Source organism: Pituophis catenifer, unplaced genomic scaffold, assembly GCF_029215685.1.
Source record: "Pituophis catenifer annectens isolate HBS135680 unplaced genomic scaffold, rPitCat1.0.hap2 SCAF_1, whole genome shotgun sequence".
Classification (NCBI taxonomy): Eukaryota; Metazoa; Chordata; class Lepidosauria; order Squamata; family Colubridae; genus Pituophis; species Pituophis catenifer.
Window position 1 is genome coordinate 347785181 of NW_027256881.1, and position 122165 is coordinate 347907345.

Here is a 122165-nt window from a genome sequence, read left to right on the forward strand (position 1 = left end):
ATCACCAGGCCTGTAGTAGCTTCCATCTAATTCGATATAATCCCTGAACACACACAGTCTCTTTGCTGTAGTTGGAGCCAGTAGCCAGAAGAGCATCATCATCAATGGTAACATGACTCCTGCCTGGTCATTCTTCACACACATATGGTTTGCAGCCTTTTCAGAGAAGTTGGAGATAGAAGCAGGAAGGGCATCAGCAGTAGCATGACTCCTGCCCCATCTTCCTTGTCTTCTTCCCTCCTAGAACAGAAAACTAACTTTGTGCAGAAACTGATTTGAAGGTTGCTCCTGAAATCTCACTGGAACATTAGTACAGCAGACACGACCTGTGTTACCTGGATGGCACCAGGATAAATTTATAGCAACAATGCTTCCTCGTACTTGTGTTTGGGCCATGACCATAGAGGAAACAAAGGCATTCAAGTCTCCTGAAACCCAGGAATGAGCTCTTTGCAAGGCAGGCTAAGGTGACATCTTCTGCCTTCATCTGAAGAACTCAGAGATATTTTTTTAAAGCAGGGTTTATTTTGTAAGATTTCATATTGAGAAATTCACAGGGGACACACTATGAATTACTGTACTTCTGATAATTGCAAGGAAAAGCAATTGTTCTACCCATGTAGCAATAGCTACTCATTTACCAGAATGGAAAAACATGTTTGTGTTTCTTGTAATGCACAAAGCAGATGGAGTCATGCTGAAGTTGTGAATTTGACCGCCATGAAACTGACCCCCTGCATACAAGATGGAGTTTGGCCTGGTCCATAGTTGGTCACCTAGTGTGAGAGTCATGGGGTTTGGTGGCATACAGCTATCATTACAGTTAGGGGGGCATTTGGCCAGGTTCGCCTGGTGCGCCAGTTGCGCCCCTACTTGGACTGTGATGCCCTAAGCACAGTCACTCATGCGCTTGTCACCTTCCGTATTGACTACTGCAACGCTCTCTACATGCGGCTGCCCTTGAAGACCACTCGGAGGCTTCAGCTGGTGCAGAATGGGCTGCGCAGGTAGTGATGGGAGTGTCTCGACACTCCCACATTACACCTCTCCTACGTGACTTGCATTGGTTGCCAGTTGCCCTCCAGATGAGATTCAAGGTGCTGGTGTGTTGCGATATTTTCAGGATCAGACTCAATAAATTATATAAGAGTTAAGAGTTCAAATATATTTCTTTTTATTTACATAAGGCATTCTATATTCACTGAATATTCACAGATAGAAGCAAGGAATGAGTGTGTACAGCTCCTTATATATACAATGGGTGGAGCTAAGTATGGGAGTGGTGAAGTATGAATACATTAAGAAGTGAAGAATAAATTAACCCCTGATATCCCGTTCATATACTATTTACATATTAGAGAATAAGGCATTTACATGTGACAAATCCCCCTCTAAATGCCGATTCGATATGCTACATCTATTACATTCAGATTCAGAACAATATAATACATATAACTTGGAAGTCAAGTATTTATGTTGCTTAGATGGCAGAGGCTTTGTCAATATGTCAGCTAATTGTTCTGATGTCTCACAATGCACTGCTTTAATAAATCCATCCTGAGATAATTGTCTCACATGTTTAAATTTTATATCTATATGTCTGGATCTTTGTCCAATGGCGTCAGATCTAGATATTTCAATGGCCGCTTTATTGTCTTCATGCATGACAAAAGGTAGGGCAGGTTTTTTCCAAACATCAGAAATTAAATCATTAAACCATACAAGGTTATTTGCTGCTTTAGATAAACAAACATATTCCGCTTCTGTCGTTGAAGTGGCCACTAAATCTTGTTTGCCAGTGTACCAGTAAACTGGACAACCGTTTAGGAGGAATAAGTAACCAGATGTATTTTTTCTGCATGAAGTGTCTCCAGCCCAATCTGCATCTGCGTAACATGTGAGGTTTGGCTCCTTGACATTATTAGGTTCTAACATCAAACAAAAATCTAAGGTATTTTTTAAATATCTTAATATCCTTTTAACAGCTTCCCAATGGTACATTGTTGGTTTGCTGACATGTCTGGACAATAAATTGAGGGGTAAAGCGATATCAGGTCTTGTCCAATTGGAAATGTAAAGAAGGGAACCTATGATTGATCTATAGAACGTGTTATCTTTGAATTCAGGGGATGATTCATCTGCATTTCTTAGGAAATCAGTTTGCATTGGAGTGTCACAGGGTTTGGCATCACTTAGATTACATTTGTTCAAGAGTTCTATGATCTTGTCTCTCTGAGAAAGCTTGAATCCTTTTCTAGTTTTACTAATTTGAACACCAAGATACTTATTTACTTTGCCTAAAGATTTCAATGAGAAATGTTCATTTAACTTTGTTACAAATGTTTCTCTTCTTTCTTTATGTTTACCTATATATAGAATGTCATCCACATAGATCAATACAAATTCTATGTAATCATCACCCTTTTTAACAAAGAAACAGTTATCAGCAGTAGTAGCATTGAAATCCATAGTTTTAAGTACTTTCACTAAACAATCATACCATCGTTTACCAGATTGTTTTAACCCGTATAAACTTTTGTTTAATAACCAAGTCTCATTCTTGTTTGTGTATTGACTGTGAGGTGCTCTTACATATATTTCCTTATCTAATTTTGCGTGTAAATACGCAGTCTGTATGTCATATTGGAATACATCGAGATTGAGTGCTGATGCTACAACTAGAGCCGTCTTGACACTTTCAGTTCTTACTGTGGGGGAGTATGTGTCAGTATAGTCCTCTGGATATTTCTGTGCATAACCTTGTGCAACTAATCTAGCCTTGTATAAAGTATTGCCTCCCTCTAAATTTTTAATTTTATATATCCACCTAGTGCCAATAATTGTTTTGTCCTTTGGTGCAATTGCAGGTGTAAATACATTTAATCCTTGTAAACTTTCCATCTCTTTTGTCATTGCTAATTCCCACTTTTCTTTTTCTTTAGGAGGAAGTTTTAACACTTCCTCATATGTGTTAGGTGTTGTTGATTCTCCATCCATATGCATTATATAATCTTTGTATTTATTTGGCATTTGGTTTCTAGTGTTTCTAATTGTTTTCTCAGGTTTACTATTATTGTCATGCAAATATCTTGCTTCCTTTTTTGTTAATGTATCTGTCTTTATTTTGTGTTGACTGTTTGTCCATGTTTTGGTTTTGTTTCTATGTTTGTTGTCATTTTGCTTTTCTGTAGTTCTTTTCTCTTGGGATTTTGTATCTGTGTTGTTGCTTGGGAATATTTCATTAAGATGTATTTTAGACCAGTTGGCCTGTTCATGAAACACAGCTGTTCTGGAAACTATAAATTTGTTATTATTATCAATGAATCTGTACCCTTTTGTGCCTGTCTCATATCCCATAAATCTAAGTCTTCTAGACACATTTTCTCCCTTTCTTCTTAATTGTTTTGGTATGTGTACGTCTGCAGTGACTCCAAATATGTGCATGTGTGCTAATTTTGGTTTCCTATTATACATTACTTCATATGGTGTCTTATTTACAATGCTGGACCAAGTTCTATTTTGTGTGTAATTGGAATATTGTAGAGCTTCTGACCAGAATTGTTTGCTTAAGCCAGCATCTTCCAATGTGCATCTAATCATGGTTTGTAATGTTGAGTTCTTCCTCTCTGCAATTCCGTTCTGGAATGCAGAAAATGGGCTAGATGTGTAATGTAACATTCCTTTGTCCTTCAGCCATTGGGAGAATTCCTTAGACATGAATTCACATCCCCTATCTGTCATTATTTGTTTTATTTTGATATTGTGTTGTGTTTCTACGCGTTTGTAAAACTCTTTAAATTTCTGAAAAGTTTCATCTTTGTGTTTTAATGTGTAAACAAATCCATAGCGACTATAGTCGTCCACAATGGTTAAGAAGTAACGTTTTTTATAAGTGATTGATGGAGTTAGTGGACCAACCAGGTCCATGTGTACTAAATCAAAAATTTTGTTGGTTGACCTTGTTGATTTTCTAGGCCTGGGACTAGTTTTTAGTTTTGTGGATTTACATACTGAGCATTCCAAATAGTTTTCACAATTTTTTATTTTAACACCTTCTGCGTGTTCAGTCATTTTTTGTACTACAGGAAAACTGGCATGTCCTAACTTCCTATGTAAAACATGAGCACACTCATCATGAATTGGCTTACCTATTTTTGGTTTTTTTTCATTATGTGCATCCTTGTGATCATGAGCTATTTTACATTCATCATTGTCACTGTTGCTAATGTTTCCATTATCTGGTTCAATACAATCTTCCATATTTGAATCAATGTTGTGTAACCATTTCTCCTTAATTATTAAATAAGGTAGGCCTCCCTTAATCATTACTGTACCTATATCTATTTTATTTTTCTCCAAAGTTGCTTTTCCTTTTGAAAACACAATATTGATATCAGAATCTCTGCTTAGTTTTATGGCACTTAGTATGTTATGAGGTATCTCAGGTATCAGTAATACCCCCTCTATTTTTCCTAGGCCAGGTAAGATTACATTTCCTCTACCTAATACTTGGACCTTTTCTTGGTTAGCTACCTTTATTACAAATTTATCTTCTATAAATGAAGATAATATACTTTTATTATTAGTGGTGTGATTGGTTGCTCCAGAATCAATAAGCCAATTATTGTCCTCATTTTGCTGTATGTTAGTGTTATCTTGCTTGTTTAGTCCATTTAGTGAACCAGATTTTCTGTCCTTTGAATTATCTCTGCCCCCTCTATGCTCTTTGTAATTTGGTGGGCTTCTATATCTATGTCTATCAATGGAAGACTGTCTATAGTTGTATTTGTTTCTGTGTTCTGACCTATGTCTTTCTTTTGAAATTTTGGGACAATCTCTTCTGTTGTGTTCCCTGGATCCACAATTGTGGCATCTGAATGTTTCATTATATCTTTCTTGGAAAGCTACTTTTCTATATGGTTTGTGTTCTATGTGATTGTTAGAGCGACTCCTCCTTGAATTGTCTTCAGCTATTAACTTATTGGATAGACTTTCTATGGATAAGTATCCTAGATTGATTGTGTCTAAATGTGACATATAATTGTCCCATGATGGGTCAAGTGAGTTGATGATAACACTTTTCATAGTTTGGTCTGAAATCACCTCCCCCCTTAAATGCAGTTCAGCTCTTATTTTGTTTAAAGATATTAAATGTTCACTTATGGAAACCCCTGGTTTTATCCTAGAAGAAAAGAAATCTTTAGACATTCTTGTTGTAGTAGCTATACTATCACTGTGAAACAAATTGAACATGCATTGAATAATTTCTGAGACAGTCAGATTTTGCTTAATGCTGTGATACATAGCAGGAGATACACTAGAAATTAATAAGAAAAATGCTCTATGGTGTAAGCAGTCTAACTTTAAAGTCCAAGGTCTTTTTGGGGGATTAGTGATAAAAAACAGTAAGTTTTCTTTCATAAAGACAACCTGGAGCTGCTGATACCATTCTTGTAAATTAATGCCATCTATTCTCAGCTTTGGGAAGTCACTGGGCAAGTTTCCGACATTATTGGGTCCATTACTTACAACCGGAGGTAGTCCGTGGTCTTGTAAATGCTGGAAATTACAAAACGGCGTGGGAATGCTCGCGACGAGCCTGCAGGATCCTTTCAGCAACTCATGTCTTCCTGGGCCGTCTGCGTAATTTCGCACATGCGCATTGCTCATTTCGTTCCTGGAGTCGTCGTGAGAGGTTCTGGTCGTTGCGGCTCACTCGTTCTGCTCCTCCTCAGATGAATCCGTCTCTGGCTCGATCTTGGGAGTCCTGACGATGGCGGTTGTTCTTTTTCTTCTCTTGAGAGCGTTGGTGCTTGCATCGGTCTGCGGTGTGGGGCGGTATCTGCAGGGCTCTCTGGGTTCAGGCGTCGGTGCTCTCGTCGTCAGGATGGGAGCGGGTAGATTTTGAGACATTGGCTTGCTCGTTTGTTTTCTAGTTGACTTTTTGGTAATTTTTAGTTTTGGTCCAAATGCAGCAAAAAGCGTCTTCATTGCTGACTTTATTTGAGTATCTGTTGAATCACCTTCACTTTCTGATTCTGATCCTTCTGAGGTGTTTGATTTTTCTTTTTCGTTTTCATTATCTAGTAGTGTCTTTCGCGCCAGAAATTTTGAATCAAGTTTTCTGATTGGCTCTGCTTCGCTCACTCTAGAGGTCTGTTGAAACCAAGATGGCTGCCATTCAAAATTTTGCGCGGGATCACCGTTTTTCTTCTTCATAGCGTTTTTTTCTGTAATCGTATCACTCACTATTTTTGAATCTTTTGGCTTTTCAGTAGTGATATGCTTCTCTCTCGCTGCTCTGCTGTTTTTCAACATGTCTTGGAGGTTCGCGATGAGACTTTCATCGTTTTTCTGGCTTTTTAACAGTTTTAAAATCTCTGACCTGAGTTCGTTGTTTTCTATTTTGATTTCTTCTCGGTCATCATCTTCATCTATTATTTCTTCGTCTTCAGTTGTGTATTCTTCAGATTCTCTCGAAATCGCATTTGTGGACTCATCTATTATTTCTTGATCCGTTTCCATTTCTTTGCTGTATGCCCTGGTGTTGGGCCTATCTCTCTTAGACATATTTAAGTTTTTATTGAGTCAATTCAACCATCCTCTGCTACCAGCTTGTTGCGATATTTTCAGGATCAGACTCAATAAATTATATAAGAGTTAAGAGTTCAAATATATTTCTTTTTATTTACATAAGGCATTCTATATTCACTGAATATTCACAGATAGAAGCAAGGAATGAGTGTGTACAGCTCCTTATATATACAATGGGTGGAGCTAAGTATGGGAGTGGTGAAGTATGAATACATTAAGAAGTGAAGAATAAATTAACCCCTGATATCCCGTTCATATACTATTTACATATTAGAGAATAAGGCATTTACATGTGACATGGTGATTACCTATAAAACCCTTCATGGCTTAGGCACGGGATATTTGGCGGACCATCTGCAGCCAGCAACAGCTTCCCATCGCCCTCTGCATTCCCACAAGGAGGGCCTACTCAGGGTGCCGTCGGCCAGACAGTGTGGGCTGTCTACCCCCAGGGAGAGAGCTTTCTCTGTGCGCGCAACCACCCTTGGAATCAACTCCCTCTGGATCTCCGGGTGGCCCCCGACCTTCGATCTTTCCGCCGTGGCCTGAAAATGTGGCTATTTCACCTGGCCGCCCTGGACTGATGAGGGTTTTAATAGAATTTTAACTGGGTTTTATTGAATTTTTGTTAATTTTAACCTGGATTTTTGTTTTAATGGTTTGTTTGCTTTGTTTTAATTGTTGTGAGCCGCCCTGAGACCATTGGAGATAGGGCGGCATACAAGTTCCATAAATAAATAAATAAATAAATAAATAAATAAATAAATAAATAAATAAATAAATATCAGTTGTACCCTTGTAATTGTGAGAAGTCATGCCAGGGGTGAAATCTAAAAATTTTCGCTACCGGTTCTGTGGGCATGGCTTAATTAGTGGGCATGGCTTGTTGGTCAGGTGGGTGTGGCCAAGTCAATGTTACTTCTTTGCCCTTTTTTAACCTACAAAACACAACACAACACAACTGGCTCAGCCACAATGTAAAAGCAGCTGTGCTAGACCCAAAATGGCCCTTGCAACAAGCAGGAACCTCACACAGGCACAAAAATCCCAAAAAAACCAACTTTCACACTTTACACACACAAAAATCTACATACACTTTTGTGAGATTTTGTGTGTTTGTGTAGTTAGAGTGAAACACTACAGAAACACAAAATCTCAGACAGCTGCACAAATATTATTTTATTTTATTTTTATATAAAAGCAGCTAAATTTAAAACTTCCTAAACTTTAAATGGCTAGGTCTAAAAAAAGAATGACTTAAAAAAATTCCAATTAACTATTTTTTTAAAGCTCCCAAAAGGGGGAAAAAAACTTACAGGCAGGCAGGCAGGCAGGCAGGCAGAAAGAGCTGCTTACCGATGAGCTTGATTGCAGGCAGGGAGATTCAGTTGCTTGCTGATGCAATGGATTGCAGAGATTACAGCAAGTGAAGCAAGGCATGCGTGTGAAGGTAAAAAAGCTGGAGGCTGCGGGGGGGGGAGGGATTTTTGCTACCAGTTCTCCAAACTGCCTGCCGCCATCGCTACCTACTCGCCTGAGCCGGCCCAAACTGGGAGCATTTCACCCCTGAGTCATGCCAATGCTTGGATGGAATAACCAGATTTTTAATAACCACATGGCAGGGGATGAAATTAGAAACTGGGATAACAAAGAATGGGTATATAGTGTTAGGTGAGTCTCTCCTTCACCTGAAGGTGGTTCCATTCAGTGTTGGTTGCAGGAGTGAGACTGAGCCAAATCCATTGACTTTCAGGATCCATCTGGAAAGCCTTTTCAGTTTGAGGTCAGGTATCATTTGTATGCTGATAATATTCAATTGTACAACCACTGATTGATGAAGTGGTGCTATCAAGGTTTTGCCATTGTGCATGAAGGTTGAATGGGAAGGGAGAGTCTCCATTTGAATCCTAGCAAAAACAGGGAGCTGTGCACGATTGGTTCTCCCAGAAGTGGAATTTTTCATCTTTGGTTCATCATGACATTGAACTGTAATACTTAGGACTCTTCTTCACTCTAGGATCTTCCTGGACTAATAGTTTCTGCTCAAGGAGCAGAATGGTACCTTTCTCAAGAAAGAAGTGTGCCTGCTTGGAGAATAAGTCAATCACTGTGCAGATCATGGCTAAATTCTGGAGGGAGTTCCTGCGATCGATTGGGTCATCCCAAGGCCTTAGCTTGGTCTTTCATCTGAGCACCAATGGGAGGGTAGAGAGACTGAACGCCATGGTAGAACAATACCTGAGGTGTTACGTGAACTACCAGCAGTCCAATTGGGCAGACCTCTTGCCATTCGCTGAGGTCGGGTACAATAATGCTGTTCACAGTAGCACGGAACTAACCCCTTTCAAGGTAGTCAGTGGTATAGGCTTCGTCCCAATGCCAGAATACCCAAGGGGTCCCCTTTCTTCAATCAGCCTGACGGATTGGCTGTCAGGGTTCTGACCAATGCCCTAATAAAAGCAAGAGCCTCAAGCAAAATTTCAAATCCAGATGCAGGAGCACTATGATCTTGACCAAAGAGAAGAATGCTATTATGTCTAACAAAAATAACTCTATCAAATCCCCCCTCCTACTTTCCCAAGTGCAAGAAGGTGGCAGCGTGGAAGCTTCTGAGGTTAATATGGCTTCCAAAGCTGACACTCTGACTTAACTTAATCCTCACCTTGCCTCTGACCCAGTTTTCCCCCACCCCCAAGGTGCGTCATCAGTCACATTCCCCAACGAAGCAATTTCTTGGGGTGTAGAAATCACTCCCTCTGGCCATTGCTGGTTTCTGTGGAGATGGCCTTGACTTTGGCCAGCTAGGTCTTTGTAAATGTTCTGTCAGGTGGAAAACATTTGGATCAGACATGAACTTCCAACTAGACTGATTAATTATTAATCATATGAACAGTAACTTTCTCAACTAATGTTTAGCACTATCTTGGTATTAGATAAGGATTAATAAGGACTCACAGCTATTGAGCTGTGGAAAGTCTGAACGCGCATGAGAGCAACAGAGATGATGGAGGCAAGAGTGGAGGCAGAAAGTCAGGAGTTATTTGGAACAAACCTACAGTTGAGCAATACCCAGCATGAATTCATCCTTGAAAGTTGGGTTTGTTCAAACAGTTATGAAGGATTACTTGGTTTGGCTAATATTCAAGAAACAATTCCTGGGTCCTACCATACTGGACAATTTCGGTGGAACTTTGATAAATCCTGATTTCTGTAAAAGTTCAGGCCTTTAATGGGATAGAAATGGCATGGGTTGCACACTTTTAGATGAACTTTGGAAGGAGCAGGATGAGGCCAGTGCATCCATTCTGGCTCAACATGACCTCTCGGTGGTCTTTAATGTCATCAACCATCAAGCATGCACAGCCAGGATTTCAGGCAATACAAATGAAAATAGGCTTATTGGATGCTAATGGTCTCTACAAGAATCTGATCTATTAACATTATCATTGTCATCATCAGCCCCTCTATTGTGTCTGACCCTTGGCCACTCACAACTGGTATATCAAACATCATTCTTGTGAGTGGAAACTCCACAGGAGTTCCAAAGCTTTCTGCAATGCTGCATGGACCACACGAAGGGCGTAGAATGGATGACTTTGTCAAACAGCTGTATGGCACAATTACAGAAGTGGCCATCCTTTTCTAAGTGACTGTAATTAAATTAAATGGGATCACTTGTGGCTACTTTCAAAATCATGCCGGTGTCGTATTCTGCTCTCCAAGGTGAATCGAATCGTTGAAAACACGACTTGCAGGCACAGAACGAGGTTGTAAACGGGTTTACTTTTCATTTCTTGGAGTAGTCACACACGAACGTTATTGATAAACATAAAGTCGGCGTTGGGAGCAGCTACCTCCCAACGCTCTTTATACAAACTCAAAATAAGCCGGGAGCACTAATAGCGAATCAGCGTTGCTTCCGGGTGCCGCCCTCTTTTGGGACAGTGGTTGATGACAGCTCCCTATGCTGCTCTGGCCGCGGGGTGACCGGCCGCCTCTGAACATGGGACTAACACCTGCCCTTCACCAAAGTGCACAGCTAAGGTTAGCAGTAACACCCGACCAACACCAGACATCGCTGCAGCAACCCGCTTCTTGGATTGCTTCGTTTGGTAGGGTTTCCCCATGTCAGCAACGGATCTGCAGTGACTCCCCTCCCCACGCTATGTTGAGATGGCTTGACTCTCGACAGCCGGAAGTGTTTGCAAAGTGAAACTGTTGCAAGAATTATGACTTTAGTTTTTGTATGCTTTACAAACATTGAAATGTTGTCAATGTGATAGGTTGCATAAGTTACTTTTTCATCATCATTGCTCAACAAGAACCAAATTGTAATGTTTGTGTGACTATTATAATTGCTTAATCCTTCAGGCCCCCTCCATCCAAAACCCACTGTGGAATGAAATGCAGGACGGAAAACCAATAATGAAATCTCATTGGAAAACAAATCACTGCCACAATCTAAACCTGAGCTGTGAACATTTTCTACTGTTTCATGCTGCAATGTTCTTGCATTAGGGCTACCCTTGAAGACCCCTTGAAAACTGCAGCTGGTCCAAAATGAAGCCCACAATATTGGACCCTTCTAGATTCACCCATTTCAGACTTCTGTTGCATAAGTTGCAGTGGCCCCCAGTTTCCTCCAAGGCACCATTCAAGGTGCCGGTTATCACTTTTAAATAACTGCATGTCACAGGACTGGATGATTGACAGATGCCTCCTGACTTAAATTACAAAGCTGGGATGACTCTCATGCCCTGGATGACATTGCTAGTAACATATACTAGTTAAGGAAATTAGATTGTGATCCTGGGTCAAATTATTCCTCTGCAGACTCTCTCTGCACAAAGATCTCATAGACCACCTTCGTTCACCAAGGATGTCCAAGAGATGAAATATCATGAGAGGTTATTAATATAATGCAAACAGTTATGACATACTTTGGTCATCCATCTCAGGAAAATTCTGCCTGACATTGACAAGTAAGTTTATCAGATCTGGATGTGTGAGAGATTTAAACTCCACCATTTCAAAAATCATTGAATAGTGGTAGGTAATTCTATTATGCCTCAGTTATCTAAGGAAACAACCATATTTGCTTAAAAACACTGAATACTGAACACATCCCTTTAAAATACTAACTAAAAATGAACTAAATTAAAAGGAATAAAATGAGAAAATTCTCTCCTTGTAATAATTAACACATCTTTATGAACAAGCTTCCCATCAAATCAGGGCTCTGGACATCACTGAGGACACTTTGAAAACATGATAAACAAAGACTGGAGGATCGTTGCTGACCACAGGTAAATTATCATGTAAGGTCCTGCCTCGTCAGTCTTCTCAAGAAAGCAGATCTCTTGAAACAATTATCATTTGAAAGGGAACTTTTATTGAAAGACAGTGATAGCAAAGGAAATATAGGCAGGAACTGAAGTTTCCCACTCAAAGCGTTAGGCTAAACAGCTACAAGCAAAGCCCCTCCCAATGTCCAGTTCAACATTGACCCAATCCCAAAGTGCGAAGATGTTTTGAGAAAATCAGGTAGAGATGGTGATAACTGTAAATTCCCAGGTGCTTCAATTTCACTTTCTCTAGTGGTGAGATAAAGCAGATGGCTCAAAGCACATTCCTTTCCCCCTCCCTGTTTCCCACAAGGTACAGCAAAGCAAAGTAAATGAAACCCTGCACAAAGAATCTCACACAAGCCTCCCCCTCCCGCCAGAATGGTAGTTTCCCGATAGAGATCTATGAGCCCTGACATGTAACCAGTTGTAGAACTTGATAAGGAATTCTTTAATGGACAACTTCCTCCTTCTTGTCAATGTTTTTTTTTAAAAAAATCAGATTCTAAATATGTCTGAAAGACAAATATAAGTGAGGCCAGCTGTTGCATTAGTTAGAAATTCTTGTTTCTTATTATATTTTCTCTACAATTGAGATCGGGCCTCAGCAGAATAATGTAGCATTTGGGGAAAAAAATACAAGTCAAAAGAGCAGCTCCAGAGGCCAAAATGGAGAAGATCTCCACGGCCACCATGGACTTCCCTTTGGTGCTCAGGTAGGTGGGGAGGAAGGAGATCCAAACACTGCAAAAGACCAGCATGCTAAAAGTAATGAACTTGGCTTCGTTAAAACTATCAGGCAATTTCCTAGCTAGAAAGGCCACTGTGAAACTGATGAAGGCCAAAAAAGCTAGGTAAGAGAGGACACAGTAAAACATTACAGCTGAGCCTTCCTTACATTCCAAGATGATTTCTCCAAATAAGGAGTGAAAGTCACAGCTGGGAAACGGGGGAGAGGTTCCCAGCCAGGTGGCACAAAGAAATGCTTGGATCAGGGGACAGGCTATGACAATGGAATTGGTCAGTGGTTTTCCTAAGAGTTTCCTTGTCTTGTTCCCTGGTTTGGTAGCCATGAAGGCAAGAACTACCATGACAGTTTTTGCCAACACAGCAGAAACTGCCAGGGAAAAGAGAATGGCAAAGGCAGATTGTCGTACAAGACAAGTGATCTTCCCTGGTTGACCAATGAAGAGGAAGGAGCAGAGGAAGCAGAGCAGGAGGGAGACCACGAGAATGTAAGTGAGATCTCTGTTGTTGGCCTTGACGATTGGTGTGTCATGATGTTTATAGAAAATCACCAGGACTGCAGAAGTGATCAGAGAGAAAAAGAGAGCAAGAAAAACTAAAATGTATCCCAGGGTGTCTTGATAGGCAAGGAAATTGATCTTCTTGGCAATGCATTGGTCCTTGTCCTTGTTGGGAAATTGGTCTTCTGGGCAGGGCTCACAGTGAGCTGCATCTGAAATCAAGAGTGTTTGGCTAAGAATTTCAGGGGTATCTGCCATATGCATTATCCCTCCTACAGAGGTGATATGACTTCCTCTTTCTGTTGTTGGCCTGTCTATAAAGGGAGTGATGAAAGGTCTCCCTGTACAAGTTATGGGGCATCAAAAATGGCAAACCATCCTCCATTTATGATGATCCTGGGGATAGATTAGCCAGAGACAAAGATTTGTTCAGGTCCAGCTATACATTCACTGTGCACTTCCATGACTGATAAGGCTTTCAATTTGAGATTCCTGCCTGTTTTTTCTCCTATTTTCTAATGGAACCCACAGAAGCACGACAGATCTGTTATCCAGAAAGGCTGCTGTTTTGCTTGTGTGTATATCATCCCTGCCTTAATCTCTCTGCTTTGTTCCTCAAATCTGTTCATTCAGACGTTTTTTACTCCCCCCTGCTCTATCAAAGAGACATAGATAGATGAATGTCCTCTTTCCCTGGTAGGTCTATTTCCTCAGAATTGATAGTGCTGACAAAAGGAGCATATTCTGAATAATAAAAATTAAAGCTTGGACCACACACCCCACTTCCTCAGGATAGATTGGAAGGCGGTTTTTACAATTAGATGTTTGAGTAGGAGTGGAAATGCAAATTGGAGATTCATAAATTCTGCCCTAAAGATATCCTGCATGGAACTGCTGAGGATCGGGAAAGATGCCTCTGTGGCCAAGGCAATTTAGATCTGTAAACTGAAATGTTTTGCTGAAAGATATGATTTCATGACACTCTTATCAAAAATGATAACAATAACAAAAAAATGACTTAATGAATATCTTCTGTGATCCTGGAAGATTAACATTTGAAGTCCTGTCTACCTGTCCTGTTAGAAATGGTCCCTTCTGGACAAGCATCACATTGGTAGCAGCAAACCTGCTTGCCCTCTGGAACTCTTCTCCTCTCTCCTGCATGGCACCTCTTCCTTCCACACCTGGCAAAGGGCACCTTCTGAAAGAGAAAAGAGAAACACTTGAGATGACCTAAGCAATGAACCAGCTGCATTCATTGTTTTCCCCATTCCTATTTCTCTTCCTTGTTCCTACTTCTGTGTTCAGAATCTCTTCTAAAGAAATAGATTGCCACTGTCTATCAGAAATCAAGAACAGCCCTGAGGTAATCAGGCCAGTGACATTCCTGACACCCCCATGGATGTGGGAGATTGGATCTGGAATCTCAGCCTGCAGAAGAAGGTTTATGATGGGATGAGAGCATTTCTAAAATAAAGAACCATGAGGATATAACTGAGCATAACTGGTCAATGGACATCACTGTTGCTTGCTCTAATTGCATCCTACGTTTCAAGCAGATGTTGTTCCCAAGCCTAACCCTTTGTGGAATGACACAAATCAGACCTCAAACGTGTTACACGCAAAGCAGATTTTTCACCAAATGACTGTCGTGATTTCTGACTCAACTGATTATTTTTCAAGTTAGGAAGATGTTCTGCATCTCAGGAAGAGAATGAATCTCTCTCTGAACTTACAACATTTCCCTGCAGCTCACCTTTGTGGCCCAGATGATTCCATCAGAGTTAATGGTGAAATCCTGGCCTGGGGGAGCCTCAGAATTTACTTGCCCAACCTTCATGGGGACAAAAGATTGATTGGGGAGGAAAACCCAGTTGAGAAGATCATAACGAGCAGATCCCAGTCCATCTTCTGAGAAGAAGATTTCATCTCCAGCACTGTTGTTGAACTGAACATTGCTCAAATAGGGAAGAATCTGAAAGAAAAGAGACCTTTTGAAATAGGAGTATGGGGCTAGAGCTACAAATGAGACATTGTCGTTTCTATCACATTGTCAGATGTAAATGCCTTATTCTCTAATGTGTAAATAATGTATATATGGAACATCAGGGGTTAACTTATTCTTTGGACTTTAATGTATTCATAATTTACCACTCCCATTCCTGGCTCCACCCCTTGTATATATAAGGAGCCATCCTCCCCTTTTTTCCTTGCTTCTATCTTGAATATTCAGCGAATATAGAATGCCTATTATGATTAAAGAGAAATATATTTAAATCTCTAACTTCTATTATCTTTATTGAGTCTGATCCTGAAAATATTGCAACAAGCTGGTAGCAGAGGATGGTTAATTGACTCAATAAGTAATTAAAAATGTCCAAGAAAGATAGGCCCAACACCAGGGCCTACAGCAAAGAAATAGAAACTGATCAAGAGATGATCAACGAATCCACTAATGCGATTTCGAGAGAATCCGAAGAATACACCACTGAAGAAGAAGAACTGATGAGTGAAAATAACGACCAGGAAGAAATCGAGATAGAAAATAACGAACTCAGGTCAGAGATATTAAAGATACTAAAAAGCCAAAAGAATGATGAAAGCCTCATCGCGGACCTCCAGGAGATGCTGAGGAACAGCGGAGCAGCGAGAGAGAAAAACGTCATTAAAGAAAAACCCAAAGATCAAAAAACTGTGAGTGAAATGACTACTGAGAAAATAGTTGTAAAAAAGAAAAGATGTGACCTCGCGCGAAATTTTGAATGGCAGCCATCTTGGTTTCAACGAACTTCAAAAGAGAGTGAAGCAGAGCCAATCAAAACGCTCAGTTCAAAATTTCTGGCGCGAAAAACGCTATCAGACGAAGAAAGTGAAAAAGAAGTCTCAAACTCTTCAGATGAACCAAAATCAGAAAGTGAAGACGATTTAACAAAGTCTCAAGTAAAGTCAGCAATGAAAACGCTTTTTGCTGCTTTTGGGCCAAGATTGAAAATTTCCAAGACATCAACGAAGAAGCAAGAAATCAAACCGACAACTCAAGACCTGCACGCTCCCATCCTGACTTCGAAAACGACGACACCCGAGCCCAGAGAGCCATGCCGATTCCGTCCTACACCGCAGACAGAATCGAGTGCCAGCGCACACAAGAGAAAGAGAAGAACCGTCGACATCACCAAAGCCCCAAAAACCGAGCCAGAGACCGACTCATCTGAAGAGGAGCGGATCGAGAGAGCTGAAATGGAGAGAACCTTCCACAACGGCGCCAAAGAAGAAATGAGCAACGTGCATGTGCAAAACTACGTAGACGGCCCCGAAAGACTTGAACTGGCCAGAGAACCGCGCAGACTCGTTACAAGCATCCCAATGCCGTTCTGTAATTTCCTGCACTTGAGAGACCACGGACTGCCTCAGGTTGTAAGTAATGGACAAAATAATGTGGGGAATTTACCCAGTGACTTCCCAAAACTTAGAGTTGATGGCATTAATTTACAAGAGTGGTACCAACAGCTTCAGGTTATTTTTATGAAAGAAAATTTACTATTCTTTATAACTAGTCCTCCAAGAAGACCTTGGACTTTAAAAATAGATTGTTTACATCATAGAGCATTTTTCATAATAATTTCTAGCGTGTCTCCTGCAATGTATCATAGCATCAAACCAAACCTAACTGTATCAGAAATAATTCAATGCATGTTTAATCTATTTCACAGCGATAGCGTAGCCACAACCACAAGAATGTCTAAGGATTTCTTTTCTTCTAGAGTGAAACCAGGGGTTTCTATAAGTGAGCATTTGATAAATCTAAACAAAATAAGAGCTGAGCTGCAATTGAGGGGGGAAGTGATTTCAGATCAAACAATGAAAAGTGTTATTATCAATTCACTTGATCCATCATGGGATAGCTTTATGTCACACTTAGATACCATTAATTTGGGATATTTATCAATAGAAAGTCTATCTAACAAATTGATAGCAGAAGACAATTCAAGAAAAAATCGTTCCAGTAACCAAACAGAACATAAATATTTTAGGAAAGTAGTCTTTCAAGATAAATATAATGAGGCCTTTAGATGCCACAATTGTGGATCCAGGGAACACAGTAGAAGAGACTGTCCCAAAGTCCCAAGGGAGAGACATAGGCCAGAATATAGGAGCAAATACAATTACAGACAATCTTCCACAGATAGACACAAATATAGAAGTCCACCAAATTACAGAGAAAGTAGAGGGGGTAGAGAAAATTCAAAAGAGAGAAAATCTGGGTCACTAAATGGGCTAAATAAACAAGACAGCACCAGAACACAACAAGATGAGAACAATAATTGGCTTATTGATTCTGGTGCAACAAATCACACCACTAACAACAAAAGTATATTATCTTCATTTACAGAAGATAAGTTTGTGATAAAGGTAGCTAATCAAGAAAAGGTTCAAGTATTAGGCAGAGGAAATGTGACCTTGCCTGGTTTAGGTAAAATAGAGGGGGTATTATTAATCCCAGAAATACCTCACAACATACTGAGTGCTATAAAACTAAGCAGAGAATCTGACATCAATATAGTTTTCTCAAAGGGGAAAGCAACTATAGAAAAGAACAAAACAAATGTAGGCACTGTGATGATAAAAGGGGGTCTACCCTATCTGATAACCAAAGAAAGATGGTTACATAACATTGATTCAAATATGGAAGATTGTATTGAAGCAGATGATGAAAATGTCAGTAACAGTGACAATGATGAATGTAAAATAACTCATGATAACAAAAATACACACAATGAGAAGAAACCAAAAATAGGTAAACCAATTCATGATGAGTGTGCTCACATCTTACATAGGAAGTTAGGACATGCAAGCTTTCCTGTAGTACAAAAAATGACTGAACACGCAGAAGGTGTCAAAATAAAAAATTGTGAAAATTATTTGGAATGCTCAGTATGTAAATCCACCAAACTAAAAACCAGTCCCAGACCAAAAAAATCTAACAGATCAACTAACAATATTTTTGATTTGGTACATATGGACTTAGTTGGTCCATTAACTCCATCAATTACCTATAGAAAACGTTACTTCCTAACAATAGTGGATGATTACAGTCGCTATGGTTTTGTTTACACATTAAAGCACAAGGATGAAACCTTTCAGAAATTTAAGGAATTCTACAAACGCATAGAAACACAACATAATATCAGAATAAAACAAATTATGACAGATAGGGGATGTGAATTCATGTCTAAAGAATTCTCCCAATGGTTAAAGGATAGAGGGATGCTACATTTCACGTCCAATCCATTTTCTGCATTTCAAAATGGGATTGTAGAGAGAAAGAATTCCACACTACAAACCATGATTAGATGCACATTAGAGGATGCTGGTTTAGGCAAACAATTTTGGTCAGAAGCCTTACATTATTCAAATTACACTCAAAATAGAACATGGTCCAGTATTGTGAATAAGACACCATATGAGGTGATGTACAATAGAAAACCCAAATTAGCACACATGCACATATTTGGAGTTACTGCAGACGTACACATACCTAAACAATTGAGGAGAAAGGGAGAAAACGTATCCAGGAGATTAAGATTCATGGGATACGAAACTGGAACCAAAGGGTACAGATTCATTGATAATAATAACAAATTTATAGTATCCAGAACAGCTGTGTTCCATGAGCAGGCCAATTGGTCTAAATTGCACCTTAATGAAATATTTCCTAATAAAAGCAAAGATAATATATCTTGCGAGGAAGGAACAACAGAAAATCAAAATATTAATAAAAGTAAGAACAAAACCAAAACTTGGACAAATAGTCAGCATAAAATAAAGACAGACACATTAACAAAAAAGGAAGCTAGATATTTGCATGACAACCATAGCAAACCTGAAAGAAATATTAGAAACAATAGAAACCAAATACCAAATAAATACAAAGATTACATAATGCATATGGATGGAGAACAAATAACACCTAATACATATGAGGAAGTATTGAAACTTCCCCGTGAAGAAAGAGAAAAATGGGAACTAGCTATGGAAAAAGAAATGGAAAGTTTACAAGGATTAAATGTATTCACACCTGCGATCGCACCTAAGGATAAAACAATTATAGGTACCAGGTGGATTTATAAAATTAAGAATTTAGAAGGAGGTAATACCTTATACAAGGCCAGACTAGTTGCACAAGGTTATGCACAAAAATATCCAGAAGACTATACTGACACATATTCACCCACAGTGAGAACAGAGAGTGTCAAAACAGCTCTTGTAGTAGCATCTGCACTCAATCTAGACGTGTTTCAATATGACATACAGACTGCATACTTACATGCAAAATTAGATAAGGAAATATATGTAAGAGCACCACACAGTCAATACACTAATAAGAACGAAATTTGGTTATTAAATAAGAGTCTGTACGGATTGAAGCAATCTGGCAAAAGATGGTACGATTGTTTGGTAAAAGTACTTAAGACCATGGATTTCAACGCCACTACTGCTGATAACTGTTTCTTTGTAAAAAAGAGTAATGATCATATTGAATTTGTATTAATTTATGTGGATGATATTTTATATATTGGAAAGCATAAAGAGAGCAGGGAAATATTTGTAAATAAGTTAAACGAACACTTCTCATTGAAATCACTAGGTAGAGTGAATAAATACCTTGGTGTACAAATTAACAAAACAAAAAGGGGATTCAAACTTACTCAGAAAGATAAAATCATTGAACTCCTAAACAAATGTAACTTAAATAATGCCAAAACATGTGACACACCTATGCAAACTGATTTTCTTAGAAACACTGATGAATCTTCCCCTGAGTTTAAAGACAACACATTTTACAGATCAGTTATAGGTTCACTCCTTTATATATCTAATTGGACTAGGCCAGATATTGCATTACCTCTCAATTTATTGTCAAGATATGTTAGCAAACCAACCATGTATCATTGGGAAGCTGTCAAAAGAATTTTAAGATATCTGAAAAGTACATTAGATTTTTGTTTAATATTGGAACCCAATAATGACAAAGAACCAAAAATTACTTGTTATGCTGATGCAGATTGGGCTGGTGATACATCATGCAGAAAGAGTACCTCTGGTTATGTTTTTCTATTGAACGATTGTCCAGTTTACTGGTATACTGGTAAACAAGAACTGGTAGCCACTTCTACCACAGAAGCGGAATATGTTTGCTTGTCTAAAGCTGCAAATAACCTTGTATGGTTCAATGATTTGATCACAGATGTTTGGAAGAAACCTACTTTACCATTTATTATGCATGAAGACAATAAAGCGGCCATTGAAATATCTAGATCCGATGCAATTGGACAAAGGTCCAGGCATATTGATATAAAATTTAAGCACGTGAGACAACTATCTCAAGACGGATTCATCAAAGCAATACATTGTGATACTTCTGAACAATTAGCTGATATATTAACAAAACCCTTACCTTCTAAACAACACAAATATTTAACTTCTAAATTATATGTATTATATTGTCCTGAATCTGAATGTAACTGGTGTTGTATAACGAACCGGCATTTAGAGGGGGATTTGTCAGATGTAAATGCCTTATTCTCTAATGTGTAAATAATGTATATATGGAACATCAGGGGTTAACTTATTCTTTGGACTTTAATGTATTCATAATTTACCACTCCCATTCCTGGCTCCACCCCTTGTATATATAAGGAGCCATCCTCCCCTTTTTTCCTTGCTTCTATCTTGAATATTCAGCGAATATAGAATGCCTATTATGATTAAAGAGAAATATATTTAAATCTCTAACTTCTATTATCTTTATTGAGTCTGATCCTGAAAATATTGCAACACACATTTTGAGAAGATGGGTTTATATTTGAGAAGTTAGTTCCATCTCTTGGTAGTGATCTGAGGAATCCGGTATGTTGAACTCTGAAACTAAGTTTTCCCTTTGTCACTGGGCATGGTTTACAACTAGTATTTCACCAAAACAGAAGAATTTTAGTTCCACAATATAACTTTAATTTTAGGCTTTTCCTCTTGTGAGACTTGGCTATATGCAATTTCCAATAGTTCCTTTGGCCCAAGGCCTTCTTAACTGATAAATGAATGTTTGAAATGAATAGATCATTTCTATCAGAACCATGGAAAATTCCACTGATTTTCTCTACCTCATTCTCAAAGGCAGCAGAATGCAGGAACCAGGTTTGATCTACTGGGCCATGTGGAAGGGAGCATCTGACCTGGTTGGTCACTTCACTAGTCACGGAGGTCCAACATTTCAGCCTTTGATGCAGAAAATTCTGATTAATTTCAGACCAGGAACCCATTAGGACCACTTTGATTCTTGTCATAGAAACACAATCAGAGTGTAAGGTCCCAAAATGTACTTGAGTCACCAGAATGCCAAAGAGAGAGACCCAAGAAGAGGCTTGGAAGAGAAACAGCCTTTATTTGTACAAAGAAGAGCTGGGTAGACCATTCCATGAACATACAGAGAAGATACATGTAAGGAAGGCCACACCTTGGGGAAAGTATGGCATCCTTTTATACCTTCAGAGACATCAGCTTATTACCCAGTTCTGGCCCCCTGGCCCATGCCTTCCTTGTAGCCCTGCATTGGCTGTGCAGCAAGAAACAGGGGGGCTGGGGGCTTAGCAACACAGCTATTGGCCCCATGAAACCCTGCCAAACCATGACATACCCCGCTTCTTGTTTGAGATACGTACCAGGCACCAAGTTATTAAAAAAAAAAAAACCCAAGATAGCAGGAGTTAGATCACTGGTAGAAGCAAATGGCAGAGTCAATTCCAATTCTTAGCAAAGCAATTCTTACAGAAGCAAAACAGCAAGTCAAACCAATTCTACTGACTCTACTATATCTCCCACTAATTCTACCTATTTTATTATTATTATTATTATTATTATTATTATTATTATTATTATTATCATTATTATCATTATTATCATTATTATCATTATTATCATTATTATCATTATTATTATTATTATTATTTCCTTTCAACAGTATTGAAAGGGACAATAGCAACAGACCCTCTACAGTTTTAGACAAGGGGCTATCCTGTCTCTTCTTCAATGACTCCAGCAATGGGGCTCCCACGACTTCTAAAGTAAACCGCTCCTTATGAAATTTCTCCTTAGTTCTAGGTTACTTCTCTCCTTTGTTAGTTTCCATCCATTATTAATCAGAAGCTCTTTTCACACAGCGAGCTGTGTGAAAAAAAATGCCTTTGAAAGCCTCTGGTGATCCCAGCTGACTTGCCTGATCACCAGAAGCTTCTAAAAAGATTTTGTTCTGCAACCTCTTCGGCCGAAGAGGCTGTAGGAAAAAAAAAAAGTCTTTAACAGCCTCTGGCGATCTCAGCTGAGTTGCCTGATCATCAGAGGCTTTTGAAAGCATTTTTTTCTGCAACCTCTTCGGCCAAATTAACCCCCACCCCCACCACCAAGCCACGCCCACAGAACCACTAGTAACAAATTTTAGATTCCACCCCTGGTTAATATCATGGCCCAGAGGATCCTTGGTTGCCCTCTCCCCTCTTTGGAGGAGCTCTACAGGGTTCTTAAACTTTCTTAAAGATCCATCTCATCCTGGGCACCCTTTTTTTTTTGAACTATTACAATCTGGCAGATGGTACAGGACAATAAAAACAAGGACAAACAGGCTGAAAAACAGCTTTTATACCAGAACAGTAACTATATTAAATTCTACTGTATTTATTAATGAAATATTAGAAGTTTTCAAGTCAATTATATAGAATGTGAAGGATGTGTGTTTTTACTTTATTGTTGTAGATATAATGTACACTGAAGATGGCATTTACTTAAATTGTACAAGGTGCAATGACAATAAATAACTACTCTAAACCTAAACTAACCTAACCTAACCTAACCTAACCTAACCTAACCTAACCTAACCTAAACTAACCTAACCTAAACTAAACTAAACTAAACTAAACTAAACTAAACTGAAGAAATTCATATGGGGAGCTTCCAATTGAAGTATCTGTGGACTGAGTCAAAAGCCATAGAAATTACCTGCCATGACTGGACATCTGAGATCCTCTTTCCAAGCCTCATCATGGTCGGTCGAACTCTGGATCCATCCATTGCATGCAAAGCGTGTGCCAGAGCGTAAACAGCATTGTAGATATTGTAACTTTCACCTGTCATTCTTTTTTCAAAAGTGTAATTGGGCAGATTCTGCACATTCTCCTTTCCTGTACATTGTTTTTTCCCCTTTGGAGGGATCTTTCCTGATTCAAGGATCTTGCAGCCAAAGACCACTTCCCACCATAGAGGGAGAAAGACATCTCCCTGGGGGTTCAAGGGGTCTAAGGACAGGAGGAAGTGGCTGAATTCAGAGACAGCCCTGGAGTGGTCCCTAAAATGCAAGACCCCATGCAAACGCTTTATAAATTGCAATGAGTTTTCAGATTCTTTCAGGCCAAGATTCCAATGCGAAGTGAAGATCCAAACTTTCCTAAATGAAACTTTCAATATATCTTCAAATAACTCTACCACCCCTATTACAGTGAGAGTAACAGCTAAATCTGCATAGAGAATAAACACTTCTGCTTTAGACCAGGTGCGGAAATAGAGAACAAAATTTTTCCGATTGAGTTTAACATTATTCAATTTCAGCATTAGAGTGAAGGCCAGGCAGATCTCCTTCTCCTGGAGCATTGGCGTCAGAGTTGAAACGAAACGTTCTCCTCTGTCATCTTGAGGGGCCATAAGACCAACCCAGTTCCACTGGAAATACAGGAGCAGCTGGACTAAACCCACATACTGAGGAGATTCCTTGGGATTCATCTGGAAGAAGGAAGGATAAACTCTTCTCTCTCCCTGGGAGAACTCAAAGCCAACACCGAGCTGGAGAAAAAGAGATTCTTTTTTCAAAGACAAAGTAAAAGTTTCATGCTGACTCTAGTAGTGACCATTGTGTGGTTGATGGCCCTCCAGTCAGGCTATCTCATTTTGACTGGCAAATTTCATCTTCTTCCCTTCTTAGCCATTTTTATTGGTTGTCAGGAGACAAGAGAGGAAACCAACAACCTGATACGGAGAATAAATGGCACTAAAATGATGGCTACCCTTTAATAAAGGATAATCTAAGAGTCATAAACTCATTATATGACCTCCCTAATTTTAGTTTCATCTTTGACTTCTCTGTGTGTATTTTCATTTTTTTAAAAAATAACACTTTATTAAACTTTTATTACATTTAAAACATAAAAAATTATATCACTCAACAAAAACTATTTGTGGTGTTTTTCTTGTGACAATAATTCATGCATTATTTACAAAAATTTAATTGTGCGTATTTACATTCTTATTTTATCTATTACTTATACTTAATAACTATCTATCTTTAATCTATTTCCATTCTATCTAGTTATACCATTGTTTCCACACATTGTAAAATATCAATGCCTCTTTATCTTTTAAACTCAGTGTTAATTTGTCCATTTCTGCGCAACTCATGACCTTTTCTATGACAAGTTTCTCTGCGGGTGTGCATGGCTGTTTCCAACATTGAGCAAAGACAATCCTGGCAGCGGTTAATATGTGTAGTACTAGATATTTTGTACTCTTCACATATTTTTTTTGGAAGATCCCCAATAGGAAGAGTTCCGGTTCTAAATCTAATTGTTCATTAGTAATTTCCTGTAGCCAATCGTTAATTTTAAGTCAATATTTTTGAGCCTCAGGACAGGACCACCACATATGATAGTATGTTCCCTCTTTCTTTTTACATTTCCAACATATGGGGCTCATTTTAGGGTACATTTTCGCTAATCTCAAAGGGGGTAGTGCCACCTGTAGAACATTTTATATGTGTTTTCTTTATATGCTGTTGATTTTGTTAGTTTATGGTTTCTGTTCCATATGTTCTCCCAATCTGATCGTTTTTTGTTGTGTCCAATATTTTGACTCCATGCAATCATGCATCCTTTCACTACTTCTTCCTCCAGTTCTACTTCCAGAAGGTATTTGTAAATTTTAGTAGTATTTGTTTTGTCTGGTCCTAATAAAAAATTTGTCTAATTGTTGTGGTTTAAGATATATTCCATAATCTTTTGTATCTTGTTTATATCAGTTTTGTAATTGGAGATAAGCCCACCAGTCAACTCGTAGCCCTTGTTCTTGGAGGTCCTGTATTGTTTTTAACATTCCATGGATATCTTTATATTTTAACATTTTATTCAAGTCTAAATTGTTTGGGTGGATCATCACTTCCATTGTGGATAGCCAAACTGGGTTTTTTATGTAGTGTTTCTTTTTAACTTTAATCCAGTTATTTATTAGCAAATCTCTAATCAAGTGTCTGTGAAAGTATTATTGTTTTCTAGGTCCTGTTTCCCACAGAAAGGCATGCCATCCTCTCGGCAGGTCGTGACCTTCTATAGCTAATATTCTTTTATTCTTTAAATTAATCCAATCCTTTAACCAAACTAAAGTTGCTGCACTATAATATAATTCCCAGTTTGGCAATCCAAATCCTCCTCTGCTCTTCATATCTTGTAGTAATTTCATTTTTATTCTGGGTTTTTTCCCCTGCCAGTTAAATTTTGTTATTGTTTTATTGAGGTCTGTGTGTATTTTGATCTTTGTCTATTCCATAGTGTATCCAATGGAGCTCACTTACCTGTGGGACCTTAAGAACGCTGAAGATGGAAGCCATCAGCCTTGAGGACCTGGCACTGAGGCCACCAATGATGGACAGCAAAGTGCCCTGCAGGTCACATTTGTACCCTGGAACCACTTGGCCTCGTGAGGAGAGCATGGAGAGGCTGTTTAAGGAAATAATCTTCTCCCTCTGGGAATGGCTGTAGATGTGGAAGCCAAGGGTGATGTTGGGAAGCAGCAGAAAATCATTATTGACCTCGGAGACAGCAAACATCAATGCAAGGAACTGCTGGTAGTTACCAGGTATGAATCTGTAGTGAGAAAAACATTGGAGAACATTACAGGAAAGCTTCTATATGGCTATAGAATTTGCTTCACTTTTTGGGGGGACTTTTGAGGGCAGAAACTCCCAAATTTCTTTGGGTTTGGGTTTTTTTCAAAGGATTTCCCTTGGCTAGACCTGGATGACTTTGTGAGAAAGGAGACAAGCCTTTCCATAGATATTATGGACTGTTTTATGTTCTCTATCATCCCTGCCATATTCACTTTGCTCCAGTGGCTGAAATCCTTTCCAATTGCTCCCCTTTCACCATAATTATTTAAGGTCTCTCTTGGAGCAGCTTCTACAGGTGTGGTAAGGATTGCTGAGCACAGGACTACAGTGGGGTCACCTCATAGATATACTGAAGGCCATTATTCATTAGAAATGTTGATTCCAACACTGAGAGGCATTTTTGTAACTCCTGAACACTGGAAGAGGATTGAGCTTCTTTTTGAGTTTTTAACCACAATTTACTGTTCAGATTAATATTGTAATTTGACTTCTTCACTAGCCCAGAACAGCTTTCCTCTTCATTTTTGTTGTTTTATCATCTTCCTGATGAAGAGATTGAGAATTCCAGCTTATTTGTAGAGCTTGGTATTTTATTGAGAAAAGCGCATGTTAACTACACTGAATTTAAAGCAAAGAAAATAATTATCTGCATGTTTCCCCTCCAGTTGAGACTTACACATTCTGTAAATGACGATTCACTTTATTAAACTCTTGGACAGGAGACTTATAAATGGTTCCGAAGGGCAAATTCCCACCAATAATGAGATCACCAGGTCTATAGTAGTTTTCCTCTAAATCGATATAATTTCTGAGCTCACATATGGTTTGCAGCCTCTTTGCTGTAGTTGAAGCCTGGAGCCAGAAGAGCATCAGCATCAGAAATTGCATGACTCCTGCCAGTCATTCTTATCACCTTCCCTCCTAGAACAGAAATCAAGGTTTATGCAGAAACTGATCTGAAGTTGATCCTGAAATCTCACTGGAGCTTTAGCAGATCAGACACCACCTGTGCAACCTGGATGGCACCAGGACAAGTTTATATCAACCACGCTTCCTCTTACCTGTGTTTGGGCTGTGATCATAGAAAGAACAAAGACATGTGAGTCTCTTCAAACCCAGGAGTGAGCTCTTTGCAAGGCAGGCTAAGGTGACATCATCTGCCCCCTCTATCTGGAGAACTCTGATATATTTCTTATAGGAGGTTTTATCTTGGAAGACTTTGTATCTAGAAATCCACACGGGATACACTATGAATTTCTGCCCTTGTGATAATTGTCAGGAAAGGCCATTGTCCTCTCCCCTTAGCAACAGCTTCTCTTCATACAGCAGAATGGAAAACATGTTTGTGTCTCTTCTTGTAATTCGCAGAGCAGATGGAGTCATGGGGAAGCTTTCTAGTCAACCGACGTGAAAGTGACCCCTGCAAAGAAGATGGATTTTGGCTTATGCACTATTTGGGTCAGATCATTTGAGGGCTACTTGCAAAAAGTGGCATAAGGCAGAAATGGAATTTGAGGAATAATCTCAGGATATTAACTGCATTTTTTTTTTGGCAAGAAAAAATATATTTTTTTTATTTTTTTCCCAACATAAACATAAAATATATCTTTCAAGAGCGAAGTCTCGATCTGGTCGTAGATGGGTACAGTCACTTAAATTTTCTTTAAAAAAAAAAAAAAAAGACTCCATTCACAATTTCCCATTACATCTTCTAAGATTAAAAATCAAAACATAAAAAACTTTTTTAACATAAATTCTAATATCCTGATCAGAACCATTCTTTTATATCACCACCAAAATTCATTTTTTAACCATTTATAGATTCAATTATATCTGGTTCTTTCCCAAATTCCCTTCATTACATCTTTTAAAACAATATCAAAACATATTTTTTTTTAAAAAAATATTCTCATCTCTTAATCTGATTATTTACCTTACAATTTTATCATCACATTTCTTAATTTTAAATTGAATCCTTTTTTATTTCAATTTATGCATGAAAATTCTATTTATATTTCTTAATATCTGGACCCTTGAAAGACTTGAAAATTTCTGTTGCTGTATCCTAAGGGTAGGAACTGTCATCCAGGTGTCTCTTTTGGTCTTTTGGGGTGCTGCTCCCCAAATTACCAGCTCTGAAATTCTTTTCTAGGAGATTCATTCACAGGACCAGTTGGGATCATTACTACTGTACCAGCCTTCCTGCTGCCCTCTGGAGGGCATTTCTCAGTTGGCTGTGGGGTTCCCCAGGCTTATGGTCTTGAGAGATGTCCATTTAAGAGAGAAGTTCCAGGGTCAAGCCTTAGAGGCATCTCAACATGGCCACCATCATTCTTGGCTCAACTCAAAACTGACCACTTTCAACATGATCTGAGGAGGAGCTCTCCTTGTCATCTTTGTCCTGGCCATCATGGCCTGATGACTTAGAGATTCTTTTATGCTGCTCCTCTCTGCAGGGAGGCCGGATCTCTTTGACCAGTCCACTCTTAGTGAGTGATGGGGTTCCAGAGGGAAGTGAGGATTATACCCCAGGCTCTGCTGCATGGTCCTTCTGAGGCCTTGACCATTAAATGGAATAGGAAAGCTACTAAGGCCTTGGATGGGATCACTCACATGCAACCTCTCTTAGTCCATTGTTCCCAACATACCTCAGGATTCAATTGAGGGAGCTGAAAAGGATCAAGAGACATCCAGGGTGGGCATGGCTGGATTGTTGCATCTGTCTGGATGGGTGTGGCCAGGGGGGACGTGGCCACGGTGGGCATTGCCAGCTCGATGTCCCTCACGTAAGGGGGCGGGACCAGAGTGGGTGCCAGGCCCTTATCCATTGGAGGAGCCTCTCTGACCCTCTCGGGCCATGTGGGCAGGCCCTGGGCAACAGGCACCCGACCTTGAACTCCCAGAACTGCATGGCCAAGCCCCACTTCCCTGAGGGGATGGCTGGGCTCATTTGCCTCCTGATCCAGGCTGCTGCTGTGCTCACTCTTCTTGCCCAGGCTGGGCTTCCTGGGCTGGGGGGAGATGGGGGGCTGGGGGCTCGTGCTGGAGGGGGCTTCTGCTTTTGGTGCCAGTGCTTGAAGTCAAGGCAGGGGGCGAGGTGCGTGTGGTCTGCCTGCGGGGCCCTGATTCACACAGGTGCAGAGCATGTGGGTCAGCACTGGGGCTGGCCGTGGGTTGGGCAGAATGGAGAAGGGAGTCCCAGCTGCCTCTTGGGGATGCCTCTTGGTCTCCCAGCCCTACCCATAAACTGGGGTCATGGTGGGTGGGATGGTGGGGGGAGGCTCATCCCACATGTCTGGTGGAGCTGGAGTAGGAGAGTTGGACGGCACATGCTGAGCCCCATGGCGACAGCACCAGCAGCAGGTGGAAGCAGATGCATGGAGGGAAGCACGAGATTTGGCCTGCAAGGAAGCCGCCTAGCCACCTGCCCCGTCCCAGCTGGGATGTCCGCGGGGAAGCAAAAACAAATGGTGGGACAGAGTGGGTGGGTGAGTGGGTGGCTGCCGGTCCATTCTGCATGCCAGATCACATGCCTCCACCCCATACCTCTGCATCCACCTGCTCCTTGGAGGGCCGGCCTGGTGATCCCAGTGCTCCGACCCACCTGCACAGCATGGATTGCAGAGTCCCACTGTGTGCCAGTTGGATGCGGTTACTGCCAGACACTATTGGCCCCCATGTTCTCACCATTTCCTGTGGGTGCACCAGGGTGGGATTGGCCTTGTGTTTGACATATCTGAGCTAGAGCTTCTATTAAGGCCTACCTCATGGCAGTACAAGGTGCAAAATGTCAATATTTCTCCATTCTTATTGCACTTCTTAGAGCACTGACTTTTTAAAGATTATCCGGAAACTCCGTTAGAGTTTCCTTCAGGCCTCACAGAGGAATTCTCCATGCAGCTGGTTGATAAAACTGCTTGGATCTGTTCCCTGTTGGAGGCCAAGCATGGTGTAGATCCTGTAGAGATGGCTTGGGAAAGGACTTACCCAGTTATCTAGGAACAGTTTGGTCCTCTTGATCCTAAGGAAGTTGACAGAGTCCTTGGGATGTAGATATAATCACCTGTGAACTAGATCCATGCCCCCCTTGGCTGGTCAAGGCCACCTAGGAGGTGACATGTGAGTGGATCCTAATGATGGTTAATTCATCCTTGAGGAAGAGGGTCTTCCCAGCATCATTTAAAGAGCTGCTGTTATGGCCTCTCCTCAAGAAACCTTTGGTAGACCCCACCATACTAATTATTTCATCCAATCTTCCACCTCCTCTTTTACGAGAAGGCGATTGAGAAAGTGGTAGGGCTGCACCTTGAGAGGATCCTGGATTAAGTGGATTATCTAGACTCCATCCGGTCAGGTTTCAAGCCTGATATCTGCTTGGGACAGCAACACCATTAGTCACACTTTTGTATGATATCTGGTAGAAGCAGGACAGAGGTCATTTATCCATTCTTGTCCTTGCAGTCTCTTCTATGGCTTTTGAATTTTTTGCTGGTTGATCTCCTGTGCCAGTCCCAATGAATCTCAAGGGAGAATGAGAGGTCCACCAGGCAGCCCCTGCCTTGTGAGATGCCAAAGGATTTGGAGCTCTCTTTGTTCCCATTTAACTTCTACCTGTTACCATAAAATGAGATATATCTGTATGCAGATGATACCCTTTTGTACATCTGTACCCCAGGTGAACTAACAGGTACTATGGATGTTCCTTCATGGTGCCTGGATGCTGTGGGGATCTGGATGGGGAACGAAGGCTTCAACTGAACCTATCTGGGTCAGCATTCCAGGAAAACCCCAACTCTAAGTAAAGACTCTGAAGCAAGCATTTTCCAATGTTCTCTTTACTAGAATAGGCAAACTGGCACATCTGGGAAACCCAAATCTGAAAAGCCCGGGTTTCCCTTCAGTAAGTCAAAGCTCCCAAAACCATCCCCCCTTTCCTCCCAGTCAGTCACATGCTCCAATCAACGTCCGCTCTATCTAGATCCAGCCCCCTGACCACTCCTTCTCCAGATGCTGGATCACACTGACCTTGACGGACAGGAGAATGCTATTATGTCTACTAACAACCCCTCTCCTTAATCCCCCCTCCTACTTTCCAACACACAAGAAGGTGGCAGCATTAGAGCTTCTGGCCTAATATGGCTTCCAAAGCTGACAATCTGAGTGTTTATCATATTTGGACATTAAGGGGTTGCAATGCTTCAGATTGAGCTGGTGAGAGCCCTCCTGGTCTCAGAACTCTTCCTTGAGGAACAGGTGACAGTTGTGACTAGGCGATCCTTTGCATAAATTCTTTTTAAAAAAATGTTTTTTATTTTAATACAAACATTCCATCTTTCATTAAAGAGTGTGTCATCTGGGTACAAATATTTTGTGCAATAAACATTAAAATTACAGCCATGTTCATTATCTTATCTATTCTTAAATTGATACTAATACATAACATACTATTGTAACAATCCCCTTAACTTATTTAACTCTATTAATACAGTTTCCCTCTTTCACTCCTCTGCTTTCATTTCTAATTTTCATATTTATTCTCTAACCATTGATAAAATAACTCCCATTTAGTATAACAATCAGATTCTTCCTTTTCTTTAATTGCAAGTGTTAATCTATTCATTTCTGCACATTCTAAAATTTTCTTAATCACTTTCTCATCCGTAGGGACCTCTTCATTTTTCCAATTTTGTGCAAATACAACTCTAGCTGCAGTTATTACATCAAATATACATTTTCATTACTATATATTTCTGGTAAAATCCCCAACAAGAATAATTCTGTTTTTTTTCTCCAATATTTTGTAGCTTTTACACATGTCCACCACCTATGATAGTATGACCCCGGTATCTGATGACATTTCCAACGTTTGACTGATTTATCTTTAAACATCTTTGCTAATCTTTCCAGTGGAAAGTGCTACCTATAAAACATCTTATACAAATTCTCTTTGTATGCAGTTGATATCCGCCCCTCCGCCACTGCCTCTCCCTGGGCAATTCACTGTGGGACAATTCCCTAAACAGATTTACCATGTGGGAAAATTAGCCATGTGCATCTCAAGTGTTCCCAGACCTAAACTGGTCCTGGAAGGTCCTTCCAATCAGTAGACACTCTGCTAGCTCTATTCAATTGCCCAGACTCCACAATGCAAAGCATTATGGGATCGTTAAAAGAATAAGACAATGATGAGTATGTCCTGGATAAATTCTATCCAGAGAATAGTGGGAGGAACTCTTGAAAACCAAAGGATGCACTCATATTTGTACAGTTGAGAAAGGAGGAGAAAATGAGTTATGCATAAGAAATAGATGATGTAATCATATATATTCCTAATTAACAGTCTATCAGTTGTTTTCCCACTTTTCTACTGCTACTATCATCAACAAAGAAGTATTCTCTTTAATCAAAGAACATATCAGTTACATTACCTTACATTGCCATAGATGTTTTGTTAAAGCTTATGGAAAACCAGAGAATTCAAGAGCCTTGGTACTACAGTGGTTTAAAGCACCCTGTTATTAACACAGCTGCCTGCAATTTACTGCTGGTTCGAATCTCTCCAAGGCTCAAGGTTGACTCAGCCTTCCATCCTTTCTAAGGTAGGTTAAATGAGGACCCAGTTTGTGGGGGCAATAAGCTGACTTTGTATAAATATACAAAAGTATGAAGGCTATTGCTTAACGCACTGTAAGCCGCCCTGAGTCTCCGGAGAAGGGCGGCATATAAATCAAATTAAAAAAAAAAAAAAAGTATGTTATTTTTTTGGGTCAATTAGCAAACACTCCTTCTAATTTTCTTTCTCTCACATGACAGACCATTTGAAGGAAAGAGAGATGTTGTCAAAAATAACTTAATACTGTTAGGGAACTCCATGAAGCCTCAGACATCTAAGGAAACATCCATATATGTTTTAAAAAACTGATACTGAACCAAAACCTTTAAAACACTCTATGAAAAAACAACTAAATGGCAAAAGATTAACATGAGAAAATTTCCTATTTGAAATAATAAACACATTTTTAAAAACTATCTTTCTATCCACACAGGACACTGGACAACACAGGGATGCTTTGGAAACATGACAAAGGAAAGGCTGGGTGATTGTTGCTGAAAGCAGGTATATTGTAACCAGTAGCAGCAATTGATAAGCAGCTATTTTAGGGACAAATTCCTCTTTCATGTCATCATTTTTTCTGAAATCTTATCACAGTCTAAAAATGCCCAAAGACAAATAATATAAATGAGGCTGATTCATGTATTAGTTAGAAATTCTTGTTCCTTACAATATTTTCTCTACAATTCAGATGAGGCCTCAGCAGAATAATGTAGCATTTGGGGAAAAAGATACAGACCAAGAGAGCAGCTCCAGAGGCCAAAATGGAGAAGATCTCCACAGCCACCATGGACTTTCCTTTGGTGCTCAGGTAGGGGGGGAGGAAGGAGATCCAAACACTACAAAAGACCAGCATGCTAAAAGTAATAAATTTGGCTTCGTTAAAACTATCAGGCAATTTCCTAGCCAGAAAGGCCACTGTGAAACTGATGAAGGCCAGAAAACCTAGATAGACAAGAACAATGTAAAATATGAAAGCTAAATCCTGCTTACATTCCAAGACAGCCTCTCCAAACACAGAATGAAAGTCACAGCTGGGAAACGGAGGAGAGGTTATCAGCCAGGTGGTACAAAGAAGAGCTTGGATCAGGGGACAGCCTATGACAATGGAGTTGGTCAGTGGTTTTCCTAAGAGTTTCCTTGTCTTGTTCCCTGGTTTGGTAGCCATGAAGGCCAGAACCACCATGATAGTTTTTGCCAACACAGAGGAAACTGCAATGGAAAAGAGAATGGCAAAGGCAGATTGTTGGAAGAGACAGGTGAGCTTCCGAGGTCGACCAATGAAGAGGAAGGAGCAGAGGAAGCAGAGTAGAAGGGAGACCAGTAGGATGTAAGTGAGATCTCGGTTGTTGGCCTTGACAATTGGTGTGTCATGATATTTATAGAAAATTATCAGGACTGCAGATGTGCTCACTGAGAGAAAAAGAGTGAGAGAAACTAAAGTGTATCCCAGGGTGTCCTGATAGGCAAGGAAGTGGATCTTCTTGGCAATGCATTGGTCCTTGTCCTTGTTGGGATATTGGTCTTCTTGGCAGGGTTCACAGTGAGCTGCATCTGAAATCAAGAATCTTTGTTTAAGAATTCATTCATTCAAGCAAATCATGCTGCATTTATAATGATTCTAGGATAGATAAGCCAGTGACGAGGATTAGTTCAGTTCTAGCTATCCATTCACTATGCACTTCCATGAATAATGTTGTTTTCACTTTGAGATTGATGCCTGTTTTCTCCCCTACTTTATAATGGAACACACAGAAGATCGATAGATCTGTTATCCAGGAATGCTGCTGTATTATTTATGTGTACATGATCCCTCTGCTTTGTGCTTCAAATGTGTTCATTCAAAATTATTTCATCGCTCGTACTCTATCAAAGAGACACAGGTAGATGAATCTCCTCTTTCTCTGGCAGGTCTATTTCCTCAGAGTTTGATAGTATTGATGGATGAAGCATGCACTAAGTAATAAGAATTAAAGCTTGGACTGAAAACCCCACTTCCTCAGGAAAAGATTAGAATTTGGGTTTCACAATTAGATATTACAGGAGGAGTTGAAAACAAGTTGGAGATTCATAAATTCTGCCCTAAAACTATCCTGCATGGAACTGCTGAGGATTGGGAAAGGCGACTTCTGTGGCCAGGGCAATTTAGATCCATCAACTGAAAAGTTCTAGTGAAAAGTACGAGTGCATGCCAATCATATCAAAAATGATCACAATAAAGAAAATAGATTTAATTAATGTCTTCTTTGATCTTGGAAGATCTATTTTTGAAGTTTGCTCTACCTGTCTGATTAGAAATGGTCCCTTCTGGACAAACGTCACACTGGTAGCAGCAAACCTGCTCGCCCTCTGGAACTCTTCTCCTCTCTCCTGCATGGCACCTCTTCATGCCACATCTGGCAAAGGGGATGGTCTGAAAGAGAAATATTTGAAATTACTTAAGCAACGAACTTACTGCATTCATTCTTTCCCTCATTCCTATTTCCTTTTTTTATTCCTACTTCTATCCTCAGATTCTTTTCTAAAGAAATAGATTGCCACTGTCTATCAAAAACCAGGAACAGCTGCTGGGGGATTCAGGCCATTGGCAGTCCCAACCTACCATCAGATGTTGGAGATTGGAACTGGGATCTCAGCCTGTAGAGGAAGGCTTGTGACTGAACTACAACATTTCTTAAAAAAAAACCATGAGGATACACTGAACATCAATGGTCCATGGAAATCACTGTTGCTTGCTGTAATTGCATCCTGCATTTAAAGCAGACATTGTTCCCAAGGCTAACCCTTTGTCGAAAGACACAAATCAGGCATGAAACGTGTTACATGCAAAGCTGATTTTACACCAAATGACTGCCAAGGTTTCTGATTCAATTGATTATTTTTCCAGTTAGAAAGATGTTGTACATCTCAAGAGGAGAATGAATCTTTCCTTGAATTTACAACATTTCCTTGCAGCTCACCTTTGTGCCCCAGACGATTCCATCAGATTTAATGGTGAAATCTTGTCCTGGGGGAGCCTCAGGATTTACTTGCCCAACCTTCTTGGGGAGAAAAGATTGATTGGGGAGGAAAACCCAGTTGAGAAGATCATAACGAGCAGATCCCAGTCCATCTTCCGAGAAGGAGACTTCATCTCCAGCACTGTTGTTGAACTGCACGTTCCTCAAATAGGGAAGAATCTGAAAGAAAGGAGACCTTCAGAAATAGGAGTATTTGGGCTAGAGCTATGGTTATGGCTTCTATCAGAACATGGTGACCATCTTGAGAAGATGAGTTCATGTCTGAAAAGCTAGAGAAGTTCTCTTGGTGGAGAACTGAGGAATCTGCAGTAACACCAAATATTTAACTCTGAAACTACAAATGGTTTTCCTTTGGTCCTTTGTATCATGGTTTCTTCAAAACAAGCTTTATCAGAATAAGTACACTGAAAGATTTTAGTGCCACATTCCAAAATTAATCATATTTTTAAAATTAAATAATTAATTAAATTTATTTATTTGTCAATCATATATAAGATAACAGGTAAAAGTATAAACATAATTTGGATACATGAAAAGATTAAATAAAAAGGAATGGGGTGAGGTCAACAGTAGAAAATCTAAGGTTAAAGTTTTGGGGGTTTGGGGAAGTAACCACAGAGTCAGGTATTGCATTCCAGGCATTGAGCACTCTGTTGCTGAAGTCGTATTTTCTGCAATCGAGTTTGGAGCGGTTTACCTTGAGTTTGTATCTTTTGTGTGCTCGTGTATTATTGTGGTTGAAGCTGAAGTAGTCATTGACAGGTAAGACATTGTAGCAGATAATTTTGTATACTACACTTAGGTCAGACTGAAGGTGGCGTAGTTCTAAATTGTCTAATCCCAAGATTTCGTGCCTGGTAGCATAAGGTATTCTGTTGTGAGCAGAGGAGTGGAGGACTCTTCTCGTGAAATATCTCTGGACTCGCTCAATTGTATTAATGTCTGAAATACAGTGCGGATTCCAGGCAGATGAGCTGTATTCAAGAACTGGTCTAGCAAAGGTTTTGTATGTCCTAGTTTGCAGTATAATATTACCAGAAATGAAGCTTTGCAAGATTAGATTAACAACTCTTAATGCTTTTTTGGCAATGTTGTTACAGTGAGCTCTGGCACTTAGATCATTTGAGATGAGTACTCCAAGATCTTTGACAGAGTGAGGGTCGTCTATGAGGTCGTATGTGGTTTTCCTCCTGTAATACTTGATTACATGTAGTTTTGAATATTTATTTTGTCCTGGGGTCTTGTAACCGATAAATTCACGTTAGCAACAATTAAATAATTTGTATGAGAACAGAGTACAATTCCTCTGATTTTCTCTGCCTGAGAACTGAACAGAGCAAGAACAATGTCTGATGAAATGGGCATCAAGGAAAAGGAAAGGCTTGCCCTGGTTTTTCTCTTCACTGTTCAGAGAAGTTCAATGTCTATCCATTAATGCAGAAAAGTCTGATGTGCTTGAGACAAACAACCCATTAAGACTATTTTGAGTCCTGCTTTATGTGCTCAGGTGAACCAAGATTTGCTGCATTCACACTACAACCTGAGCAGTACAATAAATGTAAAACTGGACAAATTGGGTGGGGTAAAATAAGATGTTAACTGATAGAAACATAAACCAAGGGTAAAAGGAATTGAGTGTCTTTCTACAAGTTGGATTTGGGTTATATGCTGAGGGAAACGGAGGTTGTTATGCAACTGTCTCAAGTAGGACTTCTACTGACTTCTGGAAGCTTCTTTCTCAAACACAGCCAGATTGTTCTTTTGGTCTCAGCTGACATCTACTCCCTGTCATGGTTACCTCCTGAAACTATGGCAACCATTGAAGCCTTCCAGGACTTTATGAAGGTCTTCCTTCTATGGATCTTATGGACAGCTCATTTGGTTTACTTCTCTTCTCCCCCTCTCCAAACTCTTCCAACAAAATATTATTCTTATGTCATATATTTCTAAGGAAGGCACAGAAATTACCTGCCATGACTGGACTTTGGAGATCCTCTTTCCAAGCCTCATCATGGTTGGCTGGGCTCTGGGTCCATACATTGCATGTAAAGCGTGTGCCACAGCAAAAATGGCATTGTAGATATTGTAACGTTCACCTGTCATGCTTGTTTCAAAAGTGTAATTTGGCAGATTCTGCAGATTCTCCTTTCCTGTACATTGTTTTTCCCCCTTTGGAGGGATCTTGTCTGGTTGGTGAATCTTGCAGCCAAAGACATCTTCCCACCATGGAGGGAGAAATACATCCCCTTGTGGGTTCAAGGGGTCTAAAGACAGAACAAAATGATTGAATTCTGAGACATCCCCAGTGTGGTCCCTGAAATGCAAGACTCCATGGAAAGACTTTAGAAATAGCAAAGTGTTTTGAGATTCCTCCACACTCAGTTTCCAATGGGAGGTTAAAATCCAAACATTCTGAAATGTTGTTTTGGTCACTTTTTCACGGACAGACAAAATTGTTTGTACACTGAAACTACAATCGACATCTCCAAACAGAATAATCACTTCAGTTTTTGACCAAGACTGTAAATTGAGAAGTAATTTTTTCACTATAATCTGAATATTATCTAATTTCAACCTTTCAGTGAAAGCCAGGCAGATCTCCTTCTCCTGGAGCATTGGCATCAGAATTGAAATGAAATGTTCTCCCCTGTCATCTTCAGGGGCCATAAGACCAACCCAGTTCCACTGGAAATACAGGAGCAGCTGCACTAAACCCACATACTGAGGAGATTCCTTGGGATTCATCCAGATGAAGGAAGGATACATTCTTCTCTCCCCCTGAGAAAACTCAAAGCCAACACCGAGCTGGAGAAAAAGAGATTCTTTTTTCAAAAACAAAGTAAAGTTAGATATTTGACTTTAGGGGTCACCATTGTGTGGTTTGTGGCCCCAGCAGTCAGGTTGTCTCATTTTGAGTGGCAAGCTTAATCTCCTCCCCTTTTTAGGAAGATCTCCCAGCAACACATTTTGATGTCACATGTTCGTTATATGCCCCCTCCCAGAAAAAACTACCTCTTTCACTTCTGACTATGCTTCTGATGTTTGTGTCGAGCCCAGCCATGGCTTGTCACAAGAACGTTCAAACACACAACGCTCCTGCAATGATTCCAGGAGGGGATGTGCACTGGGTGGCTAGGTTTCAGTTGTGGTGGAGGCACTAGTGGACTACTGGTGATGGTTGAACGGGTGCGAGATGAGGGGATATGTGACGACGAATCAACATCATTGTAACTTCGGGAGCGTCATGATCACATATCCTGGTTAGAGTGAGCAGGAAGTGGCTGCCAAACAGCTGAGATGCATTACGAGGGTGGTGTGTGGGCGGCGCAGCTTGTTTAAATTGTGCTGAGGTGATTGCTCTCAGTGCCGACATTGTATGTAGCATACTCGTCTTTTCCTGATTCCCGTGTATAGTGAATTAGGCCAAACACTGATAATCCAAACACAATGAACTGGCTTTGATTGTTTCGGTGTTCACATAGATGTAGATTGGAAAGCTAAGAGTTTGTCTACTCCATGCTGTATCCAAGAGAGCTCCCTTACCTGTGGCACCTTAAAGATGCTGAAGATGGAGGCCATCTGCCTCGAGGATTTGGCACTGAGACCACCAATGATGGAGAACAGAGTGTCCTTCAGGTCACATTTGTACCCTGGAACCATTTGACTTCGTGAGGAGAGCATGGAGAGGCTGTTTAAGGAAATAGACCTCTCCCTCTGGAAATGGCCATAGATGTGGAAGCCAAGGGTGATGTTGGGGAGCAGAAGAAAATCCTTATTGACCTGGGAGACAGCAAACATCAATGCAAGGAACTGCTGGTAGTTACCGAGGATGAGTCTGTAGTGAGAAAAACATTGGAGAACATTACAGGAAAGCTTGTGCATGGCTGTAGAATTTGCTTCACTGTTTTGGGAGGAATTCTGGGAGCAGAAACTCCCAAATTTACTGGGTTTGGGTTTTTTTTCAAAGGATTTCCCTTGGCTAAACTTGGATGACTTTGTGAGAAAGGAGACAAGCCTTTCCATAAATATCATGGACTGTTTTATACTCTCTATCATCCCTGCCATATTCACTTTGTTTCAGTAGCTGAAATCCTTTACAACTGCTCCCATTTCAATGTAATTCTTTCAGGTCTCTCTTGGAGCAGCTTCTTCAGGTGGGGTAAAGATTGCTGAGCACAGGAGTACAGTGGGGGTCACTTCATAGATTTACTGAAGGCCATTATTCATGAGTAATGCTGATTCCAACACTGAGAGGGATTTTTGTATCCTGGACACTTGAAGAGTGCTGAGCTTTTATTTGAATTTTCTACCAGAAGTTATTGCTCAGATTAATATTCCAATTCAACTTCTTCACTAGGCCAGCACAGCTTCCCTCTTCATTTTTGTTGTTTATCATCTTCTTAATGAAGAGATTGAGGATTCCAGCATATTTCAACAGCTTGCTATTTTATTGAGAAAAGCATAAAATGTGCACTGCACCAGGACAGTACAGACTCTAGAAGTATTTCTGATAAAACTCCCTGAATTTAAAGCAAAGAAAACAATTATCTGCATATTTCCCCTCCAGTTGAAACTTACCCACTTTCTATAGGAAAATTCATTGTATCAAAGGCTGGGACAACAGACTTTACAATGGTTCCCAAGGGCAAATTCCCACCAATAATGAGATCACCAGGCCTATAGTAACTTTCCTTTAAGTCGATATAACCCCTGAACACACAGATGGTTTTCAGACTCTTTGCTGTAGTTGGAGCCAGGAGCCAGAAAAGCATCAGCAACAGCAGTAGCATGACTGTCAGTCTCGTCTCCTTCCCTCCTAGAAGAGAAATCAAGGTTTATGCAGAAACTGATTTGTAGGTTGCTCCTGAAATCTCAGTGGACCTTTAGCAGGTCAGACACCACCTGTGCCTCCTGGATGGCACCAGGACAAATTTATGTCAACAATGCATCCTCTTACCTGTGTTTGGGCTGTGACCAAAGAGGAAACAAAGGCATGTGAGTCTCTTCCAACCCAGGAGTGAGCTCTTTGCAAGGCAGGCTAACGTGACACATTCTGCCTCCCAGCTGGTGAATTCAGAGATATTTTTTAAAGCAGGTTTTATCCTTTGTGTCTGGAAATCCACAGGGGATACATGAAGAATGTATCTGTTCTTCGGATAATTGCAGGGAAGAGCCATTGTCCTATCCTCTTAGCAACAGCTTCTCTTCATGCAAGAGAATGGAAAACATCTTTGTGTCTCTTGTAATTCACAGAGCAGATGGAGTCATGGGGAAGTTGTGTTGTTGACCTACATGAGAGTGACCCCTGCAGAGAAGATAATAGGAGGGCTACTTGAGAATAGTGGCACAAGGCATAAATGGAATTTGAGGAAGAATCTCAGGATATTAACTGCATTTTGGGGGGCAAGATTTGTAAATTTCTGTTGTATGCTAAGGGTAGGAATTGTCATCCGGGTGTCACTTTTGGTCTTTTGGGGTGCTGCTCCCCAAATTGCCAGGTCCGAAATTCTTTTCTGGAAGATTCCTTCACAGGACCAGTTGGAATCAATACTACTGTACCAGCCTTCTTGCTGCACAGCAACCTCCATGTCTGAGCCACTGTAGGGCATTTCTCAATTGACTGTGGGGTTCCCCAGATTTATGGTCTTGAGAGATGTCCATTTGCCATCCCCAGGGCAGGTCTTAGAGGCTCTTCAACATGGCCACCATCATTCATGGCTCAACTCAAAACAGACCACTTCCAATGGGATCTGAGGAGAAGCTATCCTTGTCCCTTTTGTCCTGGCCAGATCATGACTTTGAGATTCTATTTTGCTGCCCCTCTCTGCAGGGAGGCTGGATCTCTTTGACCAGTCCACTCTTAGTGACTGATGGGGTTCCAAAGGCAACTGAGGATTATACCCCAGGCTCTGCTGTGTGATCCCTCTGAGGCCTTGGCCACTACCTGGAATAAGACAGCTACTGAGGCCTTGGATAAGATCACTTGCATGCAACCTCTCTTGGTCCATTATTCCCAACAGGCCCCAGGATTCAATTGAGGGAGCTGAAAAGGGTCAAGAGACATCCAGAGCTCTGCTGAAGGAACATGACAGATGAAGCTGATTGAACATGAGCTGGAGCAGGGGTGTCAAACTCCATTTCACTGAGGGCCAGATCAGGATTGTTGTTGCCCTTAGGGGAGCTGGGTGTGGCAGAGCCATGTGGTTGTGGGTGGATGGGTGGGTGTGGCCAGTGTGGGCATGTCGAGCTTGCTGGGGGGTGGGACCAGGCTGATCCACCGGAAAGACTCACTGACCCTCTTGGGCCAAATGGGGGGTGCACAGATGGCAGCATGAGTCATCTGACCTCTGAGCTTCCAGGGCACTAGGACTCCACCGCTGTGCCCTACTTCCCTGAGGGGCTGCCTGGGCTCACTTGCCTCGTGCTCCAGGCTCACTCTCCTTGCCCAGTCTGGGCTTCCTGGATTGGGAAGAGGGGCTGAGGGACAGTGGGGCTCCTGCTGAAGGGCTCTGCTACCGCTGGTGCCACTGCTTGAAGGCGAGGCAGGGGGTGAGGCGGTGTGGCCTGGCTGAGGGGTTCCAAGGTACGCTGGTGTAGGGCATGTAAGTCAGCTCTGGGGCTGGGCTCAGTAGGGAGGGGAGTCCTGGCTGCCTCTTGGGGATTGTCTTCCTGCCCTTCCCATATACTGGGGCCATTCCAGGTGGGGAGGTGGGTGGGAGACTCATCCCACTTGTCTGGTGGAGCTGGAGGAAGAGGTTTGGAGAGCAACAGGAGCAGGTGGAAGCAGATGCCTGGGGGGAAGGCATGAGGTTTGGTCTGCAAGGGGGCCACACAGCTGCCTGCCCTGTTCCAGCTGGGATGGCCGTGGGACAGAGTGGGTGAGTGAGTGGGCAGCCACCTGGTGCATTCAGCAGGCCTGATCACATGCTGCCCCCCACGGCTCTGCCTCCACCTATTGCTTGGAGGGCCAACCTGGCAGTCCCAGTGCTTGGACCCACCTGCCCAGCATGGGCTGTGACTACTGCCAGACGCTGTTGGACCCTGTGCACTCGTCCCCTCCTGTGTGTGGACTGGGGTGGGAGGGGCCTTGTGTTTGACATACCTGAGCGAGAGCTTCTATTAAGGCCCACCTCATGGCACTACAAGCCTCAAAATGTCCATATTTCTCCATACTTTTTGCACTTCTTATAACACTGAGTGACACCTGTGGCCTTTTTAAAGATGATCTGGAACCTTCTGGGTAAGGGTCATGTGTAGGTTTTCCTTCAGGCCTCACAGGATGTTATAAAGATGGTGGACCGTAACTTTATATGTTTACAATCTATTAAATAAATGAGCCTCACAAAGATTTTTAAACTAAACTGTTTTATTTACGAAAATAAACAAAGCCTATTCAACAGAATATCCGTTGTTAGTCTCTTCCTTAAATATCTTGTCAGCTCTTTCTCCAATTGCCCTGTACGATTGGAGTTTGGGCCTTTCTTCCTCAGAAGGGAGAGGCTTTAGGGACTTCAGCTCTGCCTCTGATCCCGAACTGGGTTAGCCTGCTGGCAAGCAGCTCCTTATATACTGACAGTTAGTGACAGTTAGGGAAGGCATAGAAAAAGCCCCGGAGATTCAAACCAGGAGCTGCACTCTGATTGGCCTATTCAATTATCTAAGCCAAAGGCCATTAATAGGCACAGCAACTGTGAGGGAATTTTTTTTTCTCACACTCACAGAGGAATTCTGGTTGATAAAATTGCTTGGATCTCTTCCCAGTTGTAGGCCAAGCATGGTGTGGATCCTATGGAGAAGGCTGGGGAAAGGACTTTTGCAGTAATTTAGGAACAGTTTGATCTGGTTGATCCCAAAGATGTTGACAGAGTCCATGGGATGTAGTTGTGACCACCTGTGAACTAGATCCATGCCCGTCTGTTAATGACATGGTTGTTAAATGAATCTGGCTTCCCCATTGACCTGGCTTGTTGGAAGCTCACAAAAGAGGACCCTGGGACACTGCAACCGTCATGAATATGAGCCAGTTGCCAAGGGCCCGAATTTTGACCACATGCCCATGGGAATGCTGCAATGGTCATAAGTGTGAAAAACGGTCATAAGTCACATTTTTCAGTGCCTGTATAATGTCAGCCTGTAGGACAGGCTGTAGGACAGCCTGTATAATGTCACATAAGGGTTTTAATCTCCTCCTGTGTTTAATTTTTATATTGATTGTATAGTTTTTAATTTTTGTTTTATTTAGATCAGCAGGCCAATTTTAAATAGCACATTTTCTGCCTTTTATTGTAAGATGTTCTGCGCTCGGAAAATAAAATAAATAAATGAAATCACCGTTGTTGACCCCCACCTGAAACTTTACCTTCGCTGGAGCTCCAGAGTTTTCTGCAATGCTGCATAAACAGCCAGAGGAAGCAGAACGAATCACTTTGTCACAAGGCCACCTGGTGCAATGACAGAAGCGGCCACCATATTCCAAGGGACCACAACTGAATGAGGCCACTGGTGGCTGCTCCCAAAATCATGCTGGAAGTGCTTGCTTAGTGAATCTGTCCCAACAGTGATGAAGAACATCAGTTTTTATGCTTTACAGATGTGTGAACATGGTCAATGTGTAGTCTAGGACAATTGCCTACATCCACTTCATCCCAGCCCCCTCACCCCAGCTGACCCATGGCATTCACCCCTCCCTAGCTGCTATGGTTGACGCTCCCCTCTTTGCAAACTGGATACCCCAGGCTGTGGCCTTTGAGCTGCCCCACTTTGGTTCAATTGAAAGGGTGAGCACATGGGCCAGACAGCTTCTGTTCTCACCATGCAGCAGCCAATTCAGTGCTTCGGTTTGCTGATCAATTCCATGGCCTGAGGTGTGCAGTTTGCAAAGAGGGGCCCACAAGCTGTAGCCTGCTGTCAATGCAGGGCAGGACTGTGCTCTCCATACAACTATCTGGGAGGGAAAAAAATTCAATCTCTCCTGGAGTGACAGAGCCTCTAATTTAGGAAGCATCATCTATGGTTCTCCAGTTGGGACCACCGGTTGCATAATGCCTTTGCTGGCCTTGCTGGTGGACAGAATGTCAGGCCTGTCCCAGCTTAGACATTTAGGAAAGAAAAATCCTTGACTCTATCTGTAGAGTTGGGTATACTTTTACTAAAAGTCAAGTGGTTATTATGTAAGCAAAGCCAGATCTGAAGATTTCTGTATAAACCATGTAATTTCCCCTACTCCCATATGTCCCATATGTCATCTTGTTAGTGTCCAATGAGGTTAAAATTAGTTGTTTTGGTAATAGTTCTAAAGTTTGATGCTTATTTGGTGGCCCTTTGCATTCTATTCCCATGCCTCTGTCCTTGGATCGTTCAGTCATTGTCTCTGGTTGCAAAGTTACTATTTCATCATTGTTGCTAAACAAGCACTATCTGTCATGTTTATGTAGCTATTACAACTGCTTAAGCCTTCAGGCTCCAAATGCAGGACCAAAAATCAATAATCAATTCTCACAGCAATATTGCTTGTTAAGAGTGTGCCCAGGGTAAATTTTCTCCAGAGAATAGTGGGAGGAACTCTTGAAGACCAAAGATTGCACTCATATTTATACATTTGAGAAAGAAGGAGAAAATGATTTATGCATAAGGTAGTGTAATCATACCTATTTATAATTAACAAACTATCAATTATGTTGCCACTCTTCTACTGTTACTATCTTCAACAGAGAAATATTCTCTTAATAAAAAAGTATATCAGTTACGTTGCCATAGAAATGTTGATAAAGCTTATTGAAAGCCAGAGAATTGCTATTTTATAGGCCAGTTAGCACACATCCCTCCATTGCTTCTATTTCCCACATGAGAGGCCATTTTAAGGAAAGGGAGATGTTATTAAAAATAACTGAATACTGGTAGAGAACTCTATAAAGCCTCAGACGTCTAAGGAAACAACCATATAGGCCTAAAAACACTAATTCCAACTCTTTAAAACACTATTTTAAAAAATAATTAAATTGAAAAGAATGGAATGAGAAAATGTGCACCTTGAAATAATGAATACATCTTTAATAACTAGTTTTCCATCAACATTAGGCACTGGACAACACGAGGATATTTTGAAGGCATGATAAACAAAAGGCTGAGTGATTGCTGTTGATCACAGATAAATTCTAACCAATTGTGGCATTTGATAAGGAATTTTTTAATGGAGAAAATCCTCTTTGAAGACATTATTTTTTTTTAGAAATCATCATATTCTAAACATGCCACAAAGAGAAATATAAATATAAAAAGCAGATCCCGGCATTAGTTAGACATTCTTGTTTCTTACTATATTTTCTCTACAATTCAGATCAGGCCTCAGCAGAATAATGTAGCATTTGGGAAAAAAAATACAGGCCAAGAGAGCAGCCCCAGAGGCCAAAATGGAGAAGATCTCCACAGCCACCATGGATTTTCCTTTGGTGCTCAGGTAGGTGGGGAGGAAGGAGACCCAGACACTGCAAAAGACCAGCATGCTAAAAGTAATGAACTTGGCTTCATTAAAACTATCAGGCAATTTCCTAGCTAGAAATGCTACTGTGAAACTGACAAGGGCCAAAAAAGCTAGATAAATGAGGACCATGTAAAACATTAAAGCTGAACCTTCCTTACATTCTAAGATGGTCTCTCCAAACAAGGAGTGGAAGTCCAAGTTGAGAAATGGAGGAGAGATTCCCAGCCAGGTGGCACAAAGGACTGCTTGGACCAGGGGACAAGCTAAGACAATAGAGTTAGTCAGTGGTTTTCCTAAGAGTTTCCTTGACCTGTTCCCTGGCTTGGTGGCCATGAAGGCCAGAACCACCGTGACAGTTTTTGCCAACACAGAGGAAACTGCAAGGGAAAAGAGAATGGCAAAGGCAGATTGTCGTATAAGACAGGTGACCTTCCCTGGTTGACCAATGAAGAGGAAGGAGCAGAGGAAGCAGAGCAGGAGGGAGACCAGCAGGATGTAGGTGAGTTCTCTGTTGTTGGCCTTAACAATTGGTGTGTCATGATGTTTATAGAAAATCACCAGGACTGCAGATGTGCTCACAGAGAGAAAAAGAGTGAGAGAAACTAAAGTGTATCCCAGGGTGTCTTGATAGGCAAGGAAGTGGATCTTCTTGGCAATGCATTGGTCCTTGTCCTTGTTGGGATATTGGTCTTCTGGGCAGAGTTCACAGTGAGCAGCATCTGAAATCAAGAATCTTTGTTTAAGAATTCATTCATTCAAGGAAATCATGCTTCACTTATAATGATTCTAGGATAGATTAGCCAGTGACGAGGATTACTTCAATTCCAGCTAATCATTCACTATGTAATTCCATGAATAATATGGGTTTCAGTTTGAGATTGCTGCCTGTTTTCTTCCCCACTTTATAATGGAACACACAGAAGATCGATAGACCTGTTATCCAGGAATGTTGCTATTTGTTTATCTGTACATGTTCCCTGCCTTAACGTGTCTGTTTTGGGCTTCAAATCTGTTCATTCAGACTTATTTGATCACTCCTACTCTATCAAAGAGGCACAGATAGATGAATCTCCTCTTTCTCTGGCAGGTCTATTTCCTCAGAGGTTGATAATATTGATGGATGAAACATGCATTAAGTAATAAGAATGAAAGCTTGGACTGAAAACCCCACTTCCTCAGGAAAAGATTAGAATTTGGGTTCCACAATTAGATATTAGAGGAGGAGTTGAAATGCAAGTTGGAGATTCATAAATTCTGCCCTAAAACTATCCTGCATGGAACTGCTGAGGATTGGGAAAGGTGACTTCTGTGGCCAGGACAATTTAGATCCATCAACTGAAAGGTTCTGCTGAAAAGCATGAGTGCATGTCAACCATATCAAAAATGATCACAAAAAACCAAATAGATTTAATGAATGTATTCTTTGATCTTGGAAGATCTACTTTTGAAGTCTTGTCTACCTGTCTGATTAGAAATGGTCGCTTCTGAACAAGCGTGACACTGGTAGCAGCAAACCTGCTTTCCCTCTGGAACTCTTTTCCTCTCTCCTGCATGGCACCTCTTTTGCCACATCTGGCAAAGGGGATGGTCTAAAAGAGAAGTATTTGAAATTACTTAAGCAACGAACTTTCTGCATTCATTCTTTTCCCCGTTACAATTTCCCTTCTTTATTCCTCCTTCTATTTTCAGATTCTATTCTAAAGAAATAGATTGCCACTGTCTATCACAAACCAGGAACAGGTGCTGGGGGATTCAGGCCAGTGGCACTCAAAACCTACCAACAGATGCTGGAGATTGGAACTGGGATCTCAGCCTGCAGAGGAAGGCTTGTGACTGAACTACAGCATTTCTAAAAGGCATCGATGATCCATGGAAATCCATGTTGCTTGCTGTATTTGCATCCTGCATTTGAAGCAGATGTTGCTTCCAAGCCTAACCCTTTGTGGAATGAAACAAATCAAATCCCAAATGTGCTAGATACAAAGCAGATTTTTCACCAAATGACTTCCCTAATTTCTGACTCAATTGATTATTTTTCCACTTAGAAAGATCTTCTGTAACTCAGGAAGAGAATGAATCTCCCTGCACCTACAATATTACCTTAAAGCTCACCTTTGTGGCCCAGACGATTCCATCAGAGTTAATGGTGAAATCTTGGCCTGGGGGAGCCTCAGAATTTACTTGCCCAACCTTTATGGGGAGAAAAGATTGATTGGGGAGGAAAACCCAGTTGAGAAGGTGATAACGAGCAGATCCCAGTCCATCTTCCGAGAAGGAGACTTCATCTCCAGCACTGTTGTTGAACTGCACATTGCCCAAATAGGGAAGAATCTGAAAGAAAGGAGACCTTCAGAAATAGGAGTATTTGGTTAGAGCTACGGTTATGGCTTCTATCAGAACATGGTGACAAACTTGAGAAGATGAGTTTATTTCTGAAAAACTAGAGGACTTCCCTTGTTGGAGAACTGAGGAATCTGCAGTAACATCAAATATTTAACTCTGAAACTACAAATGGTTTTTCTTTGGTCCTTTGTATCATGTTTGCCTCAAATAGGAGCTTGAGTGGCGTAGGAGGATAATGCCTCCTACTAAGGCATGATTTAACATCCAGCTGCCTGCAATTACTGCAGTTCAATTCTCTCCCAGCTCAAGGTCGACTCAGCCTTCCATCCTTTCTAAGGTGGGTAAAATGAGGACCTGGTTTGTAGGGGCAATAAGCTGACTTTGTATAAAATATACAAAAGTATGAAGGATATTGCTTAACGCATTGTAAACCGCCCTGAGTTTCTGGAGAAGGGTGGCATATAAAAATAAATAAATAAATAAATCAAGCTTCATCAGAATAAGTACATTGAAAGATTTTAGTGCCACATTCCAAAATTAATAATATTCTATTTATTTATTTATTATTTATTTATTATTTCTCAAATATGTATAAGATAACACATATAAGTATAAACATGATTATGAATACATGAAATGGATATGAATAAAAAGGGACATTAGGACAGGGATGGTAGGCACATTGGTGCGCTTATGTATGCCCCTTATAGACCTCTGAGGAATGTGGTGAGGTCAACAGTATACAGTCTAAGGTTAAAGTTTTGGGGGTTTGGGGAAGAAACCACAGAGTCAGGTAGTGCATTCCAGGCATTGACCACTCTGTTGCTGAAGTCGTATTTTACACAATCGAGTTTGGAGCAGTTTACCTTGAGTTTGTATCTGTTGTGTGCTTGTGTTATTGCAGTGGAAGCTAAAATAGTCATTGACAAGTAAGATGTTGTAGCAGATAATTTTGTGTACCATGCTTAGGTCAGACCGAAGGCAGCGTTGTTCTAAATTGACTAATCCAAGATTTCGAGCCTGGAGGCATAAGGTATTCTGTTGTGAGCAGAGGAGTGGAGTACTCTTCTCATGAAATATCTCTGGACTCGTTCAATTGTATTAATGTCTGATATACAGTGTGGGGTCCAGGCTGATGAGCTGTATTTGAGAATTGGTCTAGCAAAGGTTTTGTATGCCCCAGTTTGCAGTACAATATTACCGGAGAAGAAGCTTCACAAGATTAGATTAACAACTCTTAATGCCTTTTTGGCAATTCTGTTACAGTGGGCTCTGGTGCTTAGATCATTTGAGATGGGTACTCCAAGGTCCTTGATAGAGTGAAGGTCATCTACGAGGTTGTACATGCTGTTCCTCCTGTAATACTTGGTTACATGTAGTTTTAAATATTTACTTTGTCCTGGGGTCTTGTAACTTTAGCAACAATGAAATAATTTGTATGAGAACAGAGTACAATTCCTCTGATTTTCTCCATCTGAGAAGTGAACAGAGCACAATGCACAGCACAATGCAGAGCACCTGTTTGATGAAATGGAGTCAAGGAAAAGGAAGGGCTTGCCCTGGTTTGTCTCTTCACTGTTCAGAGAAGTTCAACATCTATCCATTAATGGAGAAAAGTCTGATGGATTTCAGACAAACAACCCATTAAGGCCATTTTGAGTCCTGCTATATGTGCTCAGATGGACCAAGACTTTCTGAATTCACACAACAAGCTGAGCAGTGCAATCAATGTAAAACTGGACAAATTGAGTGGGGTCACAGAGGATGTTCAACTATACAAACATAAACCAAGGTTCAAACAAATTGAGTGTCTTTCTACAAGTTGAATTTGGGTTCCATGCTGAGGGAAACAGAGGGTGTTCTGCAAATATGCCAACTAGGACTTCTACTGACTTCTGGAAGCTTCTTTCTCAAATACATCCAGATTGTTCTTTTGGTCTCAGCTGACATCTACTCCCTGTCAGGGTTACCTCCTGAAACTCTGGCAACCATTGAAGCCTTTCAGGACTTTATGAAGGTCTTTCTTCCATGGATCTTATGGACAGCTCATTTGGTTTACTTCTCTTCCCCCCCTCTCAAAACTCTTCCAACAAAACATTATTCATATTTCATCTCTTTCTAATAATTGCTTTTAATATGTTTTCCTTTCTAAGGAAGCCACAGAAATTACCTGCCATGACTGGACATTGGAGATCCTCTTTCCATGCCTCATCATGGTCAGTTGGGCTCTGGATCCATACATTGCATGTAAAGCGTGTGCCACAGCAAAAATGGCATTGTAGATATTGTAACTTTCGCCTGTCATGCTTCTTTCAAAAATGTAATTTGGCAGATTCTGCAGATTCTCCTTTCCTGTACATTGTTTTTCCCCCTTTGGAGGGATCTTGTCTGGTTTGTACATCTTGCAATGAAACGTCTTTTGCCACCATGGAGGGAGAAATACATCCCCTTGTGGGTTCAAGGGGTCTAAAGACAGAACAAAATGATTGAATTCTGAGACATCCCCGGTGTGGTCCCTGAAATGCAAGACTCCATGGAAAGTCTTTAGAAATAGCAAGATGTCTTCAGATTCATGCAAACTAAGTTTCCAATGGGAGGTTAAGATCCAAACATTTTGAAATGTTGTCTTTAATTTTTCCTGGACAAACAAAATTGCCTGTACACCGATACTACAATCGAAGTCTCCAAACAGAATAATCACTTCAGTTTTTGACCAAGTCTGTAAACTGAGAAGTAATTTTTTCATTATAATCCGAATATTATCTAATTTCAACCTTTCAGTGAAGGCCAGGCAGATTTCCTTCTCCTGGAGCATTGGCATCAGAATTGAAATGAAATGTTCTCCCCTGTCATCTTCAGGGGCCATAAGACCAACCCAGTTCCACTGGAAATACAGGAGCAGCTGCACTAAACCCACATACTGAGGAGATTCCTTGGGATTAATCCGGATGAAGGAAGGATACATTCTTCTCTCCCCCTGAGAAAACTCAAAGCCAACACCGAGCTGGAGAAAAAGAGATTCTTTTTTCAAAAACAAAGTAAAGTTAGATATTTGACTTTAGGGGTCACCATTGTGTGGTTTGTGGCCCCAGCAGTCAGGTTGTCTCATTTTGAGTGGCAAACTTAATCTCCTTCCCTTTTTAGGAAGATCTCCCAGCAACACATTTTGATGTCACATCTTTGTTATATGCCCCCTCCCAGAAAAAACTACCTCTTTCGCTTCTGAGTATGCTTCTGATGTTTGTGTCGAGCCCAGCCATGGCTTCTCACGAGAACGTTCACACACACAACGCTTCTGCAATGATTCCAGGAGGGGATGTACACCAGGTGGTAGGTTTCGGTTGTGGTGGATGCACTAATGGACTACTGGTGATGGTAGAACGGGTGCGAGATGAGTGGATATGTGGCTGACGAATCAACATCATTGTAGCTTTGGGAGCGTCATGATCCCATATCCTAGTTAGAGTGAGCAGGAAGTGGCTGCCAAACAGCTGAGACGCATTACGAGGGTGGGGTGCGGGCGGCATGGCTTGTTTAAATTGTGCTGAGAGGTGTTTGCTCTCAGCACCGACTTTGTATGGAGTATTCTCATCTTTTCCTGATTCCCGTGTATAGTGAATTAAACCAAACACTGATCATCCAAACACAGTGAACTGGCTTTGATTGTTTCGGTGTTCACATAGACGTGGATTGGAAAGCCGAGAGTTTGTCTACTCCATGCTGTATCCAAGTGAGCTCCCTTACCTGTGGCACCTTAAAGATGCTGAAGATGGAGGCCATCTGCCTCGAGGATTTGGCACTGAGACCACCAATGATGGAGAACAGAGTGTCCTTCAGGTCGCATTTGTACCCTGGAACCACGTGGCCTCGTGAGGAGAGCATGGAGAGGCTGTTTAAGGAAATAGACCTCTCCCTCTGGAAATGGCGGTAGATGTGGAAGCCAAGGGTGATGTTGGGGAGCAGAAGAAAATCCTTATTGACCTCGGAGACAGCAAACATCAATGCAAGGAACTGCTGGTAGTTACTGGGTACGAGACTGTAGTGAGAAAAACATTGGAGAGCATTACAGGAAAGCTTGTGCATGGCTGTAGAATTTGCTTCACTGTTTCGGGGGACATTTGAAGGCAGAAACTCCCAAATTTTACTGGGTTTAGGTTTTTTTCAAAGGATTTCCCTTGGCTAAACTTGGATGACTTTGTGAGAAAGAAGACAAGCCTTTCCATCAATATCATGGACTGTTTTATACTCTCTATCATCCCTGCCATATTCACTTTGCTTCAGTAGCTGAAATCCTTTACAACTGCTCCCATTTCAATGTAATTCTTTCAGGTCTCTCTTGGAGCAGCTTCTTCAGGTGGGGTAAAGATTGCTGAGCACAGGACTACAGTGGGGGTCACCTCATAGGTTTACTGAACGCCATTATTCATGAGTAATGCTGATTCCAACACTGAGAGGGATTTTTGTATCCTGGACACTTGAAGAGTGCTGAGCTTTTATTTGAATTTTCTACCAGAAGTTACCGGTCAGATTAATATTACAATTCAAGTTCTTCACTAGGCCAGCACAGCTTCCCTCTTCATTTTTGTTGTTTATCATCTTCTTGATGAAGAGATTGAGAATTCCAGCATATTTCAACAGCTTGCTATTTTATTGAGAAAAGCATAAAATGTGCACTGCACCAGGACAGTACAGACTCTAGAAGTATTTCTGAAAAAACTCCCTGAATTTAAAGCAAAGAAAACAATTATCTGCATATTTCCCCTCCAGTTGAAACTTACCCACTTTCTATAGGAAAATTAATTGTATCAAAGGCTGGGACATGAGACGTTACAATGGTTCCCAAGGGCAAATTCCCACCAATAATGAGATCACCACGTCTATAGTAGCTTTCCTTTAAGTTGATATAACCCCAGAACACACAGATGGTTTTCAGACTCTTTGCTGTAGTTGGAGCCAGGAGCCAGAAGAGCATCAGCAACAGCAGTAGCATGACTGTCAGTCTCGTCTCCTTCCCTCCTAGAACAGAAATCAAGGTTTATGCAGAAACTGCTTTGAAGGTTTCTCCTGAAATCTCAGTGGACCTTTAGCAGATCAGACACCACCTGTGCCTCCTGGATGGCACCAGAACAAATTTATAGCAACTATGCTTCCTCTTACCTGTGTTTAGGCTGTGACCATAGAGGAAACAAAGGCATGTGAGTCTCTTCCAACCCAGGAGTGAGCTCTTTGCAAGGCTGGCTAAGGTGACACGATCTGCCCACCCCATCTGGTGAATTCAGAGATATTTTTAAAGCAAATTTTATCTTGGAAGATTTTTGTGCCTAGAAATCCACAGGGGATACATGAAGCATGTATCTGTTCTTCTGATAATTGCAGGGAAGAGCCATTGTCCTATCCCCTTAGCAACAGCTGCTCTTCATGCAGGAGAATGGAAAACATGTTTGTGTCTCTTGTAATTCACAGAGCAGATGGAGTCATGGAAAAGTTGTGTTGTTGACCTATGTGAAAGTGACCCCTGCAGAGAAGATAATAGGAATGCTACTTGGGAATAGTGGCACAAGGCATAAATGGAATTTGAGGAAGAATCTCAGGATATTAACTGCAATTTTTTGGCAAGATTTGAAAATTTCTGTTGCTGTATGCTAAGGGTAGGAATTGTCATCCGGGTGTCTCTTTTGGTCTTTTGGGGTGCTGCTCCCCAAATTACCAGGTCTGAAATTCTTTTCTAGAAGATTCAGTCACAGGACCAGTTGGGATCATTGCCACTGTACCAACCTTCCTGCTGCAGAGCAACCTCAATATCTGGGGCTCTGGAGGGCATTTCATGGTTGACTGTGGGGTTCCCTAGACTTAAGGTCTTGAGATATGTCAATTTGCCATCTCTAGAGCAATCCTTAGAGGCATTTCAATATGGCCACCATCCTTCTTGGCTCAATTCAAAACAGACCACTTCCAATGGGATCTGGGGAGGAGCTATCCTGGTCCCCTTTGTCCTGGCCAGATCATGGCCTGAAGACTTTGAGATTCTTTTCTGCTACCGCTCTCTGCAGGGAGGCTGGATCTCTTCGACCAGTCCACTCTTTGTGTCTAATGGGATTCCAAAGGGAACTGAGGATTATACCCCAGGCTCTGCTGTGTGATCCCTCTGAGGCCTTGGCCACTGCCTGGAATAAGAAAGCTACTGAGGTCTTGGATGGGATCAAACACATGCAACCTCTCTTGGACCATTGTCCCCAACATGCCCCATGATTCAATTGACGGACCTGAAAAGGATCAAGGACATCCAGAGCTCTGCTGAAGGAACATGGGGGATGAATCTGACTGAACTTGAGCTAGAGCAGGGGTATCAAACTCCATTTCACTGAGGGCCAGATCAGGATTGTTGTTGCCCTTAGGGGAGCCGGCTGTGTGGTTGTGGGTGGATGGGTGGGTGCGGACAGGGTGGGCATGGCGAGCTAGATGTCCCTCATGTTGGGGGGTGGGACCAGGCTGATCCACTGGAAGAGACTCACTGACCCTCTCAGGCCACACAGGGAGGTACAGATGGCAGCATGAGTCATCTGACCTTTGAGCTCCCAGGGCACCAGGACTCCACAGCCCTGCCCCACTTCCCTGAGGGGCTGCCTGGGCTCACTTGCCTCCTGCTCCAGGCTCTCTCTCCTTGCCCAGTCTGGGCTTCCTGGACTGTGGGGAGGGGCTGAGGGACAGTGGGGCTCCTGCTGGAGGGCTCTGCTACTGCTGGTGCCACTGCTTGAAGGCGAGGCAGGGGGTGAGGCTGTGTGGTATGTCTGAGGGGTCCCAATGTACGCTGGTGTAGGGTATGTAGGTCAGCTCTGGGGCTGGGCTCAGGCAAGGCAGAGTAGGAAGGGGAGTCCTGGCTACCTCTTGGAGATGGGACTCCCTGCCCTTCCCATATATGGGGCCATTGTGGGTGGGGAAGTGGGTGGGAGGCTCATCCCACATTTCTGGTGGAGCTGGAGGAAGAGGTTTGGACAGCACAGGCTGAGCCTCATGGTGGAAGCAACAGGAGCAGGTGGAAGCAGATGCCTGGGGGAAGGCATGAGGTTTGTTCTGCAAGGGGGCCATGCATCTGCCTGCCCTGTTCCAGCTGGGATGGCCGTGGGCAAGCAAAAACAAATGGTGGGACAGAGTGGGTGAGTGAGTAGGCAGCCACCTGGTGCATTCAGCAGGCCTGATCACGTGCCGCCCCCCACGGCTCTGCCTCCCCCTTTTGCTTGGAGGGCCAATTTGGCAGTCCCAGTGCTTGGACCCACCTGGCCAGCATGGGCTGTGACTACTGCCAGACGCTGTTGGACCCTGTGCACTTGTCCCCTCCTGTGTGTGGACTGGGGTGGGAGGGGCCTTGTGTTTGACATATCTGAGCTAGAGCTTCTATTAAGGCCTACCTCATGGCACTACAAGCCTCAAAATGTCAATATTTCTCCATTCTTTTTGCACTTCTTATAACACTGAGTGACACCCGTGGCCTTTTCGAAGATGATCTGGAACCTTCTGGGTAAGGGTCATGTGTAGGTTTTCCTTCAGGCCTCACAGGATGTTATAAAGGTGGTGGACCGTAACTTTATATGTTTACAATCTATTAAATAAATGAGCCTCACGAAGATTTTTAAACTAAACTGTTTTATTTACGAAAATAAACAAAGCCTATTCAACAGAATATCCGTTGTCAGTCTCTTCCTTGAGTATCTTGTCAGCTCTTTCTACAGTCGCCCTGTACGATTGGAGTTTGGGCCTTTCTTCCTCAGAAGGGAGACGCTTTAGGGCCTTCAGCTCTGCCTCTGATCCCGAACTGGGTTAGCCTGCTGGCAAGCAGCTCCTTATATACTGACAGTTAGTGACAGTTAGTGACAGTTAGGGAAGGCATAGAAAAAGCCCCGGAGATTCAAAACCAGGAGCTGCACTCTGATTGGCCTATTCAATTATCTGAGCCAAAGGCCATTAATAGGCACAGCAACTGTGAGGGAATTTTTTTTTCTCACACTCACAGAGGAGTTCTGGTTGATAAAATTGCTTGGATCTCTTTCCAGTTGGAGACCAAGCATGGTGTGGATCCTATGGAGAAGGCTGGGGAAAGGACTTTTGCAGTAATTTAGGGACAGTTTGATCCGGCTGATCCCAAGGATGTCGACAGAGTCCATGGGATGTAGTTGTGACCACCTGTGAACTAGATCCATGCCCCCCTGTTAATGACATGGTTGTTAAATGAATCTGGCTTCCCCATTGACCTGACTTGTTGGAAGGTCAGAAAAGAGGACCCCGGGACACTGCAACCGTCATAAATATGAGCCAGTTGCCAAGGGCCCAAATTTTGACCACATGCCCATGGGAATGCTGCAATGGTCATAAGTGTGAAAAACAGTCATAAGTCACTTTTTTCAGGGCCTTTGTAACTTTGAACGAGGATGGCCTGTATAATGTCACATAAGGGTTTTAAATCTGTATTAACCTTATGGTTAAAAACCATAAGGGTTTTATTGTCTGTATTTTATTTTGGCTGTTCACCACCCTGAGTCCTTCGGGAGTAGGGCGGTATAGAAATTTGATTAATAAATAAATAATAAATAAATAAATAAATAAACTCCTTCTGTGTTTAATTTTTATATTGATTGTATAGTTTTTGGTTTTTGGTTTATTTAGATCAATAGGCCAATTTTAAATAGCACATTTTCTCCTTTTATTGTAAGATGTTCTGCACTCAGAAAATAAAATAAATAAATGAAATCACTGTTTTTGACCCCACCTGAAACTTCACCTTCGCTGGAGCTCCAGAGTTTTCTGCAATGCTGCACAAACAGCCAGAGGGAAGCAGAACGAATCACTTTGTCACAAGGCCACATGGTGCAATGACAGAAGCGGCCACCATATTCCAAGGGACCACAACTGAATGAGGCCACTGGTGGCTGCTACCAAAATCATGCTGGAAGTGCTTGCTAAGTGAATCTGTCCCAACATTGATGAAGAACATCATTTGTTTATGCTTTACAGACCTGTGAACATGGTCAATGTGTAGTCTGGGACAATTGGCTACATCCACTTCATCCCAGCCCCCTCACGCCAGCTGACCCATGGCATTCACCCCTCCCTAGCTGCTATGGTTGACACTCCCCTCTTTGCAAACTGGATACCCCAGGCTGTGGCAGGAGTGATCATGGTTGCCTTTTGACTCCCTTTGAGCTGCCCCACTTTGGTTCAATGCAAAGGGTGAGCACATGGGCCAGACAGCTTCTGTTCCCACCATGCAGCAGCCAATCCAGTGCTTCGGTTTGCTGATCAATTCCATGGCCTGAGGTGTGCAGTTTGCAAAGAGGGGCCCACAAGCTGTAACCTGCTGTCAATGCAGGGCAGGACTGTGCTCTCTGTACAACTATCTGGGAGGGAAAAAAATTCAATCACTCCTGGAGTGACAGAGCCTTTAATTTAGGAAGCATCATCTATGGCTCTCCAGTTGGGACCACCGGTTGCATAATGCCTTTGCTGGCCTTGCTGGTGGACAGAATGTCAGGCCTGTCCCAGCTTAGACATTTAGGAAAGAAAAATCCTTGACTCTCTTTGTAGAGTTGGATATACTTTTACTAAAAGTCAAGTGGTTACAGCATAAGCAAAACCAGATCTGAAGATTTCTGTATAAACCATGTAATTTCCCCTACTCCCATATGTCCCAAATGTCATCTTGTTAGTGTCCAATGAGGTTAAAATTAGTTGTTTTGGTAATAGTTCTAAAGTTTGATGCTTATTTGGTGGCCCTTTGCATTCTATTCCCATGCCTCTGTCCTTGGATCGTTCAGTCATTGTCTCTGGTTGCAAAGTTACTATTTCATCATTGTTGCTAAACAAGCACTATCTGTCATGTTTATATCTCTATTAAAACTGCTTAAGCCTTCAGGCTCCAAATGCAGGACCAAAAATCAATAATCAATTCTCACAGCACTATTGTTTGTTAAGAGTGTGCCCAGGGTAAATTTTCTCCAGAGAATAGTGGGAGGAACTCTTGAAGACCAAAGATTGCACTCATATTTATACATTTGAGAAAGAAGGAGAAAATGATTTATGCATAAGGTGGTATAATCATACCTATTCATAATTAAAAAACTATCAATTATGTTGCCACTCTTCTACTGTTACTATCTTCAACAGAGAAATATTCTCTTAATAAAAAAGTATATCAGTTACGTTGCCATAGAAATGTTGATAAAGCTTATTGAAAGCCAGAGAATTGCTATTTTATGGGCCAGTTAGCACACATTCCTCCATTATTTCTATTTCCCACATGAGAGGCCATTTTATGGAAAGGGAGATGTCATTAAAAATAACTGAATACTGGTAGAGAACTCTATAAAGTCTCAGACGTCTAAGGAAACAACCATATAGGCCTAAAAACACTAATTCCAACTCTTTAAAACACTATTTTAAAAAATAATTAAATTGAAAAGAATGGAATGAGAAAATGTCCTCCTTGAAATAATGAATACATCTTTAATAACTAGTTTTCCATCAACATTAGGCACTGGACAACACAAGGATATTTTGAAGGCATGATAAACAAAAGGCTGGGTGATTGCTGTTGACCACAGGTAAATTCTAACCAATTGTGGCATTTGATAAGGAATTTTTTAATGGAAAAATTCCTCTTTGAAGACATTATTTTTTTTTAGAAATCATCATATTCTAAACATGCCACAAAGAGAAATATAAATATAAAAAGCAGATCCCGGCATTAGTTAGACATTCTTGTTTCTTACTATATTTTCTCTACAATTCAGATCAGGCCTCAGCAGAATAATGTAGCATTTGGGGGAAAAGATACAAGCCAAGAGAGCAGCTCCAGAGGCCAAAATGGAGAAGATCTCCACAGCCACCATGGACTTTCCTTTGGTGCTCAGGTAGGTGGGGAGGAAGGAGACCCAGACACTGCAAAAGACCAGCATGCTAAAAGTAATGAACTTGGCTTCATTAAAACTATCAGGCAATTTCCTAGCTAGAAATGCCACTGTGAAACTGACAAGGGCCAAAAAAGCTAGATAGGTGAGGACCATGTAAAACATTAAAGCTGAACCTTCCTTGCATTCAAAGACGATCTCTCCAAACAAGGAGTGGAAATCCAAGTTAGGAAATGGGGGAGAAGTTGTCAGCCAGGTGGCACAAAGTACTGCTTGGACCAGGGGACAGGCTAAGACAATGAAGTTGGTCAGTGGTTTTCCTAAGAGTTTCCTTGACCTGTTCCCTGGCTTGGTGGCCATGAAGGCCAGAACCACCATGACAGTTTTTGCCAACACAGCAGAAACTGCCAGGGAAAAGAGAATGGCAAAGGCAGATTGTTGTACAAGACAAGTGATCTTCCCTGGTTGACCAATGAAGAGGAAGGAGCAGAGGAAGGAGAGCAGGAGGGAGACCAGGAGGATGTAGGTGAGTTCTCTGTTGTTGGCCTTAACAATCGGTGTGTCATGATGTTTATAGAAAATCACCAGGACTGCAGATGTGCTCACAGAGAGAAAAAGAGTGAGAGAAACTAAAGTGTATCCCAGGGTGTCTTGATAGGCAAGGAAGTGGATCTTCTTGGCAATGCAGTGGTCCTTGTCCTTGTTGGGATATTGGTCTTCTGGGCAGGGTTCACAGTGAGCAGCATCTGAAATCAAGAATCTTTGGTTAAGAATTCATTCATTCAAGCAAATCATGCTGCACTTATAATGATTCTACCATAGATTAGCCAGTGACGAGGATGAGTTCAGTTCTAGCTATCCATTCACTATTCAATTCTACGAGTAATGTGTCTTTCAATTTGAGATTGCTGCCTGTTTTCTCCCCTACTTTATAATGGAACCCACAGAAGATCTATAGATCTGTTATCCGGGAATGTTGCTATTTGTTTATCTGTACATGATCCCTGCCTTAACCTCTCTGCTTTGTGCTTCAAATCTGTTCATTCAAACTTACTTGTTCGCTCCTACTCTATCAGAGAGACACTGATAGATATATCTCCTCTTTCTCTGGCAGGTCTATTTCCTCAGAGTTTGATAGTATAGATGGATGAAGCATGCCCTAAGTAATAAGAATTAAAGCTTGGACTGAAAACCCCACTTCCTTAGGAAAAGATTAGAATTTGGGTTTCACAATTAGATATTAGAGGAGGAGTTGCAATGCAAGTTGGAGATTCATAAATTCTGCCCTAAAACTATCCTGCATGGAACTGCTGAGGATTGGGAAAGGCAACTTCTGTGGCCAGGGCAATTTAGATCCATCAACTGAAAAGTTCTAGTGAAAAGTACGAGTGCATGCCAATCATATCAAAAACGATCACAATAAAGAAAATAGATTTAATGAATGTCTTCTTTGATCTTGGAAGATCTACTTTTGAAGTTTGCTCTACCTGTCTGATTAGAAATGGTCCCTTCTGGACAAACGTCACACTGGTAGCAGCAAACCTGCTCACCCTCTGGAACTTTTCTCCTCTCTCCTGCATGGCACCTCTTCATGCCACATCTGGCAAAGGGGATGGTCTGAAAGAGAAATATTTGAAATTACTTAAGCAATGAACCTGCTGCATTCATTCTTTACCTCATTCCTATTTCCCTTTTTTATTCCTACTTCTATCTTCAGATTCTCTTCTTAAGAAATAGATAGCCACCATCTATCAAAAACCAGGAACAGGTGCTGGGGGATTCAGGCCATTGGCACTCCCAACCTACCATCAGATGTTGGAGATTGGAACTGGGATCTCAGCCTGTAGAGGAAGGCTTGTGACTGAACTACAGCATTTCTAAAAAAAAAGAACCATGAGGATACACTGAGCATCAATGGTCCATGGAAATCACTGTTGCTTGCTGTAATTGCATCCTGCATTTCAAACAGATATTGTTCCCTAGGCTAACCCTTTGTGGAATGACACAAATCAGGCATCAAACGTGGTACATGCAAAGCTGATTTTACACCAAATGACTGCCAAGGTTTCTGACTCAATTGATTATTTTTCCAGTTAGAAAGATGTTGTACATCTCAAGAAGAGAATGAATCTTTCCTTCAATTTACAACATTTCCTTGCAGCTCACCTTTGTGCCCCAGATGATTCCATCAGATTTAATGGTGAAATCTTGTCCTGGGGGAGCCTCAGGATTTACTTGCCCAACCTTCTTGGGGAGAAAAGATTGATTGGGGAGGAAAACCCAGTTGAGAAGATCATAACGAGCAGATCCCAGTCCATCTTCTGAGAAGGAGACTTCCTCTCCAGCACTGTTGTTGAACTGCACATTCCTCAAATAGGGAAGAATCTGAAAGAAAGGAGACCTTCAGAAATAGGAGTGTTTGGGCTACAGGTATGGTTATGGCTTCTATCAGAACATGGTGACCATCTTGAGAAGATGAGTTCATGTCTGAAAAGCTAGAGGAGTTCTCTTGGTGGAGAACTGAGGAATCTGCAGTAACACCAAATATTTAACTCTGAAACTACAAATGGTTTTCCTTTGGTCCTTTGTATCATGGTTTCTTCAAATCCAGCTTTATCAGAATAAGTACACTGAAAGATTTTAGTGCCACATTCCAAAATTAATCATATTTTTTAAATTAATTAATTAATTAAATTTATTTATTTGTCAATCATATATAAGATAACAAGTAAAAGTATAAACAGGGATTTGGATACATGAAAAGATTAAATAAAAAGGAATATTAGGACAGGGACATTAGGCTTGTTGGTATGCTTATGCACGCCACTTACAGACGTCTTGGGAATGGGGTGAGGTCAACAGTATACAGTCTAAGGATAAAGTTTTGGGGGTTTGGGGAAGTAACCACAGAGTCAGGTATTGCATTCCAGGCATTGAGCACTCTGTTGCTGAAGTCGTATTTTCTGCAAGTGAGTTTGGAGCGGTTTACCTTGAGTTTGTATCTATTGTGTGCTCGTGTATTATTGTGGTTGAAGCTGAAGTAGTCATTGACAGATAGGACATTGTAGCAGATAATTTTGTATACTACACTTAGGTCAGACTCGAGGCGGTGTAGTTCTAAATTGTCTAATCCCAAGATTTTGAGCCTGGTAGCATAAGGTATTCTGTTGTGAGCAGAGGAGTGGAGGACTTCTCTTCTTGTGAAATATCTCTGGACTCGCTCAATTGTATTAATGTCTGAAATACAGACAGGCAGATGAGCTGTATTCAAGAATTGGTCTAGCAAAGGTTTTGTATGTCCTAATTTGCAGTATAATATTACCAGAAATGAAGCTTTGCAAGATTAGAATAACAACTCTTAATGCTTTTTTGGCAATGTTGATACAGTGAGCTCTGGCACTTAGATCATTTGAGATGAGTACTCCAACGTCCTTGACAGAGTGAGGGTCGTCTACGAGGTCGTATATGGTTTTCCTCCTGTAATACTTGATTACATGTAGTTTTAAATATTTACTTTGTCCTGGGGTCTTGTAACCGATAAATTCACTTTAGCAACAATTAAATAATTGGTATGAGAACAGAGTAGAATTCCTCTGATTTTCTCTGCCTGAGAACTGAACAGAGCAAGAACAAAGTCTGATGAAATGGGCATCAAGGAAAAGGAAAGGCTTGTTTTTTCTCTTCACTGTCCAGAGAAGTTCAATGTCTATCCATTAATGCAGAAAAGTCTGATGGGTTTGAGACAAACAACCCATTAAGACTATTTTGAGTCCTGCTTTATGTGCTCAGGTGAACCAAGATTTGCTGCATTCACACTACAACCTGAGCAGTACGATAAATGTAAAACTGGACAAATTGGGTGGGGTCAAACAGGATGTTAAATGATAGAAACATAAACCAGGGGTAAGAGGAATTGAGTGTCTTTCTACAAGTTGGATTTGGGTTATATGCTGAGGGAAACGGAGGTTGTTCTGCAACTGTCTCAAGTAGGACTTCTACTGACTTCTGGAAGCTTCTTTCTCAAACACAGCCAGATTGTTCTTTTGCTCTCAGCTGACATCTACTCCCTGTCATGGTTACCTCCTAAAACTCTGGCATCCATTGAAGCCTTTCAGGACTTTATGGATCTTATGGACAGCTCATTTGGTTTACTTCTCTTCTCCCCCCACCCCCGCAAACTCTTCCAACAAAACATTATTCTTATTTCATCTCTTTCTAATAATTGCTTTTAATACATTTTCCTTTCCAAGGAAGCCACAGAAATTACCTGCCATGACTGGACATTGGAGATTCTCTTTCCATGCCTCATAATGTTTGGTTGGGCTCTGGGTCCATACATTGCATGTAAAGTGTGTGCCACAGCAAAAATGGCATTGTAGATATTGTAACTTTCACCTGTCATGCTTGTTTCAAAAATGTAATTTGGCAGATTCTTCAGATTCTCCTTTCCTGTACATTGTTTTTCCCTCTTTGGAAGGATCTTGCCTGGCTGGTGAATCTTGCAGCCAAAGACTATTTCCCACCACGGAGGGAGAAATACATCCCCTTGTGGGTTCAAGGGGTCTAAAGACAGAACAAAATGATTGAATTCTGAGATATCCCCGGTGTGGTCCCTGAAATGCAAGACTCCATGGAAAGGCTTTAGAAATAGCAAGGTGTCTTCAGATTCATGCAAACTAAGTTTCCAATGGGAGGTTAAGATCCAAACATTCTGCAATGTTGTCTTGATCAATTTTTCCTGGACAGACAAAAATGCCTGTACACCAATAGTACAATCGAAGTCTCCAAACAGAATAATCACTTCAGTTTTTGACCAAGTCTTTAAATTGAGAAGTAATTTTTCCATTATAATCTGAATATTATCTAATTTCAACCTTTCAGTGAAGGCCAGGCAGATCTCCTTCTCCTGGAGCATTGGCATCAGAATTGAAATGAAATGTTCTCCCCTGTCATCTTCAGGGGCCATAAGACCAACCCAGTTCCACTGGAAATACAGGAGCAGCTGCACTAAACCCACATACTGAGGAGATTCCTTGGGATTAATCTGGAAGAAGGAAGGATAAACTCTTCTCTCTCCCTGAGAGAACCCAAAGCCAACACCGAGCTGGAGAAAAAGAGATTCTTTTTTCAAAAACAAAGTAAAGTTAGATATTTAGGGGTCACCATTGTGTGGTTTGTGGCCCCAGCAGTCAGGTTGTCTCATTTTGAGTGGCAAGCTTAATCTCCTTCCCTTTTTAGGAAGATCTCCCAGCAACACATTTTGATGTCACATCTTTGTTATATGCCCCCTCCCAGAAAAAACTACCTCTTTTACTTCTGAGTATGCTTCTGATGTTTATGTCAAGCCCAGCCATGGCTTGTCACAAGAACGTTCACACACACAACGCTCCTGCAATGATTCCAGGAGGGGATGTGCACCGGGTGGCTAGGTTTCGGTTGTGGTGGAGGCACTAATGGACTACTGGGGATGGTAGAACGGATGCGAGATGAGGGGATATGTGGCCGATGAATCAACATCATTGTAGCTTCGGGAACGTCATGATCCCATATCCTGGTTAGAGTGAGCAGGAAGTGGCTGCCAAACACCTGAGACGCATTACGAGGGTGGGGTGCAGGCGGCGCGGCTTGTTTAAATTGTGCTGAGAGGTGTTTGCTCTCAGCGCCGACTTTGTATGGAGCATTCTCGTCTTTTCCTGATTCCCGTGTATAGTGAATTAAACCAAACACTGATCATCCAAACACAGTGAACTGGCTTTGATTGTTTCAGCGTTCACATAGATGTGGATTGGAAAGTTGAGAGTTTGTCTACTCCATACTGTGTCCAAGAGAGCTCCCTTACCTGTGGCACCTTAAAGATGCTGAAGATGGAGGCCATCTGCCTCGAGGATTTGGCACTGAGACCACCAATGATGGAGAACAGAGTGTCCTTCATGTCGCAATTGTACCCTGGAACCACTTGGCCTCGTGAGGAGAGCATGGAGAGGCTGTTTAAGGAGATAGACCTCTCCCTCTGGAAGTGGCCATAGATGTGGAAGCCAAGGGTGATGTTGGGGAGCAGAAGAAAATCCTTATTGATCTGGGAGACAGCAAACATCAATGCAAGGGACTGCTGGTAGTTACTGGGTATAAGACTGTAGTGAGAAAAATATTGGAGAACATTACAGGAAAGCTTGTACATGGCTGTAGAATTTGCTTCACTATTTGTGGGGAATTCCCCACTGTTTGGGGGGAATTCTGGGAGCAGAAACTCCCAAATTTTACTGGGTTTGGATTTCCCTTGGCTAAACTTGGATGACTTTGTGAGAAAGGAGACAAGCCTTTCCATCAATATCATGGACTGTTTCATACTCTCTATCATCCCTGCCATATTCACTTTGCTTCGGTAGCTGAAATCCTTTACAACTGCTCCCATTTCAATGTAATTCTTTCAGGTCTCTCTTGGAGCAGCTTCTTCAGGTGTGGTAAGGATTGCTGAGCACAGGACTACAGTGGGGGTCACCTCACAGGTTTACTGAAGGCTATTATTCATGAGTAATGCTGATTCCAACACTGAGAGGGATTTTTGTATCCTGGACACATGAAGAGTGCTGAACTTTTATTTGAATTTTCTACCAGAAGTTACTGGTGAGATTAATATTATAATTCAACTTCTTCACTAGGCCAGCACAGCTTCCCTCTTCATTTTTGTTGTTTATCATCTTCTTGATGAAGAGATTGAGAATTCCAGCATATTTCAACAGCTTGCTATTTTATTGAGAAAAGCATAAAATGTGCACTGCATCAAGACAGTACAGACTCTAGAAGTATTTCTGAAAAAATTTCCTGAATTTAAAGCAAAGAAAACAATTATCTGCATATTTCTCCTCCAGTTGAAACTTACGCACTATCTATAGGAAAATTCATTGTATCAAAGGCTGGGAGAACAGACATTACAATGGTTCCCAAGGGCAAATTCCCACCAATAATGAGATCACCAGGCTTATAGTAGCTTTCCTTTAAGTCGATATAACCCCTGAAAACACAGATGGTTTTCAGACTCTTTGCTGTAGTTGGAGCCAGGAGCCAGAAAAGCATCAGCAACAGCAGTAGCATGACTGTCAGTCTCGTCTCCTTCCCTCCTAGAAGAGAAATCAAGGTTTATGCAGAAACTGATTTGAAGGTTTCTCCTGAAATCTCACTGGACTTTTAGCAGATCAGACACCACCTGTGCCTCCTGGATGTCCCCAGGACAAATTTATAGCAACTATGCTTCCTCTTACCTGTGTTTAGGCTGTGACCATAGAGGAAACAAAGGCATGTGAGTCTCTTCCAACCCAGGAGTGAGCTCTTTGCAAGGCTGGCTAAGGTGACACGTTCTGCCCACCCCATCTGGTGAATTCAGAGATATTTTTAAAGCAAATTTTATCTTGGAAGATTTTTGTGCCTAGAAATCCACAGGGGATACATGAAGCATGTATCTGTTCTTCTGATAATTGCAGGGAAGAGCCATTATCCTATCCTTTTAGCAACAGCTGCTCTTCATGCAGGAGAATGGAAAACATGTTTGTGTCTCTTGTAATTCACAGAGCAGATGGAGTCATGGAAAAGTTGTGTTGTTGACCTATGTGAAAGTGACCCCTGCAGAGAAGATAATAGGAATGCTACTTGGGAATAGTGGCACAAGGCATAAATGGAATTTGAGGAAGAATCTCAGGATATTAACTGCAATTTTTTGGCAAGATTTGAAAATTTCTGTTGCTGTATGCTAAGGGTAGGAATTGTCATCCGGGCGTCTCTTTTGGTCTTTTGGGGTGCTGCTCCCCAAATTACCAGGTCTGAAATTCTTTTCTAGAAGATTCAGTCACAGGACCAGTTGGGATCATTGCCACTGTACCAACCTTCCTGCTGCAGAGCAACCTCAATATCTGGGGCTCTGGAGGGCATTTCATGGTTGACTGTGGGGTTCCCTAGACTTAAGGTCTTGAGATATGTCAATTTGCCATCTCTAGAGCAATCCTTAGAGGCATTTCAATATGGCCACCATCCTTCTTGGCTCAATTCAAAACAGACCACTTCCAATGGGATCTGGGGAGGAGCTATCCTGGTCCCCTTTGTCCTGGCCAGATCATGGCCTGATAACTTTGAGATTCTTTTCTGCTACCCCTCTCTGCAGGGAGGCTGGATCTCTTCGACCAGTCCACTCTTTGTGTCTAATGGGATTCCAAAGGGAACTGAGGATTATACCCCAGGCTCTGCTGTGTGATCCCTCTGAGGCCTTGGCCACTGCCTGGAATAAGAAAGCTACTGAGGTCTTGGATGGGATCAAACACATGCAACCTCTCTTGGACCATTGTCCCCAACATGCCCCATGATTCAATTGACGGACCTGAAAAGGATCAAGGACACCCAGAGCTCTGCTGAAGGAACATGACAGATGAAGCTGACTGAACATGAGCTGGAGCAGGGGTGTCAAACTTCATTTCATTGAGGGCCAGATCAGGATTTTTGTTGCCCTTAGGGGAGCTGGGTGCGGCATGGCTGTGTGGTTGTGGGTGGATGGGTGGGTGTGGACAGGGTGGACATGGCGAGCTAGATGTCCCTCATGTTGGGGGGTGGGACCAGGCTGATCCACTGGAAGAGACTCACTGACCCTCTCAGGCCACACAGGGAGGTACAGATGGCAGCATGAGTCATCTGACCTTTGAGCTCCCAGGGCACCAGGACTCCACAGCCCTGCCCCACTTCCCTGAGGGGCTGCCTGGGCTCACTTGCCTCCTGCTCCAGGCTCTCTCTCCTTGCCCAGTCTGGGCTTCCTGGACTGTGGGGAGGGGCTGAGGGACAGTGGGGCTCCTGCTGGAGGGCTCTGCTACTGCTGGTGCCACTGCTTGAAGGCGAGGCAGGGGGTGAGGCTGTGTGGTATGTCTGAGGGGTCCCAATGTACGCTGGTGTAGGGTATGTAGGTCAGCTCTGGGGCTGGGCTCAGGCAAGGCAGAGTAGGAAGGGGAGTCCTGGCTACCTCTTGGAGATGGGACTCCCTGCCCTTCCCATATATGGGGCCATTGTGGGTGGGGAAGTGGGTGGGAGGCTCATCCCACATTTCTGGTGGAGCTGGAGGAAGAGGTTTGGACAGCACAGGCTGAGCCTCATGGTGGAAGCAACAGGAGCAGGTGGAAGCAGATGCCTGGGGGAAGGCATGAGGTTTGTTCTGCAAGGGGGCCATGCATCTGCCTGCCCTGTTCCAGCTGGGATGGCCGTGGGCAAGCAAAAACAAATGGTGGGACAGAGTGGGTGAGTGAGTAGGCAGCCACCTGGTGCATTCAGCAGGCCTGATCACGTGCCGCCCCCCACGGCTCTGCCTCCCCCTTTTGCTTGGAGGGCCAATTTGGCAGTCCCAGTGCTTGGACCCACCTGGCCAGCATGGGCTGTGACTACTGCCAGACGCTGTTGGACCCTGTGCACTTGTCCCCTCCTGTGTGTGGACTGGGGTGGGAGGGGCCTTGTGTTTGACATATCTGAGCTAGAGCTTCTATTAAGGCCTACCTCATGGCACTACAAGCCTCAAAATGTCAATATTTCTCCATTCTTTTTGCACTTCTTATAACACTGAGTGACACCCGTGGCCTTTTCGAAGATGATCTGGAACCTTCTGGGTAAGGGTCATGTGTAGGTTTTCCTTCAGGCCTCACAGGATGTTATAAAGGTGGTGGACCGTAACTTTATATGTTTACAATCTATTAAATAAATGAGCCTCACGAAGATTTTTAAACTAAACTGTTTTATTTACGAAAATAAACAAAGCCTATTCAACAGAATATCCGTTGTCAGTCTCTTCCTTGAGTATCTTATCAGCTCTTTCTCCAGTCGCCCTGTACGATTGGAGTTTGGGCCTTTCTTCCTCAGAAGGGAGAGGCTTTAGGGCCTTCAGCTCTGCCTCTGATCCCGAACTGGGTTAGCCTGCTGGCAAGCAGCTCCTTATATACTGACAGTTAGTGACAGTTAGTGACAGTTAGGGAAGGCATAGAAAAAGCCCCGGAGATTCAAAACCAGGAGCTGCACTCTGATTGGCCTATTCAATTATCTGAGCCAAAGGCCATTAATAGGCACAGCAACTGTGAGGGAATTTTTTTTTCTCACACTCACAGAGGAGTTCTGGTTGATAAAATTGCTTGGATCTCTTTCCAGTTGGAGACCAAGCATGGTGTGGATCCTATGGAGAAGGCTGGGGAAAGGACTTTTGCAGTAATTTAGGGACAGTTTGATCCGGCTGATCCCAAGGATGTCGACAGAGTCCATGGGATGTAGTTGTGACCACCTGTGAACTAGATCCATGCCCCCCTGTTAATGACATGGTTGTTAAATGAATCTGGCTTCCCCATTGACCTGACTTGTTGGAAGGTCAGAAAAGAGGACCCCGGTACACTGCAACCGTCATAAATATGAGCCAGTTGCCAAGGGCCCAAATTTTGACCACATGCCCATGGGAATGCTGCAATGGTCATAAGTGTGAAAAACAGTCATAAGTCACTTTTTTCAGGGCCTTTGTAACTTTGAACGAGGATGGCCTGTATAATGTCACATAAGGGTTTTAAACCTGTATTAACCTTATGGTTAAAAACCATAAGGGTTTTATTGTCTGTATTTTATTTTGGCTGTTCACCACCCTGAGTCCTTCGGGAGTAGGGCGGTATAGAAATTTGATTAATAAATAAATAATAAATAAATAAATAAATAAACTCCTTCTGTGTTTAATTTTTATATTGATTGTATAGTTTTTGGTTTTTGGTTTATTTAGATCAATAGGCCAATTTTAAATAGCACATTTTCTCCTTTTATTGTAAGATGTTCTGCACTCAGAAAATAAAATAAATAAATGAAATCACTGTTTTTGACCCCACCTGAAACTTCACCTTCGCTGGAGCTCCAGAGTTTTCTGCAATGCTGCACAAACAGCCAGAGGGAAGCAGAACGAATCACTTTGTCACAAGGCCACATGGTGCAATGACAGAAGCGGCCACCATATTCCAAGGGACCACAACTGAATGAGGCCACTGGTGGCTGCTACCAAAATCATGCTGGAAGTGCTTGCTAAGTGAATCTGTCCCAACATTGATGAAGAACATCATTTGTTTATGCTTCAGAGACCTGTGAACATGGTCAATGTGTAGTCTGGGACAATTGGCTACATCCACTTCATCCCAGCCCCCTCACGCCAGCTGACCCATGGCATTCACCCCTCCCTAGCTGCTATGGTTGACACTCCCCTCTTTGCAAACTGGATACCCCAGGCTGTGGCAGGAGTGATCATGGTTGCCTTTTGACTCCCTTTGAGCTGCCCCACTTTGGTTCAATGCAAAGGGTGAGCACATGGGCCAGACAGCTTCTGTTCCCACCATGCAGCAGCCAATCCAGTGCTTCGGTTTGCTGATCAATTCCATGGCCTGAGGTGTGCAGTTTGCAAAGAGGGGCCCACAAGCTGTAACCTGCTGTCAATGCAGGGCAGGACTGTGCTCTCTGTACAACTATCTGGGAGGGAAAAAAATTCAATCACTCCTGGAGTGACAGAGCCTTTAATTTAGGAAGCATCATCTATGGCTCTCCAGTTGGGACCACCGGTTGCATAATGCCTTTGCTGGCCTTGCTGGTGGACAGAATGTCAGGCCTGTCCCAGCTTAGACATTTAGGAAAGAAAAATCCTTGACTCTCTTTGTAGAGTTGGATATACTTTTACTAAAAGTCAAGTGGTTACAGCATAAGCAAAACCAGATCTGAAGATTTCTGTATAAACCATGTAATTTCCCCTACTCCCATATGTCCCAAATGTCATCTTGTTAGTGTCCAATGAGGTTAAAATTAGTTGTTTTGGTAATAGTTCTAAAGTTTGATGCTTATTTGGTGGCCCTTTGCATTCTATTCCCATGCCTCTGTCCTTGGATCGTTCAGTCATTGTCTCTGGTTGCAAAGTTACTATTTCATCATTGTTGCTAAACAAGCACTATCTGTCATGTTTATATCTCTATTAAAACTGCTTAAGCCTTCAGGCTCCAAATGCAGGACCAAAAATCAATAATCAATTCTCACAGCACTATTGTTTGTTAAGAGTGTGCCCAGGGTAAATTTTCTCCAGAGAATAGTGGGAGGAACTCTTGAAGACCAAAGATTGCACTCATATTTATACATTTGAGAAAGAAGGAGAAAATGATTTATGCATAAGGTGGTATAATCATACCTATTCATAATTAAAAAACTATCAATTATGTTGCCACTCTTCTACTGTTACTATCTTCAACAGAGAAATATTCTCTTAATAAAAAAGTATATCAGTTACGTTGCCATAGAAATGTTGATAAAGCTTATTGAAAGCCAGAGAATTGCTATTTTATGGGCCAGTTAGCACACATTCCTCCATTATTTCTATTTCCCACATGAGAGGCCATTTTATGGAAAGGGAGATGTCATTAAAAATAACTGAATACTGGTAGAGAACTCTATAAAGTCTCAGACGTCTAAGGAAACAACCATATAGGCCTAAAAACACTAATTCCAACTCTTTAAAACACTATTTTAAAAAATAATTAAATTGAAAAGAATGGAATGAGAAAATGTCCTCCTTGAAATAATGAATACATCTTTAATAACTAGTTTTCCATCAACATTAGGCACTGGACAACACAAGGATATTTTGAAGGCATGATAAACAAAAGGCTGGGTGATTGCTGTTGACCACAGGTAAATTCTAACCAATTGTGGCATTTGATAAGGAATTTTTTAATGGAAAAATTCCTCTTTGAAGACATTATTTTTTTTTAGAAATCATCATATTCTAAACATGCCACAAAGAGAAATATAAATATAAAAAGCAGATCCCGGCATTAGTTAGACATTCTTGTTTCTTACTATATTTTCTCTACAATTCAGATCAGGCCTCAGCAGAATAATGTAGCATTTGGGGGAAAAGATACAAGCCAAGAGAGCAGCTCCAGAGGCCAAAATGGAGAAGATCTCCACAGCCACCATGGACTTTCCTTTGGTGCTCAGGTAGGTGGGGAGGAAGGAGACCCAGACACTGCAAAAGACCAGCATGCTAAAAGTAATGAACTTGGCTTCATTAAAACTATCAGGCAATTTCCTAGCTAGAAATGCCACTGTGAAACTGACAAGGGCCAAAAAAGCTAGATAGGTGAGGACCATGTAAAACATTAAAGCTGAATCTTCCTTGCATTCAAAGACGATCTCTCCAAACAAGGAGTGGAAATCCAAGTTAGGAAATGGGGGAGAAGTTGTCAGCCAGGTGGCACAAAGTACTGCTTGGACCAGGGGACAGGCTAAGACAATGAAGTTGGTCAGTGGTTTTCCTAAGAGTTTCCTTGACCTGTTCCCTGGCTTGGTGGCCATGAAGGCCAGAACCACCATGACAGTTTTTGCCAACACAGCAGAAACTGCCAGGGAAAAGAGAATGGCAAAGGCAGATTGTTGTACAAGACAAGTGATCTTCCCTGGTTGACCAATGAAGAGGAAGGAGCAGAGGAAGGAGAGCAGGAGGGAGACCAGGAGGATGTAGGTGAGTTCTCTGTTGTTGGCCTTAACAATCGGTGTGTCATGATGTTTATAGAAAATCACCAGGACTGCAGATGTGCTCACAGAGAGAAAAAGAGTGAGAGAAACTAAAGTGTATCCCAGGGTGTCTTGATAGGCAAGGAAGTGGATCTTCTTGGCAATGCAGTGGTCCTTGTCCTTGTTGGGATATTGGTCTTCTGGGCAGGGTTCACAGTGAGCAGCATCTGAAATCAAGAATCTTTGGTTAAGAATTCATTCATTCAAGCAAATCATGCTGCACTTATAATGATTCTACCATAGATTAGCCAGTGACGAGGATGAGTTCAGTTCTAGCTATCCATTCACTATTCAATTCTACGAGTAATGTGTCTTTCAATTTGAGATTGCTGCCTGTTTTCTCCCCTACTTTATAATGGAACCCACAGAAGATCTATAGATCTGTTATCCGGGAATGTTGCTATTTGTTTATCTGTACATGATCCCTGCCTTAACCTCTCTGCTTTGTGCTTCAAATCTGTTCATTCAAACTTACTTGTTCGCTCCTACTCTATCAGAGAGACACTGATAGATATATCTCCTCTTTCTCTGGCAGGTCTATTTCCTCAGAGTTTGATAGTATAGATGGATGAAGCATGCCCTAAGTAATAAGAATTAAAGCTTGGACTGAAAACCCCACTTCCTTAGGAAAAGATTAGAATTTGGGTTTCACAATTAGATATTAGAGGAGGAGTTGCAATGCAAGTTGGAGATTCATAAATTCTGCCCTAAAACTATCCTGCATGGAACTGCTGAGGATTGGGAAAGGCAACTTCTGTGGCCAGGGCAATTTAGATCCATCAACTGAAAAGTTCTAGTGAAAAGTACGAGTGCATGCCAATCATATCAAAAACGATCACAATAAAGAAAATAGATTTAATGAATGTCTTCTTTGATCTTGGAAGATCTACTTTTGAAGTTTGCTCTACCTGTCTGATTAGAAATGGTCCCTTCTGGACAAACGTCACACTGGTAGCAGCAAACCTGCTCACCCTCTGGAACTTTTCTCCTCTCTCCTGCATGGCACCTCTTCATGCCACATCTGGCAAAGGGGATGGTCTGAAAGAGAAATATTTGAAATTACTTAAGCAATGAACCTGCTGCATTCATTCTTTACCTCATTCCTATTTCCCTTTTTTATTCCTACTTCTATCTTCAGATTCTCTTCTTAAGAAATAGATAGCCACCATCTATCAAAAACCAGGAACAGGTGCTGGGGGATTCAGGCCATTGGCACTCCCAACCTACCATCAGATGTTGGAGATTGGAACTGGGATCTCAGCCTGTAGAGGAAGGCTTGTGACTGAACTACAGCATTTCTAAAAAAAAAGAACCATGAGGATACACTGAGCATCAATGGTCCATGGAAATCACTGTTGCTTGCTGTAATTGCATCCTGCATTTCAAACAGATATTGTTCCCTAGGCTAACCCTTTGTGGAATGACACAAATCAGGCATCAAACGTGGTACATGCAAAGCTGATTTTACACCAAATGACTGCCAAGGTTTCTGACTCAATTGATTATTTTTCCAGTTAGAAAGATGTTGTACATCTCAAGAAGAGAATGAATCTTTCCTTCAATTTACAACATTTCCTTGCAGCTCACCTTTGTGCCCCAGATGATTCCATCAGATTTAATGGTGAAATCTTGTCCTGGGGGAGCCTCAGGATTTACTTGCCCAACCTTCTTGGGGAGAAAAGATTGATTGGGGAGGAAAACCCAGTTGAGAAGATCATAACGAGCAGATCCCAGTCCATCTTCTGAGAAGGAGACTTCCTCTCCAGCACTGTTGTTGAACTGCACATTCCTCAAATAGGGAAGAATCTGAAAGAAAGGAGACCTTCAGAAATAGGAGTGTTTGGGCTACAGGTATGGTTATGGCTTCTATCAGAACATGGTGACCATCTTGAGAAGATGAGTTCATGTCTGAAAAGCTAGAGGAGTTCTCTTGGTGGAGAACTGAGGAATCTGCAGTAACACCAAATATTTAACTCTGAAACTACAAATGGTTTTCCTTTGGTCCTTTGTATCATGGTTTCTTCAAATCCAGCTTTATCAGAATAAGTACACTGAAAGATTTTAGTGCCACATTCCAAAATTAATCATATTTTTTAAATTAATTAATTAATTAAATTTATTTATTTGTCAATCATATATAAGATAACAAGTAAAAGTATAAACAGGGATTTGGATACATGAAAAGATTAAATAAAAAGGAATATTAGGACAGGGACATTAGGCTTGTTGGTATGCTTATGCACGCCACTTACAGACGTCTTGGGAATGGGGTGAGGTCAACAGTATACAGTCTAAGGATAAAGTTTTGGGGGTTTGGGGAAGTAACCACAGAGTCAGGTATTGCATTCCAGGCATTGAGCACTCTGTTGCTGAAGTCGTATTTTCTGCAAGTGAGTTTGGAGCGGTTTACCTTGAGTTTGTATCTATTGTGTGCTCGTGTATTATTGTGGTTGAAGCTGAAGTAGTCATTGACAGGTAGGACACTGTAGCAGATAATTTTGTATACTACACTTAGGTCAGACTCGAGGCGGTGTAGTTCTAAATTGTCTAATCCCAAGATTTTGAGCCTGGTAGCATAAGGTATTCTGTTGTGAGCAGAGGAGTGGAGGACTTCTCTTCTTGTGAAATATCTCTGGACTCGCTCAATTGTATTAATGTCTGAAATACAGACAGGCAGATGAGCTGTATTCAAGAATTGGTCTAGCAAAGGTTTTGTATGTCCTAATTTGCAGTATAATATTACCAGAAATGAAGCTTTGCAAGATTAGAATAACAACTCTTAATGCTTTTTTGGCAATGTTGATACAGTGAGCTCTGGCACTTAGATCATTTGAGATGAGTACTCCAACGTCCTTGACAGAGTGAGGGTCGTCTACGAGGTCGTATATGGTTTTCCTCCTGTAATACTTGATTACATGTAGTTTTAAATATTTACTTTGTCCTGGGGTCTTGTAACCGATAAATTCACTTTAGCAACAATTAAATAATTGGTATGAGAACAGAGTAGAATTCCTCTGATTTTCTCTGCCTGAGAACTGAACAGAGCAAGAACAAAGTCTGATGAAATGGGCATCAAGGAAAAGGAAAGGCTTGTTTTTTCTCTTCACTGTCCAGAGAAGTTCAATGTCTATCCATTAATGCAGAAAAGTCTGATGGGTTTGAGACAAACAACCCATTAAGACTATTTTGAGTCCTGCTTTATGTGCTCAGGTGAACCAAGATTTGCTGCATTCACACTACAACCTGAGCAGTACGATAAATGTAAAACTGGACAAATTGGGTGGGGTCAAACAGGATGTTAAATGATAGAAACATAAACCAGGGGTAAGAGGAATTGAGTGTCTTTCTACAAGTTGGATTTGGGTTATATGCTGAGGGAAACGGAGGTTGTTCTGCAACTGTCTCAAGTAGGACTTCTACTGACTTCTGGAAGCTTCTTTCTCAAACACAGCCAGATTGTTCTTTTGCTCTCAGCTGACATCTACTCCCTGTCATGGTTACCTCCTAAAACTCTGGCATCCATTGAAGCCTTTCAGGACTTTATGGATCTTATGGACAGCTCATTTGGTTTACTTCTCTTCTCCCCCCACCCCCGCAAACTCTTCCAACAAAACATTATTCTTATTTCATCTCTTTCTAATAATTGCTTTTAATACATTTTCCTTTCCAAGGAAGCCACAGAAATTACCTGCCATGACTGGACATTGGAGATTCTCTTTCCATGCCTCATAATGTTTGGTTGGGCTCTGGGTCCATACATTGCATGTAAAGTGTGTGCCACAGCAAAAATGGCATTGTAGATATTGTAACTTTCACCTGTCATGCTTGTTTCAAAAATGTAATTTGGCAGATTCTTCAGATTCTCCTTTCCTGTACATTGTTTTTCCCTCTTTGGAAGGATCTTGCCTGGCTGGTGAATCTTGCAGCCAAAGACTATTTCCCACCACGGAGGGAGAAATACATCCCCTTGTGGGTTCAAGGGGTCTAAAGACAGAACAAAATGATTGAATTCTGAGATATCCCCGGTGTGGTCCCTGAAATGCAAGACTCCATGGAAAGGCTTTAGAAATAGCAAGGTGTCTTCAGATTCATGCAAACTAAGTTTCCAATGGGAGGTTAAGATCCAAACATTCTGCAATGTTGTCTTGATCAATTTTTCCTGGACAGACAAAAATGCCTGTACACCAATAGTACAATCGAAGTCTCCAAACAGAATAATCACTTCAGTTTTTGACCAAGTCTTTAAATTGAGAAGTAATTTTTCCATTATAATCTGAATATTATCTAATTTCAACCTTTCAGTGAAGGCCAGGCAGATCTCCTTCTCCTGGAGCATTGGCATCAGAATTGAAATGAAATGTTCTCCCCTGTCATCTTCAGGGGCCATAAGACCAACCCAGTTCCACTGGAAATACAGGAGCAGCTGCACTAAACCCACATACTGAGGAGATTCCTTGGGATTAATCTGGAAGAAGGAAGGATAAACTCTTCTCTCTCCCTGAGAGAACCCAAAGCCAACACCGAGCTGGAGAAAAAGAGATTCTTTTTTCAAAAACAAAGTAAAGTTAGATATTTAGGGGTCACCATTGTGTGGTTTGTGGCCCCAGCAGTCAGGTTGTCTCATTTTGAGTGGCAAGCTTAATCTCCTTCCCTTTTTAGGAAGATCTCCCAGCAACACATTTTGATGTCACATCTTTGTTATATGCCCCCTCCCAGAAAAAACTACCTCTTTTACTTCTGAGTATGCTTCTGATGTTTATGTCAAGCCCAGCCATGGCTTGTCACAAGAACGTTCACACACACAACGCTCCTGCAATGATTCCAGGAGGGGATGTGCACCGGGTGGCTAGGTTTCGGTTGTGGTGGAGGCACTAATGGACTACTGGGGATGGTAGAACGGATGCGAGATGAGGGGATATGTGGCCGATGAATCAACATCATTGTAGCTTCGGGAACGTCATGATCCCATATCCTGGTTAGAGTGAGCAGGAAGTGGCTGCCAAACACCTGAGACGCATTACGAGGGTGGGGTGCAGGCGGCGCGGCTTGTTTAAATTGTGCTGAGAGGTGTTTGCTCTCAGCGCCGACTTTGTATGGAGCATTCTCGTCTTTTCCTGATTCCCGTGTATAGTGAATTAAACCAAACACTGATCATCCAAACACAGTGAACTGGCTTTGATTGTTTCAGCGTTCACATAGATGTGGATTGGAAAGTTGAGAGTTTGTCTACTCCATACTGTGTCCAAGAGAGCTCCCTTACCTGTGGCACCTTAAAGATGCTGAAGATGGAGGCCATCTGCCTCGAGGATTTGGCACTGAGACCACCAATGATGGAGAACAGAGTGTCCTTCATGTCGCAATTGTACCCTGGAACCACTTGGCCTCGTGAGGAGAGCATGGAGAGGCTGTTTAAGGAGATAGACCTCTCCCTCTGGAAGTGGCCATAGATGTGGAAGCCAAGGGTGATGTTGGGGAGCAGAAGAAAATCCTTATTGATCTGGGAGACAGCAAACATCAATGCAAGGGACTGCTGGTAGTTACTGGGTATAAGACTGTAGTGAGAAAAATATTGGAGAACATTACAGGAAAGCTTGTACATGGCTGTAGAATTTGCTTCACTATTTGTGGGGAATTCCCCACTGTTTGGGGGGAATTCTGGGAGCAGAAACTCCCAAATTTTACTGGGTTTGGATTTCCCTTGGCTAAACTTGGATGACTTTGTGAGAAAGGAGACAAGCCTTTCCATCAATATCATGGACTGTTTCATACTCTCTATCATCCCTGCCATATTCACTTTGCTTCGGTAGCTGAAATCCTTTACAACTGCTCCCATTTCAATGTAATTCTTTCAGGTCTCTCTTGGAGCAGCTTCTTCAGGTGTGGTAAGGATTGCTGAGCACAGGACTACAGTGGGGGTCACCTCACAGGTTTACTGAAGGCTATTATTCATGAGTAATGCTGATTCCAACACTGAGAGGGATTTTTGTATCCTGGACACATGAAGAGTGCTGAACTTTTATTTGAATTTTCTACCAGAAGTTACTGGTGAGATTAATATTATAATTCAACTTCTTCACTAGGCCAGCACAGCTTCCCTCTTCATTTTTGTTGTTTATCATCTTCTTGATGAAGAGATTGAGAATTCCAGCATATTTCAACAGCTTGCTATTTTATTGAGAAAAGCATAAAATGTGCACTGCATCAAGACAGTACAGACTCTAGAAGTATTTCTGAAAAAATTTCCTGAATTTAAAGCAAAGAAAACAATTATCTGCATATTTCTCCTCCAGTTGAAACTTACGCACTATCTATAGGAAAATTCATTGTATCAAAGGCTGGGAGAACAGACATTACAATGGTTCCCAAGGGCAAATTCCCACCAATAATGAGATCACCAGGCTTATAGTAGCTTTCCTTTAAGTCGATATAACCCCTGAAAACACAGATGGTTTTCAGACTCTTTGCTGTAGTTGGAGCCAGGAGCCAGAAAAGCATCAGCAACAGCAGTAGCATGACTGTCAGTCTCGTCTCCTTCCCTCCTAGAAGAGAAATCAAGGTTTATGCAGAAACTGATTTGAAGGTTTCTCCTGAAATCTCACTGGACTTTTAGCAGATCAGACACCACCTGTGCCTCCTGGATGTCCCCAGGACAAATTTATAGCAACTATGCTTCCTCTTACCTGTGTTTAGGCTGTGACCATAGAGGAAACAAAGGCATGTGAGTCTCTTCCAACCCAGGAGTGAGCTCTTTGCAAGGCTGGCTAAGGTGACACGTTCTGCCCACCCCATCTGGTGAATTCAGAGATATTTTTAAAGCAAATTTTATCTTGGAAGATTTTTGTGCCTAGAAATCCACAGGGGATACATGAAGCATGTATCTGTTCTTCTGATAATTGCAGGGAAGAGCCATTATCCTATCCTTTTAGCAACAGCTGCTCTTCATGCAGGAGAATGGAAAACATGTTTGTGTCTCTTGTAATTCACAGAGCAGATGGAGTCATGGAAAAGTTGTGTTGTTGACCTATGTGAAAGTGACCCCTGCAGAGAAGATAATAGGAATGCTACTTGGGAATAGTGGCACAAGGCATAAATGGAATTTGAGGAAGAATCTCAGGATATTAACTGCAATTTTTTGGCAAGATTTGAAAATTTCTGTTGCTGTATGCTAAGGGTAGGAATTGTCATCCGGGCGTCTCTTTTGGTCTTTTGGGGTGCTGCTCCCCAAATTACCAGGTCTGAAATTCTTTTCTAGAAGATTCAGTCACAGGACCAGTTGGGATCATTGCCACTGTACCAACCTTCCTGCTGCAGAGCAACCTCAATATCTGGGGCTCTGGAGGGCATTTCATGGTTGACTGTGGGGTTCCCTAGACTTAAGGTCTTGAGATATGTCAATTTGCCATCTCTAGAGCAATCCTTAGAGGCATTTCAATATGGCCACCATCCTTCTTGGCTCAATTCAAAACAGACCACTTCCAATGGGATCTGGGGAGGAGCTATCCTGGTCCCCTTTGTCCTGGCCAGATCATGGCCTGATAACTTTGAGATTCTTTTCTGCTACCCCTCTCTGCAGGGAGGCTGGATCTCTTCGACCAGTCCACTCTTTGTGTCTAATGGGATTCCAAAGGGAACTGAGGATTATACCCCAGGCTCTGCTGTGTGATCCCTCTGAGGCCTTGGCCACTGCCTGGAATAAGAAAGCTACTGAGGTCTTGGATGGGATCAAACACATGCAACCTCTCTTGGACCATTGTCCCCAACATGCCCCATGATTCAATTGACGGACCTGAAAAGGATCAAGGACACCCAGAGCTCTGCTGAAGGAACATGACAGATGAAGCTGACTGAACATGAGCTGGAGCAGGGGTGTCAAACTTCATTTCATTGAGGGCCAGATCAGGATTTTTGTTGCCCTTAGGGGAGCTGGGTGCGGCATGGCTGTGTGGTTGTGGGTGGATGGGTGGGTGTGGACAGGGTGGACATGGCGAGCTAGATGTCCCTCATGTTGGGGGGTGGGACCAGGCTGATCCACTGGAAGAGACTCACTGACCCTCTCAGGCCACACAGGGAGGTACAGATGGCAGCATGAGTCATCTGACCTTTGAGCTCCCAGGGCACCAGGACTCCACAGCCCTGCCCCACTTCCCTGAGGGGCTGCCTGGGCTCACTTGCCTCCTGCTCCAGGCTCTCTCTCCTTGCCCAGTCTGGGCTTCCTGGACTGTGGGGAGGGGCTGAGGGACAGTGGGGCTCCTGCTGGAGGGCTCTGCTACTGCTGGTGCCACTGCTTGAAGGCGAGGCAGGGGGTGAGGCTGTGTGGTATGTCTGAGGGGTCCCAATGTACGCTGGTGTAGGGTATGTAGGTCAGCTCTGGGGCTGGGCTCAGGCAAGGCAGAGTAGGAAGGGGAGTCCTGGCTACCTCTTGGAGATGGGACTCCCTGCCTTTCCCATATACTGGGGCCATTGTGGGTGGGGAAGTGGGTGGGAGGCTCATCCCACATTTCTGGTGGAGCTGGAGGAAGAGGTTTGGACAGCACAGGCTGAGCCTCATGGTGGAAGCAACAGGAGCAGGTGGAAGCAGATGCCTGGGGGAAGGCATGAGGTTTGTTCTGCAAGGGGGCCATGCATCTGCCTGCCCTGTTCCAGCTGGGATGGCCGTGGGCAAGCAAAAACAAATGGTGGGACAGAGTGGGTGAGTGAGTGGGCAGCCACCTGGTGCATTCAGCAGGCCTGATCACGTGCCGGCCCCCACTACTCTGCCTCCCCCTTTTGCTTGGAGGGCCGGCCTAGCATTCCCAGTGCTTGGACCCACCTGCCCAGCATGGGCTGTGACTACTGCCAGACGCTGTTGGACCCTGTGCACTCGTCCCCTCCTGTGTGTGGACTGGGGTGGGAGGGGCCTTGTGTTTGACATATCTGAGCTAGAGCTTCTATGAAGGCCTACCTCATGGCACTACAAGCCTCAAAATGTCAATATTTCTCCATTCTTTTTGCACTTCTTATAACACTGAGTGACACCCGTGGCCTTTTCGAAGATGATCTGGAACCTTCTGGGTAAGGGTCATGTGTAGGTTTTCCTTCAGGCCTCACAGGATGTTATAAAGGTGGTGGACCGTAACTTTATATGTTTACAATCTATTAAATAAATGAGCCTCACGAAGATTTTTAAACTAAACTGTTTTATTTACGAAAATAAACAAAGCCTATTCAACAGAATATCCGTTGTCAGTCTCTTCCTTAAGTATCTTGTCAGCTCTTTCTCCAGTCGCCCTGTACGATTGGAGTTTGGGCCTTTCTTCCTCAGAAGGGAGAGGCTTTAGGGCCTTCAGCTCTGCCTCTGATCCCGAACTGGGTTAGCCTCCTGGCAAGCAGCTCCTTATATGCTGACAGTTAGTGACAGTTAGTGACAGTTAGTGACAGTTAGGGAAGGCATAGAAAAAGCCCGGGAGATTCAAAACCAGGAGCTGCACTCTGATTGGCCTATTCAATTATCTAAGCCAAAGGCCATTAATAGGCACAGCAACTGTGAGGGAATTTTTTTTCTCACACTCACAGAGGAATTCTGGTTGATAAAATTGCTTGGATCTCTTCCCAGTTGGAGGCCAAGCATGATGTGGATCCTATGGAGAAGGCTGGGGAAAGGACTTTTGCAGTAATTTAGGGACAGTTTGATCCGGCTGATCCCAAGGATGTCGACAGAGTCCATGGGATGTAGTTGTGACCACCTGTGAACTAGATCCATGCCCCCCTGTTAATGACATGGTTGTTAAATGAATCTGGCTTCCCCATTGACCTGACTTGTTGGAAGGTCAGAAAAGAGGACCCTGGGACACTGCAACCGTCATAAATATGAGCCAGTTGCCAAGGGCCCAAATTTTGACCACATGCCCATGGGAATGCTGCAATGGTCATAAGTGTGAAAAAAGGTCATAAGTCACTTTTTTCAGGGCCTTTGTAACTTTGAACGAGGATGGCCTGTATAATGTCACATAAGGGTTTTAAACCTGTATTAACCTTATGGTTAAAAACCATAAGGGTTTTATTGTCTGTATTTTATTTTGGCTGTTCACCACCCTGAGTCCTTCGGGAGTAGGGCGGTATAGAAATTTGATTAATAAATAAATAATAAATAAATAAACTCCTTCTGTGTTTAATTTTTATATTGATTGTATAGTTTTTGGTTTTTGGTTTATTTAGATCAATAGGCCAATTTTAAATAGCACATTTTCTCCTTTTATTGTAAGATGTTCTGCACTCAGAAAATAAAATAAATAAATGAAATCACTGTTTTTGACCCCACCTGAAACTTCACCTTCGCTGGAGCTCCAGAGTTTTCTGCAATGCTGCACAAACAGCCAGAGGGAAGCAGAACGAATCACTTTGTCACAAGGCCACATGATGCAATGACAGAAGCGGCCACCATATTCCAAGGGACCACGACTGAATGTGGCCACTGGTGGCTGCTACCAAAATCATGCTGGAAGTGCTTGCTAAGTGAATCTGTCCCAACATTGATGAAGAACATCATTTGTTTATGCTTTACAGACCTGTGAACATGGTCAATGTGTAGTCTGGGACAATTGGCTACATCCACTTCATCCCAGCCCCCTCACCCCACCTGACCCATGGCATTCACCCCTCCCTAGCTGCTATGGTTGACGCTCCCCTCTTTGCAAACTGGATACCCCAGGCTGTGGCAGGAGTGATCATGGTTGCCTTTTGACTCCCTTTGAGCTGCCCCACTTTGGTTCAATGCAAAGGGTGAGCACATGGGCCAGACAGCTTCTGTTCCCACCATGCAGCAGCCAATCCAGTGCTTCGGTTTGCTGATCAATTCCATGGCCTGAGGTGTGCAGTTTGCAAAGAGGGGCCCACAAGCTGTAGCTTGCTGTCAATGCAGGGCAGGACTGTGCTCTCTGTACAACTATCTGGGAGGGAAAAAAATTCAATCACTCCTGGAGTGACAGAGCCTTTAATTTAGGAAGCATCATCTTTGGCTCTCCAGTTGGGACCACCGGTTGCATAATGCCTTTGCTAGCCTTGCTGGTGGACAGAATGTCAGGCCTGTCCCAGCTTAGACATTTAGGAAAGAAAAATCCTTGACTCTCTTTGTAGAGTTGGATATACTTTTACTAAAAGTCAAGTGGTTACAGTGTAAGCAAAGCCAGGTCTGAAGATTCTTGTATAAACCATGTGATTTCCCCTACTCCCATATGTCCCATATGTCATCTTGTTAGTGTCCAATAAGGTTAAAATTAGTTGTTTTGGTAATAGTTCTAAAGTTTGATACTTATTTGGTGGCCCTTTGCATTCTATTCCCATGCCTCTGTCCTTGGATCGTTCAGTCATTGTCTCTGGTTGCAAAGTTACTATTTCATCATTGTTGCTAAACAAGCACTATCTGTCATGTTTATGTAGCTATTACAACTGCTTAAGCCTTCAGGCTCCAAATGCAGGACCAAAAATCAATAATCAATTCTCACAGCAGTATTGCTTGTTAAGAGTGTGCCCAGGGTAAATTTTCTCCAGAGAATAGTGGGAGGAACTCTTGAAGACCAAAGATTGCACTCATATTTATACATTTGAGAAAGAAGGAGAAAATGATTTATGCATAAGGTGGTGTAATCATACCTATTTATAATTAACAAACTATCAGTTATGTTGCCACTCTTCTACTGTTACTATCTTCAACAGAGAAATATTCTCTTAATAAAAAAGGATATCAGTTACGTTGCCATAGAAATGTTGATAAAGCTTATTGAAAGCCAGAGAATTGCTATTTTATGGGCCTGTTAGCACACATTCCTCCATTGTTTCTATTTCCCACATGAGAGGCCATTTTATGGAAAGGGAGATGTTATTAAAAAGAACTGAATACTGGCAGAGAACTCTATATAGCCTCAGACGTCTAAGGAAACAACCATATAGGCCTAAAAACACTAATTCCAACTCTTTAAAACACTATTTTAAAAAATAATTAAATTAAAAAGAATGGAATGAGAAAATGTCCTCCTTGAAATAATGAATACATCTTTAATAACTAGTTTTCCATCAACATTAGGCACTGGACAACATGAGGATATTTTGAAGGAATGATAAAGAAAAGGCTGGGTGATTGCTGTTGACCACAGGTAAATTCTAACCAGTTGCAGCATTTGATAAGGAATTTTTTAATGGAGAAATTACTCTTTGATGACATCATATTCTAAACATGCCACAAAGAGAAATATAAATATAAAAAGCAGATCCCGGCATTAGTTAGACATTCTTGTTTCTTACTATATTTTCTCTACAATTCAGATCGGGCCTCAGCAGAATAATGTAGCATTTGGGGACAAAAATACAGGCCAAGAGAGCAGCCCCGGAGGCCAAAATGGAGAAAATCTCCACAGCCACCATGGACTTTCCTTTGGTGCTCAGGTAGGTGGGGAGGAAGGAGACCCAGACACTGCAAAAGACCAGCATGCTAAAAGTAATGAACTTGGCTTCATTAAAACTATCAGGCAATTTTCTAGCTAGAAATGCCACTGTGAAACTGACAAGGGCCAAAAGTCCTAGGTAAGAGAGGACACCGTAAAACATTAAAGCTGAACCTTCCTTACATTCTAAGATGGTCTCTTCAAACAAGGAATGAAAGTCCAAGTCGAGAAATGGAGGAGAGGTTCCAAGCCAGGTGGCACAAAGGACTGCCTGGACCAGGGGACAAGCTAAGACAATAGAGTTGGTCAGTGGTTTTCCTAAGAGTTTCCTTGACCTGTTTCCAGGCTTGGTGGCCATGAAGGCCAGAACCACCATGACAGTTTTTGCCAACACAGAGGAAACTGCAAGGGAAAAGAGAATGGCAAAGGCAGATTGTCGTATAAGACAGGTGACCTTCCCTGGTTCACCAATGAAGAGGAAGGAGCAGAGAAAGCAGAGGAGGAGGGAGACCAGCAGGATGTAGGTGAGTTCTCTGTTGTTGGCTTTAACAATTGGTGTATCATAATGTTTATAGAAAATCACCAGGACTGCAGATGTGCTCACAGAGAGAAAAAGAGTGAGAGAAACTAAAGTGTATCCCAGGGTGTCTTGATAGGCAAGGAAGTGGATCTTCTTGGCAATGCATTGGTCCTTGTCCTTGTTGGGATATTGGTCTTCTGGGCAGGGTTCACAGTGAGCAGCATCTGAAATCAAGAATCTTTGTTTAAGAATTCATTCATTCAAGTAAATCATGCTGCATTTATAATTCTAGGATAGATGAGCCAGTGACGAGGATTAGTTCAATTCCAGCTATCCATTCACTATGCACTTCCATGAGTAATCTTGCTTTCAGTTTGAGATTGCTGCCTGTTTTTTCCCATACTTTATAATGGAACCCACAGAAGATCAATAGACCTGTTATCCAGGAATGTTGCTGTTTTGTTTATGTGTACATTATCCTTGCCTTAACCTCTCTGCTTTGTGCTTCAAAAGTGTTCATTCAAACTTACTATCAGAGAGACACTGATAGACATATCTCCTCTTTCTCTGGCAGGTCTATTTCCTCAGAGTTTGAAAGTATAGATGGATGAAGCATGTCCTAAGTAATAAGAATTAAAGCTTGGACTGAAAACCCCACTTCCTTAGGAAAAGATTAGAATTTGGGTTTAACAATTAGATATTAGAGGAGGAGTTGAAATGAAAGTTGGAGATTCATAAATTCTGCTCTAAGACCATCCTGCATGGAACTGCTGAGGATTAGGAAAGGCGACTTCTGTGGCCAGAACAATTTAGATCCATCAACTGAAAAGTTCTAGTGAAAAATACGAGTGCATGCCAATCATATCAAAAATGATCACAATAAAGAAAATAGATTTAATGAATGTCTTCTTTGATCTTGGAAGATCTACTTTTCAAGTTTGCTCTACCTGTCTGATTAGAAATGGTCCCTTTTGGACAAACTTCACACTGGTAGCAGCAAACCTGCTCGCCCTCTGGAACTCTTCTCCTCTCTCCTGCATGGCACCTCTTTGTGCCACATCTGGCAAAGGGGATGGTCTGAAAGAGAAATATTTGAAATTACCTAAGCAATGAACTTGCTGCATTCATTCTTTCCCTCATTCATTCTTTTCCTATTTCCCTTTTTTATTCCTACTTCTATTTTCAGATTCACTTCTTAGGAAATAGATTGCCACCATCTATCAAAAACCAGGAACAGCTGCTGGGGGATTCAGGCCATTGGCACTCCCAACCTACCATCAGATGTTGGAGATTGGAACTGGGATCTCAGCCTGTAGAGGAAGGCTTGTGACTGAACTACAGCATTTCTAAAAAAAGAACCATGAGGATACACTGAGCATCAATGGTCCATGGAAATCACTGTTGCTTGCTGTAATTGCATCCTGCAGCATTTCAAGCATTTTTCCCAAGGCTAACCCTTTGTGGAATGACACAAATCAGGCATGAAACGTGTTACATGCAAAGCTGATTTTACACCAAATGACTGCCAAGATTTCTGACTCAATTGATTATTTTTCCAGTTAGAAAGATGTTGTACATCTCAAGAAGAGAATGAATCTTTCCTTCAATTTACAACATTTCCTTGCAGCTCACCTTTGTGCCCCAGACGATTCCATCAGATTTAATGGTGAAATCTTGTCCTGGGGGAGCCTCAGGATTTACTTGCCCAACCTTCTTGGGGAGAAAAGATTGATTGGGGAGGAAAACCCAGTTGAGAAGATCGTAACGAGCAGATCCCAGTCCATCTTCTGAGAAGGAGACTTCCTCTCCATCACTGTTGTTGAACTGCATATTCCTCAAATAGGGAAGAATCTGAAAGAAAGGAGACCTTCAGAAATAGGAGTATTTGGTTAGAGCTACGGTTATGGCTTCTATCAGAACATGGTGACCATCTTGAGAAGATGAGTTCATGTCTGAAAAGCTAGAGGAGTTCTCTTGGTGGAGAACTGAGGAATCTGCAGTAACACCAAATATTTAACTCTGAAACTACAAATGGTTTTCCTTTGGTCCTTTGTATCATGGTTTCTTCAAATCAAGCTTTATCAGAATAAGTACACTGAAAGATTTTAGTGCCACATTCCAAAATTAATCATAATTAATTAATTAATTAAATTTATTTATTTGTCAATCATATATAAGATAACAGGTAAAAGTATAAACAGAATTTGGATACATGAAAAGATTAAAAAAAAAAGGAATATTAGGACAGGGACATTAGGCTTGTTGGGATGCTTATGCACGCCACTTACAGACGTCTTGGGAATGGGGTGAGGTCAACAGTAGAAAATCTAAGGTTAAAGTTTTGGGGGTTTGGGGAAGTAACCACAGAGTCAGGTATTGCATTCCAGGCATTGAGCACTCTGTTGCTGAAGTCGTATTTTCTGCAATCGAGTTTGGAGCAGTTTACCTTGAGTTTGTATCTATTATGTGCTCGTGTATTATTGTGGTTGAAGCTGAAGTAGTCATTGACAGGTAGGACATTGTAGCAGATAATTTTGTATACTACATTTAGGTCAGACTGAAGGTGGTGTAGTTCTAAATTGTCTAATCCCAAGATTTCGTGCCTGGTAGCATAAGGTATTCTGTTGTGAGCAGAGGAGTGGAGGACTTCTCTTCTCGTGAAATATCTCTGGACTCGCTCAATTGTATTAATGTCTGAAATACAGTGCGGATTCCAGGCAGATGAGCTGTATTGAAGAATTGGCCTAGCAAAGGTTTTGTATGTCCTAGTTTGCAGTATAATATTACCAGAAATGAAGCTTTGCAAGATTAGATTAACAACTCTTAATGCTTTTTTGGCAATGTTGTTACAGTGAGCTCTGGCACTTAGAACATTTCAGATGAGTGCTCCAAGATCTTTGACAGAATGAGGGTCGTCTACGGGGTCGTATATGGTTTTCCTCCTGTAATACTTGATTACATGTAGTTTTAAATATTTACTTTGTCCTGGGGTCTTGTAACCGATAAATTCACTTTAGCAACAATTAAATAATTGGTATGAGAACAGAGTAGAATTCCTTTGATTTTCTCTGTCTGAGAATTCAACAGAGCAAGAACAAAGTCTGATGAAATGGGCATCAAGGAAAAGGAAAGGCTTGTTTTTTCTCTTCACTGTCCAGAGAAGTTCAATGTCTATCCATTAATGCAGAAAAGTCTGATGTGTTTGAGACAAAAAACCCATTAAAACTATTTTGAGTCCTGCTTTATGTGCTCAGGTGAACCAAGATTTGCTGCATTCACACTACAACCTGAGCAGTACAATAAATGTAAAACTGGACAAATTGGGTGGGGTCAAACAGGATGTTAACTGATAGAAACATAAACCAAGGGTAAAAGGAATTGAGTGTCTTTCTACAAGTTGGATTTGGGTTATATGGTAAGGGAAACGGAGGTTGTTATGCAACTGTCTCAAGTAGGACTTCTACTGACTTCTAGAAGCTTCTTACTCAAACACAGCCAGATTGTTCTTTTGGTCTCAGCTGACATCTACTCCCTGTCATGGTTAGCTCCTGAAACTCTGGCAACCATTGAAGCCTTTCAGGACTTTATGAAGGTCTTTCTTCTATGGATCTTATGGACAGCTCATTTGGTTTACTTCTCTTCTCCCCCCACCCCCAAACTCTTCCAACAAAACATTATTCTTATTTCATATATTTGTAATAAATGCTTTTAATATGTTTTCCTTTCTAAGGAAGCCACAGAAATTACCTGCCATGACTGGACTTTGGAGATCCTCTTTCCAAGCCTCATCATGGTTGGCTGGGCTCTGGGTCCATACATTGCATGTAAAGTGTGTGCCACAGCAAAAATGGCATTGTAGATATTGTAACTTTCAGCTGTCATGCTTGTTTCAAAAATGTAATTGGGCAGATTCTGCAGATTCTCCTTTCCTGTACATTGTTTTTCCCCCTTTGGAAGGATCTTGCCTGGTTGGTGAATCTTGCAGCGAAAGACCTTTTCCCACCATAGAGGGAGAAATACATCCCCTTGTGGGTTCAAGGGGTCTAAAGACAGAAGAAAATGTTTGAATTCTGAGACATCCCCGGTGTGGTCCCTGAAATGCAAGACTCCATGGAAAGTCTTTAGAAATCGCAAGGTGTTTTTATATTCCCTCGCACTAAGTTTCCAATGGGAGGTTAAGATCCAAACATTCTGAAATGTTTTTATCTTTAATTTTTTATGGAGAGACAAAATTGTCTGTACACTGAAAGTACAACTGGGGTCTCCAAAGAGAATAATCACTTCAGTTTTTGACCAAGTCTGGAAATTGAGAAGTAATTTTTTGAATATAATCTCAAAATCATGTGATTTCAGCCTTTTAGTGAAGGCCAGGCCGATCTCCTTCTCCTTAAGCATTGGCATCAGAGTTGAGATGAAATGTTCTCCCCTGTCATCTTCAGTGGTGAAAAGTCCAACCCAGTTCCACTGGAAATACAGGAGCAGCTGGACTAAACCCACATACTGAGGAGATTCCTTGGCATTAATCTGGAAGAAGGAAGGATAAACTCTTCTCTCTCCCTGAGAGAACTCAAAGCCAACACCGAGCTGAAAAACAATGAGATTCATCTTTCAAAGACAAAGTAAAGTCTTAGGGCAACTTTAGGAGTCACCATTGTGTGGCTTTTGCTCCACCAGTCAGGCTGACTCACTCTCAGTGGGAAGCTTCATCTCCTTCCCTTCTTAGGGAGAGCCACCACTTACACATCTTGACTGATTGTGATATGTCAGAAGACAAGAGAAGAACCCAACAACCTGATGCAGGAAATAAATGTTACTAAAATGGTGGCCACCCTTTTATGAAGAATAAACAAAGAGTCACAGGCTCATGATGTGCTTCCCCCAAACTACTTTTAATTTCCTCTTGGCTTATGTGTGTGTTTTCATCTTTGCCTTATCCATATTGTATCCAAGGGAGCTCTCTTACCTGTGGGACCTTGAAGATGCTGAAGATGGAGGCCATCAGCCTTGAGAGTTTGGAGTTGAGATCACCAATGACAGACAGCAGAGTGTCCTGCAGCTCACATTTGTACCCTGGAACCACTTGGCCTCATGAGGAGAGCATGGAGAGGCTGTTTAAAGAAATAACTATCATAGTCTGGAAATGGCCATGGATGTGGAAGCCAAGGGAGATGTTGGGGAGTAGAAGAAAATCCTTATTGACCTCGGACACAGCAAACATCAATGCAAGGAACTGCTGGTAGTTACTGGGGATGAATCTGTAGTGAGCAAAACATTGGCAAACATTACAAGAAAGCTTGTGCATGGCTGTAGAATTTGCTTTAGTGTTTGGGGGGACTTTTGAGGGCAGAAACTCCCAAATTTCAATGGGTTTGGGTTTTTTTCAGAAGATTTTCCTTGGCTAAACTTGGATGACTTTGTGAGAAAGGAAACAAGTCTTTCCGTAGATATCCGGACTGTTTTATACTCTCTATCATCCCAGCCATATTCACTTTGCTGCGGTGGCTGTAATCCTTTCCAACTGCTTCACTTTCAATGTAATTATTTAAGGTCTCTCTTGGAGCAGCTTCTTCAGGTGTGGTAAGGATTGCTGAGCACAGGACTACAGTGGGGATCACCTCATAGATTTACTGAAGGTCACTATTCATCAGCAATGCTGATTCCAACACTGAGAGGGATCTTTGTAACTCCTGAACACCTGAAGCGTGCTGAGCTTTTATTTGTATTTTCTATCAGAAGTTAGTGGTGAGATTAATATTATAATTTGACTTCTTCACTAGTCCAGCAAAGCTTCCCTCTTCATTTTTGTTGTTTATCATCTATCTGATGAGGAGATTGAGAATTCCAGCCTATTTGAAGAGCTTCCTAATTTATCGAGAAAAGCACAAAATATGCACTACACCAGAACAGTTCAAAACACTAGAAGTATTTTTTGAAAAAAGTCCCTGAATGTAAAGCAAAGAAACAATTTATCTCCATGTTTCCCCTTCAGCTGAAACTTACCCCTTTTTAAAAACAAACTTCACTGTATTAAAGTCTATGACAGGAGACTTGTTAATGCTTCCCAAGGGCAAATTCCCACCAATAACGAGATCACCAGGCCTGTAGTAGCTTCCATCTAATTCGATATAATCCCTGAACACACACATGGTTTGAAGCCTCTTTGCTGTAGTTGGAGCCAGGAGCCAGGAGCCAGAAAAGCATCAGCATCAGAAGTAGCATAACTCCTGCCCAGTCTTTCTACACACACATATGGTTTGCAGCCTTTTCAGAGAAGTTGGAGATAGGAGCAGGAAGGGCATCAGCAGTAGCATGACTCCTGCCCCATCTTTCTTGTCTTCTTCCCTCCTAGAACAGAAAAGAAACTTTGTCAACTGATAAATGCCCTCCAGAGGCTCAGACATGGAAGTTGCTAGGCAGCAAGGAGGCTGGTACAGTAGTAATGATCCCAACTGGTCCTGTGAAGGAATCTTCCAGAAAAGAATTTCAGACCTGGCAATTTGGGGAGCAGCACCCCAAAAGACCTAAAGAGATGCCCGGATGACAATTCCTACCCTTAGGCTACAGCAACAGAAATTTTCAAGTCTTGCAATAAATTGCAGTTAATATCCTGAGATTCTTCCTACGCTATTGTTTAACGCAGTGATTCCCAAACTTGGCTATTTTAAGATGCATGGACTTCAACTCCCAGAATTCCCCAGCCAGTATGCCTGGTTGAGGAATTCTAGGAGTTGAAGTCCATACATCTTAAAATAGCCAAGTTTGGGAAACACTGGCTTAACGCATTGTAAGCCGCCCTGAGTTTCCAGAGAAGGGCAGCATATAAATCAAATTAAAAAAAAAAAATCCATTTATGCCTTGTGCCACTATTTGCAAGTTGCCCTCCTATTATCTGACCAAACTAGGGCATAAACCAAAATCCATCTTGTGTTCAGGGGTCACTTCCATGTAGGTCAACAACACAATTTCCCCATGACTCCATCTGCTCTGGGAATTACAAGAGACACAAAGATGTTTTCCATTCTGCTGCATGAAGAGAAGCTGTTGCTAAGGGGACACGTCAATGGCTTTTCCCTGCAATTATCACAAGAACAGTCATTTTTCATTTATCCCCTGTGGATTTCCAGACACAAAGATATTCCAGGATGAAACTTGCTTTAAAAATTATCTCTGAGTTCACCAAATGGGGGGCAGATCATGTCACCTTAGCCTGCCTTGCAAAGAGCTCACTCTTGCGTTTGAAGAGACTCACATGCCTTTGTTTCCTCTATGGTCACAGTCCAAGCTCAGGTAAGAGGAAGGATTTTTGATATAAATTTGTCCTGGTGCCATCCAGGTGGCACAGGTGGTGTCTGATCTGCTAAAGTTTCAGTGAGATTTCAGAAGCAACCTTCAAATCAGTTTCTGCATAAACCTTGTGTTCTGTTCTAGGAGGGAAGGTGATAAGAATGACCGGGCAGGAGTCATGCTACTTCTGATGCTTCTGATGCTCTTCTGGCTCCTGGCTCCAACTACAGCACAGAGGGTGCAAAACATATCTGTGTTCAGGGATTATGGACAGTTAGAGGAAAGTAACTACAGGCCTGGTGATCTCATTATTGGTGGGAATTTACCCTTGCGAATGATTTTCAAGCCTCCTGACCTAGATTTTAATACAGTGAATCTTCTTTTAGAAAATATGTAAGTTTCAGCTGAAGGAGAAACATGCAGATAAATGTTCTCTTTGCTTAAAATTCTGGGACTCCTTTCAGAAATACTTCTTCTAGTGTTTTGAACAGTCCTGGTGTAGTGCGCATTTTGTGCTTCTCTCAGTAAATTAGGAAGCTCTTCAAATAGGCTGGAATTCTCAATCTCTTCATCAGGAAGATGATAAACAATAAAATGAAGAGGGAAGCTATGCTGACCTAGTGAAGAAGTTAAATTATAATATTAATCTGAACAGAAGCTTCTGGTAGAAAATTCAAATAAAAGCTCAACACTCTTCAAGTGTTCAGGGGTTACAAAAATCCCTCTCAGTTTTGGAATCAGCATTGCTGATGAATAATGGCCTTCAGTAAAGCTATGAGGTGACTCCCACTGTAGTCCTGTGCTCAGCAATCCTTACCACACCTGAAGAAGCTGCTGCCAGAGGGACCTTAAATAATGATGGTGAAAGGGGAGCAGTTGGAAAGGATTACAGCCCCTAAAGCAGAGTGAATATGGAAGGAATCGATAGAGAGTATAAACCAGTCCATGATATTTATGGAAAGGCTTGTCTCCTCTCTCACAAAATCATCCAAGTTTAGTCAAGGGAAATCCTTTGAATAAAAATGCAAACACAATGAAATTTGGGAGTTTCTCCCACCATAAGTCCCCCCAAACAGTGAAGCAAATTCTACAGCCATGCACAAGCTTTCCTGTCATGTTCACCAATGTTTTTCTCACTACAGTCTCCTACCCAGTAACTACCAGGAGTTCCTTGCATTGATGTTTGCTGTCTCCCAGGTCAATAAGGAGTTTCTTCTGCTCCCCAACATCACCCTTGGCTTCCACATCTACCGCCATTTCCAGAGGGAGGAGATTATTTCCTTAAACAGCCTCTCCATGCTCTCCTCACGAGGCCAAGTGGTTCCAGGGTACAAATGTGACCTGGAGGACACTCTGCTGTCCGTCATTGGTGGTCTCACTGCCAAGATTTCAATGGAGATGGCCTCCATCTTCAGCATCTTTAAGGTCCCACAGGTAAGAGAGCTCTCTTGGATAGAGTATGGAACAGACAAAGATCAGAAGCACAGACAGAAGCCAAAAATAAAACTAAAAGTATTTTTTGTTGGGGTGGGGAATATAATGAGCTTGTGACTCTTAGTTTATTTTTTATTAAACAGTAGCCATCATTTTAGAGCCATTTATTCTCTGTATCAGGTTGTTGGTTTCTTCTCTTGTCTTCTGATGTACCACAACTAATAAAAATGGCTAAGAAGGGAAGAAGATGAAGTTTGCCAGTCAAAGTGAGTCAGCCTGTCTGCGAGGGCCATCAACCAGACAATGGTAACTACTAAAGTCAACATAAAACTTACTATGTCTTTGAAAAAATAATCTCACTTTCTCCAGCTCGGTGTTGGCTTTGAGTTCTCTGAGGGAGAGAGAAGAGTTTATCCTTCCTTCTTCCGGATTAATCCCAAGGAATCTCCTCAATATGTGGGTTTAGTCCAGCTGCTCCTGCATTTCCAGTGGAACTGGGTTGGGCTTTTTGCCCCTGAAGATGAGAGGGGAGAACGTTTCATCTCAACTCTGATGCCAATGCTCCAAGAGAAGGAGATCTGCCTGGCCTTCACTCTAATCCTGGAATTGGATGATACTGAAATCAATCATAAGAAGTTTATTCTTAATTTCCTTACCTTGTCTAAAACAGAAGTGTTTATTCTGTTTGCAGACTCAATTGTTACTCTCACTGTAATAGAGGGGATGTATTCTTTTGAAAACCAGAGGAAAGTATCATTTAGGAAAGTTTATATCTTCACTTCCCATTGGAAACTTGGCGTGGAAGAATCTGAACACACATTGCAATATGTAAAGCTTCATCATGGGGTCTTGCATTTTAGGGACCACCCCGGGAATGTCTCTGAATTCAGCCACTTCCTCCTGTCTTTAGACCCCTTGAACCCCCAAGGAGATGTCTTTCTCCCTGTATGGTGGGAAGCAGTCTTTGGCTGCAAGATACATAAATCAGGAAAGATCCCTCCGAAGGGGGAAAAACAATGTACAGGAAAGGAGAATCTACAGAATCTGCAAAATTACATTTTTGAAACAAGAATGACAGGTGACAGTTACAATATCTACAATGCTGTTTATGCTCTGGCATATGCTTTGCATGCAATGTATGGATCCAGAGTTCGACCGACCATGATGAGGCTTGGAAAGAGGAACTCAAATGTCCAGTCATGGCAGGTAATTTCTGGGTCTTTTGACTCAGTCCACAGATAGAAACTAACCAAGGAGAGAAGCGACCTAGAACTAAGGAGAAATTTCTTAAGGAAGGGTTTACCTTTACAAATCGTAGGTGTCCCATTGCTGGAGCCATTTAAGAAGAGACAGGATGGCCACATGTCTAAAACTGTAGAGGGCCTGTTTCTTGAGCAGAGGGTTGGGCTAGAAGACCTCCAATGTCCCTTCCAATAATAGGATTCTGTTTCTATGACAACCACAGCACAGAGCAAGATTCAAAGTGGTCCTAATGGGTTCCTGATCTGAAATTCATCAGAATTTTCTGCATCAAAGGCTAAAATGTTGGACCTCTCTGAATAGTGAAGTGACCAGCCAGGTCAGATGCTTCCTTCCATGTGGCCCAGTAGATCAAAACCAGTTCCTGCATTCTGCTGCCTGAGAATGAGCTAGAGAAAATCAGTGGAATTTTCCATAGTTCTGATAGAAGTGATTTATTTATTTCAAACATTCATTTATCAGTCAACAAGACCTTGGAACTATTTCAAAGTGCACGTAGCGAAGTATACAAGAGGAAAATCCTAAAATTAAATTTAGATTGTGGAACTAAAATTCTTGTATTTTAGTGAAATTGGAGTTGGAAACCATGCCCAGTGATAAAGGGAAAACTGAGTTTCAGAGTAAAATACACCCAATTCTTCAGATTGCCACCAAGAGGTGGAACTATGATGTTCCATTTGTAGCTCTAGGCCCAATACTCCTATTTCTGAAGGTCTCCTTTTTTGCAGATTCTTCCTTATTTGAGGAAGGTGCAGTTCAACAACAGTGCTGGAGATGAGGTCTCCTTCTCAGAAGATGGACTGGGATCTGCTCGTTATGATCTTCTTAACTGGGTTCTCTTCCCCAATCAATCTTTTGTCCCCATGAAGATTGGGCAAGTAAATCCTGAGGCTCCCCCAGGCCACAATTTCACCATTAAATCTGATGGCATTGTCTGGGCCACAAAGGTGAGCTGCAAGGAAATGTTGTAAGTTCACAGAAAGATTCATTCTCTTCTTCTGATGCAGAACATCTTTCTCAATTGAAAAATATTCAGTTGAGTCAGAAATCATGGCAGTCATTTGGTGAAAAATCTGCTTTGAGGTCTGATTTGTGTCATTCCACAAGGGTTAGCCTTGGGATCAACATCTGCTTGAAATGCAGGATGCAATTACATCAAGCCACAGTGATTTCCATGGATCTCAGTTGTATCCTCATGGTTCTTTCTTTTAGAAATGCTGTGGTTCAGTCACAAGCCTTCCTCCTCATGATGGAACACCAGTTCCAATCTCCAGCATCTATTAATGTCTCAGGAATGCCAGTGGCCTGAATCCCTCAGGAGCTGTTCCATATTTCTGATAGACGGTGGCACTGTACCTCTTTAGAAGAGAATCTGAACATAGAAGTAGGAGTGGGGAAAAGAATTAATGCAGCAGATTCATAGCTTAAGTAATTACAAATACTTATCTTTTAGACCATCCCCATTGCCAGGTGTGGAAGGAAGAGATGCCATGCAGGAGAGAGGAGAAGAGTTCCAGAGGGCAAGCAGGTTTGCTGCTACCACTGTGACGCTTGTCCAGAAGGGACCATTTCTAATCAGACAGGTAGAGCAGACTTCAAATTTAAATCTTCCAGAATCAAGGAAGACATTCATAAAATCAGTATATTTTTGTTATTGTGACCATTTTTGATAAAATTGACATGCACTGATACTTTTCAATAGAAACTTTCTATTGATCTAAACTGCCCTGGCCTGCCGTCGGCCAAAAAATGTCAGCTGACAGCCCCCAGGGGGAGAGCCTTCTGTGTGGGGGCACCCGCCATCTGGAACAAGCTCCCCCCGGAGATACGGAGGATCCCGGACCTGCGCGCTTTTTGCCGTGCCATCAAAACATTTCTTTTTCAGCAGGCCAGCCTGGCCTAACCTCTCTTTTAAACTTTTAAACTTTTTTAAAAAAATTAAATTTTAAATTTGTCTTAAGAATTTGGGGTGTTTTAAATTTCGTTTTCTGGGCCAAATTATTTAATTGTATTTTAATGCTTTTTAACATTTGTATTATATGTATTTTATCTGGCTGTTCACCGCCCTGAGTCCTTCGGGAGTAGGGCGGTATACAAATTTAAATAATAATAATAATAATAATAATAATAATAATAATAATAATAATAATAATAATAATAATAATAATAATAATAATAACCTCTGAGGAAATAGACCTGCCAGAGAAAGAGGAATTCCATCTATTTATGTCTATTCGATAGGGCAGAAAGGGAGGAATGAACAGATTTTTTAAAAGTTTTTTATATTTATTTATTTATTTATTTATTTATTTATTTATTTATTTATTTATTTATTTATATTTGAATTTATATACCGCCCTTCTCCCCCTAGGGACTGAGGGTGGTGAACAGCCGAAATTAAAATACATACAATATTAAAGTTAAGATAGCTATAATAAATTAAATCAATCGGCCCCCAATTTAAAACCTCAAAGCTATACAATTAAAACTAACCCATAAAAAACCTAATTAGGCTAGGCCGGCTTGCTGAAATAAAAACATCTTCAGGGCCTTACGGAAAGTGCGGAGATCCGGGATCAATCGTATTCCGGGAGGAAGCTCATTCCAGAGGGCAGGTGCCCCCACAGAGAAGGCTTTCCCCCTGGGGGCTGCCAGCTGACATTTCTTGACTGACGGCACCCTGAGGAGGCCCTCTCTGTGAGAGCGTATTGGCCGCTGGGAGGTTATCGGTAGCAGAAGGTGGTCTCATAAATACCCTGGCCCTAAGCCATGGAGCTCTTTAAAGGTGAGAACCAACACCTTGAAGCGCACCCGGAAGTCCACCGGGAGCCAGTGCAGCTCGCGCAGGAGAGGTGTTATATGGGAGCACCATGTTGCTCCCGTAATCACCCGCGCGGCCGCATTCTGGACCAGTTGGAGCCTCCGGGTGCTCCGGGTGCTCCTCAAGGAGAGCCCCATGTAGAGAGTGTTACAGTAGTCCAGGTGGGAAGTGACGAGAGTGTGAGTGACTGAGCGTGAGTGTGCATAAGGAATCCCGATCCAGAAAGGGACATAACTGGCATATCAAGCGAACCTGATAAAAAGCCCCCTTGGCCATGGCCGTCATGTGCTCTTCTAAAGACAGCCATGTATCCAGGAGGACGCCCAAGTTGCGAGCCCCCTCTTTGGGTTTCAATGACATCGATGACATCAGCTGGCTATATCGGGATGCCAGCATCCAGAGCCACTCGGTCTTCGAAGGGTTGAGTCGAAGCCTGTTCCTCCCCATCCAGACCCGCAAGACGGTGCCTCTCACCCACAATCCCTCCAGCCAGTGCAGCATGATACCATGGTCGATGGTATCAAAAGCCGCTGAGAGGTCTAATAGGACCAGAAAAGAGGAGCAACCCCTGTTCAACCAATGCGACCAATGCCGTTTCTGCGCTGTACCCAGGCCTGAAGCCGGACTGGCACGGATCTAGATAGACGGCTTCATCCAGGTACTGCAGGAGCTGTTGCGCAACCACACTCTCAACAACCTTCGCAATAAAGCGAAGGTTGGAGACAGGACGGTAATTTGCCAAAACAGCTGGGTCCAGAGAAGGCTTCTTGAGAAGGGGCCTCACCACTGCCTCTTTCAAGGCAGATGGCAAGAAACCCTCCCCCAGAGAAGGGGAGGGTTTTATACATCTCACTTTGTGAATGGTTTGATTCCTGGGTTTCATACATTTCAATATAAATAATCGTAACAATACTATTCTTAATAATTAAAGCCCATTTTCATTTTTAATTTTACTAACATAGTTTCTACTGTCAACTTTCAACTCTAAACCTTCTCATAATTCTATCATACTTCATATCATCTTAATATCTGTTTCTACTATTTTCCCCCTCATATTTCTACTTCTATTTTAGCCCTATTTTTTCCCCTTACCCCTATCATTCTAATAATCAAAGATTTTACTTTTTTCATTATTAAATATTCCAATATATCAATCATGATCTTTCTCTAGCTTTTTGTTAATAATTACATTTTTAATATATATATATATATATATATATATATATATATATATATATATATAAAAGTTTTTTATTTTGAAGTTTAAAATAAATTTGAACTAACTCCTTATAATCCAACAAAGATAAAAATTCCCATAGATGCACAGTTCTCCTCTTAGCAGCAGATGGCGCTCATGATTCAGCTTGGTATTGCCTCTCTGCATAGTGCTGATTATCCATTTTTAATTATTTTAGATTGTAAATCCAATAGGTGGGCGAACGAATAATAATAAAATTTGATAGTCATAAAATATAAACAATTTCCAGATCAAATTCCAGTATATATATTATTTAAAAAATACCTTTTCAATCTCACATCTTCACTTTGAGAGTTCAATTTTTAAACTTAGTTTTCTTTAAAAAGTTTTCTTCTTAAATATTATAGCTTTTATATATATAAATAAATGTGCTTATTCTGCAGCTAGCAAATAGTTCCAGTATTCTTCCCCCTCATATTTCTTGGGGATATTTTCAAAGAAAATTATTCTTTTGTCCAGTTCACAAGCCACTCACTTTCCCTGCTCCTGCTCAGTCCTGGGTATTAAGGTTGTCTTCAGCTTCAGGCAGCCATATTTGCTGCCGTTGCTCCCTGTCGTTGGCAGAGTGGGCTTTCCTAGTCAGGGAAGGGAGACGTGACTCCCCTCTACCTGCTAAGCTGTCCCCCTTTGCTTCACCACCTCTCCAGGGTGGCTGTGGTCCCGATTTGACCCCTCCAATAATGAGAGGTCAGAGCTGACCACGGAGCTCACAGATCAGGCTTCCGAAGGCACCAGAAGTACAACCAGAAGTCAGGAATGAACAGATTTAAAGTACAAAGCAGAGATGTTAAGGCAGGAATAATGTACTCAAAACAAAACAGCAACATTTCTGGATAACGGATCTGCTGTTCTTCTTTGTGTTCGATTATAAAATGGCGGAAAAACAGACAGGAATCTCAGACTGAAAGCCACATTAGTCATGGAAGTACATAGTGAATGGATAGCTAGAACTGAATAAATCCTTGTCTCTGGCTTATCTATTCCCAGAATCATCATAAATGAAGGATGATTTGCTCTTTTTGATGCCCCATAAATAGTATAGGGGATTGTTTCATTACTCCCTTTGTAGGTAGGTCAACAGCAGATAGGCAATACTCATATCATTTATGCGGGAGGGATAATGTGCATGGTAGTTGTTCAAGAAATCATTAGACAAAGACTTTTGATTTCAGATGCAGCTCGCTGTGACACCTGCCCAGAAGACCAATTTCCCAACAAGGAAAAGGACCACTGCATTGCCAAGAAGATCCACTTCCTTGCCTATCAAGACACCCTGGGATACATTTTAGTTTTTCTTGCTCTTTTTCTCTCTGTGATCACTTCTGTAGTCCTGGTGATTTTCTATAAACATCATGACACACCAATTGTCAAGGCCAACAACCGAGATCTCACCTACATCATCCTGGTCTCCCTCCTGCTCTGCTTTCTCTGCTCCTTCCTCTTCATTGGTCAACCAGGGAAGATCACCTGTCTCTTACAACAATCTGCCTTTGCCATTCTCTTTGCCCTTGCAGTTTCCTCTGTGTTGGCAAAAACTGTCATGGTGGTTCTGGCCTTCATGGCCACCAAGCCAGGGAACAGGACAAGGAAACTCTTAGGAAAACCATTGACCAACTCCATTGTCATAGCCTGTCCCCTGATCCAAGCCCTTCTTTGTGCCACTTGGCTGATAACCTCCCCTCCATTTCCCAGCTGTGACTTTCACTCCTTGTTTGGAGAGACCATCTTGGAATGTAAACAAGGCTCAACTGTAATGTTTTATATTGTCCTTTCTTACCTAGGACTTTTGGCCTTTGTCAGTTTCTCAATGGCCTTTCTGGCTAGGAAATTGCCTGATAGTTTTAATGAAGCCAAGTTCATTACTTTCAGCATGCTGGTCTTTTGCAGTGTTTGGATCTCCTTCCTCCCTACCTACCTGAGCACCAAAGGGAAGTCCATGGTGGCTGTGGAGATCTTCTCCATTTTGGCCTCTGGAGCTGCTCTCTTGGCTTGTATCTTTTTTCCCAAATGCTACATTATTCTGCTGAGGCCGGATCTGAATTGTAGAGAAAATATAGTAAGAAACAAGAATTTCTAACTAATGCAAGGATAGGTCTCATTTATATTTATCTTTGAGATGTGAGTGTGATGATTTCTAAAAGATGATGGCATAAAGGAGGTATTTCTCCATTAAAAATTCCTTATCAGATGCTGCAACTGGTTAGAATTTAACTGTGGTCAGCCAGGCTCACCCAGCCTTTTATTTATCATGCCTTCAAAGTATCCTTGTGTTGTCCGGTGCCCGATGTGGATGGAAAACTGTTTATTAAAGATGTGTTCATTATTTCAAGGAGGACATTTCACATCCTATTCTTTTTAATTTAATTATTTTTAAGGTAGTGATTTAAAGGGTTGATATCAGTGCTTTTAAGCATGTATGGTTGTTTCCTTAGATGGCTGAGGCTTTATAGAGATCTCTACCAGTATTCAATTATTTTTAATAACATCTCCCTTTCCATAAAATGACCTCTCGTATGAGAAATAGAAACAATGGAGGAATGGATTCTAATTGGCCCATGAAGTATCAGACTTGAATTTTCTGGTTTTCAATGAGTTTTATCAAAAATTTCTATGGCAACGTAACTGACATACTTCTTCATTGGGAGAATATTTCTCTGCTGAAAAGTAGAAGAGTAGCAACATAATTGATAGTTTGTTAATTATGAATAGGTACTTACATCATCTATTCCTTATGCATATATCATTTTCTAGAAGCTCTAGCTCAGATATGTCGAACACAAGGCCCATCCCACCCCAATGCACACATAGAGTTGGCAAGCACGCTGGAGCCAATGGTGTTTTGTAGAAGCTGCAGCCCACTGGCGGACACTGTGGCTCCACAGCCCATTCTGGGCAGGTGGGTCTGAGTGCTGGGACCACTGGGCCGGCCCTCCAAGCAGCAGGCAGAGGTAGAGCCATGGGGTCAGGCATGTGATCCAGCCTGCTGAACGCACTGGCAGCCACCCACTCACCCATCCACTCTGATCCACCGTTTGTTTTTGCTTGCACATGATCATCTCAGCTGGGATGGGGCAGGCAGCTGTATGACCACTTTGAAGGCCAAATCTCATGCCCCCCACCATGCATCTGCTTCCACCTGGTCCTTATGCTGCCACCATGGGTCTCAGCCCACACCGTCCAAACCTCCTCCACCTCCGCTAGACACTTGGCATGAGCCTCCCACCCACCACCCCACCTGCAATGGCCCCAGTTTATGGAAAGAGCAGAAGCCCCCATCCCCAACAGGAAGCTGGGACTTCCCTCCCCACTCTGCCTCTCAAAAATCAAATCAAAATTAAAAAAAAATGCACACATAGGAGTTGGCAAGCACGCTGGAGCCAATGGTGTTTTGTAGAAGCTGCAGCCCACTGGTGCACACTGTGGCTCCACAGCCCATTCTGGGCAGGTGGGTCTGAGTGCTGGGACCACCTGTCCGGCCCTCAAAGCAGCAGGCAGAGGTAGAGCCATGGGATCAGGCATGTGATCCAGCCTGCTGAACGCACTGGCAGCTACCCACTCACCCGTCCACTCTGATACACCATTTTTTTTTAATTTGATTTATATGCCGCCCTTCTCCGGAGACTCAGGGCATCTTACAATGTGCTAAGCAATAGCCTTCATCCTTTTGTATATTTATACAAAGTCAGCTTATTGCCCCCACAACTGGGTCCTCAATTTACCTACCTTAGAAAGGATGGAAGGCTGAGTCAACCTTGAGCCTGGGGAGATTCGAACCTGCAGTAATTGCAGGCAGCTGGTGTGACCACTTTGTTTTTTGTTTTTGCTTGCCCATGACCATCTCAGCTGGGATGGGGCAGGCAGCTGTGTGACCACTTTGAAGGCCAAATCTCATGCCTCCCACCATGCATCTGCTTCCACCTGGTCCTGGTGCTGCCACCATGGGTCTCAGCCCACACCGTCCAAACCTCCTCCACCTCCGCTAGACACTTGGCATGAGCCTCCCACCCACCACCCCACCTGCAATGGCCCCAGTTTATGGAAAGAGCAGAAGCCCCCATCCCCAACAGGAAGCTGGGACTTCCCTCCCCATTCTGCCTCTCAAAGGCCCAGAGCTGACTTACCACACCCTGAACCCACATATCTTGGAGCCCCACAGCTAGGCAAGCCATGCCTTGACCCCTGCCTCACCTTGTATAAGCAACACCAGCAGGAACAGCCCCCTCCATCAGGAGCCCCACTGTCCCTCACCAGCCCCACCAGCCCAGGAAGCCCAGCCCAGGCAAGGAGAGTCAGCAGAACAGCAGCAGCCTGGAGCAAGAGGCAAGTAGACCCAGGCATCCCATTGGGGAAGTGCGGCTGGGCTGCAGACTCCCAGTGTCCTTGGAGCTCAAGGGTCAGATTCCTGCTGCCCAGGACCCCAGGCAGCCCATGCTGCCATCCAGGGTTGTCCCCAATGGCCCAAGACGGTCAGTGAGGCTGCTCTGGAGGATGAGTGTCTGGCACGCACTCTGGTCCCACCCCCCACCCCCCGATGTGAGGAATGTCAAGCTGGCGTGGCCTACCTTGGCCACGCCCACACAGGCAACTGCCCCCCCGCCCCCCTCAGGCAATAACAATTCTGATCCAACTCTCAATGAAATGGAGTTTGACATCCCTGCTCTAGCTCTTGTTCCACCAGATTCATCCCTCAGGTTTCTTCAGCAGAGCTCTAGATGTCTCTTGATCCGTGGTAGGATTCAAATCATTTAACAACCGATTTGTCCAGGGTCACGTTGGCTGTTGTTGGAGGCATGGACCATCCCATGGGAGGCCTGGCCCATCCTGAGCCTCCTGTGAGAAGCCAACCTGACCCTGGGTGAACCGGTTGTTAAATCTCTCCACCCTGCTATCAAAGGGTTCCGGGCACTGCACTGCAATGGAGGAAAGGGAAATGGAGCAGCCAGCACAAGGGGAGGAGGAGGAGCAGTGAAAGAGGCCTCCTTCCCTCACTCTGGGCGCTCCCTTTCCTGTTTCTCCATTACAGCCCAAGGCCACAGAGCTTGCCCCCCCCACCACCACCCAAATGCCCTCACTTCTCCCAAGCATTTCTTTGCCTACCTGATTTCCAGCTCCGTCACATTTCTCTCTTGCATTTCTCTCTTGTGCAGAGAAAGAAGTTCGTGGGACTAAAAGAAATTACTCAATTCCAACTTCATGAGATCTTTTTTCGTGAGAAGATGGAATTGATTTATTGAACTTTTGTTTTCTTTAGTCCCACACACTATTGTTTCCCTGCACACAATGGCGAGAAACGTGATGGAGCTGGAAATCAAGTAGGCAAAGAAATGTTTCGGGGAAGTGAGGGCATCTGGGCGGTGGTGAGGCAAGTTCTTCGGCCCACAAAAACCTCGTCTTTGGCTGCCGACCCCGAAAAGTAGAGAAAGAGTTGCCAGGAAGAAGCCAGTCAGGCTGGGAGTTGTGGATTCTTTCTCCCCTGCCCCAGTCCTCCTCACCTGCCACCCCCAAATTGCATCAGTAAAGGTGGCTGGTGGCTAAGTGAGGGTCAGGAAGCTCTGCCATGCCCAGTGAGGGGGGGAAGAAAGGGCAAGAGGAGCCTTGTCTCTCTCCATGTGACCCACTGAAAGGAAACGGCAGCCTGACCACTTCCCTTCGTCACCCTCTCTGGTGCTGGAAACCAACTGTCAGCGACAGGCCCAGCTGCCCATTTATCCCTCTCACTCTGCGTTTCTGGGCTCACCCAGTGAGGGGAGGAGGAGAAGGAGGAGGAGGGGTGCTGAGATGGATCCATGGAGAGAGGGAGGGCTCACCTGCAAGCCACTGCCCATGAAGAGGCTGCCCAGGTAGCCACTCAGTGCCCGCAGCAGCGCGTGTATCATGGCGCAACACAGGAACCAAGCCTGAGCCCCTCTTTGCAGGAGCCCCAATGACACCCCCAACCTCCTTAGGGTAGAGCTGGCAACGCTAAATTGGCCTGTGAAGCCCATTGTCTGCTGAGCAGCCCAGGTGAGGCCTCGCTCACAAGCCACTGCGGCGCCTGAACTCCCAGTAACAGATGGGGTCCTTCAGGCACTTAGCTCAGCTGCCTGTTTATAACTCCATCCTCTCCCTCCAAGCGCCTTGTCAGAGCTCCCTTGGGGTCTTGCCTGCACCAATGGTGCTTGCTGGGAGGGGGAGGGGGCAGTAAGAAGAGCGCTGAGCTGCCAAAATGGCCGAAGTAGAGCCGGGCAAGGCCAGGAGTGACTTGGAGGGGAGGGGCAAGCCATGGGGTTAGGGGGGCTGGGCATGGTTATGCACACAAAGTTAACTACTAGTTCGGCAAAACCAGTGCAAACCAGCTGAATCCCACCACTGCTCTTCATCCTATTTACCACCCTCAGTTGAATGATGGGGCAATGTTGGGAACAATGGACCAAGAGACGCTGCATGCAAGTGATCCTATCCAAGGCCTCAGTAGCTTTTCTATTCCAGGTTGTGGCCAGGGTCTCAGAAGGATCATAAAAGCCTTGGGTATAATCCTCGGTTCCCTTTGGAGCCCCATCAGTCACTAAGAGAAGACCGGTCAAATAGATCCGGCCTCCCTGCAGAGATGGGATGCAAAAAAGAATCTCAAAGCCATCAGGTTATGATCTGACAGGTCAAAGGGAAACAGGTTAGCTCCCCCTCAGATCCCATTGGAGGTGGTCTGCTTTGAGTTGAGCCAAGAATGATGGTGGCCATTTTGAGATGCCTGTAAAGCCTGCCCCAGGGATGGTAAATGGACATCGCTCAAGACCATCAGTCTGGGGAACCCCACAGTCAACTGTGAAATGTTCTCCAGAGGCTCAGAAACGGAGGTTGCCCTGCAGCAGGAAGGCTGGTACAGTGGCAACGATCCCAACTGGTCCTGTGAATGAATCTTCAAGAAAAGAATTTCAGACCTGGAAATATGGGGAACAGCACCCCAAAAGACCCAAAAAGACACCCGTATGACAATTGCTATCCTTAGGCTACAGCAACAGAAATTTGCAAGTCTTGACAAAAAAATTGCAGTTAATAACCTGAGATACTTCCTCAAACTCCATTTCTGCCTCGTGCCATTTTTGGCAAGTAGCACTCTTATGATCTGACCCAACTAGGGCATCAGCCAAAATCCATCTTGTGTGCAGGGGTCACTTTTACATAGGTCAACTAGACAGTTTCCCCATGACTCCATCTGCTCTGTGAATTACAAGAAGAGACACAAACATGTTTTCCATTCTCCTGCATGAAGAGAAGCTGTTGCTAAGGGGGGAGGACAATGGCCTTTCCCTGCAATTATCCAAAGAACAGATACATGCTTCATGTATCCCCTATGGATTTCCAGACACAAAGATCTTCCAGGATAAAACCTGCTTTAAAAATATCTCTGAGTTGTCCAAATGGGGGCAGAACATGTCACGTTAGCCTGCCTTGCAAAGAGCTCACTCCTGGGTTGGAAGAGACTCACATGCCTTTGTTTCCTCTATGGTCACAGCCCAAACACAGGTAAGAGGAAGCATAGTTGCTATAAATTTGCCCTGGTGCCATCCAGGAGGCACAAGTGGTGTCTGATCTGCTAAAGGTCCAGTGAGATTTCAGGAGAAACCTTCAAATCAGTTTCTGCATAAACCTTGATTTCTGTTCTAGGAGGGAAGGAGACGAGACTGACAGTCATGCTACTGCTGTTGCTGATGCTTTTCTGGCTCCTGGCTCCAACTACAGCAAAGAGTCTGAAAACCATCTGTGTGTTCAGGGGTTATATCGACTTAAAGGAAAGTTACTATAGGCCTGGTGATCTCATTATTGGTGGGAATTTGCCCTTGGGAACCATTGTAAAATCTGTTGGCCCAGCCTTTGATACAATGAATTTTCCTATTAAAAGTGGGTAAGTTTCAACTGGAAGGGAAATATGCAGATAATTGTTTTCTTTGCTTTAAATTCAGGGAGTTTTATCAGAAATACTTCTAGAGTCTGTACTGTCCTGATGCAGTGCACATTTTATGCTTTTCTCAATAAAATAGCAAGCTGTGGAAATATGCTGGAATTCTCAATCTCTTCATCAAGAAGATGATAAACAACAAAAATGAGGAGGGAAGCTGTGCTGGCCTAATGAAGAAGTTGAATTGTAATATTAATCTGACCAGTAATTTCTGGTAGAAAATTCAAATAAAATCTCAGCACTCTTCAAGTGTCCAGGATACAAAAATCCCTCTCAGTGTCGGAATCAGCATTACTCATGAATAATGGCCTTCAGGAAACCTATGAGGTGACCCCCACTGTACTCCTGTGCTCAGCAATCTTTACCCCACCTGAAGAAGCTGCTCCAAGAGAGACCTGAAAGAATTACATTGAAATGGGAGCAGTTGGAAAGGATTTCAGCTACCGAAGCAAAGTGAATATGGCAGGGATGGTAGAAGTATAAAACAGTCCATGATATTGATGGAAAGGCTTGTCTCCTTTCTCACAAAGTCATCCAAGTTTAGCCAAGAGAAATCCTTTGAAGAAAACCCAAACCCAGTAAAGCACAAGTTTTCCTGTAATGTTCACCAATGTTTTTCTCACTACAGACTCATCCTCGGTAATGACCAGCAGTTCCTTGCATTGATGTTTGCTGTCTCTGAGGTCAATAAGGATTGTCTTCTGCTCCCCAACATCACCCTTGGCTTCCACATCTATGGCCATTTCCAGAGGGAGAGGTCTATTTCCTTAAACAGCCTCTCCATGCTCTCCTCACGAGGCCAAGTGGTTCCAGGGTACAAATGTGACCTGCAGGACACTCTGTTCTCCGTCATTGGTGGTCTCAGTGCCAAATCCTTGAGGCAGACGGCCTCCATCTTCAGCATCTTTAAGGTCCCACAGGTAAGGGAGCTCTCTTGGATACAGCATGGAGTAGACAAACTCTTAGCTTTCCAATCCACATCTATGTGAACGCTGAAACAATCAAATCCAGTTCACTGTGTTTGGATGATCAGTGTTTGGTGTAATTCGTTATACACGGGAATCAGGAAAAGATGAGAATTCTCCATACAAAGTCGGCACTGAGAGCAAACACCTCAGCACAATTTAAACAAGCTGTGCCGCCTGCACCCCCGCCTCGTAATGAGTCTCAGCTGTTTGGCAGCCACTTCCTGCTCACTCTAACCAGGATATGGGATCATGACGTTCCCGAAGCTACAATGATGTTGATTCATCGGCCACATATCCCCTCATCTCGCACCCGTTCTACCATCACCAGTAGTCCACTAGTGCCTCTACCACAACCGAAACCTAGCCACCCGGTGCACATCCCCTTCTGGAATCTTTGCAGGAGCATTGTGTGTGTGAACGTTCTTGTGGAGAGCCATGGCTGGGCTCGACACAAACATCAGAAGCATACTCTGAAGCGAAAGAGGTAGTTTTTTCTGGGAGGGGGCATATAACGAACATGTGACATCAAAATGTGTTGCTGGGAGATCTTCCTAAAAAGGGGAGGAGATTAAGCTTGCCACTCAAAATGAGTCAACCTGACTGCTGGGGCCACAAACCACACAATGGTGACCCCTAAAGTCAAATATCTAACTTTACTTTGTTTTTGAAAAAAGAATCTCTTTTTCTTCAGCTCGGTGTTGGCTTTGAGTTTTCTCAGGGGGAGAGAAGAATGTATCCTTCCTTCATCCGGATTAATCCCAAGGAATCTCCTCAGTATGTGGGTTTAGTGCAGCTGCTCCTGTATTTCCAGTGGAACTGGGTTGGTCTTCTGGCCCCTGAAGATGACAGGGGAGAACATTACATTTCAATTCTGATGCCAATGCTCCAGGAGAAGGAGATCTGCCTGGCCTTCACTGAAAGGTTGAAATTAGATGATCTTCAGATTATAGTGAAAAAATTACTTCTCAATTTACAGACTTGGTCAAAAACTGAAGTGATTATTCTGTTTGGAGACTTCGATTGTAGTTTCAGTATACAGACAATTTTGTCTGTCCAGGAAAAATTGAGCAAGACAACATTTCAGAATGTTTGGATCTTAACCTCCCATTGGAAACTGAGTGTGGAGGAATCTCAAAACACCTTGCTATTTCTAAAGTCTTTCCATGGAGTCTTGCATTTCAGGGACCACACTGGGGATGTCTCAGAATTCAATCATTTTGTTCTGTCTTTAGACCCCTTGAACCCACAAGGGGATGTATTTCTCCCTCCATGGTGGGAAGATGTTTTTGGCTGCAAGATTCACCAACCAGGCAAGATCCCTCCAAAGGGGGAAAAACAATGTACAGGAAAGGAGAATCTGCAGAATCTACCAAATTACACTTTCGAAACAAGCATGACAGCTGAAAGTTACAATATCTACAATGCCATTTTTGCTGTGGCACACGCTTTACATGCAATGTTTGCATCCAGAGCCCAACTGACCATGATGAGGCATGGAAAGAGGATCTCGATTGTCCAATCATGGCAGGTAATTTCTGTGGCTTCCTTAGAAAGGAAAACATATTAAAAGCAATTATTAGAAAGATATGAAATAAGAATAATGTTTTGTTGGAAGAGTTTAGAGGAGGGGGGGGAAAGAGATTCATAAGATCCATGGAAGAAAGACCTTCGTAAAGTCCTGAAAGGCTTCAATGGTTGCCAGAGTTTCTGGGGGTAACCATGACAGGGAGTAGATGTCAGCTGAGACCAAAAGAACAATCTGGCTGTGTTTGAGAAAGAAGCTTCCAGAAGTCAGTAGAAGTCCTAGTTGGCATATTTGCAGAACACCCTCTGTTTCCCTCAGCATGGAACCCAAATCCACCTTGTAGGAAGACACTCAATTCGTTTTAACCTTGGTTTATGTTTCTATCAGTTAACATCCTGTTTGACCCCACCCAATTTGTCCAGTTTTACATTTATCGTACTGCTCAGGTTGTAGTGTGAATGCAGCAAATCTTGGTTCACCTGAGCACATAAAGCAGGACTCAAAACAGTCTTAATGGGTTGTTTGTCTCAAACCCATCAGACTTTTCTGCATTAATGGATAGACATTGAACTTCTCTGGACAGTGAAGAGAAAAAACAAGCCTTTCCTTTTCCTTGATGCCCATTTCATCAGACTTTGTTCTTGCTCTGTTCAATTCTCAGACAGAGAAAATCAGAGGAATTGTACTCTGTTCTCATACAAATTATTTAATTGTTGCTAAAGTGAATTTATCGGTTACAAGACCCCGGGACAAAGTAAATATTTAAAACTACATGTAATCAAGTATTACAGGAGGAAAACCATATACGACCTCATAGACGACCCTCATTCTTTCAAAGATCTTGGAGTACTCATCTCAAATGATCTAAGTGCCAGAGCTCACTGTAACAACATTGCCAAAAAAGCATTAAGAGTTGTTAATCTAATCTTGCAAAGCTTCATTTCTGGTAATATTATACTGCAAACTAGGACATACAATACCTTTGCTAGACCAATTCTTCAATACAGCTCATCTGCCTGTAATCCGCACTGTATTTCCCTGTCCTAATATTCCTTTTTATTTAATCTTTTCATGTATCCAAATTCTGTTTATACTTTTACCTGTTATCTTATATATGATTGACAAATAAATAAATTTAATTAATTAATTAATTTAAAAAATATGATTAATTTTGGAATGTGGCACTAAAATCTTTCAGTGTACTTATTCTGATAAAGCTGGATTTGAAGAAACCATGATACAAAGGACCAAAGGAAAACCATTTGTAGTTTCAGAGTTAAATATTTGGTGTTACTGCAGATTCCTCAGTTCTCCACCAAGAGAACTCCTCTAGCTTTTCAGACATGAACTCATCTTCTCAAGATGGTCACCATGTTCTGATAGAAGCCATAACCATAGCTCTAGCCCCAATACTCCTATTTCTGAAGGTCTCCTTTCTTTCAAATTCTTCCCTATTTGAGGAATGTGCAGTTCAACAACAGTGCTGGAGAGGAAGTCTCCTTCTCAGAAGATGGACTGGGATCTGCTCGATTTGATCTTCTTAACTGGGTTTTCCTCCCCAATCAATCTTTTCTCCCCAAGAAGGTTGGGCAAGTAAATCCTGAGGCTCCCCCAGGACAAGATTTCACCATTAAATCTGATGGAATCGTCTGGGGCACAAAGGTGAGCTGCAAGGAAATGTTGTAAATTGAAGGAAAGATTCATTCTCTTCTTGAGATGTACAACATCTTTCTAACTGGAAAAATAATCAATTGAGTCAGAAACCTTGGCAGTCATTTGGTGTAAAATCAGCTTTGCATGTAACACATTTGATGCCTGATTTGTGTCATTCCACAAAGGGTTAGCCTTGGGAACAATGTCTGCTTGAAATGCAGGATGCAATTACAGCAAGCAACAGTGATTTCCATGGACCATTGATGCTCAGTAGTATCCTCATGGTTCTTTTTTTTTTTTTAGAAATGCTGTAGTTCAGTCACAAGCCTTCCTCTACAGGCTGAGATCCCAGTTCCAATCTCCAACGTCTGATGGTAGGTTGGGAGTGCCAATGGCCTGAGTCCCCCAGCACCTGTTCCTGGTTTTTGATAGACAGTGGCAATCTATTTCTTAAGAAGAGAATCTGAAAATAGAAGTAGGAATAAAAAAGGGAAATAGGAATGAGGGAAAGAATGAATGCAGCAAGTTCATTGCTTAAGTAATTTCAAATATTTCTCTTTCAGACCATCCCCTTTGCCAGATATGGCATGAAGAGATGCCATACAGGAGAGAGGAGAAGAGTTCCAGAGGGCGAGCCAGTTTGCTGCTACCAGTGTGATGCTTGTCCAAAAGGGACCACTTCTAATCAGACAGGTAGAGCAGACTTCAAAAGTAGATCTTCCAAGATCAAAGAAGACATTCATTAAATCTATTTTCTTTATTGTGATCATTTTTGATATGATTGGCATGCACTTGTACTTTTCACTAGAACTTTTCAGTTGATGGATCTAAATTGTCCTGGCCACAGAAGTCACCTTTCCCAATCCTCAGCAGTTCCATGCAGGATAGTTTTAGAGCAGAATTTATGAATCTCCAACTTGCATTTCAACTCCTCCTCCAATATCTAATTGTGAAACCCAAATTCTAATCTTTTCCTGAGGAAGTGGGGTTTTCAGTCCAAGCTTTAATTCTTATTACTTAGGGCATGCTTCATCCATCTATACTATCAAACTCTGAGGAAATAGACCTGCCAGAGAAAGAGGAGATTCATCTATCAGTATCTCTTTGATAGAGTAGGAGCGATCAAGTAAGTCTGAATGAACACATCTGAAGCACAAACCAGAGAGGTTAAGGCAAGGATAATGTACACATAAACAAAACAGCAACATTCCTGGATAACAGGTCTATCGATCTTCTGTGGGTTCCATTATAAAGTAGGGGAGAAAACAGGCAGCAATCTCAAATTGAAAGACACATTACTCGTAGAATTGCATAGTGAATGGATATCTGGAATTGAACTAATCCTCGTCACTAGCTAATCTATCCTAGAATCATTATAAATGCAGCATGATTTGATTGAATGAATGAATTCTTAAAGAAGGATTCTTGATTTCAGATGCTGATCACTGTGAACTCTGCCCAGAAGACCAATATCCCAACAAGGACAAGGACCACTGCATTGCCAAGAAGATCCACTTCCTTGCCTATCAGGACACACTGGGATACACATTAGTTTCTCACACTCTTTTTCTCTGTGTGAGCACATGTGCAGTCCTGATAATTTTCTGTAAATATCATGACACACCAATTGTCAAGGCCAACAACCGAGATCTCACTTATATCCTCCTGGTCTCCCTCCTGCTCTGCTTCCTCTGCTCCTTCCTCTTCATTGGTCGACCTGGGAAGGTCACCTTTCTCTTCCAACAATCTGCCTTTGCCATTCTCTTTGCCCTTGCAGTTTCCTCTGTGTTGGCAAAAACTGTCATGGTGGTTCTGGCTTTTATGGCCACCAAGCCAGGGACCAGGACAAGGAAATTCTTAGGAAAACCACTGGCCAACTCCATTTTCATAGCCTGTCCCCTGATCCAAGCACTTCTTTCTGCCTCCTGGCTGGTCACCTCCCCTCCTTTTCCAACTTTCATTCTGTGTTTGGAGAGGCTGTCTTGGAATGTAAGCAGGGTTTAGCTTTCATGTTTTACATTGTCCTCGCCTATCTGGGTTTCCTGGCCCTTGTCAGTTTCACAGTGGCCTTTCTGGCTAGGAAATTGCCTGATAGTTTCAATGAAGCCAAGTTCATTACTTTTAGCATGCTGGTCTTTTGCAGTGTTTGGATCACCTTCCTCCCCACCTATTTGAGCTCCAAAGGGAAGCCCATGGTGGCTGTGGAGATCTTCTCTATTTTCGCCTCTGGAGCTGCTCTCTTGGCTTTTATCTTTTTTCCCAAATGCTACATTATTTTACTGAGGCCCGATCTGAATTGTAGAGAAAATATAGTAAGGAACAAGAATTTCTAACTAATACAACAGCTGGCTCATTTATATTTGTCCTTATATTTGCATTTTTAGAATGTGATAAAATTTCAGAAAAAATGATGACATGAAAGAGGAATTTGTCCCTAAAAGAACTGCTTATCAATTGCTGCTACTGGTTACAATATACCTGCTTTCAGCAACAATCACCCAGCCTTTTGTTTATCATGTCTTCAAAGCAACCTTGTGTTATCCAGTGTCCTGTGTGGGTAGAAAGATAGTTTTTAAAAATGTGTTTATTATTTCAAAGAGGAAATTTTCTCATGTTAATCTTTTGCCCTTTAGTTGTTTTTTCATAGAGTGTTTTAAAGGTTTTGGTTCAGTATCAGTTTTTTAAAATATATATGGATGTTTCATTAAATGTCTGAGGCTTCATGGAGTTCCCTACCAGTATTAAGTTATTTTTTATAACATCTCCCTTTCCTTCAAATGGTCTGTCATGTGAGAGAAAGAAACATAGAAAGAGTGTTTGCTAATTGACCCAAAAAATAGCAAACTTAAATTCTTTGGTTTTCAATAAGTTTTAACAAAACGTCTATGGCAATGTAAGGTAATGTAATATATGTTCTTTGATTAAAGAGAATACTTCTTTGTTGATGATAGTAATAGTAGATAAGTGGGAAAACACTTATCTGATAGGCTGTTAATTACGAATATGTATGATTACATCATCTATTTCTTATGCATAACTCATTTTCTCCTGCTTTCTCAAACGTACAAATATGAGTGCATCCTTTGGTTGTCAAGAGTTCCTCCCACTATTCTCTGGATAGAATTTATCCAGGACATACTCATCATTGTCTTATTCTTTTAACGATCCCATAATGCTTTGCATTGTGGAGTCTGGGCAATTGAATGGAGCTAACAGAGTGTTTACTGATTGGAAGGACCTTCCAGGACCAGTTTAGGTCTGGGAACACTTGAGATGCACATGGCTAATTTTCCCACATGGTAAATCTGTTTAGAGAATTGTCCCACAGTGAATTGCCCAGAGAGAGGCAGTGAGGGAGGGTCAGATATCAACTGCATAGAAGGAGAATTTGCATAAGATGTTTTATAGGTAGCACTTTCCACTGGAAAGATTAGCAAAGATGTTTAAAGATAAATCAGTCAAACGTTGGAAATGTCATCAGATACCGGGGTCATACTATCATAGGTGGTGGACATGTGTAGAAGCTACAAAAATATTGGACAAAAAAACCAGAATTATTCTTTTTGGGGATTTTACCAGAAATATATAGTAATGAAAATGTATATTTGATGTAATAACTGCAGCTAGAGTTGTATTTGCACAAAATTGGAAAAATGAAGAGGTCCCTACAGATGAGAAAGTGATTAAGAAAATCTTAGAATGTGCAGAAATGAATAGATTAACACTTGCAATTAAAGAAAAGGAAGAATCTGATTGTTATACTAAATGGGAGTTATTTTATCAATGGTTAGAGAATAAATATGAAAATTAGAAATGAAAGCAGAGGAGTGAAAGAGGGAAACTGTATTAATAGAGTTAAATAAGTTAAGGGGATTATTACAATAGTATGTTATGTATTAGTATCAATTTAAGAATAGATAAGATAATGAACATGGCTGTAATTTTAATGTTTATTGCACAAAATATTTGTACCCAGACGACACACTGTTTAATGAAAGATGGAATGTTTGTATTAAAATAAAAAACATTTTTTAAAAAAGAATTTACGCAAAGGACCACCTAGTCACAACTGTCACCTGTTCCTCAAGAAAGAGTTCTGAGACCAGGAGGGCTCTCACCAGCTCAGTCTGAAGCATTGCAACCCCTTAATGTCCAAAGATGATAAACACTCAGCTAGAGGAACTCCCACCCACCCACAACCACTCCATCCTATCAAGGTTCAGTTGAAGCCCTTCGTTCCCCATCCAGATCCCCACAGCATCCAGGCACCATGAAGGAACATCCATAGTATCTGTTAGTTCACCTGGGACACAGATGTACAATAGGGTATCATCTGCATACAGATATATCTCATTCTATGGTAACATGTAGATGTTAAATGGGAACAAAGAGAGCACCAAGTCCTCTGGCATCTCACAAGGCAGGGGCTGCCTGGTAGACCTCTCATTCTCCTTTGAGATCCATTGGGACTGGCACAGGAGATCAACCAGCGAAAAATTCAAAAGCCATAGAAGAGACTGCAAGGACAAGAATGGACCCATGACCTCTGTCCTGCTTCCACCAGTGATCATACAAAAGTGTGACTAATGGTGTTGCTGTCCCTTATCGGGCTTGAAACCTGACTGGATGAAGTCTAGATAATCCATTTAATCCAAGATCCTCTCAAGGTGCAGCCCTACCACTTTCTCAATCACCTTCTCTTAAAACAGGAGGTGGAAGACTGGATGAAATAATCAACATGGTGGGGTCTACCAAAGGTTTCTTGAGGAGAGGCCATAACAGCAGCTCTTTAAATGATGCTGGGAAGACCCTCTTCCTCAAGGATGAATTAACCATCATTAGGATCCACCCACATGTCACCTCCTAGGTGGCCTTGGCCAGCCAAGAGGGGCATGGATCTAGTTCAAAGGTGGTCACATCTACATCCCAAGGACTCTGTTGACTTCCTTGGGATCAAGAGGACCAAACTGTTCCTAGATAACTGGGTAAATCCTTTCCCAAGCCATCTCTATAGGATCTATACCATGCTTGGTCTCCAACAAGGAACAGATCCAAGGAATTTTGTCAACCAGCTGCATGGAGAATTCCTCTGTGATGCCTGAAGGAAATCCTAAATGTGACCCTTACCCAGAAGGTTCCGGATAATCTTTAAAAAGTCCATAGGGTTCATTCAGTGCTCTAAGAAGTGCAATAAGAATGGAGAAATATTGAAAGTTTGCACCTTGTACTGCCATGAGGTAGGCCTTAATAGAAGCTCTAGCTCAGATATGTCAAACACAAGGCCCCTCTCACCCTGGTGCACCCACAGGAAATGGTGAGAACATGGGGGCCAATAGTGTTTGGCAGTAACCACATCCAACTGGCACACAGTGGGACTCTGCAATCCATGCTGTGCAGGTGGGTTGGAGCACTGGGACCACCAGGCCGGCCCTCCAAGGAGCAGGTGGAGGCAGAGGTATGGGGCGGAGGCATGTGATCTGGCATGGAGAATGGACCAGCAGCCACCCACTCACCCACCCACTCTGTCCCACCATTTGTTTTTGCTTCCCCGCGGACATCCCAGCTGGGATGGGGCAGGTGGCTAGGTGGCTTCCTTGCAGGCCAAATCTCGTGCCTCTCTCCATGCATCTGCTTCCACCTGCTGCTGGTGCTGTCGCCATGGGGCTCAGCATGTGCCGTCCAACTCTCCTACTCCAGTTCCACCAGACATGTGGGATGAGCCTCCCCCCACCATCCCACCCACAATGACCCCAGTTTATGGGTAGGGCTGGGAGACCAAGAGGCATCCCCAAGAGGCAGCTGGGACTCCCTTCCCCATTCTTCCCAACCCACGGCCAGCCCCAGTGCTGACCCACATGCTCTGCACCTGTGTGTATCAGGGCCCCGCAGGCAGACCACACCCACCTTGCCCTCTGCCTTGACTTCAAGCACTGGCACCAAAAGCAGAAGCCCCCTCCAGCAGGAGCCCCCAACCCCCCATCTCCCCCCAGCCCAGGAAGCCCAGCTTGGGCAAGAAGAGTGAGCACAGCAGCAGCCTGGATCAGGAGGCAAGTGAGCCCAGCCATCCCCTCAGGGAAGTGGGGCTTGGCCGTGCAGTTCTGGGAGTTCAAGGTCGGGTGCCTGTTGCCCAGGGCCTGCCCACATGGCCCGAGAGGGTCAGAGAGGCTCCTCCAATGGATAAGGGCCTGGCACCCACTCTGGTCCCGCCCCCTTACGTGAGGGACATCGAGCTGGCAATGCCCACCGTGGCCACGTCCTCCCTGGCCACACCCATCCAGACAGATGCAACAATCCAGCCATGCCCACCCTGGATGTCTCTTGATCCTTTTCAGCTCCCTCAATTGAATCCTGGGGCATGTTGGGAACAATGGACTAAGAGAGGTTGCATGTGAGTGATCCCATCCAAGGCCTCAATAGCTTTCCTATTCCATTTAATGGCCAAGGCTTCAGAAGGACAACACAGCAGAGCCTGGGGTATAATCCTCAGTTCCCTCTGGAACCCCATCAATCACTAAGAGTGGACTGGTCAAAGAGATCCGGCCTCCCTGCAGAGAGGAACAGCATAAAAGAATCTCTAAGTCATCAGGCCATGAACTGGCCAGGACCAAGATGACAAGGACAGCTCCTCCTCAGATCAGATTGAAAGTGGTCAGTTTTGAGTTGAGTCAAGAATGATGGTGGCCATTTTGAGATGCCTCTAAGGCCTGCCCCTGGGATGGCAAATGGACATCTCTCAAGACCATAAGCCTGGGGAACCCCACAGTCAACTGAGAAATGCCCTCCAGAGGCTCAGACACGGAGGTTGCTCTGCAGCAGGAAGGCTGGTACAGTAGTAATGATTCCAACTGGTTCTGTGAATGAATCTCCTAGAAAAGAATTTTAGAGCTGGTAATTTGGGGAGCAGCACCCCAAAAGACCAAAAGAGACACCCGGATGACAGTTCCTACCCTTAGGATACAGCAACAGAAATTTTCAAGTCTTTCAAGGGTCTAGATATTAAGAAATATAAATAGAATTTTCATGCATAAATTGAAATAAAAAAGGAGCTGTATTCAATTTAAAATTAAGATGTGTGATGATAAAATTGTAAGGTAAATAATCAGATTAAGAGATTAGAATATTTTTTTTTAAAAAAAAATATGCTTTGATATTGTTTTAAAAGGTGTAATGAAGGGAATTTGGGAAAGAACCAGATATAATTGAATCTATAAATGGTTAAAAAATGAATTTTGGTGGTGATATAAAAGAATGGTTCTGATCAAAATATTAGAATTTATGTTAAAAAAGTTTTTATGTTTTGATTTTTAATCTTAGAAGATGTAATGGGAAATTGTGAATGGAGTCTTTTTTTTTTTTTTAAAAAAAAAAGAAAATTTAAGTGACTGTACCCATCTACGACCAGATCGAGACTTCGCTCTTGAAAGATATATTTTATGTTTATGTTGGGAAAAAAATAAAAATATATATATATTTTTTTAAAAAAAAGAAATTTTCAAGTCTTGCCAAAAAAAAAAAAATGCAGTTAATATCCTGAGATTATTCCTCAAATTCCATTTCTGCCTTGTGCCACTTTTTGCAAGTAGCCCTCAAATGATCTGATGTGTGAAAAACAGTCATATGTCACTTTTTTCATTGCCTTTGTAACTTTGAACAGTCACTGAATGAACTGTCGAGGACAGCCTGTATAATGTCACATAAGGGTTTTAAACTCCTTCTGTGTTTAATTTTTATATTTATTGTATAGTTTTTTATTTATTTTTTATTTAGATCAATAGGCCAATTTTAAATAGCACATTTTCTCCTTTTATTGTAAGATGTTCTGCACTCAGAAAATAAAATAAATAAATTAAATCACCATTGTTGACCCCCACCTGAAACTTCACCTTCGCTGGAGCTCCAGAGTTTTCTGCAATGCTGCACAAACAGCCAGAGGGAAGCAGAAAGAATCACTTTGTCACAAGGCTACATGGTGCAATGACAGAAGCGGCCACCATATTCCAAGGGACCATGACTGAATGAGGCCACTGGTGGCTGCTCCCGAAATCATGCTGGAAGTGCTTGCTAAGCAAATCTGTCCCAACACTTATAGAACAATATCAGTTTCTTATGCTTTAAAAAACTGTGAACATTGTCACTGTGTAGTCTAGGACAATTGGCTACATCCCCTTCATCCCAGCCCCCTCACCCCAGCTGACCCATGGCATTCACCCCTCCCTAGCTGCAATGGTTCACAGATCCCTCTTTGCAAAGTAGACAATTCAGGCCATGGCAGGAGTGGTCATGCTTGCATTTTGACTCCCTGTGAGTTGCCCAACTTTGGTGGAAGTGCATAAGGTGAGCACATCGGCCAGATAGCTTCTGTCCCCACCATGCAGCAGCCAACCCAGCACTTCAGTTTGGTGATCAATTCCTGGGGTGTTCAGTTTGTAAAAAGGGGCCCGCAAGCTGTAGCCTGCTAGCAATACAGGACAGGACTGGGCTCTCTGTACAGTTATCTGGGGGAAGAAAATTCTCAATCACTCCTGGAGTGACAGAGCCTCTAATTTAGGAAGCAGCATCTATGGCTCTCCAGTTGGGACCACCGGTTGCATAATGCCTTTGCTGGCCTTGCTGGTGGACAGAATGTCAGGCCTGTCCCAGCTTAGACATTTAGGAAAGAAAAATCCTTGACTCTCTTTGTAGAGTTGGATATACTTTTACTAAAAGTCAAGTGGTTACAGCGTAAGCAAAGCCAGATCTGAAGATTCTTGCATAAACCCTGTGATTTTCCCTTCTCCCAGGACCTTCCCTATATGTCATCTTGTTAGTGTCCAATGAGGTTAAAATGAGCTGTTTTGATTTCTAAAGTTTGGAGCCTGTTTGGTGGCCTTTTGCATTCTGTTCCTGTGCCTCTGTCCTTGGATCATTCAGTCATTGTCTCTGATTGCCTCTTCTGTTACCTGTCATTCCCCCCTTCCCTATCTCCCCCCTCTCATCCTTTATGGCAGATCTGACCTAGAACCTGTTACTGTCTGCAACCCACATGGCCCCGATCCCTCTTTGCTGAGAGTGATTCTCATGCGGAAGGTGATGAAAAAAATGGGGAATGGGCCCCAATTCCAGGAGTCAATAGAGGAAGAGGAGGTTGGTGCAATGGGAAGGATCTTCTGGGAATGGTTTTGGTCTGGGAACAGTTGAGACACACAGGGCTAATTGTCCCGTGTTGTAAATCTGCCGAGGCAATTTATACTACAGTGAATCAGCCAGGGTGAAGCAGCGGGAGAGGGTGGCTGGGGAGAATCAGTTGGGGGGCTGATAGGAGCGGATACCAGGGAAGGACTGATGGGGAGGGGTGGCCATGGTGGGTTAGCTGAAATGGGGAGGCTGGGATGAGGTGGCCGGGGCAAGGGGACTGCAGCCAATTGTCCCATTTCCGTCAATATGATGTGTTGCAAAGTTGCTATTTCATCATTGTTGCTAAACAAGCACTATCTGTAATGTTTATGTAGCTATAGCAACTGCTTAAACCTTCAGGCTTCAAATGCAGGACCAAAATCGATAATCAATTCTCACAGCAGTATTGCTTGTTAAGAGTGTGCCCAGGGTAAATTTTCTCCAGAGAATAGTGGGAGGAACTCTTGAAGACCAAAGATTGCACTCATATTATACATTTGAGAAAGAAGGAGAAGATGATTTATGTATAAGAAATAAATGGTGTAATCATATATATTCATAATTAACAAACTATCAATTATGTTGTCATTCTTCTAGAATGATTCCTGTGGAGACCTTCTTTGCACACAGATCTCATAGAACAGCAGTTTACCACAGAAGTCCATGAGATGGTGTCAAACTCCATTTCACTGAGGGCCAGATCAGGATTGTTGTTGCCTTTAGGGGAGCCGGGAGTGGCATTGCTGTTGGTTGTGGGTGGATGGGTGGGTGTGGACAGGGTGGGCATGGCGAGCTTGATGTCCCTCATTTTGGGGGGGGTGGGACCAGGCT

At 42.3% G+C, this 122165-nt stretch overlaps 4 protein-coding genes across 4 annotated transcripts; all 4 read right to left on the bottom strand.

Moving 5' to 3' along the window:
• Positions 1–46104: 46104 nt before the first annotated feature.
• LOC139312474 (vomeronasal type-2 receptor 26-like) lies at positions 46105–56777 on the bottom strand (the record flags this gene model as incomplete). The annotated part of the gene is made up of 5 exons (XM_070937299.1): positions 56625–56777; positions 55184–55406; positions 52363–52484; positions 47736–47847; positions 46105–46994 (listed from the first exon to the last, which is right to left on the bottom strand). Coding segments are annotated over exons 1-5 (1500 nt in total), but the record flags the coding sequence as incomplete, so codon positions are not given.
• Positions 56778–59372: 2595 nt separating this feature from the next.
• LOC139312480 (vomeronasal type-2 receptor 26-like) lies at positions 59373–69788 on the bottom strand (the record flags this gene model as incomplete). Its single annotated transcript, XM_070937312.1, has 5 exons — positions 69636–69788; positions 68142–68417; positions 65356–65592; positions 61004–61133; positions 59373–60262 (listed from the first exon to the last, which is right to left on the bottom strand). Coding segments are annotated over exons 1-5 (1686 nt in total), but the record flags the coding sequence as incomplete, so codon positions are not given.
• A 2595-nt stretch (positions 69789–72383) lies between these two features.
• LOC139312488 (vomeronasal type-2 receptor 26-like) lies at positions 72384–82809 on the bottom strand (the record flags this gene model as incomplete). Its single annotated transcript, XM_070937324.1, has 5 exons — positions 82657–82809; positions 81153–81428; positions 78367–78603; positions 74015–74144; positions 72384–73273 (listed from the first exon to the last, which is right to left on the bottom strand). Coding segments are annotated over exons 1-5 (1686 nt in total), but the record flags the coding sequence as incomplete, so codon positions are not given.
• Positions 82810–85409: 2600 nt separating this feature from the next.
• Positions 85410–86240, bottom strand: LOC139308394 (vomeronasal type-2 receptor 26-like; the record flags this gene model as incomplete). Its single annotated transcript, XM_070931915.1, has 1 exon — positions 85410–86240. A coding segment is annotated over one exon (831 nt), but the record flags the coding sequence as incomplete, so codon positions are not given.
• Between the last annotated feature and the right edge of the window lie 35925 nt (positions 86241–122165).